This window comes from Myotis daubentonii, chromosome X, assembly GCF_963259705.1.
Source record: "Myotis daubentonii chromosome X, mMyoDau2.1, whole genome shotgun sequence".
Classification (NCBI taxonomy): Eukaryota; Metazoa; Chordata; class Mammalia; order Chiroptera; family Vespertilionidae; genus Myotis; species Myotis daubentonii.
The window spans coordinates 11,044,097-11,176,964 of record NC_081861.1 but is presented as its reverse complement, the minus strand read 5'-3'; the positions used below and the strand labels follow the sequence as shown (position 1 = coordinate 11,176,964).

The window sequence follows — 132,868 nt, the reverse complement described above, 5'->3', positions numbered from 1 at the left end:
GAGGAGACCCCTGTGGCTGGGCCCCAGGGAAGGGGCCTGTAGGCTTGGTGGGTCACCCCTCCCCATAGGGAACAGTGCCCTGCAGGCAGGACCCGCATTGTGCCTAGACCAGAGCCTGTGAGGCACCCAGGAGAATGCTTGGGCCCTGTGGCAGAGTCCCAGGGAGGTGGATAGGGCCCACCCCAGAGGGCTTGTAGGTCCTGGTTAGAAGGGAGAGCTCCCCACCCACAGCAATTGGTCAAAGAGGAATTACTTAGCCTCACTCTGATATCAAGTGTGTTGCAAACTATCAGATGATGAATAATAATAGGAAGAACAAGGGGAATATGAATGCAAACGTTGAAACTAATTGGACTTAAAAAAAACAAAACAACACCCATGGCAACATCGAGTTTACTACCCTGGCTGGCCAACAGCTGCCATGTAGGTTCATGTACACTTCATACATCCTCCTAGCGGAGCTCAGGGCCTAGCTCAGTTAGAAAGTGCAAGAAAGGTGGGGGAGGGCCCCGCTTCCAGCCAGATCTTGGGTTGAGCAGGAACCCCTAGATTTGGTGACTGATTGTTCATGGGGGGAGAGGAAGGGAGTGGGCAGGGTGAGAGTGTGGTGCTCCCATTGAGGCCCCAGAAGTGGTGGGTGTGCAGGTGCAGCTCAGAGGAGGGGTGTGAGCCCCAGGGCATGCTGGGGCTGGCGCGCGGGGGCATGCACATGCGCACACACACACGCTGGGCAATGAAAGTCATGGGAACAGCTTGGTTGGGGGTAGGGGGACAATCCCGTGAAAGGAGAGGCCGCCAAGGAGTGGACTCTGAATGACACAGGGCTGGGCTGGGGGACATTTCCGAGTACTTATAACTGGTCAGGTGCCTTCTGGAGGTGGCAGGGCCCAGCTGGAGACTAAGCCAAATCCACTGCTTAGGTTTAGACGAGTCAGGGCTTGTCTGAGGGGCAGTCGGCCAGGTGTCCGCAGGCTACGGCCAGGGATGGGGACAGGGCCCCTCAGAAGAACAACCCCTACTTGAAGAACCTGAAGGGTCAGTGAGGGGCTGCTCTGAGCACTTGGGGGGCAGTGTTCATCCACCACTAGTCCCTCTGTGGTCTCTTGGCCCCGCCCCGGTGGGTTCCAGGCTCCAGTCTCAAGCTCCACTCTGAACATGTGGGGCAGGGCACCATCTCCAGGGTGGCACAGAGCCACTGAAGGGCCCCAGTGCCCGCTGCACATGGGCTGCCAGGACAGGGCAGGAGCGCCTGGAGGCTGGAGCCGGTCTGGCAAGAGGGAGTTGTGCTCAGAGGACCACCTCCTTGTAGCCAGTCCCTAGCTGCTGGGAAACCAGAAGGGAGGTGTGCCTTGGGCTGAGCCAGGCCCAGGCTGGTGTGTTTCTTGAGGTGGCTGTAACAAAGGACCACTAGCTGGTGGCTTCGAACAGAGATGGACTCTCATGGTTCTGGAGGACACAAGTCCAAAGTCAAGGTGTTAGCAGGGCCATGCACCGGCTGAAGGCTCCAGCTTCCGGTGGTTGCGGGCATCCCTTGGCTTGTGGCTGCATCACTCCAGTCTTTGCCTCCATCTTCACACGACCTCTTGCTCTGTGTCTCTGTGTGTCAAATTTCCTCCTGCCCCGCCCCCTCCCCCTTTACGGACACCTGTCACTGCATTCAGGTCCTGCCGAGATAATTCAGGGTGATCTCTCCATCTCACCATCCTGAAGTTAATTGCATCTGCAAAGTCCTTATTTCCAAAGAAGGTCTCAGTCCCATTCCAGGGATGGGGACTTGCACATCTCACTGGGGGCATTTCTGCCTGCCATGGGGCTGCAGGTCAAGGTTGATGGTTCCCAAACTCTTGGGGGGCGAGTTGTCTGTGATCTCAGACAGAGAAAGAGTGGGCACACAGAGAAGAGAGGAGGCCCGGGCGGTGGGCTGAGGAATTGCTGTCCCCAGATAAGGCTGTGGCAGTCACACCAAAAATGGCAAGAGGGACACCAGGCAAGGGAGGAGGGGTGGCAGCTGCGGCCCACAGAGAGGAGAAGCCTGGTGCTAGGTGGTGGCCTGAGGACCTGGGAAAGACAGCATTCAGGAAGTGGGGGAGGAGAATGAGGGCTAGAGGCAGGAGTGAGGGAGGGGTGATGAGCGGGTAGGAGTGGGCTCCTTTGGCAGAGTGTGTGAGGGCACCAGCTGAGAGCCGGCTTCTTGTTGGCTTTACTTCCTCAGCGATAGAGTGCCAGAGGGGGGTCGGGGGGGGGGGGGAGCGGTGACGGTGGACAGGCTGTTGACAATGTAGGAGTGAGGGACAGGAGCGGGTAAGGACACACTGGGGACAGGGGATGGGACAGGAGGAAAGGGATGGGGGAGGGTGCAGGGAAGTAGGAAGGTCTTGACCACTAGGCCAAGCCCCTTCCCCTGCCACACCCCCAGCCCCAGCTATGAGCCTCCCTGGGACTTCCCCCTAAGCATTTGCAGGGCAGACCTAAGGCAGAAATTTCTAGAGAAGTTCTCCCCATCTATTCCAAGCCGCCTCCTTTCCTGGACCCAGAGGTCAGGCCCGCAGCAGTTCTCCCCATCTACCTCTGTAGAGAAGGAGAAGCCAAGCAGGGCTGGCCAATGAACAAGGGCCATCAGTGATACATCAGATGCTCCAGGCCTGGGAACTGACCGACTCTAGCCACAAAATGGAGACCATCCCCTCTCCAGGCCCGTTAGCTGGTTGCGGGTTGCTGTTTGCTAGGGACTGAGGACCGTGATGACATCCTGAAGGGCTGTGACTTTGTTTCTTCAGCCCTCCTGAAGGCCACATACCTTGTCACTCGGCCAGCTGACCTTGGCCTCAGTGGGCCTCATCACAGGGGCATGTGGCATGGCCAACTCTTGCCCAGGCTAGCCCTGGACAGTGCCCCCAGGCCGGGGGGAAGAGGCACAGGAGCACGGGTGGGTGATCCCTGCTTCAAACTCTCTCCCCTTCCCATCAAGAGGGGGCCTGTGCCAAGCACAGGAAGAGAGGGGCCGCATGGAACTCCCCACCCAAGGCTCCCAGCTCTGGGAACGGGGCGGACTTCACATGCTGGTGCTAATACTGCCATGTGGACAGCAGCCATCAGGAAAATAAACATGCCCCCAGGGGCGATCTGGGACGAGGCTATCACCTCTCCCAGCCCATTAGCTGCTTGGGTCTCAGAGGGAAGGCAGTGACGGAGTCCCAAGGGAGTCTTCTATCTTTTCTTCAGCCACTTCCAGGCCTGCTCATGTGGGCCTCCCCCTTCCCCTCTGCGCCCCCATTTCTTCCTCACTCCTGTCCTCCCACAGCTGCCCACACCTGTCTACTAGGAGGTGGGACTATGACTGAGGTGTTTGCTATCAGCCAGGGTGCACCCCCTGCCCAAGGAAGCAGCCTGCCTCTACCTCCCCTGGCTCTGGGGCCTCAGGTCCCCGCCGGAAGGACATGCCCAAGAAGCCTGTCCCACTGCTGGAGGCCAAGAAAGGGATCCAACCTGAATCTGGCGGCGGGGGGCGGGGGCGGGGGGGGGAGGGGGGAATCTGAGGCTCTCAGGAAGTGCTCCCATCATTCGGAGCTCCTCTTCCATCATGTGGGTGCCCAGGGCAGCTGGCACCCCATCTCCCAGCCAGGTGAAAGTCGAGCTTTGCAACTGGTGCTCAAGTGAGGTCTGGTGCCCCTCAAGCGTGGGACGGCAAGAAGAACAATTCCAAAGACACAGAAGCATGGAACAGACTGCAGAACCTCAGAGGGAAGGCAGGGGAGGGTGGGTGGGTGTGAAGAGATCAACCAAAGACCTTGTATGCATATATGCATGACCCATGGACACACACAATAGGGTGTTGAAGGCTTGGGGGGTGGCGATGGTGGAGGAAGCAGAATAGAATGGGTCCATGTGGGGGAGGAACCATACGTAATACTTTCAACAATAAAGATTTTTAAAAATTAATGAATTAATTTAATGGGGGGAAAAAAGAACAACTCCAAGGTGGCTGGCTCTCACACAAGGACACAAGACTCCACGGCCAGCACCGAGCGTGTGATAGGTGTTCAGGAAATCAGGCTGGCTTTGGCTTTTCGTTTTCCTCTGGGCACAGTGGGTCAGGCAGGCCAGGCCCTGGGGCTGCTGTTGAGCCCACAACAGCTGGACCCTGTGCTGGGGTACATTCTTCCCTGGCCCGAGGGACAGCCAGGTGGCTTTCAAAGAACAAACACCCAGGAGAGTGGCTGGGGTTGCAGTGGAAGGGCAGTGGGGAGGGGGGGTTCATAAGCAAGCGCTTGAGTGAGCATGTGTGAATCCATGCGTGAGTGCATGTGAAATAGTGAACAACTGTGTGCATTTGTGTGAGATTTCTGAGCGAGTGTGTGTGACAGCGTGTAACTGTGTAACTGAGTGGGTGTGACTCCGAATATATGTGAATAAATGTGAATTTGAGTGACTAGGCATGTGTGTGACTAACTCTGAATGTGCACAAGTGTGTGTGAGAGCAGTGACTATGTCTGAATAATTGGGTGTGAGTGTGTGGCATTGGGACTGTACATGTGTGAGCATGCAAGAGCATGTGTCAGCATGTGTGGGGTGTTTGAGCATGTGTGAGTATAAGCTATGCCCATGTGACTCCGTGTGAGTATGTATGAGTGTGATTAAGCATGTCTGTGTAAATGTGTGTAATCATGTGCGAGTGGGCATGAGTGCATGAGCATGCATGAGCATGTGTCAGCATGTGTGAGTAAGCGTGTGTAAGTGTGAGCGTGTGAGTGAGCCTGTGAGTGTGCATGTGACCTCTGCCTGCACTGAGATGTGTCAGGTCTCAAAGGCTGTCCATGAAAGCAGCTGCTTCCTGCAGGAGGGACACACTGTGGGGAGGTATGACAGTCCCTTGGCCCAGGAAAGCGCTCCCGCTGTGCCTTGTGCCCTGTAGGTCTGTCACAGTGGCACCTCCTCAAAGAATCCTTCCCTTAGCTCTCAGCACCATCTTTCTTCTCAAATCGGTGGTTTTCCTGGGCTCTTGCCCACACTGTGTGGCCATGCGTTTACTCTCTGCCTGCCAGCCCCATTTGTGGTCCCTGCTGCGTCCTTAGCGCCCAGTTGGGCTGGGCACACAGGATGCCCCAGGGCTCTGTTTGTCCAAGGCAAGAGATAATTTGTGGCTGTGCCCAGGCCTCTTCTACTTGCCACCTCGTTGGGCTCTCAGCCCTGTCTGCTCCAGGGTGGTGATGCGCGCACTAGGGGCCTGTCAGTTCTCTTGCCCACACACAGCCCCCTTCCTGCGCCACCCCACCCCCTTGCACTTCTGCTGTCTGCTCACAGATGGTGGCAAAGGCCTGATGTGGGTTTGGAGGCACCCACTGTCCCTGGAGCTGGGGATCTGGGGATCTGGGGGCTCTAAAGACGGGTGGCATAAGCCAGCCAGCTTCTGCCTGGGTGTCCATGGGCACACACTTGGGTCTCCGTCCACCCGACGTGCATCTGTGTGTTTGTGGGTATGGTCTTCTCTGCATTGGGGTTTGTCTGTGTGTCTGTCTCCACTGTGTCCACAGATGTCTGTGACCCTGTGTGTCTGTCTCTGGTGTCCACCTGTGTGCAATGCCTCTTGGTGTCCTGTATAAGGGGGTTCGTATGATAACCTTTTGGGGTCACTGACTTTGACAATCTGTCCGAAGCTCCAGCTTCTCTTCTGAAAATGCCTTTATATATCGCGTTCCCAACAGTTAGAAGGCAGTTTCAGGACAATGACCACCACCCCTCTCCCCGCAAGGTAGGGACCCATGGAACCCACACTACATATCGGCAAGCGGGCTCCACACCCCATTTAACTTCAGGGAGAAGGACCCAGAGGGCAGGGGTCTTGAGGGAGGGCAGCCTGGTGCCCCAGTGGCACTCTCATAGCTCTTTCTCTGCGCTCCCAGTTGCCAGGGCCCTCAATTTCCAGTCGCACCCACCCCACCTCAGCCAGCGCCCTCCGGGGGGCACTGCTAGACTGGGAAGGGCAAGCACCCCGCGCGTCCTGGGGGACAGAAGAGCGCGCACCGGACGCGTGGCTCCGGAGCCCCACAGCCCCCGCGCAGCGCGCCGCCCCCCGCGCCCGATCCCTCCCTCCTCCTCCTCCTCCTCCTCCTCCTCCTCCTCCTCCTCCTCCACCCCCCCCCTCTCGTTCGCTCCCTCCCTCCCTCCTTCCCTCCCTCCCTCCGCGCTCAGAGCTGCGGCTGGAGCCGAGCGCGCCGCGTCGCCCGCCGCCGCCGGTGCGGAGCGTGGGGAGCACTCGGCCGCAGCCCTCGCCCGCCGCGGAGGGTCGCGCCCGCGCCGCCGGCCAGGCTGCCCTGTGCCTGGGCCTTTCCGTCCTTGGAGCGGATCGTTGCCCGCCGGGCGCCCGCCCGCAGCGACAGCGCCCGCCGGAGCCGAGGCCGCGGCGGCGGCCGTGCCCATGACCGGGTAAGTGGTGCCCCGGGGCGCACGGGCGCCCTGGGGTGGGCGCGGGCGCGGGTGGGGCGGGGCAGGCGGCCCGGCAGGTGGCGAGGCTGGCAGGTGGGGGAACGCGGATCCCGGCTCGCGGCACCTGCACCCCGCGCGGGGCCTGCGTGTCCTTGCGGCGCCGCGTCCGCGCGTCACCCCGCAGCCCCGGGCCGGCGGGCAGCGCCCCGCAGCCAGCACCCTGCGCCCCGCATCCCGCGCGCACGCGCATCTGCATCTAGGGAAAAAGACCGCCGGGGGCTGCGGGCCGGGTCCCGGGAGGGCACAGCCGGGGCGTGGGGCCTGGGCCAAGCTGGCCTCGCGCACGCACCTCCGGAGCTTCGCGGCACCCCTCCCCCGCGCGCTCACACTGTTATTCTCCCCCGACACACGGTCTGAGAAACCCGCACACGTTCCCACACTGTCCCCACACGCCCGCCCACACAGACACCCGGCCGACCCTTCCGCTGGCATGGGCTGTGCGAATGGCAAGCCGCCGCGGCCACACTTGGGTAACTCGTTCTCCATCCCTCCGTGCACAGCTATCCTCCCCCTCCTCACCTGTGTGACCTTGGCCAGAAGGCTTCTCCCTCCTGGGCCTCAGTTTTCTCAAGGGTTTAGGATTCTGGAATTTGCAGCGCGGGGGGAGGGAGCATGTCCCAGGGGAGGACACCCGGGATCTCCCCCTTGTACGGGTCCTCTGATTTTCTCTCTGGGACCTGATTTCCTTCCTTCCGCTGGCTCTGCGGGGCTCAGTGGGCAGGCCCGCTGAGGGTGGGTGGCAGGCAAGATGAGGGCCTGCAGGGGGCCTGGGTGTAGGACTGGGAGATAGTGGGGGAAAGCTTCCTCAAGGGGCAGGGCAGGGCCAGCATCCCTGAACGTGGCAGTTGATACTCCCAGGCTGGGGTGGGGGAGTGGGGCCAGTATTTCAAAGATGAGGCCACTGGGCCTCCGACCTAAAGTGTGTCCCTGACAGCTGCAGGGTTGAGTCCAGCCTGCCCCTGGCCATCCCAATCTCCCTGGCTCCCTGCAGGGACGTGGGTGCCAGCCTCACTGGTCTGTGAACATCTTAAGGCAGGGACTGGTTCTTAATCTGTGCCAGTTCAGAATGGAGTGCCCAGCCCAGCCCAGGTGTAGCTCAGAGTGAGCACAGGTTTCTGTGTGGCACGTTCACGACCTTGACCTCCCTGAATCTGCAGAATCACCCGACGAGGGAGGCAAGGCCAGGGTTTTTGTCCCCATTTTTCAGATGAGACCATTGAGGCGCTGAGAGGGAAAGGGACTTGACGCTGCATTCACTGGATGGGTGGATAGATGGGGACACTCCAAGTCCAGAAATGGCTCTAAGCTGAGTCTCACCGTCAACGCCAAATGTGAGCTGCTGTTTTGATTGCCCCCTTTCACGGCCGAGGGAACCAAGGCCGTGGGGGCTCATGAGAGAGGAGTTGGGATGCAGACCTGGGCCGTGGGAACCTCAGCCCAAACCAGCCTTCAGAGGAGCCGGCTGGGGGCTGCCTAGGTCCCTGCCAGGCAGGCCTCGGCTGAGATCTGGCAGAGGGTCTGAGGGTGTTGGAAGAGGTTGGGCAGTTGTGGTCCCAGGGTATTGATTGTTCCTGCTGCTTAGCCACGAGGAGAAGGAGGACCAAGGACACAGACCAACCTGGTCCATGCCCAGTGCTGCCAGGTGGTTTGAGCAAAGGGGCAGGCGGCTCTGGCACAGACATGTGTGGGGGGGTGGTAACGCAGGCAGATGGCACTAGGGCGGTGTGGGAGGGGGCTTTGCACGGAGCCAGAAGGAGAGCCGGTCCTATGGGGAAGGAAGCCCTAGGCTAAGAACGCTGGGGCTGGGGAGAGAGCCACAGCCACAGGCGCAGAGGCGCTGCAGCAGGCCCCTGAGGGGTAAGGAAGGCCTGGGGGAGTTCCTGGGTTCGCTGCCAGCTCTCCGACTGATGGTTTTGTGACCTTGGCCAAGTCCCTTCCCTGGAGGCCTGGCAAGGGCGGGGGGGTCTCAGTGCACTCCCATGACATTTCAGGATTCCCAGCTGGAGCTTCGCAGGTTGAATCATTTGCGAGCAAGCAAGCGGGAGAGGCCCAGCAGTGAGTCAGGGAGCTCTCTCCACCCAGAATGTCTTCTCCCAGTCCAGGGAGGCAGCGGAGGGTGCTGGGGTCAGCCTCAGCCCCGCCTCCCCCCTGGCCTTCCATGTGGACAAGATGAGAGTGCCCCAGGCCCCTGGGGGCTTTGAGAGCTGACCTTCAGCGGGGACTCCCGAAGCCAGCAAAGCCGGGCCCAGCTTCCCTTCTCCCACCTTACAAAGTGAGTTGTCAGCACATATGTGGGTATGCCCATTGCACTCTCTTCTGTTTTAAACTGAGGGTGTGTGCATGTAACTGATGGCTGCTGTCTCTATCAGAGGTTAATTACCACATCCAATGTTGTAGGTAATACCCTAGCCCATTTGGCTCGGCGGTTAGAGCGTCGGCCCTCAGAATGAAGGGTCGCAGGTTCGATTCCGGTCAAGGGCATGTACTTTGATTGCAGGCTTGATCCCGGCCCTGGTCAGGATGCAATGTGGGAGGCAACCAATAAATGTGTCTCCCAATCGATGTCTCTCTCACATTGATGTTTCTCTCTCTGTCTCTCCCCCTTCCTTCCACTCTCTCTAAAAAATCAATGGAAAAAAATATCCTCGGGTGAGGATTAACAAAAATAAAATTAAAAAAAAATATATATATATAGTAGGCAATAACAGTGATAAAAATAGAGGCACTCATCTTGTGCCAGACATCATTCTCAACATCCCCTCACCTCATTAAAACAACAACCAAATGTAGCAAGGGCTTTTACTATCCCCACTTTGCAGACGAGGAGACTGAGGCCCAGAGAGGTTAGGCAACTTGCCCAAGGTCACACAGCCAGCGGAGAGTAAAACCAGGATGGGAAGGCAGGCCGTCAAGCTCCTGAATCTGGTCTGTTTATGTAGCCGCTCATTCCATAATCTCTAGAAGTCAGAGCTGAGCTCAGCAGAATGGAGCGTTGTGCATGTGAGCTGTTTGTCGAAGGCCCTTCCAGGCCTGGGAAGACCCTGCAGCTCAGAAGCTGAGCCTCCTGGGCCCCTCATCTACTCGCGGAGGAAAACGGACAAACCGCGGCTTTGTATCAATCTGAAGCAAGTTAGGGAATGATTTGCATTTCAGTAAGTTTTCTGCATGACCCTTCCAGTGCACACCTACGAAGGGGCAGTCTCAGTGGAAGCTGATAGATGGGGACCTGGGCTGTGGCATCAAAGGCAGATGCTGAAATCTAACTGAGGGCTTGCTGCCCCGGAACCTCACCAATGCTATCTCTGAGATGGGCCCAGGCGCCGAGCTCTGGCTGTGAGTTTGTTGGGCAGGGCAAGCAGAGACCTGGAATGTGCAGATGTCTTCTTCTCCCTGCCCCCCCCCCATCATTTCCCAGAAGGCCACTTCTTTATCTGGGGCCCCAGCTCCTCACTGTTTCTCTCTTCCCCGCCCTGACTGAGCTGGCAGAAGCCAGGCCAAGTGACGCCTGGCTGGAAAGCTCTCCCCTGCCTGTGCACCTTCTGTTGGGTGGGAGGTGCTGGAAGTGGGCCTGGGAGCGCCGCCTGGAGAGCAGGGTCTGAGCCCACACGTCACCAGGACGGAGGGAAAGAGGCCCTCAGATGTAGGATCAAAGGCCAGGCATCCTGGACTGGCCAAGGTTGGGAAGAGGACGAGACCAAGGTTACATGGCCAAGTAGATGGCAGAACCCGAACCAGAGCCACAGGGTGAGGTGGGAGGAAAGGGCTGGAGGTTTGTACCGGAGTCCCGCCTCAAGGACTGGGGGGACTTGGGCCACAAGAGGTTCCCAGAGACTTGAGTCCAAATCAGAGTTGTGCAAAGGGGATGCTAGCGGTCAGTGTCCTTGGGTGATGCCTTATTTAAAGGGGTTCTGAGCCTGATTTGGGGTTCTGTACATGGGTTCCCTCAGTAAAAGGGAACCCTCCTATTCAAATGAGAAATCTGAAGGAGACTGCAGCCACCATCCCAAGGCACTTTCTAGAGCTGCACAGTCCAATGCAGTAGCCAGTAGCCACAAGTGGTGATTGAAGCAGAATTAAATAAAATGTAAAATTCAGTTCCTCAGTCAAGCTGGCCACATTTCAAGTGCTCAGTAACCACATGTGGCTGGTGGCTACTGTGCTGGACAGTGCAGACAGAGAACACTGCCATCACTCCGCAAGGTTCTGTCACAGTTTCACTTTAGAGCCAATGCAGACCCAAGTCTTCCCACGGACCCTGAGGCCACGCCCATGCCAACCTCCCTCCCCCACCCCCACTCCCACCCTCACCCCCATGGATCCTTGAAAGGGAGTGGATGAAGCAGGTATAGATGTCTCCCAGCAGCCTGTCTGCCCCCTGGAGAGTCTGCGGGCTTTTGCCACCCTCACCAAGGCTGGCCCAGGCGCACCACGCACGTGGAGGAGGGAGGTGAGAGAAAACAGCCCACCATGCACTGAGGATGCCCAGCCAGGCCTGGCCCCATGCCAACCCCGGTGGCTCTGGCTCACCAACTTGAGGCAAAGCCCCTGCTGTTTTCTTTTTTTTAGTATGTTTTTTTAAATATACCTTTATTGATTTGAGAGAGGAAGGGAGAGGGATAGAGAGATAGAAACATCAATGATGAGGGAGAAATATTGATCAGCTGCCTCCTGCATGCCTCACACTGGGTTTCGAGCCCACAACCGGGGCATGTGTCCTGACCGGGAATCGAACCGTGGCCTCCTGGTTCATAGGCTGATGCTCAACCACTGAGCCACACTGGCCGGGCTTTATCATGTTTTTATTGATTTCAGAGAGAGGAAGGGAGAGGGAGCAAGAGGTAGAAACATCTTGGGTTTAAAAAATATACAACATACATTTTTTTTCCACTTAAAAATAATGCTGTTAACATGTGTGCCCTTTATAGAAAATTCATAAAACGCAGAGAAGTAGAAGATATAGGAAGCCCCTTCCATCCTCTTACCAAAATGCAAGCCAGTGCTTCCATTTTATCGAACTCGTTTCCGCTCCGCTTTCTTTGCATAGGCTATTTATTTTCACATTACTGTAATTATACCATGGGCATAATTGCGTAATCTATTTTTTACTTCACATGTGCATTTTCTTTATTAATATAATCCCTTCCTAAATGAATTTTTCAAAATGGATGCAGTTGGATTTTTTTAAGGTTCTGAAAGCAGTAAGTGCTTATTGCAAAAATAAAAAAAAAAAGAACTTGAATTATGCAAAGGAGGAACTACAAATGATCATTCACTCATTCGACAGCTATTTATCAAGCACCCAGGATGTATCAAGGCGGTCCTCAGGGCTGTAATTACAATTTTTAATGGATGAATAATATTCTCTCAGGAGAGTGTAATTCGCTTAATTATTTGCCTATTTGTGGAGATCCAGGCAGTCGGATTCGTTTCACTCTCATAGGTGGGGCCCTGTCGGGCACCTCAGTGGGTAACGTTTGTCCTGCCCCGAGGAGGGTGCCCAGGCCGGGGTTCATCCTGCCAAATTGTTTCCAGAAGGGCTTTCTAGCACATCCCAAGGGCTGGCTCACCGCGGCCTCGCCAGTCTATCATAATCAAACAACCTGACATAAATAAATATCATGGTCCAAAATGCCTGCTTTAGTTTCGAGGGTTTGTGTGTGTGTGTGTGTGTTTAAAATATATTTTTATTGATTTCAGAGAAGAAGGGAGAAGGAGAGAGAGATAGAAACATCAGTGATGGGAGAGAAACACTGATCAGCTGCCTCCTGCACGCCCCCCACTGGGGATGGAGCCCGCAACCCGGGCATGTGCCCTGACCTGGAATCAAACCATGACTCCTGGTTCATAGGTCAATGCTCAACCACTGAGCCACACCGGCCGGGCAGTTTTTGTTTTGTTTCTTTAATTGCTCATGAGAGTGAGCATTTTCCCACAAAGCTTATTAATGATATGTCTTTTTCTTTAGTGATTTGTCTGTTCCTCCACTTTATTGAGGTCTTAGTGTTTCTTTTATGGGTTTGAATACATTTATTCATGAAAGGTAGTGACAATTTTGCATGCTTGTTGCAAGTAATTTCAGAATTTTTTTGCCTGTTTATTTTTTCATGCAAAAGGTAAACACTTTCTGTCTCACATTTTTTTTTTTTTTTTGGTGTGATTTCTTCCACTGCTTCTAGACTTACAAAGTACCTTACAGAAATCTGCGAACTATTCTTGTGTGAGTGTGTCATTGCATTTTTAACATGTTTAACTCCTTAACCCGGGGGTGGGTAAGCTTTTTCTGCAAAGGGTCAGATAGTAAATATTTTCCACTCTACGGGGCCACACAGTCTCTGTCCTGACTGCTCAGCTCTTCGTAGAAGCACAAATACAGACACGACAGCAATGAATGGGCGTGGCTGTGTGCCAATAAAACTTTATTCACAAAAACACTTGGCTGCCAGATTTGGCCCTTGGGCCATGTTTGCCAAACCCTGTTTAATCCAAAGGAAATTTGTCTTGAAGAATAGTATGAGGTGAGGATCCAAGGTACATCGTTTTCCTGAGTGCTAACCCAACATCCCCGTTTCTTTTATCAACTCATTTGTCCTCTGGCTAGTGTGTGATGCCTCCGTCAGCACAGACTCCAATGTGGAGTAGGGAGGGCCTGTTTCTGGGCTGTCTGCCTCCCTTCCCCACGGCCTGTGGGTGGACTCCAATGCCAGTAATGTGCATTTATTTCTTTTTTTGTTGTTCTTTGTTTTTAATATATTTTTCTTGATTTCAGAGAGGAAGGGAGAGGGAGAGATAGAAACATCAATAATGAGAGAGAATCACTGATAGGCTGCCTCCTGCACACCCCACATTGGGGATCGAGCCCGCAACCCGGGCATGTGCCCTGACTGGGAATTGAACCATGACCTTCTGGTTCATAGGTCAATGCTCAACCACTTGAGCCACGGCAGCCGGGCACTTTTACTTCTTTTCTTTTAAAACTAGCTCTTGCTTTATTTTTCTGATTTCCTTTTTCTCCATATACAGATACTCAATGCCTATAGGTGTTTCCAAAAAGCTGGAAATGCAGAGGTTAATAAACCAGAGGCTCTTGTCTACACAGCTCACACTCCCATGCAGATAAAGGCATTTAAAATAATCACCCTGTTCTTACAGACATACGGAAAAAATGCTTTGGAATCTTGAACCTTGTATCTTTTGATACCTGACCTGCAGGTCCCAGCTCAGTAATCTTAAAGCAAAACTTGTCCGCTGAACCTTAGAACCATCTGGCGAGTCCCCTTCCTGCCTCCCTCAATCAAGCATTTGGCCGCGCATTCTCTGGACCACAGTTCAGAGCTGTGATGCTTCCCCACGGACATGACGGTGGCTGGCTCTCCGTGGGTTTTCCTCCCAGAGTTACACAGGGGATGCGGGTGTAGGCAGGAGACCATCATCAGAAGCAAAGGCCCACGGCTGAGGATGGCCAGACAGCCTTGATCACCAGGCCCTCCTGGTTAAGAAACAGGAAAATAAAGCTGGCAACCCAGGAAGGGACAGGGAGATGTAGAGTTGCTGTTGGCCGGCTCCGTTCCAGCTACTGGGGACTCAGAGGCTTTGGAGATATATAATATCTATATCTATAATTTTCTAATATTTTTATTAATTTTTTTAGAGAGGAAGGGAGAGGGAGAGAGAGAAACATCGATTGAGAGCAGAACATCGATCAGCTGCCTCCTGCACACACCCCTACCAGGCACGGAGCCTGCAATCCGGGCATGTGCCCTGAGCAGGAATCAAACCAGTGACGACAAGGCCTTTGGTCTTTTTGCTTCCCTTTGGGAGGCACATCTCTGGCTCGCTCCGAATGAAGGCACCTTCAAAAGAGCCATCGTGATCACACTTTTTGGACTGGCCTGGGAATATCGTCAGTCCCTGGAGGTCCTGACACTGGGCATCCTGCACACCGCGTTTTGATGCAAAATCTGAACCAGGGTGAAGGCTCGTGCAGCAGTGGCCTCTACTGAACCACTGTTCACGTGATCCCTGGCCCCAGCCAGGATGGTGGCATCGGGTGTGACCGCACAGGGGGCCCTTCTCCACAGTGGACCAGCCTGGCCGAAAGCGCTCAGTGCTCTGCATGCCCAGTGTGGGGCATGGCCCGGACACCTGCTTCCTGGGTGGAATTCGGGCCTCCACCTGCCACACTAGGTCCCGGACCTTCCCTGACCACCCCCATATGGGCCTCAGCTCTGTTCTTCCGGGAAGAACCGGGGGTGAACCGTCCAGTCTTGGTTTGGAGCCACGGGCCTGGAAAAGAAGCAGGTGGCCCAGGGCCAGGCGGCCTGGGCTCCTGTGGCTGCTGGGGTCCCTGAGCGCTGCCCTGTGAGGGTCGGCCCCGCAGTCAAAGGGAGGCTCCCACGTGCTGTGGCCCAGTGCCCACAGCAGCGCAGGAGGGAGGGACAGGGACGCAGGCCCATGCCGGGCACCCCCACCCCATCTTCTCTCTCTCCTGTGGCCCCTCACTTCTCTTCGGTGGATGGCCACGGTGTGGGGTGTGCTGAGGGGAGAGACTCAGACCCCGACGACGTGTGTCATCATAGAGGAGTCACACAAGAGGGGCCCTCGTGCCTCTGCAGGACCCCCACCCACTCCCTCCCAGCATCCCCTGGGCCTGCAGGAGCTTTGTGGTGGCCTCTCCAGGCTTTTTTGGAAATGCTTCCGGATTTGCATACCGGGTCCTCTGTCGGAACCAGCCTGTCAGGACCCTGACGGCTCGGTTTGTGTGATTCATACGGTAGCGGGCCCTGGTGACTTTCTGGTCCTGCTGCCACCGCCTGCCAGGGTTAGTGAGGGTGCTGGAGCGGACCCGGGAAGCCTTGCAGGTGCCCCTGCCCAGGATTCAGCTTCTGAGGTGCCTCTGATGTGGCACTGTTGGCCACTGTCTCCTCCTCCGCGGATGCATTTGGTAGCAGGCGTGCCTACCTGGTCAGCTGGGAAAGGTGGTGTGGACGCTTTGGGGTGCCAGTTCTTTTGTCTGCGTCACAGAAGGCCAACTAGACTGGACTCCCATCTTTACTCTGCACACATCTTCTCTGCTCCTGCTTGGCGACCATGCCCAAGACTCAGGTCTTTTCTAAGAGCTCAGAGTGGCCTGTGGCCAGGGTCCCTCGATGATGACAGTCCTTATCAGCTCTTTCTCCTCAATGGGTGCTGACCTCCAGCCAAACTCAGTCCTATAAGGTCCCAGGAGGCCTATTTTGCCAACAATCAGAGACCCCTGGGTAGAACCCAAGTCAGCTCACATATCTCTGGTCTCCCATTTGGGGCCTGGCCTTCTCAACTCTTATTGGCCATGGAGAAGTGGGTGTCTTTTCCTGACAGCTCTCCTGACCCCTGACCTTGACCCAAGGAGCTCCCAAGCCCGTCTTCCCCAGGGTTTCAACATATTTCCAAAAACAGACCCTCTCCCCACCAGGACCCACAATAGGGCTCCCCTGGATCCTGTCCCCAGGAGGACATGTGTGTCCCGGCAGACTCCTCTAGTCACCCCTGGGCTCACAGCTTCCCAAGGCCTCGGTTAGCTGTCATTTCCTTAATGATCTGTTTAGGCCTTGACTGCTCCCGGTGTCTCTGAGCTGGCTTTGGGAATTGGCAGGGTGGGCAGCCTGGTACCATGGACAGAGTTGGGGAGACATGGGGGGAGGATTGGGACTGGGCACCCTTATTCTGTCCATATATTCTCTCTGTGAAGGCCTGGAGGGCAGGGCCCCACGACCTCCTAGACCCCAGGTGTGTGTTTTCTGCCCTGTGCGTGCTGGAAGCATGTCCCAGAGGCCAGCCAAGGTGTCTCCGGGTCCCCCACACCCCATCCCTCCAGACACCACAGGCCAGGCCATGCTCTTCAGGGCAGGCTCAGGACCTCACTGGCCACCAACTGCTCACAGGCTGAAGCGGGAGGGGCGTGGGCCAGAGTGGGCCAGGCCACACGGGTGCGAGGAGGGGACGCTGGCTCCAGCTCCCTGCTGCAATGCAGCTCTCTCTGCCACAGCTGCTGTAATTGGATAATTAGTGTCATTATGCTTCCTGCCCATCGCTTCTCGCTCTCCTGCTCCCTCCAGCTCTCCTTTCCCAGCTCTCTCGCCTTCTCTGGCAGGAAACAAATGACTGTCCCCCCTGCTCGGGGCAGAGTCGTGACCCCCTTAATGACACACTTCAAGGCTCCAGCCAGAAAGGGGCTTCCAACTTCCTTCTGGGACCCAGGGGCACCCGGTGCGGTGGGAGCCACCATGTGGGGTGTGTACCTCCCTCCAGAAGCATCCTGGGGAGCCAGCTGCCCCCACAGCGCCTAGCGCTCTCCAGGAAGGATTGGGGGCCGGGCAGGCTCCAGGATGGCCCAGCAACAGGGAAGCATCTTACAAGCGTATGGGGTCAGCCTCTGGCCAAGCGGAATGTTCTGGCCTCACTGGTGGAGCCTGGACCTGACCTATGGAATTCTGGGGTCCAGATGGGCTCAGTCAGAGCTCAGGGCTTCAAGGCAGGCAGAGGGAGGGCGGGCGTGGCAGCCGGACTGACTCAACAAGAAACATTCCTGTCTCTCATCTTCCTGGAGAAGAAACCCTCTAGGGAAATGGGACCTTCCTAGATATGTGCACTTGGTAACCCCTATCCTGGGAGCTCACACCAACCCAGCCAGGAGGAGCAAGGACCCATTGACCTGACAAAAGGAGAGACCCAGAGAGGTTGAGTAACTTGTGCTGGCTCACACAGCCAACCTTGAATCCAGCGCCTATAGTCCCAAGCCCTGAGGTTTACGAGGACAGATGTCCTGTCTAGTCACTTTGTTGAACTCTTTTTTTTATATTGAACTTTTAAAAATATATATTTTTATTGATATCGAGAAGAAGGGAGGTGGGGGGAGAGATAGAAACATCAATGATGAGAGAGAATCATTGATCGGCTGCCCCCTGCTCGTCCCCAACTCGGGATCGAGCCCACAACCCGGGCATGTGCCCTTGACCGGGAATCGAACCCTGACCTCCTGGTTCATAGGTCAGTGCTCAACCACTGAGCAACACCGGCTGGGCTATGTTGAACTCTTAATTGGCTTTAATTATGTATTTGTTGCTTTTCTGGAGTTTTCTGGGCAGTCACTTGGCAGAGGAACAATGTAGGAATCTCTGGAGCTAGACCACCTGAGTCGACCTCTGTTCCTTGCTGGCTGTGTGACCTTGAATGAGCTCTTTAACCTCTCTGTGCCTCAGCAGCTTTAGTGCTAAAGTGGGGACAACCACTTTTCCTGCCTCAGAGGCTTATAGCTGAGAGGGAATGCGTCCTTCCCCCAAAGCATGGAGGAGAGTGCCCCACACAGCCCCGGTGCCAGGCAGTGCCTGTGACCAGATTGTCCTTCTGTCTCTCTCTTTGGTACTCTCGTGGTTCTGTCCCTTTGGCTAGAACTTCTAGGACAATGTCAATTGGCACAGGTGAGGGGGAGCCCAGCTCTGAATCATCACATGTTCCAGGGAGCCCATGGAAGTAACGGGGGTTGGGAGATCATGGAGACTCCGTGGAGGCCTCCTGGTTCTCCTAGAACCAGAGCTGGCTTTGGGCGTGGAGGGGGCAGCCGACTGAGTTCCTCCCTGTATGGCTGAATTACCCAGGTGATGAGCTTGACCTCTTTAATGGAGACCCAGCTTCATGGAGGTATAGACAGAGAGAAGTTGGTTTCTTTCACACACAAAAATCTAGGCAACCTAGGGCTGGAATGACAGCTACTTGGCCATCAGGGACCCAGGCTCCTTTGATGATGTTGCCATCCTCAGCGGGCAATGTGCCAGACAGAGTAAGATAACTGCTTCTGCTCCTATCTTCATATCATCATTCCAGCTGGCAGGAAGGAGGAGAGGGGCAGGGGAGTTCACATTCCTTCCCTTTAAGGACACAACCCTGGAGTTGGCCTTGTCCCCTTTCCCCCCATGTGCTTAGAATCCCTATTGCTGTCCATGAGTAAGGCCTGGCCCGGCCCGGCCCCTTTTGCTCAAATCCCATTGGCCAGCACATAGTCACATGGCCATACGTAGCTGCATCAGAGTTGGGGGAATATAATCAATAGCTGGATGACAAGACACCTGGCTAAAAATTAAAATATGACATGGGAAGAAAGGAATAGAAATCAGGGACTATCTAGCAACTCTCTGCCACACCCTCCTGGGGGGTTGTTAGTACCTCCTAAAGCCATATTGTATTAACAGCACCTGTGGGCTGGAGGCCAGGCCTTCCCCACGTGTTCTGGCCATCCCTTCTGGTCCCTTCTGAGGACAGGGTGGGGTTAGCACCTCTGAGGAAATGCAGAGCAACAGCAAGAGAGGAGGCAGGCAAAGAGGGACAGGGGGAGACACAGGGCCACACTTCTTCCATGTATAGGGGGAAGGGCCCTGCCAGTGGCCACCAGCAAGCTCAGCCTCTCAACTCCTCTGCTTTTCTGCCACCTAATAGGCAATCAGCCAGCTAAGGCAGGATGAGGGTGGTGTGAAAGGTCATCCAGGCTAAAGGGTGGGGGTAGGGAATGTATGGAAGGGTCTGACTAGGTTTTCATTCCAGGTATAGGATGCTCCTGAAAGTTGAAATCCATACGGGCATCCCTAGCCAGTTTGATTCAGTGGATAGAGCATCGGCCTGCGGACTGAAGCGTCACCGGTTTGATTCCTGGTCAAGGGCACGTATCTCAGTTGCAGGCTCGATCCCCAGCCCAGGTCGGGGTCGCATGCAGGAGGCAACCAATTGATGTGTCTCTCTCACATCGATGTTTCTCTCTGGGTGTCTCTCTCACATCGATGTTTCTCTCTGGGTGTCTCTCTCACATCGATGTTTCTCTCTGGGTGTCTCTCTCACATCGATGTTTCTCTCTGGGTGTCTCTCTTCCTCCCTTCCACTCGCTCTAAAAAGCAATGGAAAAATATCCTTGACTGAGGATTAACAACAACAAAAAATCCACCCTGGCAGAATCATCGGTTGATCGTCAGTCAAGGCAGTGGGACTGTTACTATCATTGTGCGGTCCAAGGCATCATGGTAGGCTACTCTGGACACAGTACAAAAGGGCTGGTGGGACCAGTTTGGTTTTTCAATTGCAGCAAAATACACATTGCATAGGATTTACCATCTTAACCTTTTTTAAGGGTACAGTGCAGCGGCATCAAGTGCATTCACATTGTTGTACACCCATCACCACCATCCATCTTCAGAGCTTTTCATCTTCCCAAACTGAAACTCTGTCCCCATTAAACACTAACTCTTCATCCCTCTTCCCCACCCCCTGGCAAACACCCTTCTATTTTCTGTCCCTATGAATTCACTTGCTCTAAGGACCTCATATAAGTGGTGTCATATACTATTTGTCCTTTTGTGTCTGGCTTATTTCACTTAGCGTAATGTCATCAAGGTTCGTCCATGTTGTAGCGTGTGCCAGAACTCCCTTCCTTTTTAAGGCTAAATAATAGCCCACTGTATGACTAGACCCATTTTGTTCACCATTTCTGTGTCAATGGTCACTTGGGTTGCTTCCACTTTGGGCTGCTGTGGATACTCCTGCTATGAACATGGGTGTGCAGGACTCTTATTATTTTTTTAAAATATATTTTATTGATTTTTTACAGAGAGGAAGGGAGAGGGATAGAGAGTTAGAAACATTGAAGAGAGAGAAACATCGACCAGCTGCCTCCTGCACACCCCCCACCGGGGATGTGCCCGCAACCAAGGTACATGCCCTTGACCAGAATCGAACCCAGGACCCTTCAGTCCACAGGCCGACGCTCTATCCACTGAGCCAAACCAGTTAGGGCTAGTGTGCAGGTCTCTTAAGAGACTCTGCTTCCACTTCTTTTGGGTAGATAACCCAATGTGGGATTGCTGGATCCTATGGTAATTGTATGCTTAATTTTTTGAGGAACCACCACATCATTTTCTGTAGTGGCTGCACCATACTTCACATTCCCTGTTGGAGCATGTCTTAGCTGGATAATTCTGGGCCTTTCCTGGAGACTCCCTGTGCCACCCCCTTCTGACCGTGAAGCTCCCCCTGGGATCAAGCTTTTTTTTTTTTAAGATGGTTTATTGATTTTTTAGAAAGAGAGGAAGGGAGAGGGAAAGAGAGAAACATCGGTGTGCAAATGGAACATCAATCGGCTGCTTCCTGCACAGCTCCTACAGGGGATCAAGCCTGCAACCCAGGCTAACCCAGAATCAAACCAGCAACCTTTTGGTGCACAGGGCAATGCCCAGCCGAGACACACCAGCCAGCACTGGGCCCAAGCATTTTTAAAAATCCCCTCCAGGTCCAGCATCTGCCGTTCTAGGTTAGACTGAAGCGCTGAGCTACCAATTCTCAAGGGGTTCACCAACCTGGGTCCCTGCCACCTCCAGGTATCTAGACTTGTTGGATTTTTCCGGATTCCAGAATCCTCCTTGGCTGGACTCTAATGAGCCTGTCCTCTGAGCATCTGTCTTTCTGCTGGCCTGAGATGGCCCTTTGAGTCTGGACCTGGTGCTGACTGGGAAGCATCCTTTGGCCTTGCTGGCAGCCCCAGTGGGTCCCTGCGGTGGCCCTGGTGCCCAGTGGCAGCACGACTGGCCCTTGCCTAGGGACAGCCCCACAGGGTTGGAGGTTCGAGTGGGAGGGTGTGTGCGTGAGCTTAAAGAGAGGGTGCCGTGGCAGTGGCTGACCCTTTTCTGCTGTTATTGTTTTTGCCCAAAGCTGTTCCCTGGGAAAGCCACTTGACGTGTGCACAGATTGTACCAGGAACTAGAGGGAGGAAGAACAGAGGGGGGGGCTGTCCCTTTAAATCTGTTTTCTCTGTTTTATTTCCTTTCCTTTTCCCATCCTCCTCCCTCCACTAGCACAAGTGGCGGGGCTGTGGAGGGCCCAGGAGCTGCAGTGACGGTGCCTCTGAAATATTAATGAGGCTGTTCTCTGCCTCGGCTCCTTCTCCTGCTCCCTCCTCCCTTCCTGGCTAAATGCAGGCCTCGTCCTTGGAGCCCTCTTTTCCCCTCCTGGGTGGTCGCCAAGGTGGTCAACCAGAGGAGGCGGGGGGGTGGGGAGGGGAGGGAGGCAGGGGGCCTGGCAGGAGAACTAGGTCCTGGCCCAGGAAGGGGTGTCCTGGGAAGTCAAGGGTTAAAGGGGCACCTTGAGCCACTGCTTTCACCTGCCTGGATCAAACCAGTCCCAGAAGAGGGCAGGGCAAGTGGGGTCCCCCGAGGGCCCCTGCACCTGCTCCCCCGCCTGCTCTCCACCTGCTGCTAGAGGGTTTGACCCAATCCGGGCCCCAGCTGTTGTGCAGGGGCCCCCCCCACTGACCTGTGGGGCCTCCTGCTCCTGCTTCCGTGGGGCTGGGCCTGGGTTGCAGGTGCCTGGAGGTGGAGAGAGGAGGGGACTGTTATTTCAAGGAATCCCCACCATGAGTCACGTAGCTGAGCCGTGGGTTCTTCTGGAAGGTGAGCCCCTGCTCCGTGGATCTGTGGGGAGATGTGGAGGGCAGCGCGCCTTAAGGAGGGTGGCACTGGAGGGCACATGCCCAGGGGGTCAGGAGTCAGGCCTGCATCTCTTGCCCTCTGACTCTGTCCCAGGCTGCCTGGGGTTTGGCCTGGCTGGGCTATGCTCCCTCCTTGCCTCAGGGCATGGGTTCCAGGGCCTGTGGAAGCCCCCCGAGTGGCAGGACCCAGCCCTTCCCCTCAGGCATCCAGCATCGGCCATTAGCCGCGCACAGTGCCTTGGAAAGGCCAGTGGGAACAGGGACTGCCTGGCTTCCGGACTGCCAGCCGGGCTCCGTGCACCCTGGAGAGGCAGCAAATGCCCCACCATCAACGTGGGGACAGGTACCCACTCAGACCCCAGCAACTGCAGGCCGGTGGCAGACAGGGGCTGCAATGGGACTATGTTTCCCCAATGGAGAACGGGGTGTGTTCTGATGCGTTGCAACTTCTGACTTGGGGGACAGCAGTAGGATTTCGTCCTCCATTCCTTGTTCCCTCCGTGAAGGCGACGCTGGGCAGCCCCACACAGAGCTGAGGAAGCAGAAAGGTCCTGTCTCCTGGCAGCCAAGCGGCTGGACTGCTCAGGGCATCGTGACTCTCCCCCGGAGCATGGCCAGGAGGTCTGATCAGGGTGTTTGTGAGGGTGCCATGAGGGAAGCATCTGGAGTGAGGGCCCCAAGAGAGGGCACCCTGGCGCAGAGGTGCCCCCATCTCTTTCAGGAAGCTCCAGAGCCTGGAGGAGAGGTTCAAGGAGGCAAAGTGGAGGATCCAGGCAGATGAAGTCAGAATGCTGGGAGAGCACCCAAAGCCAGGACAGGGTAGCCAGAAAGGGCCAGGTGTGGGGAGACCATTCCTGGGTTTCTAATCACGTGGGCATGAGCCACTGGGCCTGGGGGCAGGAGACCTCTGGATGGCCAAGCCCTGCTGGAGGGAAAGATCCAGAAGGCGGGGGGGTGGGGGGGGGGCGGCGCAGACCTAAACACAGGCTCCCTCTTGCAGAGCTCGGGCAAGCCCCTGAGGTAGCAGCCTGTTGAAAATGACAGAGCAAGGGTGAGGCGGGCAAGGGAACCACCACAAGTGTCTGCTCCCGCCACCCTGGTACGCTGGCCAATTTGTGCCAAAGTGGAGCAAATGCCAGAAGGTCCCAGTCCCCCTGTGTGGAAGTTTTCAATTCAATTAAGCCAATTAAAGTCCGAAAGATGAAAGAGTACAGAAATGGTACATCCCCTGCCCTTTCGGCGCTATAAACCGTTCTAGGCAGCCAGCCCAGGCCGGAACATCTGTCAGGTCTGCAGAAGTGATAGAGCCGGTCACTTCTGTTCTTGGCCGTTTCAGTGGTGGCTGCTGTCCTTCCTCAGACTGACAGAGGCCATTGCCTGGACTTACGGAGAACCCAGGAAAACAAGAGCATATGCCATTAAGTCTCTCAGCGGCCAGCAGTCAAAGGTTGACCTTGACTTAACGGATGGCTCCTCTCTGCTGCCCTCTGGCCTATGGCGTTAAGATGAGGGAAGTTAGCACGAATGAGCACAGGCTTCGACTTGAGAAGACCCCAGAGCTGAGTGGCCTGCTGGGGGTCGTGGGCATCCCCGCCCTTCATCCCTGCACCACACCCTCACGCTCTCCCGAAGAGTGGTTCCCCCATTCCCAAGGCTCCCAGCTCCTCCTTGGCCAGCCAGGCCCAGGGCTGACACGCAATGGGCTTCCCAGCAACTCAATAGCCACGTGTCTCAAAGAGCTGTGACCCTAAGGGCAGAAAAGACATGCTCACGGCTTGTTGCAATGTCAAGCAGAAGACAACAGGCACAGTCAGGAGATTCTAGACTCAGTGTGGGCAGATTCTGGGGAACGTTCTATTGGAGTTGCCACTCGAATTTGTTGCTGGTGGAGATGGAACAGAGGGTGTGCAGGGCAGGGCGTGTGCGGATCTCAGAGCTGGCAGGCTGCTCCTTGCAGCAGGGCGATCGGGGGCCGTGGGCAGGCCAGTGTAGGGCGCGGCTGAGCAGGCTGGAGCTGGAAGGGCCTTTGAGGGAATGAGGCCTTTTGCTTGATGGCGGGTGAGGGGATTAAAACGGGGGGTGTGGTTTTCTGGAGGCCAGGGCAGCTTGGAGGCAGAGAGACTAACCATGCCTGAACCGGGGAAGGTAGTGACCCACAGCTGGCTGGTGACAAACCACCCAACTGAAAGGAGACTCGTTAGATGGTAGATGGGACATGGGACCTGCTTGGTTGGGGATGAGGGAGAAGGAGCAGGCCACGGGTGCAGGCAGATGCCAGGGGACACTGAAACATGGAGGGACACAGGGCCAGCCGAGAGGGGCAAAAATGCTTTGAGCCAGGCCTCACCTCCTCACCCAGTCCCCTTATCATGAGTCACTGTGGGCCCAGTCAGCCCCAGCAAAGACAGCTCACGAGTTAGGAGCAGTTCAAGGACCCGGCGTGGCTCTGTCTGGGCTGCTATTGCTTAATCGAGGGCAGGGCCACCTTGGGGGGGGCAGGGGCAGGGATTTGGAGGGGGAGGATGGAGCTGGCCTTGGATGAACCCTGGAGGGGTGGGGGATAGGGACGCTATGCTGCGGGCTTGCAAGGTACCCTGCTCCGAGGAATAGGCATTTCCGTTGAGCTTCTGGGATGAGCCCACCTAATTCTGCATCATTCCCTCTGTCACCCCCAGAGCCCACCAGTGCCATGTGGCAGGAGTTGGTGCTCATCCAACTGGGTGTAGAGGCTGAAAAGATAAAAGGTTCCAAAGAAACAAGGTCCTTCATCTGCTTCCCTTCTAGAAAGAGCCCCTATGGAGTCCTGAGGCAGCTCCATGGGGGTCACTCAGGCACACAGCTGGCCCCTGCTGCCCTGGACACATGTGGCGGGTCTCCGAATGCAGGCCAGTAGCCTGCCTGCCAAGGGCATCAGGGCCCGGAGTGAATGCCCGCCACTCTCTTCAGCCAGTACGAGCAGGGCTGGCATGGCCCGGGGATGCTGCTCAGGGACAGCTGGCTTATGTTTATGCTGGATGCCCCTGCCACCCAGCCCCAGCCCTCACAGGACCAATTGTTTGGTCCTCTCCCAGTAGCCCTGCCTGCCTAGGACCTGGATGGCAGCTGAGCCCAGGAAGCCAGCTCACAGGGGGTCTGTGGGCCCAATGCTGGCTGGAGCCTGTGTCTGCGTAGGTGAACCAGACCCTGCCCCTCCCTCCAGCAACCAGCAGGCTAAGCAAGGGAGGGGGGGAGTCCGGGGGGGGCAGCTTGCAGGGACAAGGGCATGGGGCAGGACAGAGATGCCAGGTGATGCTGTCTGCAGAGGACCAAGGAGTGCAGGTGGCAGTTAAAAGCTTCCATCGCTGTCTCCAACGGTTCCTTGGCCCGCCGAGGCCCGTGGTTAGAGGCAAGAAACCTGGGTGGCCTCATGGCTCTGCCACCTCAACTCAAATGGCAGAGTAATTCCTGCCGTGCCCCACCCTGGGTAGGTGGGGTGCATTCCTACAGCACCCCCAAAAGAGCCCAGCCTGCCCCATACACCACAAAAGCTTTGCTTCCTTCAAACCCCAGCGCTCTGCTGCACCCAGGCATCCTGAGCCCCAGGCTCAGTCCCATGGCCTCCACCCTCACCCAGAATGATCCACCGAAGCTCCCGCCTTCCTCTCCAGTAGCCCTCTGATAGGTGGTGGCCCATGTCACTCATGGCCCCAAGTGATCTGCAGCCCCCCTTTCCCCACTGACCTGTCCCATTATCTGCCTTCTTCCTGCTGTCAGAACACTCTTCCCTCCAGAAGAATGGCTCATTCCACCAACTTGTTCCGGTCTTTTCTTTTTTATTTAAACACATTCCCATTGATGTCAGAGAGGAAGGGAGAGGGAGAGAGAGAAACATCAATGATGAGAGAGAATCATTGATCAGTTGCCTCCTACATGCCCCACACTGGGGATTGAGCCCCCAACCTGGGCATGTGCCCTGACTGGGAATCAAACCATGACCTCCAAGTTCATGGGTCGATGCTCAGCCACTGGGCCACGCCATTTTGGCTGATCTTTTCCTAAATGTGTCCCTTCCCTGACCCCTGCTCCCTGCTCCCAACTGAAACTGCGCCCCCAACACTCTGATGCCGGTTTCTCACCAGCGGGACCTGCCATGTACCCATCTCCCAGGCAGATGGAGAGCGTGGAAATGCATTCAGTCCTGTCCACCCCTCCTTTGTCCTGTCCACCCGTCTGTCCCCGGCACAGGCATGTAGTAGATGCTCAGTAAAGATTTGTCAGATGGTGAACTGAATGGATGGACAATGGGGAGATGCGTGGGTGTGGAAGAGGACGGCACATTTGTGGGTCTGCCACTTGGTTTCCGCATCTTCCGGCAATGAAGGCTTTTAGAACACGGGCAGCCTTTTCTGAGGCGCCTCTCTGCTTCCCAGACGCCTCGGGCAAGGACTGCCCTAGGTGCACGTGCTTTTTCTTGGCAGGTGGGGCCAGCATCCGGAGGAACTGAGGCCCCACCGTGTTATAAGCCCCTGAGAGCTGTGGAGCATTCACTAGGCTCTGAGTGAAGGTGGGGGCTCTCCTGAGCAGCAGGCCACAGGGCTCTGGGCTACTGTGTTTCCATGGGCGATTCTAGATCAGAAGTCTGGATTGGTGGCCAAGTTCTGCCTCCAGGAGGATACTTCTGAGCCAGGAGCCTCCTCAGAGGTGAGGTATGAGGCCCAGCTGAGCCACGTTGCCAGGAGGCCTCCGCTGGTGTGAAGGCCAAGGCCATGTGCATGGAGACTACTATAGCCCTAGGAGCTTAGTGCATGGCCTTGGCAGATGCTTCCACTCATGCGCAGGCAGGTTGCAGGCGGGGAAGGAGAGGTAGAGGAAGACCAGCTGGAGAAGCTAGCGGCTGGGGATAGGCAGGCCCAGCAGGCTCAGCAGGCCCCTGTGGTCCAAACCGCCAGACCCTGGACAGGTGTGGGCAGTGGCGGTGGGGTATGGGGACAGTGAGAGGGATGACAACTTCACGATGCTCTGCAGAGGAGTGAAGGTGGTGTGGCCAAGGGTCAGCTGGCTGCTCTCAGTGCGGAGGGTGGGGGTGGGGTGGCACTGTGCTGTGGGGCAGGGCAACAGACCTGTGGCTACTTTCTGATTTCTCCTGTGTGCCCTGCCCCCCCCCCTTCTGCTCCCTTTATCCCCTCCTTTCCGCCCTCCCTTCCTTCCTTCCCCCTCCCCTCTCTCCCTTCCTGCTTCCTCTGGGCCTCCTCTTTTCTTTGCCCCCACTTCCCAGGTACCCACAGGGCAGCAGAGACACCCTGACCTGGCACTCAGCTGGCCTTGTCCATGGCTTGGCCTGCTCCCGGGACCCCTGTACATCATCGAGCCTGAAACCGTGAGCTGTGAGCAGCAGAGGCTGAGCCGGGATTTATAGCATGCGGGCCCCACAGGGCGAGTCTTAATCAGGCAAGAGCTGCAGCGTGATGGATTGGTCGATTCGCTGGAGGAGGGGCACGGCCATGGGAGGACTGTGGCACAGCTAACCCATCCATGCCAGGGCAAGACCCTCACTAATCAGTCCCACCCTCCCGGCTTGGGTGCTCATGGTGGGCAGGAGTAGGGGGTGGCCCGGGCAGGTGAGCCTGGCAGAGTGTGGGGGTCACTGGCCCAGCCTGCGGGGGGAGGCGGGGAGAAATATTGTATTTAGCAAGTCATGGCTTGAACTGAGTGCAGATTTGTGGAGAATGTTCTAGAAGAGTGGACCTTGGTTTTGCCTCAACTGTGCCCCTGGCTTCTTCTCCCCTTCTTCTCCCCAGGTGTCTACACTTGGCCACTTCCCTGCCGCCACCACTTCCACTACACCCTCCCCCAGGCATTGGGACCTCAGGTGGCCACCTAGCCCGCACTGAGGCTGCACCTGTGAGAAGGCCCCGCACCCTCTCCTCCCAGTGCGACAGGCAGGATGGGCGACATGGCCAACAGTTCCATTGAGTTCCACCCCAAGCCCCAGCAGCAGCGGGAGGCCCCCCATGCCGGCGGCTTCGGGTGCACGCTGGCTGAACTGCGCTCCCTCATGGAGCTCCGAGGGGCTGAGGCGCTGCAGAAGGTCCAAGAAGCCTACGGGGATGTCAGCGGGCTGTGCAGGAGGCTGAAGACCTCGCCCACAGAGGGTAAGTCTGCCGGCAGAGACCCGACACAGCCACTTGATCACAGGGGACTTTGGGCCATGTGCCACTGGACACTCTAAGGGCCTCCTGAGGATGTCCCCTTCCTAGAGGCACTCTTTTTTTAAACTATGTTTTTATTCATTTCACAGAGAGAGGAAGGGAGAGGGAGAGGGAGAAACATCAATGATGAGAGAGAATCATTGAGCTGTTGCCTCCTGCACGCCCCCCATTAGGGATCGAGCCTGAAACCCAGGCATGTGCCCTGACCGGCAATCCAACCAATGACATCTTGGTTAATGGGTCAGCACTCAACCACTGAGCCATGCCAGCTGGGCCCTAGAGGCACTCTTGACCCTGACCATGCCTTCACCGGGTGGCCATTTCCCCCCCGAGCAGGAGCTGGTCTGTATGGGGTGAGGAGGTCACCCTCTGGGCAACCTGCAGTCTTCAAGGAGCTGTGGCTGGACCCCTGCACCCGCACCTTCATAATGAGTGGCTCCCCGCTCTGGTCTCTTCTTCAGAATAATAGAAACCAAGTGACAGAAAAGGGGAAGGGAGGAGAGAGCGCCGCGCCAATGCACGCAGGTGGGATGGCCCCTTTCTGTGTGCCGGTGCCCCACGTGCTCAGCACCTTGTCCAGTTAATCGGGGCTAGACAAGGAGCAAGAGGTGCAGAGTGGGGCTCTCTGAGGGCTTGGGTTGCAGGAGGCCTCTGCCTGGCAAGGGAGGGCATGGCTTGGGGACAGTGGGGCCTGAGGGAGTGGTGCCCAGAGTGCCAAGTAGAGGTAGCACTGGTGACACCAAAGAGGTGCCAGCCTGAGACAGCGTAGATCTGAGCAGATCTGCTGCAAGGAGCCTCTGGGAGTCTTGGGGGCATCCTCTAGACCAGCGGTTCTCAACCTGTGGGTCGCGACCCCTTTGGGGGTCGAATGACCCTTTCACAGGGGTCGCCTAAGACCATCGGAAAAAACATAATTTCATATTGTTTTTGTGCTTAATCACTATGCTTTAATTATGTTCAATGTGTAAAAATGAAAATACATCCTGCATATCAGATATTTACATGACAATTCATAACAGTAGCAAAATTACAGTTATGAAATAGCAACAAAAATAATTTTATGGTTGGGGGTCACCACAACATGAGGAACTGTATTAAAGGGTTGCGGTATTAGGAAGGTTGAGAACCACTGCTCTAGAAGGTTCTAAGAGTGAAGGCCTGACTGCCGTTTTGGGTCCCCACCTCTGCCCTGAGGTCCTCACCTCCTGATCCCAAGGTGATCCTCTGTCCTGCTCTGTGCCAGCCTCCCCCAGTCCTGCCTTCTGGGTCTGCCCGGAAGACAGGACCACCAGGAGCCAGGCTGGGTCCCAGGTTCCAAGAGTTGGAGTGTTTACCGGCCCAATGGGTACCTCCCTGGCAGGGATGCTGGGGCTGTCCCAGCCAGAGCCAGGCCTGTTCTGGGCCAGCGCTGATAGATCTCACAGCTCTCCTCTCAGCCATCACATCAGCCTCCCAGGGCCCTGGCCATCGTCTGCCTCCTGCTCCCTGGTCCCATGTGTCTGCGGGTGGCGCGTGGGCTGGGACTGGGAAGTAGAGATGGCCCACCGGGGAGGAATCAGGCCGAGGACCAGGCGGGAGGGCGCTCACCTGACTGGGTCAGGAACTCCGAGGTGGGTGGCCTTCCCTGACTTCCTGGGTCTCTCGTGGTTTGCACTGTAAAGAGGCCCAGCCTGACACGGCGTGTCACGGGGGCAGATGGTTTGATTCAGGGCCAGAGGATCTCTCTCCTTCCCTCCTCCTTGCCCTCCCCCATGATCTGGGGCCATTTAGCCACAAGAGCTCTGGCCTCCCCCAGATAAAAGGAAGCAGATGGGCTTCAGCTGGCAGCTCTTTCCTCTGCCTGTCAGGCTTTGTTAAATATTTAAAATGTCAAGGCCCCTGGGAACCTGCCTGATTCTGCCCCAGCAGCTCTGGAGCGCACCCGGTGCCTGTGGAGGGGCAGGAATGGAGAAGGGCAGGTGCCCAGGTGGGTGGCCCAGCCAGGCCTGGTCTGTGTCCCGAAGGATGAGTGGCACGAGGACCACCAACCCCTCTGCTGTTCGTTCCCCGGAGCCCTCAAGGTCTGGGCGCCAGGAATGGGTGACTGGCCCTCCAGCAAGTGTGGGATCCTGGAACACCTGCTGACTTAGTCCCCGAGTTCTCACCCAGACCCCCACTCACTCCTGCTCGGTCACAGTGGACTGAGCCGGTTGGAGGGGCCAGTTTAGCTGTGCCCCGGGCCCTCCACCAAACCCCCACCAAGGTGGGCAGACTGGGGATGCTGGCAGAGTGGTGCTTTGAGGAGGGTGGGGAGCTATAGGGTGTATTGCGGGAGGGCAATTTTAGCAAGCCAGGAGAATTCCAGAAGCCAAGGAACCTGGGTCTTAGGCCAAGCTCAGTGGTAGGCCTGCTTGGGAGACCTGGGTCCCAGCCCTTCCCCTGTCTGGCCTCCACCAGCAATCATGGGAAGGAGGGGGCGGATTAGCCTGGAGCCACACGATGTGGTCTTAATCCAATTCCAATGGCATCTGGCCTCTGCTCTGGGCAGGCCGCCCATCTGTGTCCATGCCAACCGGCGGCCCCTGTCCCCGAACCCTGGACCTGGGCCGCCCTCAGGGGCCTGCTAGGCCTGGGTGTGCTTGGAACCAGAGGGGCTGCAGCTGCCTCCCCACCCCGTGAGTGCTTCAGCTGTCGGGACCCCTGAGCCCACAGGAAGGTCAAGGCCTCCAGCTGGTCTAGGGCAAGGGCGAGAGAAGCGTTGCTGCAGCATCAAGGGCAAACCAAGGCCAAGGGACAGGCTGAGAGGGAAGGAGGGAGGAAGGGAGGGAGGAAGGGAAGGAGGGAGGGAGGGAGCTCCTGGGGATGAGGCCCCCTGAGGGCCCAGCTTCTCAGGGACAAGCTGGGTTTGTGGGGCGAGGCCGGCGGGATGTAGATCCATGTGGCGCCACAGGCGATAAGCTCTGGGTGGGGGGTTGTCCCTCTCACGGGCTCCAGATCCATGTTCTTTCCTCGAGCAGGGGGAGGGGAGACCCTGGGCGTGTGTCAGTTCAAATGCCTCCCTGGCCCTGACCACACCTTTTCTATCTCCTGTGGCTCAAGGACATAGGCCCTGGGCAGGAGTGGGGTACAGGCCCTCGGCTGGGTCCCTGGCCCTTAGGAACTGAGGTCCTGAGCCTCTCCCAGACACCCAACTGGGAAGCTGCAGACTCCAGAAACTTGAGCCACAGCTGGCCCGGCACGATGAGGCCAGGGGGAGAAGGGCAGGGACAGCTGCGGCTCTGCTGGGTGGGGAGGACAGCATGTGGTCATCGCCTCACTCAGGAGACATGCCAAGCCTGTGCCGGCTGTGGGCTTTCTCCTTATCAGTCCTTCCACCTCCAAGGGGCCCCACACTGCTCATCCCCAGAAGCCTTCTTTCCCTGCCCAGGGCACACCCACCCTCCTCCCCCCCAGTCTTTCGGCATCACACTTAGCACTTCCTTGTCCTTAAGTCCCGTGGGGCCTGGTCTTGTTTGCCTTCCCAAGCTGGCTGGGAGCACCCCATGGGCTGGGACCTGGCCCTTCTGGGCCGCCCTGTCCCTGACAGAGACGCTGGGAGTGGCAGCGACTCAGGGCTGAGAACTGCAAGTCACCAGCTGTCCACCAGGTGTCAGTGTGGGCCTGGCACTGGGGGAAGAAGCAGCGGTTCTCAACCTGTGGGTCGCGAACAATGAAAATGCATTCTGCATATCAGATATTTACATGACGATTCATAACAGTAGCAAAATTACAGTGATGAAGTAGCAACGAAAATAATTTTATGGTTGGGGGTCACCACAACATGAGGAACTGTATTAAAGGGTTGCGGCATTAGGAAGGTTGAGAACCACTGAGAGAGGCTGGGGGACAAGGGCAGGGCTGGGCACTGGAGCGCAGGGGACAGATGAGCCTGGGAGGAAGGAGAATCCTGAGGGCTGAGGGTGGGGCCAGGGGACTGTGTCATCACATCTGCCTGCCTCTGGGGACAATGGCCAAGTGGGTGTCCAGCCTTGGGAGGCAGTGGCCTGGATGCCAGTCCCACATGGAAACTTTGGGTACTTTCAGCCCTTCCACATGCTAGGGGCTCCGTGTTGTTTAGTGGCTACATGCCCACACTATCCAGGCAGCTGGGCACCCCCACATACATGCCCCCAGGGTTGGCCAGGCCAGTGCAGTTTCCGCTTTCTGGCGCCTTCAGTCTAGAAGGAGAGACAGGCTTACCCAGGAGCAGGGGAAGAAGGTGTGGGGCCACGTGGGGCAGGGCTGCCGGCCGCCTTCCCATCATGCTCTGCCCCGCTCTCTGGTGTAGGCCTGGCCGACAACGCCAATGACTTGGAGAAGCGCAGGCAGATCTATGGCCAGAACTTCATCCCTCCCAAGCAGCCCAAGACCTTCCTGCAGCTGGTGTGGGAGGCCCTACAGGATGTCACCCTCATCATCCTGGAGGTGGCTGCCATCGTGTCTCTGGGCCTCTCGTTCTACGCACCGCCAGGAGAGGAGAGCGAAGGTGAGGCAAAGGCCCAGAGGGGAGAGGAGGGGGGCCTGGCAGGAAGGGGCAGGACCAGGGCAGCAGCACAAGACAAGGGCTGGCAGGGAGGGGGGGAGGATGGAACCTGAAATGAGGGGGGAGGTCACAGGCTGTCTCTACTCCAGCGGCAGGAAGGAGCCGGCTGTGGTGACCCTCTGACATCTCTGTACTCCCCTCTGTTGCCCTACATAGCGTGCGGGAACGTGTCATCTGGGGCAGAAGACGAAGGGGAGGCCGAGGCTGGCTGGATTGAGGGGGCAGCTATCTTGCTGTCTGTCATCTGCGTGGTACTGGTCACGGCCTTCAACGACTGGAGCAAGGAGAAGCAGTTCCGAGGCCTGCAGAGCCGTATCGAGCAGGAACAGAAGTTCACGGTCATCCGGAACGGGCAGCTCCTCCAGGTCCCCGTGGCCGCGCTGGTGGTGGGGGACATCGCCCAGGTCAAGTATGGTGAGTGTGCCCGTCATGGCTCACTCTGCAAAAAGAAGATCAGCTCTCATTTTGGGGGTAGTGTGGGCCGAGGAGACCCCCACCCCCACCCCCACTGCAAGCCTTCTCCCCAGGAGCACATGGGCCTCAGCTGTGGGAGGCTGGAGGTGGGGATCATGGGCCCAAGGCCTCAGGAAACAGGCTGTCTCCACAGCCTGTCAAAGGCTATCCCAGCACCACAGGACACTTCTGTGGTCCCCACTCTCCGGGACCCAGACCACAGGGCTAAATGTGGGTGGGTCCCCCAGAAAGGAGGAGGCTGGAGGAAGAGGACCCTGCATCCGAGGGGTTCCTCCCCTGGGCGAGGCAGGAGGCAGCAGGGAGAAAGGCTGCCTGGACCCACAGCCTGTGGTTCTGGCTGCCTGGCCGGCCCTAGGAGACCTGCTGCCTGCCGACGGCGTGCTCATCCAAGGCAATGACCTCAAAATCGACGAGAGCTCCCTGACCGGAGAGTCCGACCACGTGCGCAAGTCAGCCGACAAAGACCCCATGCTGCTCTCAGGTGAGGCCTCAGGGCACCGGCCCAGCCTGGCCACCACCCCTTGGACCAGCCCAGCACCCAGGAGCCTTGGAAGCCATTTGGCCCATCAACCCCCACAACCAGCCCCCCCGAGTAGCCCTTCTGGTTAGGGAGGCTGAAGACTTCACCCCCCTCGAGGCCAGAGCAGCTTGTGAGGGGGCGTGGTGGTGGCGCTCCGGCCCCAGGGAAGGGCATGGGCCTTTCTAACCCCGGAGGGACCGGATGTCCTGAAGGAAGCCCCTAGAGGTGGGGGCTGACTCTGGGGCAGCACAGTGCCGTGCTCCAAGCCAGACCCCAAGAAGAGCCAGTGAGGACAGGGTTCCCTTTCTAGAAGGTTCTGTCTTAGCCCAGTATTTATCCCAGTGGCAAATGCAGTCCACAGCAGAATGGAGAGGCTGGAGGTGGGTCTTGCAAATGGCTCATCCCGTGCCTCTGGGACAGGAGCTGCTCCAAGCCAGGGAGGAGGTTTTGGTCTAGACTTAGGGCCAACACAGCCTCCAGGGGCCTCCAGACTCTGAGTCCTGATTCTGGGATTCCCGGGACAGAACCTGTAGGTGCTGAGCATGCCTCCCACCCGGCGGTGCGAATCTCTGTCTCGGTCTCTCTGTGTTGGCTGTGCCAGGCACTCATGTCATGGAAGGTTCTGGAAGAATGGTGGTGACAGCTGTGGGTGTGAACTCCCAGACAGGCATCATCTTTACCTTGCTTGGAGCTGGCGGAGAGGAGGAGGAGAAGAAGGACAAGAAAGGTAAGGTCATGCAGGCCTCCAGTTCCCAGCGCCCATGAGGGGCTGGCCCCCCTTCTATGCAGCTCGCTCGCTCTTCTTTGCCTGCTGCTGGCGGTCCCCCGCTAGCCCATCCCTGGCTCCAGCTCTGGCTCTGGCTCTGGCTCTGGCTCTGGCTCTGGGAGAGACAGCCTTACCCTCTCTTCTGATTTCTTTTGGGGTCCTGTCTTCTGGGGTCTTTGCCCCAGAGCCAGCAGGTCAGGGGCCCCCCAGTTCTGTGTAAGGGCAGCTTCCTTCAGATGGCTGTTCCCCAAAGGCATGGGGCCATGTGTGCCAGGGTGGGGGAGTGCCCTGCTTGGTAGGAATGGGGTCAGAGTGACAGGGTCTTAAGAGAATGCTGCCCACCTTCAGGGGTGCCCAACCACCACAGTAAAGTGCTGAGGGTCCCAGGCCAACATGGAAGCCAGGAAATGCAGGCCATGCAGGCCCAGGGAGAGGGCTCCCAAGCAGAAAGCAAGCCCCGCAAAGGATGCCCAGGGCCAGAGGAAGCTAGAATAGGCAGGGGTCCTCCCTGCAAGGGAAAGCAGTGTCAAGGGACAAATGTCTTCTGAGAAGCCAGCTCTGTAGCCACCGCGGCCTCCCCGCTGCCTCCTCTTGCCTCTGCTCTGAGCCCCAGGCACAGCCAGTGTCCCCTCCAGTCCTCAAACAGGGCTCACAGCTGCCGTCAGCATCCACCCCCCTGTCTTGGTCCCGCGGGTCAGGATCCTATTCTCTTCCATGACACAGGTCTCCACCTGCTCATGACTCTCCGTGCTGACCTGGGTTTCCCGGTCCTGGGGTCAGAGCACGTGGGGCACGGAGTTTTCTAGATGTGCCTCACCCCTGAGGGATCTATCAGGGCCTCTACCAGAAGGAAGCCCCTCCCCATACATGTGGGGAGAACTCTCACTGCAAGCCTGCAGCCAGGGCCCCAGTCAGCGAGATGCTGGGGCTGGTGAGCTGGGCAGGGATGCAGGGGCACCAGTCACTGGCCTTACTTCAGTCAGTCAAGGCCACTGGGCCTGAAGAGCAGGTGGGATCAGTCTGCCCAACCCCAGCAACATGGGGACAGGTCAGCACAAGGAAGGACGTGCTAGTATCCCCAGCCCTTGGCCACCCTGCTCCTGGAGGTGGTGAGGGAGGAGATGGATGAACTGCCATTATCTAGAAGCTTCCGTGGGCTCCGCCTCCTGGCATTTTCCAGCTCCTGGCTGGCCAGGCCCTCCCCTCACAGCCAACTGGCACCCGTGGACCCTCTTCCATCTTGGCCACACCCAGCCCCCTCTCCCTGCAGAGCTCGGCCCCGTGTCTCTCCATAGTGAGCTTCTCTCCAGGGAAGCCCAGCTGGCTTTGCCTGCTGGTCCTTCATCAACACCCTGGTAGCCAGTTAGTAGGGCACCCTTCCCACACTCCTTCCTAGGCCCCCTCCCGTTTGACCTTGACAAAACCCCTCCAGCAACCCCCTTGCCCTTCTCCAGCACCCCAGGCTGGGCTACTTAGGAATAAGAGGGGCCACCTCCACCAGCCAGCTTCCTGAAGGAGGGGGACTCTGAGGGGGGCCTGGCGGGGGAGCAGAGCTGGCCATGCTCAGGAGAGGGGGCAGCAGCACCCAAGAGCCCTCACTGATGTCTCAGCCCAAGGACCACTGTGGAGACAGGGAGGTGGCCACGCCCAGCGCCTCCCCCTGGCCCTTGCTGCATCCTGACCAGCCTATCTGCCCACTGCTCCCTGTCCACCTGCTGCCTCCCCACCTGTTTCTTACCTGTTGGCTTTCATTCCTAGCCACCCTTCTCCTCGGGTGCCCTCCTTCCCCTCATCCTCCCCTCCTTCGGCTCCTTTCCCTCTTAAGCTGAGCACAGTCTTCCTCTTCCTGTAGCCCTCACCCCAAACCTCCTTCCCTCCTCCATGGGCCTCCCCGGGCCCTGCCTGCAGCCTTGGACCTCTGGGGTCCTTCGCCCCACGGCTTCCAGCAACACCCCCTCATTGTGCTGCATTGTCACCGCGTGTCTACAGGAGTCTCCCCTCCACCCAGAAGTCTCCTTCACCTATGAACCCCCTGCACCCCCTCAGGGGTCCCAGGCAGAGAGGATCCAACCCACACTCCATCCTGCCCCACAAGGGGTCTCTCCCTCCTCCCTGGGGCCCCCAGACCAGACCCTACTGACTGGGAGTCACCTGGCACCCTGTGTCCATGGATCCCCAGCCCATGAACAAGTCAGCCCATAAGTCCCTCCCACCCCAGGTTGGTCATCTCTGGATCCTGCCAGCTCACGTGTGGCCTCCAGGGGGCGCTGTGGTACAGAGCCAGGCCCCAAGCACAGGGCCAGGCTCCCTCGCCTGTCAGATCTCCTGTGCCCCCGTCCAGAGTCGTAGCCCTTGGAAACCAGAGGAGCAACCAGTGCTGGTTACCTTGACCTTGGGAATCTGTCACTACACAGGCTCTGGCACCCAGGCTCAGGCTTTGTGGTCACAGAGCACCTTCAGGGAGCTCCTGCATTTGTGTCACAGTAGATGGCTGCAGGGGCTACGGAGGAGGCAGGCTGGGTCCTTGCCCTCAGGTGCACCCACCACCTGAGCCCCTCACCTGGGGTCCAGCCCATTCCATGCCCCAGCTGCTCCCTCCAGCAATATGTAAGTGCCCAGCGTCCAGACTGGCACCCCGACCCCAGAAAATTCCTAGGGTTTCCTTTGTCCCTCAAAAGTACACATAGCCCGGCCAGTGTGGCTCAGTGGTTGAGCATCGACCTATGAACCAGGAGGTCACGAATTGATTCCCAGTCAGGGCACATGCCCAGTTTCGGCCTCGATCCCCAGTGGGGGGCGTGCAGGAGGCAGCCAATCAATGATTCTCTCTCATCATTGATGTTTCTATCTCTCTGTCCCTCTCTGAAATCAACAAATATATATATGTATAAAGTACACATAGAGCTGACTGTTAGCTAAGGTGCAGAGAAAGTGGATCTGCAGGCCGCCAGGGGTTAGCAGCCGTCTAGCTAAACTCCTCGTGCTGGTTCTGGGGGCTGCATATCCCGACTGGGGGGCCCTGCTCAAGGTGGCAGAGCTTGGACCAGACACCTGACAGCTCTCACGCCCCATGGTGACAGCCCTTCCAGAAACCTCCTACTGCCAGCCACTGAGAGCTGGCGTAGGGCTCCCTGGAGGGCTGGGGTCAAGGCCAGTGAGGAGCCTTGGCTAGGGGTCTCGCTCATGAAGCCCAAATGCTTGCAGCGCCCATGTGCCAGGTGCTGAGAGGTGGCAAGAGGGCACCACGTGAGCCTGGAGAGGACAGGGCCCTCCTCCCTCTCCTGCCTTCTTCCCCTGTGCTCGCCGCTGGACTGTGCACCCCGCTGTCCCGTGTGCATGTGCGTGTGCCAGGGCCATGTGGATGTTCTCAAGTCTCCGTGTCTGTCGTTCCTTTTCCATTGTAGGCAAGCAGCAGGATGGGGCGATGGAGAGTAGCCAGACCAAAGGTAACGCACGCCCTGCGCTCAGGATGGGGTGGCGGACTGAGGGCACGACTCGGGGTGGGGGGCTGCCTGCCTCAGTTGCAGGAGCAGCACCTGGACACCAGGTGAGTGGGGCAGGGCGGCCCCCTGCAGACCCCGCCAGGAGTGTGCAAGGATCACCTTTGAGCTGGCATTCTGGTGAGGAAACTGAGGCTCAGACAGGGTGATTTGCCCAACGCCTAATCAGGCCCGTGGGTTTCCCAGTTCAGCTGCCTTTCTTTTGGGCAGGCATCCAAGGGGCCGAGGCCCACTCTCCTCTCAGCCCACATGCCGGTTGGGAGCCAGGCCTCCATGGCCGGGATGAAGGCTTATCAGCGGTCATTCATAGGCGCTGGGGACCCAAAGGTGGATAAAGCACCATCCCAGTCCTCAGGAAGGTCACCGTCCAGATAGAGGGACCAGGGGCTGTATAAAGTGCCGCATGGGCCTGGCCAGTGTGGCTCAGTGGTTGAGCATTGACCTTTGAACCAGGAGATCAAGGGTTTGATTCCTGGTCAGGGCACATGCCTGGGTTTCAGGCTCAATTCCCAGTGTGGGGCGTGCAGGAGACAGCCGATCAATGATTCTCTCTCATCACTGATGTTTCTATCTCTGTCTCCCTCTCCCTTCCTCTCTGAAATCAATAAAAAAATATATTTAAAGTGCAGCGTCGGACCCAGGGACCAAGACAGGATCAGACAAGCAAACAAGAATTCAGAGCATAGCTGGGGTTGGGAGGGCATTTGGGACAGGGTGACAGCCCAGTGGCTAGGGTCCAGGACTGGGGCAAGGAGTGACAGTCAGTGGGGCATGAGGCTATAGTGGCCCAGCTGGGTGGGGCCTTGAGTGTTGCTGAGGCCATGGGCTCTGGCCTGAGGCTCAGGAAAGAAGAAGCCATCGCTGAGTGGTCTCAGGCAGCCAAGGAAGAAGGGATGGGTGGGAAGACCGGAAGCAACAGGGAGCATCTGACACAGCGAAGTGGCAGGAAGTGTTCAGAGGCAGTGTTAGGAGCACCCAGAGCCCCATTGGGTGGGGACAAGAGCAGTGAGGTGGGAAGATGAGTGGCAGGGTTGGGTGCCCCCTCTGGGTCACTTGAGGCAGTGCAGTTGGAGACCTTCAGGGCACAGAATGTGTGAGGCAATAGAGGTGATGGAGGCAGGGTAGGGGACATAGCACCACCATCACTACATCAGGGGCAGCAGGGCCACTGGGGGAGTGTTCCAGAGAGAAGGCAAGGAGGTGGCTGGAGGAGAGGAACAAAAGAGTAGTTCCATGGAGAGGGGTAGAAGGCCCAAGGCCCAGGGCAGCCCATACAAGCAGCAGCCTCCAGCAGCCAGGGAACAGGCTGAGAGCATGTGTGGTGGTCTGGGTCCTTGTTGGAAGGTGGGGCGGGGAAGGGGCTGGCAAGAAAAGAAACAGCCTGAGCAGGGAGCAGGAGAGGAGCATGCAGGGGCTCCTGGGCCCCCCTGAGCAGAGTGGGGAGGGAGCTTGGACACCGGTGGGCCAATGAGTCAGTCAGCTCAGGGTTCTGGAATGTTCCTTGGGCCCCAGGCCTCTGCTCTCGGGCATTGAGATTTGGGGTGTTACTTGCCGCCCTGTCTGTGTGCCCAAGTTACTTGTGCTTATGTCTGTCCTCCCTCCCCTGTGAGGTCTCAAGAGAACCATCTCCATCCCAGCCAGGAGGGCCTGGGCTGCCCAGGACCGAGGAGGGAGAGGAGCAAGGCCCGTGCCAAGTCACACTCAGAAATCGGAGAACTCCCCACCCCCTGCCCAATCCTGTGTTCTCTGGTCTGATGTGGCATGTCTTTCCCTGTGAAAGCCCCCTGTAGCTGTCACCCCAGCAGCCAGGCCCTAACCTTGGCTGTGGGGTTCTTCTGTGTGCAGCCAAGAAGCAGGATGGGGCAGTTGCCATGGAAATGCAGCCGCTGAAGAGCGCGGAGGGCGGGGAGATGGAGGAGCGGGAGAAGAAGAAGGCCAGCGTGCCCAAGAAGGAGAAGTCAGTCCTGCAGGGCAAGCTCACCAAACTGGCCGTGCAGATCGGGAAAGCAGGTGGGGGCTGCAGAGCGGGGACCGGGGCCCCGTCGGGGAGGGGGACTCCAGGGCCATGGACAGCAAGTGGGAAATGGATGTGGCAGGTGGGGTGAGCCAGACAGCAAGGGGACAGGCCAGGGGGGCGATGGCCATCAGGGCCTGGTCCAGCCCCGTTCTGGCGAGCACAGATTCTAAATGCGCCATAAGGCCTGGGGCAGGGAGCACCTCCCCAACTCAGCTCAGCTCAGGTTGGCATCAGCTGCAGTGTCCCTTACTCCTTCCCTTTTGCTCTCTCCCTTCCTTGCCCCTCCCTGCCAATCCCCAATCTCGCCCCCACCCTCTGTGGCCTCTTGTGGCCGGGCAGGGCTGGTGATGTCCGCCATTACCGTCATCATCCTGGTCCTCTACTTCGTGATTGAGAACTTCGTGTTGGAAGGCCGGGTGTGGATGGCAGAGTGCACGCCGGTCTACGTGCAGTACTTCGTCAAGTTCTTCATCATCGGCGTCACTGTGCTGGTTGTGGCTGTCCCGGAGGGCCTGCCTCTTGCTGTCACCATCTCCTTAGCTTACTCTGTCAAGGTAATAATACGAAACACAGTCGTTGAACTAAGAACCCCGTGAGACCAGGATACAACCCCAAAACTGGGCTGTGAAGCTGGTAAGCATGCTGGACGCCGGGAGGACTGGAGAGAGTTTGGGATCCATCCCTCGGGGGCAGAGCAGGGAGGCTAAGCTAGGACCCGGAGCCGAACTCGGCCATCCTTCCCCACCTGGCTTCCTGGGCGCAGTGACACGAGCCAGAAAGCAGGTGAGCAGTGGGATAGATCTGGCATCTACAGGGTGAGAGCAGGGGGCACAGAGGGACCAGGGTGTTGAGGGAATTGGCGCCACTTGCAGAAGTGAGAGGTGGGGGATGATCAGGAGAGATCCCACTGGGAGACAGTGGGTGGCGCAGGGCAGACATTGGGGGAAAGCTGCAGGGCCAGCACATGACTTGAGAGGGCATGTGGGCAGGGGTGTGGTCCTGGGCAGCAGGGAGGCCCCGAGTGAGCTCTGGGGAGAGCAGCTACCAGAGCCGGCCTCTCAGCCCGCCCAACAGGGTCCTTAGGCCGCACCGTAGGTCTGACTGCCACCCTGCAGCTACTGCAAGCTGTGCCTTGGGCGCTGCTATCAGCCTCCAGTGTGTTAGTGCCACGTGGAGAGCTGGTGGGGCAGACCAGGGTGTCTGTGCCCTTTCCAGAAAATGATGAAGGACAACAACCTGGTCCGACACCTGGACGCCTGTGAGACGATGGGCAACGCCACAGCCATCTGCTCGGACAAGACGGGCACACTCACCACCAACCGGATGACCGTGGTCCAGTCCTACCTCGGGGACACCCACTACAAAGAGATTCCGGCCCCTAGCGCCCTGACCCCCAAGATCCTCGACCTCCTGGTCCACGCCATCTCCATCAACAGTGCCTACACCACCAAAATACTAGTGAGCCAAGAGCAGGGCTGGGACAAGACAAGGGGTCCGGGGCTCGCTGTGCTCTCTGGAGAACTTCTTTTTTTAAATTGATTTCAGAGAGGAAGGGAGGGAGAGAGAGAGAAACATCCATGATGAGAGAGAATCATTGATCGGCTGCCTCCTGTACACCCCCTACTAGGAATCGAGCCTGCAACCCAGGCATGTGCCCTGATCAGGAATTGAACTGTGACCTCCTGGTTCATGGGTCAGTACTCAACCACTGACTCATACCGGCCGGGTTCTTGAGAACTTTGGACCAGAGCTACAATAGTGTCTGGGGTGGTGGTCACCTTTCCCTCGTCCCTGGCCCCAGTACTCCTGCCCTCGCTGCTTGCTCTGGAAACCCCTTCCAAGCCCAGCGAGTGGTGCGAAACCTGCCCATCTAGTCCACCCCGGAGGCACTCTTCGGCTCACTGCCACCACACCCTAAAGACGCGGTGACTATGGCCGCACTGGGGCCCCAGGGGGAGCCAGGAGGGTGGATGTGGGCCCCCAGTGCCATGCTGCTTTGCCTCACCTCACAGCCTCCAGAGAAGGAAGGTGCCCTCCCGCGCCAAGTGGGCAACAAGACGGAATGCGCTCTGCTGGGCTTCGTCCTGGACCTGAAGCGGGACGTCCAGCCTGTGCGGGAACAGATTCCAGAAGACAAGCTTTACAAAGTGTACACCTTCAACTCGGTCCGCAAGTCCATGAGCACGGTCATCCGCATGCCAGAAGGTGGCTTCCGCCTCTTCAGCAAGGGCGCCTCCGAGATCCTGCTGAAAAAGTGAGGGGTGTGCGGGGGCGAGCCCTGGGCTGGGGGTGCCAGGGGCTGGGGGCCAGTGGAAACATACTATTGTGCTGAAGTAGACGTACCATCCAGTTGGCCATTTTCATCACTTTAGCAGGGGTGGGGAACGTTTTTTCTGCCAAGGGCCATTTGGATATTTATAGCATCATTCGAGGACTATACAGAAATATCAACTTAAAAATTAGCCTGCATTGCCCGGCTGGCGTGGCTCGGTGGTTGAGCGTCAACCCATGAACCAGGAGGTCACGGTTCGATTCCTGGTCAGGGCACATGCCCGGGTTGTGGGCTCCATCCCCAGTGTGGGGCATGTAGGAGGCAGCCGATCCATGATTCTCTCTCATCATTGATGTTTCTGTCTCTCTCTCCCTCTCTCTTCCTCTCTGAAATTAATAAAAAATATGTATTTTTTAAAAGAAAAAAATTAGCCTGCTATATTTGGTCAAACATTTAACTAACTCACCCCTAATGCCTTGGCAGGGCCAAACCAAATGATTTCATGAGCCTTTACGGCCCGTGGGCCAGACGTTCCCCACCCCTGCTTTAAAGTGTACAGTTTGGTGGCATTAAATGCATCCACAATGGTGTGCACATTACCACTATCCAGTTGCAGACTATTGTCATCACCCCCAAAGGAAACCCTGTGCTGTCACTCCCATCCCCCAACCCCCTTCCAGCCCCTGGCAACCACTAATCTCTCTGTCTCTATGGATTTGCCTATTCTGGGCATTTCATATGAATGGAATCCTAGGACCTTTTCTGTTTGGCTTCTTTCACTCAAGTATCATGTTTTCAAGGTTCATCCACGTCATAGCATGGATCACTGCTCCGTTCCTTTTTAGGGCTGAATAATATTCCATTGCACGGATAGACTACATTTGGTTTGTCACTCATCCACCGACAGACACTTGTGCTGTGTCCACCTTTTGGCTACTGTGAATCATGCTGCTCTGAAATTGCTGTACAGTTTGGATTGAACACGTGTTTTCACCTCTCTTGGGCATATCCCTAGGAGTGGAATTACTGGCTCACATGGTAATTCTGTGATTAGCTTCATGAAAAACCACCATAGTATTTTCCACAGCAGCTGCACCATTTTACATCCCACCAGCAATGCAGGAGGGTTCCGTCTTCTCATGCTCACCAACTTGTGCTACTTTCTTCTTTTTCTTATTATTATTGTCAACCTAGGGATGTAAAGGGGGATCTCCTGGTGGTTTTGATTAGTATTTCCCTAATGACTGGTGATGTTGGTGCCTTTTTTAAAAAAAATACTTTTTTTTATTGACTTCAGAGAGGAAGGAAGAGGGAGAGAAAGAAAAACATCAAGATGGCCCTGACCAGTTTGGCTCAGTGGCTAGAGCGTCGGCCTGTGGACTGAAGAGTCCCAGGTTCGATTCTGGTCAAGGGCATGTACCTTGGTAGCGGGCACATCCCCAGTAGGGGGTGTGCAGGAGGCAACTGATGGATGTTTCTCTCTCATGGATGTTTCTAACTCTCTATCCCTCTCCCTTCCTCTCTGTAAAAAATCAATAAAACATATTTTTTTAAAAATCAAGATGAGAGAGAATCATTGATCAGCTGCCTCCTGCACGCCCCCCACAGGGATTGAGCCCACAACCCGGGCATGTGCCCTGACTGGAATCGAACCGTGACCTCCTGGTTCATAGGTCGATGTTCAACCACTGAGCCACGCCAGCAGGGCAACTATAAAGCCATCTTCTAAGGCGAGACCTTATTGTGCCTCTGTGCGCATAGCCAGCCTTCCAGGGCCTTCAGGATGTAGTCCTCAGCAGGACATCCGGGGCTCCCAGCTCCCATAGGACGACCAAGAGCACCCCCACCGGCTGTGTCCTGACCTCTGCTGACCACTGCCCCATCCAAGATGCTCTCCCCAAAACTTTGCCCATGCACAGCCTCCCCAGTGTAGTTCAAAGGCCACCTCCTCCCTGAATTCATCCCGTCTGGGTCCTATTGAGTGTTGCAGCTGGATTTGGAGAAGTACGGAAGAGGGCTGTAGTTGGGCCTGGGCTGTGTGAACGTGAACTAGTTACTCCCCGACCTGGGGCCTCGGTTTCCCCTGTAGCATGGAGATAACAGGAATATTTACCTCCTGGGAGTGCTGTGAGAATTACATGAGTGAATCTGTGCCAGCTTTTGCTGTGATCATGGCTCCCCCGGGCCTCCTCAACCAGCTCTTCTCCTTCACCCCTCCTCCAGCACGCCTGCCTCTGGGCCCTTGGCTCCTTTGCTCCTTCCTCTTCTACACCCGAATTCTGCCAGCTCTCCCCATCCTGGCTCTCTGAGAAGCTTCCAGGGTCACCGGAGCTCGTACCGAGGTTGCTGCCTTGTCATGGCCCACTACCTGGCATTCAGTGTTGGCCAATGTGCCACACTCCTGTCCTAAAGCCATGGTGTCTGTGAGGGGCTGTGATGAGCCCTGCGCTCTGGCCTCCCACAGGTCTCCTAGCTTACATTCAGCCCCTGGGGCTGCCAGAACAACGGACCATAAACCTGATGGCTTAACACAACAGAAATCTATTCTCTCCCAGTTCTAGAAGCCTGAAGTCTGAAACCAAGATGTGGCCAGGGCCAGCTCCCTTTCAAAGCCTCTAGGGAAGGGTCCTTTCGTGTGTCTCCCAGCTTCTGTTGTCACTGACAGTCCTTGTCATTCCTTGGCTTGTAGACGCATCACTCCAGTCTCTGCCTCTGTCATCACGTGGCCTTGTCCCCGTGTGCATCTCTATCTCTGTGTCTTCTGGTGTGTGTGTGTGTGTGTGTGTGTGTGTGTGTGTGTGTGTGTGTTTTAATCCTCACCCAAGGTGTGAGGGGTTTTTTCCCCCCAATGATTTTTAGCGAGAGTGAAAGGAGAAAGAGAGAAAGAAAGGAGAGAGAAACATCGATGTGAGAGAGACACATCAATCGGTTGCCTCCCACATGTGCCACAACCGGCCCAGGGGCTGGGATTGAACTTGCAAACTGGAAATCGAACCCACAATCCTCCAGTGCACAGGCCAACACTCTAACAGTTGAGCCACGCCGGCCAGGGTTTTTATTAGGACATCAGTCATTGCACTGAGGGCCTACCCTAATCCAGTGTCACCTCAACTTTGCAACCAACCTATTTCCGAATCGGGTCCCATTCCAAGGTTCTGGGAAGAACATGAATTTGGGGGGACACACTATTCGGCCCCACACAAGCAGAGGGCCTCCCTCCTTGGAGAGGCCTCCGCTGAGTCAGATGGAGGCTCAGACTGACGCCCACCCAGACTCTCATCTCCTCTTGCTCGGTCCCTGCCGCAGGTGCACCAACATCTTAAACAGCAATGGGGAGCTGCGCGCCTTCCGCCCCAGGGACCGGGACGACATGGTGAAGAAGATCATCGAGCCGATGGCTTGTGATGGCCTCCGCACCATCTGCATCGCCTACCGAGACTTCTCTGCCTCCCAGGAGCCGGACTGGGAAAACGAGAACGAAGTTGTGGGCGACCTCACCTGCATAGCCATTGTGGGCATCGAGGACCCTGTGCGGCCCGAGGTAGCCACGCTCTCCTCTGGGATAGGCCCAGGGTGTCGGGATCGGGGGAGGGGCAGCCCTTCTTCCTGTCTGGCCCCCAGGGTGTGGCCTTTGGACCTAAATGCAAGGAGAGAACCGCCTCTTTCTCCTGCCTTCCTGGCTGTCACACCCCTTCCTGCCAGAGTTGGAGGTAGAGCAAACTGGTCACCCCCAGGAATCTAGAAAGGTGGGTGATGACAGAGCCTCAGGTCCTCCAGGGCCACAGCCACCACACCCTAGATCAGAGCCTCTACGGTGCACTTGACCTCTCACCCTGCTCCCAAAGGGGGCTCTGTTCTGCCCGCTGGAAGGCCTCTCCTGCTTGGCCTCCATGCTTTGCTCAGGTTCTGCCTCCACCAGGTGAGAGAGGGTGGCAGCCAGAACTTTGACAGCCATGACACCCATAGGACTGATGGAGAGGGAAGAGACAGCACGACTCTGGGCTCTGATTTGGTGATGTAGGTAGATGGCACTGCCATCATGGGACTGGGAAGTCCGAGAGGACACAGGTGTGGGGGGCAAAGCGGGACAGTTCTAGGTTGAGGGCTTGGTTGGGGACATGCCATGGAGATGTCAAGGGGGTAGGTGGCTGTAGGAGTACAGAGCTCAGAGCAATGGTCCTAGCAGGAGACCATTACTGCTTATATGAGTGATGTCTCAGGGAGGGTGTGCGGCTGGAGCAGAGGCCTTCAAAGGAGACTCAAAGGGAGGGGCCAGGCAGGAAGGGGAAACCGCGAAGGCCATGTTGCCAAAGCAAGAGGACGGCTTAGCCTGGTCACCACAGAGGCAGGTTCTTTTTTTAAGCCACCAATACTTTTTAAAATATATTTTTATTGATTTCAGAGAGGAAGGGAGAGGGAGAGAGAGATAAAAATATCAGTGATGAGAAAGAACCATCCATCAGCTGCCTCCTGCAAGCCCCACACTGAGGATCGAGCCCATAACCTGGGCATGTGCCCTGACCAGGAATCAAACAGTGACCTCTTGGTTCATAGATCAATGCTCACCCACTGAGCCACGCTGGCCGGGCCAAAGGCAGGTTCTTGACATTAGGAATTCACTGGAGACCTTGACCTGAGCGGGTTCTGTGGGCTGGCGAGGCAGGGAGCCAGGACATGTAGACAACTTACCTGAGAGCTTCCCTGAAGAGAAACAGGGCAGGAACTGGCCATGGTGGAGAGTGAGGGACCAATGGAGAGGTTAGCTGGTCCTTAAAGATGGGGGGATCTTCCAGGGAGGGGGAGCCTGCCTGGGCTGGCCTGGAGTGAGGTGCCCGTGGCAGCTGCAGCACACCAGGCCCCGGAGGGTGAGAGGCAGGGGGTGCAGGAAGGGACCCTCTCCCTCCTGCCAGGGCCTCTTCACCTCATGTCAGAAGCAGAGCCACCTGGATCTGCTGATTAGCCTGAACACATACAGTGGGGCCTTGACTTACGAGTTTAATTCGTTCAGTTCCAAGACCGAGCTCGTTAAGGAGCTTGTTAACTCAAATTACTCTGTCAACTCAATGCAAAAAATCGGCCGAGAGATAGCTGGTATCTCAAAAAACTCATTAGTCGGGACACTCTTAAGTCAAGGCCTCACTGTACATGTGTACCAGCCGCCCTGGGGGCTGCCGAGATGAAGGAGGAGAAGTTTCAGGCTCTCCTTCAGGAGACAGGCCACACCTAAACGCTGGCCACACATCATCAGCGACCAGGTGTCCCTGAATTCCGAGGAGGAAATGGACAGTGGCGGTGGGAAGGGGAGAGACTTCCAGTCAGAGGAACAGGCCTGGAGAAGGGAGCAGTGGGAGGAGTAGCCTGGGTGCTGCTGAGGGAAGCAAGACCACCCCCAGGGACACAGGGGCCAGGCCTTTCCCTTCATTGGACCAGGGAGCAGCTGAGGCCCAGCGTGGAGAAGGGCTGTGCCCACACAGCAAAGCTGAGTCATAAAGCCGTGTTGTCCTCACCTGGACCTAATGGCTTTCCCCTTCTTTTTTTAATTAATTCATTTATTTTTTGTTAATCATTAGCTGAGGATATTTTTCCATTGATTTTTAGCTGGAGTGGAAGGGAGGGAGAGAGACACAGAGAGAGAAATATCGATGTGAGAGACATCGATTGGTTGCCTCCCTGGATGAGGGTTTTGCTTTGTTTTGTTTTGTTTTTAGAGAGAGAGTGGCAGAGAAAGGAAAAGACAGAGAGAAACATCGATGTGAGAGTTACACATCGATTGGTTGCCTCTTACACGAGCCCCGACCAGGACCCAGGCCGGGGAGGAGCCTGCAACCGAAGTATGTGCCCTTGACGGGAATCCAACCAGGACCCTTCAGTCCTCAGGCCAACGCTCTATCCACTGAGCCAAACCAGCTAGAGCGGCCTTCCCCTTCTGAATGGGGCCATTTACACACACACCTCTACCCCCAGCATGGCTGCAGCGCCCCAGCTGGGGTCCAGTGCTGCTCCCACAGCGGTGGGTGTCCCCCCTGACTTCCTGGCAGGTGCCTACAGTACAGTGGCAGCTCTAGACTTTTCCACCCAACTCTCTGGGGCTGTGTGACGCTGCCAGAGGCTGGAGCGCCTTTGAATGCATCACAGACCCAGGAAGATGACATCCCCTGGCTCCCAGGGCCCTGGCCAAGGCCATTTCCACGCCATCATAACCAGCCCACCCTCCCCTTCCTCCTCAGCCACTTGCCCAGATGAAGGGGTATGAGCATGAAACAGCTCTTGGCCACACAGCACTAGGAGCTCTTCTGGCCTGGTTCCCTAGCCCCAGGAGCCCTAAGTTCTGGTAGAAATATTTGTTGATCAAACTGAAGCTGAGTCATAGATGTAAGGCTGGAGACCTTAGGTGTATTTGCAGATATTATGGTCTGAGTTGGCTTGTTGACAGAAGTGCCAATGAGTCCACCTTAGTGGGGGATGGGGGCAGATGGAGCTGCCCTGGGCGGCTGCACATGGGTGGGGTGAGGCCCAGCCCTGCCCCTGCTCAGTATCCTTCTCAGAGTGGGATGTTATTATTGTGGTAAATTTTCATCTTAGAAAATCCAGAACCCAGGCACAAGTCCCTTGAAGGGTGCAATGAAGGCCCAGCTGCAGCGGCTGCCAGCGATGGCTGCTTGTTTAAAATCCAGAAGCGGCCCTAGCCAGTTTTGCTCAGTGGATAGAGCGTTGGCCTGAGGACTGAAGGGTCCCAGGTTCAATTCCAGTCAAGGGCACGTACCTCGGTTACAGGCTCCATCCCTAGCCCTGGTCAGGCGCATGCGGGAGGCAACCAATCTATGTGCCTCTCTCACATAGATGTTCCTTTCTCTGTCTCTCCATGTCCCTTCCACTCTCCAAAAATCAATGGAAAAATATCTTTGGGTGAGGAATAACAACAACAACAACAAATCTAGAAGGAACCTGGGTGACAGGGTCCGGGGAAAGGGACAGGCTTGAGAGAGGCTGAGTGAGAGTCTGCACAGCAGATGGCACTGCCAAGGTCAGGCTTGGGAGGCCAGGCGATGGCCTGCAGAAACCAGCCAGCGGGGTAGGGGCCAAGGAGTGAGGCCAGGGCCCAGCGGAGTCCTGGTGCTGGTGCAGGCAGGAGGGTGGATGGGTCTCCGCTAAACCTTTTGGACCCAGATGACTGCAGCCAGAGGAGGACTGAGGTCTCAGCCCTTGGGAGGAGGTCACAGGGGGTCTGGAGGCAGGCTGTATTCATGGTGAGCGGGCTGGACCACAAGGAGGCAAGTGAGGAAGGACAGTGCCCGATGAAGGAGAGGGTGCCCTGGGAGGGAGGGGTCTACCTCTGTGAGGATCAGGGGAGCAAGGCTCATCATGGCCACTTGGTGGCAGCAGAGGGGGCTTCCAGATGCTTCAGGGACTGGAGGGAACTCCCTAGAAGGGGAATATCTCCCTGTAGCTCATCTTCCAGCACCCCAACAGCTGCAGAGAGCGGACGGTGTCCCTGAGACACATGACTAGGGGGGCAGAAGGCAAGCCCCCTTCCTGGCCACTGTCACAGCCCTAAAATGGGGCCCCTCTGACTGGGCTCCGGTCCCCCCCTCTTTCTCATACCCCCTCTCCCTGGCTGAGATCATAGCCACTCCCCATGACCTCAGGGGCCACCAGCATATGGGGCCTCTCAAGGCCGTGTCCACCTGCCCCCCACGTGGCCCCACCTGCTGACCACCGCCCCTGGGGTCTCCCAGTTGTGCTGTCGCATCCTCACCACCTGGTGGCCCAGCTCACCCCCCTGTCCCTGGGCTCCCAGGCCTGGCTGCTCTCTCTCCTCCAGCCCAGGCTGTTCTCATAGCCTCTGTCTCGGCTGGGAGCACTGAGCACCCATCAGGTGGGTGTGTTGGGTCCATTGAACAGAGCAGGGGGCCAGGTCCCCAGGCTGCACCCTTGCCCGCCTGCATCCGGGCATCTCACAGGCCGACTAGGCCTAACCTCCTTATCCAATTTCCTGAGCCCTGAGCCCAGAGCTTCCTGTAGCCTCTGGGCTCGGGAGCCCCCTCCGCATTGGGTTTGGGAGCAGAAGCACCTCCACTCTCTGGGAGGACCTCCTGGCTGGTCTCGACTCCCTTCAGCCCTTTGTGCATTTAGCACTGAAGCGATCTCTTTCTTCCCTCTTTTCCAGAATCTAGTTTTATATATATTTAAATATATTTGTATTGATTTCAGAGAGGGATGAAGAGGGAGAGAGAGATAGAAACATCAATGATGACAGAAAATCATTGATTGGCTGCCTTTTGCATGCCCCACCCTGAGGATCGAGCCCCCAGCCCAGGCATGTGCCCTGACTGGGAGTTGAACCATGACCTCCTGGTTCATAGGTCCACGCTCAACCACTGAGCCATGCCAGCCAGGCTAGTATTATATTTTGAAAATGGAAATGTATGCTTCGTAACCAAGCAATGTTTCATTTCTTCTAATGAGTAGTAAAACCTGCAACTCTAAATGTTTTAGGTTTCCTTTGTTTAAAGAAAAAAAAAGGTGGAGGGAGACGAGTGAGAGAGTTGCCCAGAGTGTGGCCACCAGTCAGCTGACAGCCTGGAGCCTGCCCTAAGTCAGGCCCAAAGAGTCAGGCCCACAGTGGGCCCTACTGTCTGGCAGGGTGGCTGGGGGACAGAGGTTCCTTTCTCACTCTTCCCGAGCTGACAGCCACCATGCCAGCTGGCCTGGTCACCAGGGCTGATCCCAGCTCAGCAGCTCTGGGTCCCTATATGTCGCAATGGAAAATGGGGCTGACAGAGCTGGCATGCTTCTATAGTCGCCTTTCCATCCACAGCTCAGGCAGTGACCCAGGACAGAGCTTCCAGTAGCTTCTCCCAGCCTTGCTTGTGGTGTCAGGGCCTAGGTTGGAGGTGTGGCCAGTCCCAGAAGCCCAGCACAGTGAAGGAGGCACGTAGAGGGTGATGCGGGCTGAAGGACGGAGGGAGGCGCCCTGCCCACTACGGGCTCGGCTGATGGCGGTGGTAGAATATACAAGCCATTCTCCTTGATTTCTCTAGGCCTCCCCCTCTGCAGAAGTCCTTGCTCAGGACCACAGGGGTGGGGGCAGGGGGTGCTGCAGATCTGGGTGCAGGAAAGCCTGGACACAGCAGTGTCTTGCCTTGATGGCCCCGCCCACGTCAATCGTCATTTCCAGGTCCCTGAAGCTATCCGCAAATGCCAGCGTGCTGGCATCACAGTCCGCATGGTGACTGGGGACAACATCAACACAGCCCGGGCCATTGCAGCCAAGTGCGGCATCATCCAGCCCGGGGAGGACTTCCTGTGCCTGGAGGGGAAGGAGTTCAACCGGAGGATCCGCAATGAGAAAGGCGAGGTAGTTCCCAGCCCATTTGCCCTTCCACGGGGGGCTGCATGGTTGGCTCAGCTCGGCTCCATCCAGGGTTCTGGCCACTTCTCCACTCTCCTCCACCGCCTCTGCTCAGCCCTGCCTGCCCCCAGGCTCTGCAGTGGCTGTGTGCTTCCCCCTCCCAGATTGAACAAGAGCGTCTGGACAAGGTGTGGCCCAAGCTGAGGGTCCTCGCCCGATCGTCTCCCACAGACAAGCACACTCTGGTCAAAGGTAATGGAGCGAGCAAGCTCTCACTCACCCCTGCCCCTCCCCCTGCCCCTGCCCCTGCCATGCCCCTGCCCGGAGTGGCATGATGCTGGCTGGGTGTGGCTGTCACCCCTGCATGCTTTCTGCTCCCAGACATCCAAAGCCAAGCTCCCAAACGGGTCTCCAGGGCCTGCCTAAGACGTGGGGTCTTTGGCTCTGGACCCGTTGCAGTTGGAGAGTTGGCTTGTGTCTCTGAGCAAGTCACTGGTCCTCCCTGAACCTCAGCTTACTCGTTGGGAAAACAATAGAGGCCCCTCAGAGGGCTGACATAACAGAGCTCTGGGCTAACATCGTGAATGGAAGATGCCAGTTGAGCCTAGCCTCTGGTAACAGATGGGGAAACTGAGGCCCTGGAGAGGGAGACATTTATCCAAGTCACACGGTGCTGGGCTCCTTCCTTCTTTAAAAAAAAAAATATTTTTTTTATTGACTTCAGAGGAGGGGAGAGGGAGAGAGAGAAACATCAATGATGAGAGAGAACCATTGATCGGCTGCCTCTTGCACGCCCCACACTGGGGATCAAGCTCACAACCCCAGGCATTTGCCCTGACTGGGAATCAAACCATGACCTCCTGGTTCACAAGTCAATGCTCAACCACTGAGCCATGCCAGCTGGGTTGGGCTCCTGCCTTCTACCAAATCACAACACCCTGCATCATCTCACTGGGTGATGGACCTGGGGGGGGGGGGGCGGGGCTTCTAGTCAAGGCACAGAGACTTGAGCACAGAGGCTTGGGGGTGGGAGGCACAGTCAAAATCCCAGAGGGTTTCCAGAATCAACTGTCCCTCCCCCGCCCCCCCCCCGCCCCCCGCTGCCCCGGGATGGTCACACAGCCGGGCTGTGTTTCAGGGATCATTGACAGCACCACCGGTGAGCAGCGGCAGGTGGTGGCCGTGACCGGGGATGGCACCAACGATGGGCCAGCACTCAAGAAGGCAGATGTGGGCTTCGCCATGGTAAGCCACCCGATGCCCGCCCAGCTCACCATGCCTGGCAGGGCTTGTGTCTCTAGGACATCAGCTCTATGCAGGAACCTGGGACTTAGTGGTAAGGCAAGTTGGGGAATGCCTGGATTTCCTTCTCACTCATCATGGCCACTTGGTTTTGTTTTTAATCCTCACCTGAGGATATTTTTCCATTGATTTTTAGAGAAAGTGGAAGAGAGGGAGAGACAGAGAGAAACATCTATGTGAGAGAAACACATCGATTGGTTGCCTCTTGCACAAGCCCCGACCAGGGCCCGGGCTGGGGAGGAGCCTGCAACTGAGGTACGTGCCCTTGACTGGAATCAAACCCGGGACCCCTCAGTCCGCAGGCCAACACTCTATCCACTGAGCCACACCAGCTAGGGACACCCTCTTTGTTTATGAGCAAAGCTGCGAGACAAGCTGTGGTACATGTCCTTGTGGTACAAGGACATGTTGGATGAAATGAGAGCTGTCCCCAGTTGGGAACTCTGTGAGGGAACGGCAGGGAGTCACCAGGTGGGCCGGGTGATCGAAGGGCAGTGGGGAATGGGCTAATGGACACTGTGTGCGTGTGTGCGCTCCCCAGGGCATCGCAGGGACTGACGTGGCCAAGGAGGCCTCAGACATCATCCTGACTGATGACAACTTCACCAGCATCGTCAAGGCGGTCATGTGGGGCCGCAATGTCTATGACAGCATCTCCAAGTTCCTGCAATTCCAGCTGACGGTCAACGTGGTGGCTGTGATCGTGGCCTTCACGGGCGCCTGCATTACTCAGGTGGGCACTGCGGACCGCCTTACCCAAGGAGGACCCTGGGATCTCCCTCCCACAGCCCCTGGGGCCTGTAGGAGGAAGCCGGTTTCCGAGACCCCGCCTGCCCTGTACATCTGGACCCCAGTGCAGAGAGCAAGCCCAGGGACCCTGCTGGCAGGCATGTGCAGGCGAAGAGCTCCCACCTGAGGCCCCCAGGTTGGGAGAGCCAGGTGTTTCCTTTGCTGATTTTTTTTTTTACTGAGATAAAATTCACATACCAAAAAAGTTCCCCATTTGAGAGCGTACAATGCAGTGGCACTTAGTATATTTACAGTGCTGTACAATTATCATCTCTATCTCATTCCAGAATCTTTCCATCATCCCAAAAGGAAACCCTGTACCCCTTAGCAAGCACTCCCCATCCCCCCTCCCCCAGCCTCTGGTACCCACCAATCTACTTCCTATCTCTACAGACTTCTCTATTTATTCTGGACATTTCGTATAAATGCAATCAAACAATGCGGTTGTTTGTGTCTGGCTTCTTTCGCTTAACGCAATGTTTTCAAGGTCCAACTGTGTTATATGGATCCAGACTTCATGCCTTTTGGTGGCGGAATAATGTTCCATTGTATGGCTGCAGCAAGTCGTGCGCCCATCCCTCCGTCCATGGGCACTTGGGTTGTTTGCACCTCTGTGAATAACGCCGCTGTGCACATGCATGAATGCAGCTTTATGTGGACTGGGGACTGGCGTTTTCAGTTCTGCTGGGTCTAGTCTAGACCTACAAGTGGAAGTGCAGGGGCCCTGGGAACTTGTATTTAACCTTTGAAGGAGCCTCTTCACCTTTATCAATAGTCCACTTCTTTCCATTAGTGAGTCTCCAGAACTTGTCGCACTTTCAGAGGTTTTGTATTTGTTTTTAATATATACGTTTATTGATTTCAGAGAGGAAGGGAGGAGAGAGAGAGAGAGAGAGAGACATCAATGATGAGAGAGCATCACTGATCAGCTACCTTCTGCATGCCCCACACTGGGGATCAAGCTCACAACCCGGGCATGTGCTCTGACCTCCTGGTTCATAGGTCAATGTTCAACCACTGAGCCATGCTGGCCGGGTGGTTTTGTGTGTTTTTTTAATCTTCACCCGAGGATTTTCCCCCCATTGATTTCTGAAGAGAAAGGAAGAGAGGAAGGAGGGAGAGGAAGGGAGGGAGGGAGGGAGGGAGAGAGAGTAAGAGAGAGAGAAACATCAAAAATGACAGAGACACATCAATTAGCTGCCTCCTACATGCACCCTGACTGGGGCTGGGGAACCTGCAACCAAGGTACATGCCCTTGACCAGGAATCAAACCTGCAACCCTTCAGTCTGCAGTCTAACCCTCTAACCACTGAGCCAAACCAGCCAGGACCAGAGGTTTTTTTACTGAGATAAAATTCACATAACAAACTGCACTGTAATCGCCATTTTAACCATTTAAAAGTGTACAATTCCGTGGTTGTTAGTGCATTCACAGTGTCGTGCAATCATTACCACTGTCTCATTCCAGAGCGTTTTCATCACCCCCGTGCCTGCTAAGCAACCACTCCCTCATTCCCCTTCATCTGCTTTTCATCTGCTTTCTGTCTCCTCGGATCTGTCAGTTTTGGAAGTTTCATGAGAACATAATCATACAGTATGTGGTTCCTGGTGTCTAGCTTCTGTGGGTCTTATTTTTAACCAACAACTCAGAGACGAGGAGGAGAAGGAAGGCCCTCGGGTGTGGGGGACCGGGAGACCACCATTAGTCAGGCTCTTTCACAGGCTGGGCAACTGCCAGCCTCCTGCTAATAATTTGGGCCACGCCTTCTAGATCACTGCCACCAGGTAAGAAGAGGAGACTGGCAACATTTTAAGAGCAGGAATCAGCCCAGTGAAAACTCTCAACTAATCTTAGAAAACATAGGGATGGAGCTCAGCCAACATGACTCAGTGTTCGAGCGTTGACCTACGAACCAGGAGGTTACGGTTCGATTCCCCATCAGGGCACATGCCCAGATTGTGGGCTCGGTCCCCGGTGTGCGGCGTGCAGGAGGCAGACGATCAATGATGCTCTCTCATCATTTATGTTTCTATCTCTCTCTCTCCCTCTCCCTTCCTCTCTGAAGTCAATAAAAAATATGTTTTTTTAAAAGGGAAACAGGGATGGAGATGTCACGTTTTATAGCAGGGGTCCTCAAACTACAACCCGTGGGCCACATGCAAATACAAATATTGTATTTGTTCCCATTTTGTTTTTTTACTTCAAAATAAGATATGTGCAGTGTGCATAGGAATTTGTTCATAGTTTTTTTTTTTAAACTATAGTCCAGCCCTCCAACGGTCTGAGGGACAGTGAACTGGCCCCCTGTTTAAAAAGTTTGAGGACCCCAGTTTTATAGGAAGGTCGAATTTGTTGCACTTTTGCTTGAATGAAATTCCAGTGATATTGCCCCTGAACTCAGTTTATTCCCAGGAGATGTGGGCCTGTAGGGTTTCCAGCACCACATTGGGGCGACTGCCTCTTCTCCACAGGACTCTCCCCTCAAAGCCGTGCAGATGTTGTGGGTGAACTTGATTATGGACACATTTGCCTCTCTGGCCCTGGCGACAGAGCCGCCCACTGAGTCGCTGTTGCTGCGGAAGCCATATGGCCGGGACAAGCCCCTGATCTCCCGAACCATGATGAAGAACATTCTGGGCCATGCAGTCTACCAGCTCACCATCATCTTCACGCTGCTGTTCGTGGGTAGGTTGGCCCTGGGCACACTGTGCTGCTACTGGATCTTTGGGCTCCTGCCCTGTCTGGGGGTGGAAGGCACAGATGAGCACCTGGGGACCCGATTTCTGGTGAGGACCCACCCCTTGGCCCTCACCTCCCTGCTGCCCCTCTCTGCATATGCCCCACCCAGGTGTCACAGGCCCCTGAGGTTCTGAGAAACTGTCCAATGCTCCATAGAGCGGGTAGCATGTCTCAGCGTACACCCAGACCAGGTCACTCACCCATCTGTCCACTCACCCCATGACTGTTTACTTCTCCAGGAGACAATGACCAGAGTGCTCTCCCGGAAGTTGTGAGAGGAGGAGGACCAGGAGAGAAAGGGGAGAGGAAGAGGGAGAGGGGAAGGGAGGAAGGGGGTAGGAAAAGGAAAGGGGGATAGAGGAGGGGACGAAAAGAAGGGAGGCTGGAGGGGAGAGAAGGGGGTGGAGAAGAGGAAGGGAGAAGAGGGGAAGAAGGAGGAAGGAGAAAAAGGGTAGGGAGGAGGAGGGAGAGCAGAAGGGGGAGTGAAGGGGGAAGGAGAGGAGGGAGAGGGGTAAAAGAGAAGGAGGAGAGGAGGGGGGAGGAGGGAGTCAGAAAGCAAGAAGCGGGCAAGGGCAGGGGAGGGGAGAGAAGCAGAGACAGGAGTGTGGACAGTAGAGGGAAGAACTGATGGGGAGAGGCTGGGCAGAGGGTGCTCAGGGAGACAATCACAGGGCCCCCAGCCATTGGCTCTGCCTGCAGCCCAGACATGGAGGGCATGGAGCCCTCCAGCACACTGGCTGCTCCTGGGAAGCCTGGTGCCAGTGCCTGCTGTCCAGTCCACCTCTGAGTTTCTTCTGTGTCAGGTAGGCTCTGTGGAGCAGACTCATTATTATTTTTTTAATCCTCACCCGAGGATATTTTCCCATTGATTTTTAGAGAGAGTGGAAGGGAAGGGGGAGAGACAGAGAGAGAAACTTCCATGTGAGAGACACCCATTGATTGGTTGCCTCACGCATGCGCCCTGACCAGGACCTGGGATTGAGCCAGCAACAGAGGTACGTGACCTTGACCAGAATTGAATCCATGACCCTTCAGTCCGCAGGCCATCGCTCTAATCACTGAGCCAAACCGGCTAGGGCAGATTCCTTTCATTATATCGGGAGTGGGTTGCTGGTTTTTGTGTGTGTGTGGCCTCTCTCCCTTATGTCGGGGTGCTCCCCATGTATCTGCAACCCTGGACTGTGGGTGGCCTGGGTCCCCATCACAGCACTCCAGCACCTGGTGAAGTGAGGTTTTTAGCGCATATTCCTCGGAGCAGAATCAAAGCTCAGTGTGCAGGAGTCACAGTGGGGGCCCCCAAATGTCAGTATCTGGGGACCCTCTGTGGAGCTTTTCTATGATTTCTTGAGAACAGAAGCCCCGTGGCCTGCCCTAGGGCCTAGCCCGGCTGCCTTGTCCTAGGGCAGGGCAGGGTGGAGGAGGGCTGGGCTGCCCTCCACCCCGCAGCCCCCCCGAGTCCTTCCCAGCCCACCCCCAACTCAACCCAGCAGGCAAATGAGAAAAGATGTGCCAGAGCTCTGTCTTAGCTTCTTTGTTTTCCTTTTTAAAAATATATTTTTATTGATTTCAAAGAGGGAGGGAGAGAGAGAGATAGAGTCATCAACGATGAGAGAGAATCATTGATCTGCTGCCTCCTGAACTCCCTCTACCGGGGATCGAGCCTGCAACAAGGCAATGTGCCCTTGACCGGAATCGAACCTGGGACTTTTCAGTCCACAGGCCTACGCTTTATCCACTGAGCCAAACCAGCTAGGGCTTAACTTCTTTTTAAAAAAATATATTTTTTTATTGATCCCAGAGAAAGGAAGGGAGAAAGAGAGATAGAAACATCAATGATGAGAGAGTCAGTGATTTGCTGCCTCCTGCATGCCCACACTGGGCATCGAGCCCACAATCCAGGCATGTGCCCTGACCCAGAACTGAACCGTGACCTCCTGGTTCATAGGTCCATGCTCAACCACTGAGCCATGCCAGCCTGGCCTGTCTTAATTTCTTCATTTCTGCCCTCGGGTTTCAGGTTTTGGTGCCAGTCCCTCACCCCCGCCCAGGTCCTGCCGCTGATCTTGGCTGTCTCGCCAAGGGGTTAGGGCTGTGCCTGGCTCAGGGCCCTGCTCCCCTCACGTGGCCCTTGGCTTACAGGGGAGCTTTTCTTCGACATCGACAGCGGGAGGAACGCGCCCCTGCACTCGCCGCCCTCGGAGCACTACACCATCATCTTTAACACCTTCGTCATGATGCAGCTCTTCAATGAGATCAATGCCCGCAAGATCCATGGCGAGCGCAACGTCTTCCATGGTATCTTTGGCAACCCCATCTTCTGCACCATCGTCCTGGGCACCTTTGCCATTCAGGTAGGGGGAAGGGCCCACTCTTGGGAGAGGCGGGGAGCATGTCCCCTTGCTACTGGCCTCTTTACTATTTTTTAATATTTTTATTAATATCAGAGAGGAAAGGAGAGGGAGAGATAGAAACATCAATGATGAGAGAGAATCATTGATTGGCTGCCTCCTGCATGCTCCACACTGGGATCAAGCCCACAACCCGGGCATGTGCCCTGACTGGGAATCAAACCGTGACCTCCTGGTTCATAGGTCGATGCTCAACCACTGAACCACATCGGCCAGCCTGGCCTCTTTTTTCTTTTTTTTTTTAATTCCCACCTGATGATATTTTTCCATTGATTTTTAGAGAGAGTGGATGAGAGAGGGAAAGACAGAGAGAGAAACATCGATGTGAGAGAAACACATTGATTGGTTGTCTCCTGTATGCGCCCTGACCAGTGTCCGGGCCAGGGAGGAGCCTGCAACCATGATACATGCCCTTAACTGGAAGGTGCCCTTGACCAGAATTGAACCCAGGACCCTTTGGTCCACAGGCAGACACTCTATCCACTGAGCCAAACCGGCCAGGGTTGGCCTGGCTTCTTTAGAATAAAAACAGGCCTCACCCTGTGTCCACCTGCTGGATCCAGAGGGGCTCAGGGGCCTCCTCAGACCTGACCTTCTCACAGGTCCCACTGGGTCAGCCATGGCCATTTCTAACAGCCGTTTCCCTTGTGCTGACACACAGGCCTCTGCCTGCCACAGGCTGCCCAGTCTGCTTCCCAGGAGGGCTGAGCATTTGAACAGAGGGTACATTCATAAAACATGTGACATAGTGAGGCCCACAGGCCAGAATACTTGTTCCTCACAGTTCTCGGAGGAGGGGTCTGCCCCACTATGGGGGGCTACCAGGGCCAGTCAGGAGGCTGAGGGAGAGGGTAGCGACAGAGGAAAGGGAGGGGGGCAGGAAGAGATTAACCAAAGAACTTATATGCGTATATGCATTGTCTATGGACAACAGGGTGGTGAAGGCCTGGGGCTGGACAAAAACCGGGTTGGGGGGGGTGGGGGGGCAATAGGGAGGAAGAGGAGACATCCGTAATACTCGCAACAATAAAGGTTAAAAAAAAAATTTTAAGAAAGAAGAGCTGTGAGGTGGGGTGAGTAGGCTGAGGACGCGCTAGTGCGAGTGATTTCAGGGTTGCGGGGGGAGGGCTGGGCTGTCCCTGGTTGTCCGGAACCTGGCTCTGGGTGAATGGGGCGGAGGACAGTGGCCTGAAGTGTGAGAGCCCGTTGGTCTGTATTTTAAAAGCTCGCCACTAGGTGGAGACTTTCTCTCAAGGAGAAGGCAATGAGGGAGCAGGAGGCCTGGCGAGGTGACGCTGGTGTGCCCAGGGCTGTCCAGAACAAAGCGTGTCCAGTGTATGCACGCAGCGTAAATGTTAACCCCTAGAGTGCCAGGGAGTGCGATCCCGCTCCTCCTGTCTTTCGCCAAAAGTGCCGAGAGCGCTATCGCGCTCCTCCTGCAGTGTCACATTAGATGCTGGTAGTCCACTCTTTAATGGCAGATAGCACCTAAGTGCAGATTACTTATGATGCCGAATGTTTGTAGTTCTGAAATTGACCACTGGCATTTATCTGCCTAATTTTTTACAGGTACTACAATTTTATGAAGTTTTTTTTTCCTAAACTGCTGTAAAGTCAGCAAAAATGCCTTGGCAATTTTAGCATAGTTCCTAGGATGTTGGTCGGCACGCAAAGGGTTAAAGAATCAAATTTACAGAAGCTGGAAATGCGGTTCATCCGCTGAGCCCACCTGCCTGGGAAAAGCAGCAGCCTTTCTGAGCCTCTGAGCAGGGCGGGCCCGCCCGCAGGGCAGGATGGGATGGACCTCGAGTACTAGAGGAAGAGGGTGGTATGAATAGGTGTGCCGGCTGGACCCGCCTCCCTCCCACCCTCTCCTGCAGATTGTCATCGTCCAGTTTGGTGGAAAGCCCTTCAGCTGCTCCCCGCTGTCCACGGAGCAGTGGCTCTGGTGCCTGTTTGTTGGTATTGGGGAGCTGGTCTGGGGCCAGGTGAGTCTGTTTTATCAGCTTCACTAGTCCCACCTCCTTCCCCCTGTCTCATCAGCTTCCCTAGTCCCGCCCCCCTCCCCCATCTCATTGGCTTTCCTGGTCCTGCCCTCTTCCCCCGTCTCATCAGCTTCCCTAATCCCGCCCCCTCCCCCCATCTCATTGGCTTTCCTAGTCCCGCCCCCTTCCCCCTGTCTTATCAGCTTTCCCAGTCCCGCCCCCATCGCTTCTGCTCTGCAACAGTCCAGGTCAGGGAATGGTGGGCAGCTCAGGGACCCCTGCCCCTGCTCCTTGCTCCAGAGCCTCGGAGCCCAAGCCTGGGAAAGCATGTGGCATATTCAGGTTGGCGGCACTACACAGCGGGGCTCAGACGTGGGACATGCCACGACTCAGGTGGCAAGGCCACAAGCGACAGTGTCAGCAGAAAGAAGGTAAAGGGCCATGGCGGGAATGTCACAGGGCCTTGGCAAAACCACCCATCACTCCCCTTTTCATGCTAGGACCTGGGAATCATCCCTTAACACTGGGTGCCTTGGGAAATCCCCACCTATCTGAAAACAACATCCTGCTGTGAGGGAAATGAGGAAATACTTTGAGCTGAAGGAAAGTGAAACCCGGACACCTCAAGCTCTGTGGTTGCAGTCAAAGCCGTGTGTGTGTGTGTGTGTGTGTGTGTGTGTGTGTGTGTGTGTGTGTGTGTGTTTGGGGTGGAGGTGTCACAGTACCTGAGGATTAAGTCAGGAAGAAAGGGAGGGGCCGCCCAGGCCTCTGAAAGCGTTTCTCCGGAATCTAGAACACTGCGTAGGATGCTGAGCCCTGGATCCACTCTGTCCTGTGTGTTACTCACCTCAGGCCACCACAGACTGGGTGGCTTAGACAGCGTAGGTTATTCTCCAACAGCAATAGGGCCTGGAAGTCCAAGATCAAGTCTACATAGAGCGGGTGCAGGAGAGACCGGCGCAGCTTCCAGGCCCCGACACTGATGTGCCAACACGCACGGGCGCTGCCACCAGGAAAGCATCCCTGGCCACGGTGTGCAGGGACTTTCCTGGGAGTGGGTCCTGCAGGCCTGGGACGCCCACGTGGCTGACCTCGGTCTCAGGCTCCAGCCCCTGGAGGCCAAGGTCGTATGTTGGGCCCAACCCCCCCTCAGACAGCACTGTCAGTATAGACTACCTGCAGAGCGCGCGCCCAGGCAAACCAAGGCCTCCTCCTCAGGCAGCGCTGCCAGGTACCTAGAGGTCAGGTACCTAGAGGTCAGGTACCTAGAGGTCCCTCCCAGGAGCTGAGGGCTAAGGACAGAGTTCCATCTGGTAAAACAAATCCCTTAATTCACACATTACTTGCGAAGGTTGCACCAGCTGCTCCTGTGGCCCTCTGCTTGGCTGGGGGACGACAAGGAGGAGCCATAGGCATGCACACCAGCTCCCCCAGGGCCAGCTCTGGGTCTGCTCTCTCTTTTTTAAAAAATATATTTGTATTGATTTTAGAGAGGAAGGGAGAGGGAGAGAGAGATAAAAACATCAGTGATGAGAGAGAATCACTCATTAGCTGCCTCCCGCACGCCCCACACTGGGGATCGAGCCGGCAATCTGGACATGTGCCCTGACTGGGAATCGAACTGTGACCTCCTGGTTCAAAGGTCAATGCTCAACCACTGAGCCACACCGGTCGGGCTGGATCTGTTTTCTTTGATGAACACGGGAAACCAAGCCCCTCAGAGGGAAGAGGCTGGCTCTCCCTCTGGAGTATGGAGTTGGCACCAGGCACAAGTGGCCCAGGCATGAAGCCTCAGGGACAAGGAAGGGATGTCCAGTCCTGGGTGTGGGGATACACGGACACCTGCCTCAGCCATTGTCAGAGGGAGCTGGGCAGCCTGGGTCCCTTCTGGGCCCCGCAGAGCTCTCGCCCTGAAAAGCCCGGCCCTGCTCTGATGGCCACTCCCGCCTGCTGTCCCTCGCCTCTGGCCCCCAGGTCATCGCCACGATTCCCACCAGCCAGCTCAAGTGCCTGAAGGAGGCGGGGCACGGGCCTGGGAAGGACGAGATGACTGATGAGGAGCTGGCCGAGGGGGAGGAAGAAATTGACCACGCCGAGCGGGAGCTCCGCAGAGGCCAGATCCTCTGGTTCCGGGGCCTCAACCGGATCCAGACGCAGGTAAGCTGCCACGCGCTAGGCCACTCGGCTTTTCTGCTTCCGGAGGGTGGCAAGCAAGCAACAGGCAGCGAATGGGCGTGTTGAGCAGGGGACTGACAGGCAAAGTCTTGGGTCTCGCGGCCACGATCAATGCGGGCAGTGGCTAGTGTCCCTATGCCATCCACACACATACCCTCTGGCAGCTGTGGCACTGAGGTGGCCCGCCACCTCCCTCAGAGCCCAGCTGGCCTTCCCGTAGTGGGGACAGGTGTCAGCTGCAGGTGTGTGCTGTGACCAGTCGCTGTGTCTCTGGGGGCTCTGAGGAGCTGCTGGGCCTCGCTGTATGTGGCGGGAACTGCCCCCAGGTCACAGGGAAGGGACATTCCGGGGATGACCCAGATGCCATTTCAAGTAGCCCTTGGCGAGCTCACTGTTCACTGGGTTCTGTTGGGGATTCCGTGGAACGATGTCGTTTGGGTCATGGACTCCGGCCACCAAGTTGGTCCTTTCTGGTCACCCCACTCTACAAATATCAGGGCTGCTGTCCTCTATCAAGTCCCACAGCCACGACTGCCCAGCCGTGAGCCCTGGCCAAGATTTCACAAGAGCCCACCCGCCAGAGCCCGCCCCGCTCTCTGCCCCCAGCTCTTCTCAGCCAGCCTTCTTGCCAGAATGTTCCATACTCGCTGTCTCTCCATGGTTTTCCCATGCGCTCACTTGTGATCCCATCGCAGCCTAGCCTCTGCCCTCAGCGTCCCAGAGGCTCGCGTCAAGGTCTACAAGGCATCCTCCCGGCTCTCGGGGTCAGGCTGTCCCTCCTTCCTTCCTGCTTCGAAGCTTCTTCCCAGCGCCCTTCCGGAAGTGCCGTCATCCCTGCTGTCCCTGGCGGCTTGCTGTCCCCTCTCCACCTCGCTCTCTGCTCCCGCCTGCCACCCCCGCCTCCCGCTGAGACATCGGTCCACCCTGCTGTGGCCCTCGTGTGTTGAAAATCCCCCGGACCCGGGGGCGTCGGACACGATAGGGAAGGAAGGAGGAGCGGGTGAGAGCTGCCCCATGTGCGGATCAGGGATCCTGCCTGACCCTCCGCCCTCCGCCCCCTCCAGTCACCTGCAGCCCCGTTCATTCATTCAGCTCCATCCAGCCCCCGCCGACCTGCCCCACAGACAGATGCTGGTCTCCGCCAGTGCCCGGTGCCCCTCACTCACCACCGCCTCCTCCGTCCAGCCTAGAACCGCAGAGCGCCGCGCCCTCATCAAGATGCCTCCCAGCACCCACCCTGGGTTCGGCCACCAGCTCACCTCCCAGCCCCAGCTCACCTCCTCCCAGCCCCCCAGCTCCTGACCTGTGACTCCAGAGCCCCAGGGACATCTCAGAGCCTCTTCTTGTCTCCCCGCACACCCCGGGGCCTCGGCATGGTTCATCGGCTCAGCGCGGCCTCCTCGAATGCAAGTTCCCAGTTCTGCTGCCACCCCGGCCCCTCGCATCACAGCATCGGCTCAGCATAGCCATTTCCCGCCCCTCCTGGGCTTCCTGCTCCCCCCACTCCCCGCTCCCCCCACCTCCAGCCCAGGACCCCCAGCCCCACTGCCCCTGACCTGGCTCCGATTGCTTCTCCTCCTGGGGTCCCACCAGAAGGAAGGATCCCGGACTGCTCGGCCCTTCTCCAGAGTCTGCTTAGGCAACTTGGACCCCTCGGCCTGGGGCAGGACCTGAGACACATCTCTCTCCATGTCTGCCCGCCAGCCCGGCACACATCGCCACAGACTCGTCCCAAAGACTCTTCCACGCAGTGTGCCCAAAGCCCCAGGCCCAGTGCTACCTCCTGGTGCACACAGCTCTGCAGCTACTCCGCACAGCGCCTGGGGGGTCATGGGGCTCCGCCTCAGACACCCCTCCTCTCTTCCCCAGGCTCCAGCCTCAACTGTGGCCATGAGCTCCCAGCCTTCTGCCAGCTCCACCAGCCCTTGCTCAGCCTGGCCCCTCCAGCGCCACTCTCCACTCCTTCACCCCTGTAGCCTCTTCCCCTTGTCCTAAGGGTGAAGTCCAGGGTCCAGACAGTGGCCTTCGAGCCCCTGCCTCTTGGTGTCACCCCACACCCCCTGCGCCCCTGTGACCCCCTGCTGCCTTTCCAGATGTGCGCTCCGCTCCCCCCCGCCTCCCGCTTTGCTGTGCCTCCGTGCTGGCCACCTGTCCGGGCTCCAGGCCTCCCCAGCTCCCGCTGTGTCCCCTCGGGGGATCCCCCCTCATCCTGCAGCTGCCCACTCAAAGGCCACCGCCTTGTGAAGCCTTCTCAGAGTCCACTCCCTCCCGCCACCGTGGACCCTCGCGGATGCTCGGCACATATACTCATGGCTCTTCTTTCTCCCGTGGCCAGCCATCTGTGCACCCTGCCCAGGGCGCTGGAGTCAGTGAGGAGCACGTTCCCCCAGGGGGCGTCCCAAAGCTGCAGCGTGCAGGACTGCCCCCAGAGCTCAGGGTGCTTTAGGGCTGGGTGAGGTGGCACCAAGGAACTCCATGTTTAAGGGGCTCCCCAGGGGTCCGAGGGGCTTCTGCAGTGGAGCAGCAGGAAGCCAGGTCTCTGTGCCGAGTACCTAAGCTGTGTGGCCTTTGTAGCCAGGTGTCTAGGTCTCCCCATTGCCTTCTGGCCACTGGGCTGTAAGCCCCACCCACCCTGGCCTGGCCCTGATGGGCTCTTGTCCATCATGCAGAGCATTGGCAGGGGTGAGGGTGGGAGGGAGTGCAGCAGCACCTTGCCTGCCCTGGTCAGCCCATCAGTGAACCTAAGGTTGAGCCTAGCTTTTCTAGCAGCTGAGACAACAACCCTGCCCGGATGTGAGGCATCTCAAGGAAGGTCAGCCCCGGCCACCTGCGCGTCTGCGTCCTGTGTACCTGTGGGCTCTGGGCAGGCGCTGCTGCCTGGCTTATGGAGTGGTCCCCGCAGTCGCAGTCTTGGACTTCCAGGCTGTTGGGACTAGCAGTGTCCATGTAGACACTGGCCGGTCAGGTCCCTGCTCTACACAAGAGGAAACAGGGCCCAGAGAGAAAGGACTCAACCGAGGTCACCCAGTGGGAGCATGGGCCTGCTGGGGCCCAAGTCTCCGTGCCCTGATCCACTCATTCCTCCGTGAGATCTTGACCTTGTCACGTCAGATTTCCCACCCTTCTCAACAATGCCGAAACCGATTGGTTACTTTAGCTCACTTTTTAACAGTGTATGTTCTTTTTGATGCAAAATACCTGCTTGAAAAAAAACAAACAAAAACAGAAATAAAGCTCCCCCGGGTTGTATGTACATCCCAAGCTAAGAGAAACGTTGTCTGGGTACTTGGCCCTAGATTTCTGGATTTTGTGAACCGCAAAATCTCTGCCCAGGCTTCGGAGGCCAGCACAGCTCTTCATGTTGCTAAGAGGGGGCATTTCTAACCTGCTACTTGCGCTCACCATCATTTCATACTAACATATGAATGCACCACAATAAAAAGAGAGTCCTTGAAACCCAGAGCACGGAGCTTCTTGGAGCGCTCATGACGCGGTGTATTGCACATTCTCTATGAACCAGCGAGAAGTTTCAGCAGCAATTGGGCTTCCGGGGGTGGAGGATGGGTGACAGTTTTGCAGTATTTTGACTGATACCATCATCCCATCTGGACACCACACGGAGAGGCCAAATCAGAGGCAAGAAAGGCATCTTTCCCTTCCCTCGTCACCTTTGCCACAGCAAGAGTCCCCTCTTGAAACAGACCTACGTCCATAGCCTTAGAAGCATCTGCTCAATGTAAGGAGGAGACACACCCTCCCCCCAAGGGACGGCGACATCACGGCATGGGTCACGGGTCATCATCCTTCAGTGTGTGGAGGCACGTCCAGCAGTGTGCCAGCCCTCCACGGGGCTCAGCATGCCTTACTCACGGGTCTCAGTCTTGGTCCTGAGGGTCCCCTATTCAAGAGTGGGATGTGCTGGGCAGAAGGGGGGCTCGGCGGCCAGATCCATGACAATAAGTCTTTTCTGTGGCGTCCTCATTTGGGTTGGGGTAGGGGGAGTCTCATCACTCAAGCTGCCTTCTTCTGAGAAGCCTACCTGTCAGATACCCCGCTGAACCTGGTGGCCACCTCGTAGCTACGGCAGGGGCTTGAGGGTGGGGCAGGTCGTTGGGCCCACATCAGGTCAACAGTGCATTCCAGGCTCCAGAAATGCATACTTGCTTCGCTGTTCACATCATCCAATGAGCTACAGAACACTTTCCACAAATCAAACCCACCTTCTAAGACCGAAGATTCCCCCAGTCACCCCCACACTGAGGGCATTCCCAAAGAGGTGGCCAAAAGTGTGCCACACTGGCTGGCCTCCCAGAATCTAGGCACATGGTCGCACAACACTGGGCGTTCACTGTGGCCGCTCAGTTGCAGTTCCTGGGAGCCCCACACCCAGGTCTGTCCACCCCTGGGCCCCCATGCCAGTCCAAGGTCGGGTCAGGAAGTCCAAAGACGCTTGACTCCCAGCGAGTTCACCCATATGGTTCTCATTTTCTGAAGACCCACTTCCCTTTTGACTTTTAGGAAGCTTAAAAGGTGGGGGACAAAGCAAAAACCTGCCTGCTCCCCAGAATCAGGGCTCTCTGCTCTCCCTCCTGCCTTTCCTGTGGCCCCTCCCCTCTTTTATTTTTCATTTTTTAATATATTTTTATTTCAGAGAGGAAGGGAGAGGGAGGGAGAGAGAGAGAGAGAGACATCAATGATGAGAGAGAATCATTGATTGCCTGCCTCCTGCACGTCCCACACTGGGGATAGAGCCCACAACCCAGGCATGTGCCCTGACCAGGAATTGAACCTCCTGGTTCATAGGTTGATGCTCAACCACTGAGCGACACCAGCCTCTTTTTAAATCCATTCTTCCACCAAGGCTTCCCCTGGGTGCCCCTCAATCACTTGGATGATCATAGAAGAAGTATGATGGCCACACCTCCCGGCAGGGCAGGGCAGGCTGGCAGGGTGAGGTGCAGGATAAACAAAGGACAGGCCCAGGGAAGGGCTCCTGTCCCCCTGTGGTGCCACAGGGAGCCTTGTTTCTAATAGGAGTGTGTCATATCCCTCAGGTGTGTTGGGGCGGAAAAAAAGGTTGAGACCCACTGACCTAGGATAACAAAGTATTGCAGACACAGGTATTTGATGAGTGGCTTGCCATGAGCTTAATGTGAATGCAAATGACTAAACGTTTGCAGTGTGCCTGGTTGTTAACCACCCGCCCTCCCAGTCTTCTGAGCGCTAATCAATTTGCTCAGCAAAACCCTCTCTTGGTGGATGACACAGAGGCCGGCCTGGGCCATGGCCACAGCCATGGCCATGGCCCCGCCAGGGAGCTGGGCGACCTAGATGAGGCTTTGCTGTCACGATATATGCCCAGTGTGGTCCCTGTCCTCGCCCAGCCCCACCCCTGTGCGCTAGCCCGGACAACAGTGCAAGCCAAACTTTATCTCATTTTCTCTCCCACAGATGGAGGTAGTGAGTACCTTCAAGAGAAGCGGTTCATTTCAGGGTGCCGTGCGCCGGCGGTCTTCGGTCCTCAGCCAGCTCCATGACGTAACCAATCTTTCTACCCCTACTCACGTAATTCTCTCTGCTGCCAATCCCACCAGTGCCGCTGGGAGTGAGTCTTGAGTCCCCTTTTCTCTCATAAATGGCATCTCTGGGGGAGAAAAAGCCTCTCCAACTCTTCCTTCTCTTTTTTCCAGTCTTGCATCCTCCGCTCACCGTGGCTTTTCCGTTCTTTCTTTACTGCCCTGTCCAGTCCTTCCCGCCCAGATGGTGTGTCTCGCCAAAGCCATATTCTCTTATGAAATGTACTGAATCCATGGCACTGCTGGACCTTCTGTCCTTTTGTTTGGTTTTTTGGTTTGCATTTAGTGCTCCTTCTGTCACTGGTTTTCTTTTCTTGAACTCGTCTGCATTTGCCGACGGTTCTTCATGAACTTGGGCTGGTGGTGTCTGGTGTCAGGGGTGGAGGGGGCACCTCGGTCGGTGTTCGGTGGGGCAGCGAAAGGGAGGCAAGCAGGCTCAGGGTCACCTTCCAGGGCTGGAGGGGAAGGCAGGTGCCTTTGGGGCATCACTGGCAGCGGAAGAATCCAGCCCTCCTATTGGGGACTAAAGTGTCAGCTTCCAGAACTTTCCTTGAGGTGGTTTCCAAAGGCACCAGGCCTGATGTGAGCTTCAGGGGGCCTCTGCCACGTGTTCCTAGATGGGCTTGGTGGTGGCCAGCTGCTCCTGCTCGGGTGCTACCTGCCCCGTAGGCCCTGCCCTGAGCCCTCCCCACCCGGGGGTTAGAGGTGCCTGAGGCCTACCATGAGCTGGAGCCTTCCTCACACCCCCAGCCTGCACTTTACATTCCCGTCGGTTCCCAATGTACCATCACTCTTTCCAAACAGGCCTGGGCATGGGCAGGTCTTAACCCAATCTGGTCCACCCTTTCTCCTCCTCCCTTTGAGAAACTGGGAGAAATCAACTCCCTTCTATATGGTCCATGTTTCTGCCATGTCCGTCACATTTCCAGAGAACCCAGGGGCTGGCCTGGAGAGGTAGAAACTCCCCTAACTACTCACATCTTTTCACAAAGACAAAGGGTGAGCCACTAGGCCATGGAACCCGCCAGCCCAGGGAACGGTGTGGGCCCCCTGCTCCCACCCAGAGCCTCCTGCTTCTTGTAACAAACTGGAGATTTTCCAAAACCGAACAGTAAACCTTCGAGTATGAGCCCAGAGTCCCTGCCGGGATGGTTCGATGCTTCCTCTTTCCTTTCCTTCCAGTGAGACCAGCAGCTCTCCCCCGGTGAACACACCACTTGCCCGCAGACGGGACCATTAACCACGCCGTTTTCCCCACCGGACCCTGGGATTTCCTTTTGCTTGATTTCATCTCTTTCCCTTGTTTCCTTTGTCGTGTCTTGTCCTTTTTCCTTTTCTTTTCTTCTTCTTTTATTTTTATTTTTTTTTAGGAACTGGTGAGAGGTCCCAGTGGGGGGGGGGGCATCCCTCCTCTTGCTAAAGCTGTCATTTCAGGCCACGCTGCCCTTTAAGGAAGGGATGTGAGCCGTACCGGTCCCCGCCGGGCCACCTTGTCCCCTCTGGAAACACACACATCCCTTCTCCAAACCGCAGGCACACGCTCGTCCATCTCCCCTCTCACACTCGCTGGGCCACCCACCTGGGCCCCAGCTAGTGGCCAACAGATGTCACAGGTGAACTGAAAAGCTGTGGCCTCATCCCAGAGGGGCCCAGCCACCACTCGACCCAGACAGTTAAGGACAGGAGTGGTCACGGCCTCCTGAGACTCAGCCAAGCCCCGGCTGGGCAGCACCTTCCTTCCTGGGAACAAGGGGACCCGAGGGGACGCGGGTCTGCCTGAGGGACACACGCTGATGTACACCTGTCCGTCCCCACCCCCGCCCTTGACTTCCTCCACATGCCCCTTTGCCATCTCTCTCTGCCCTTTCTGTCTATCCATCTGCCTGTCTGTTGCCTTGTGAGGAAAGCAGCCAACACGGACCCCACTGCGCATGCCCCTGAGGCTCTCTCCATAGCGCTGGCCTTTTCCCACTAGTGCTCCAGCCCAGGCCTCCCCTCTGTGCTCCTGGCCAGGCCTGCTGGCTTTGGCTCCCTCTGAGTTCCTCCGGCTCACTCCCTGGGGGCACGGGGGGGGCAGCTTCTCTCCTCTTCCTCAGCTCCTAGTACCTTCTTTCCTTCTGCAGCCACCTATCCCCCACCCCCACCCCCATCTTCCCACTTCCAGGAGCCCAGCAGTGCCACCTCTCCCCCTGGTCATGTGGCCAGACGAAGGGCCGCTGTCCCTTCCACACCACGTGCCTCTGGGCAAGGAGCAGGTGGCAGGCCCCGCTGAGAGCTGAGCACCTCCTGTGACAGCAAGGGGGTCCCGATGTCCTGACTCACAAGGGTCGGCCTAAAAGGCTCACCCCAGTTAAGTGGCAGCACCTCAGAAAGAAAGGACCCCACTGTGGAGAGAGATGCTGGTTGGAAGACCAGGCAACACCGGGGGACGCACCTGTTTGTGGAAGCCACCGACCCAAACTGCTCCGTGCCATCGCCAGGTGGCAGATCGGTTTGGAACTCTGAACCGGCCCCCAGTCCGAGCTGCGAGGACCCCAGGAAATCACCAAAGCCAGCACCCTCCTCGGGGAAGGCCTAGCAGAGTTGGGGTTAGCCCAAGGCCATCGCCCTCTCTTGGAACTTGCCAGAAGGAAGGCAGGGTGCCGGCCACCACAGAGCTCCCAGCCTAGGCAAGAGGCAGCATTGTAGGAGGAGCGGTGGTCGCAGGTCAAAAGGTTTCCCCGAGGAAAACTCCCATTCTTGTGCAAAGGTTCCTGTCTTCCTTTCCCACCCCCCAGCCAGTCCATACTTGTCCCACATGCTGGGGCAAGTGTCTCCACACATCCGGGCCCCTGGGCCGACACCACTTCCGGTGGGAGCCTCAGGCTCTCCAAGAGCGAGAGCGGAAGGCCCAGTGCAGGGTGTGGACAAGGAGCCTGAGGGCCAGAGCAATCTGTTGCCTCAGGCCCCAGCACATAGCGCCAATGCAGGGAGTATCTGGAGCTTGACCTTGGAACTAGAGGGAGAGGGGCACTTCCTGGAGGGGTGACCAGGGGAGGCCAGAGAGGCTGTGAATCTTGGGACTCAGTGTATCCACATCCACACCTGCCCACCCTTCATATCCCCTGGGCACCCCACGCCTGCGTGCACACTCGAAATCTTGCCCACCCGGGAGTCCCAACACCCTCCCTGCTCCCTCAGTGGCACACAATGACCTCTCAGTGGGGGGTGGGGGGGGAGCCTTGGCTGCCTCCCCCCCTACTCAGCCATTTCTCCACCCTCCCTGGCCTGGGGGCCACTTCCCATCATGGCTGCTTTATTCTCAGCCCAGCGTGTAGCACCTTCCCCTACATGGCCACCGCCTCATCTCACGGGACCTCAGCTGTGGCCTTGAGGCTGGCCCACACCAGTAGGTCACGAGAGCATTCTTTAATAATAACCATTTTCAGTCTTTTTTTAAACCAAAGGAGTACGAAATCCTATCCCCTCTTGGAACATCAGTCACCCCTTTCCTGCCCCAATCACATTCCCCTAAAGTGTGGCCAGCGATGAGCGGCAAGTCCAGGCGCCAGATGGCTGCCTCCAGGTGTGAGTTGGCGCACGCAGACACACCCCGGCAGGCCCTCCCAGGCCACACATTCAAAGCCCCACCAACTTGCCCCATGGCCCTCCCATGCCAACAGGGAGCTGAGCCTGGCCCAGCCCTTCCTGAAGCCATGCCTGGGCCTCTATACTCGAACGTTTACTGTGACAGTGGTTCATGACAGGGCTCCTGACCCGGCCTTGCCAAAGGGACAGGCGCCAGCAGTGAGTTTGCTAAGATGTGGCCAGAAGGGCTCCCTCAGGGCTCTTCAGTTCTGATTAACCGTGCCCCAAACAGATCACAGCAGTTGCTTAATTTTTTAAAATATATTTTTATTGATTTCAGAGAGGAAGGGAGAGGAGAGAGAGAAACATCAATGATGAGAGTGAATCATTGATTGGCTGCCTCCTGCACGCCTCCCACTGGGAATCAAGCCCACAGCCCGAGCATGCACCCTGACCTGGAATCGAACTGTGACCTCCAGGTTCATAGGCCGATGCTCAACCACTGAGCCACGCCAGCCAGGCAGCAGTTGCTTTATTTTCATTGGCTTTTGCAACCTTCTGTCCAACTTGGCAAAGCCAGGCCAGGTGAGCCCCCGAGATTGCCTTGGACACACCCTCCTGGAGCCCCGAGGGAACACGCTCATCACACACACTCAAGGGCGGCAGCCTGTCACTGAGGCAGTCCCGTGGACGAAGAAGCCTTGCAAAGGAAAAAGCAGCCTTGTTTGCTCCTTTCTCAGGAAGTTCATTGACATACAGCCAGGTCTCCCCATCGGGTTTCTGGGAATAGTGTATTGGCATTTTGTCTTGGCTATGGCACACTGGGCATGGTCTCCACGCTAGAAACAGTACCAGCCCTGCCAGTCCCGAGCTTTCCTGCAACCACAGGCAAGGGCCTTCCAGGCAATTCCTAAAGCACGCGGCAGCTCACAGCCTAGGCCAGACCCCGGAAGCCCTGCTCTGAGCCCTCCCCAGTAGGCACTTCTAGGCTGATTCCCAGGGCTGGGAGCCAGGGCCCAGGGAGCTCAGGAAGCTGATGCGAGGCCTTGCAGCTGGACATGGCCCGGATGAGAGGCGAGGCTGATCCCCTGAAAAGCCCCGGACTCGCCATGCACGGGTCAGCTCAATGCAACATCCTGCTTCCATTGGCACACACGCCTGCACACAGGCTAGGGGACAATCTCCACACAACTTTGGCTTGCCAACATCCACAAAGCTGTGTCTGTGATTGGTTTGGGTTCAATCCCTCAGGAAAGGGCCAGCTGTTTGAAGTTTGGATTTTCACGTTTCCTAATCCCATGGCGAGGATAGGGAACCCTCCCCCTGCTGCCCCTTCCATCGTGGCCACGTCGCCCCACACCTCTTTGTGTTGCGTTCAAGTCGTGGTTCATGCTCACACCTGCAGGGAGGGTCTGGACCTGGGAAACAGTTCCCACAGCGCCCCCTGGCTGCTGCGTCCAGAATTTGCTCTAAATCCAAAGCTCAGATGCCAAGGGAGGCCACAGGTACCTTCTCCCTGCAGAAGGTTCTGGATTGGTTGGTACAGAGACAGGCGTGTTGGTCAAGTGTGGGGGGCTTTGAGAGAGCAGCGGAAGGGTGTGGCAGGAGTCAGAAGAATTCAGTGAGGAGAGGACAGAGAGCGTGGGGACCCCCAGAGCCTGCCGCTCCCACAGCACAGCAGGGCAAGGCCAGAAGGCATAGTTTTTGTTGTGACTGTTGTCATCGTTGTTCAGGAGCCTTTGCTATTATTTTTCTCTTCTTTCTTTTCGGTTCCCTTTTTGCATTTCTTTAATGGGGTGGGTGTTCCCTCAGCCCTCGGCTTGCCTCCCTGCTTTCCCAGCCCTTCTCCACCCCCTCCCCCCCACACCTCATCGCCAACTCAGGGGATTGAAGGTCCAACCAAAAGCAGGCATCTCCACTTTCAGCCGTGACCTTTGCCCCCCTCCGCAGGAGTAGGGTCCCCTTTGCAGAGTCTGACACAATCAGCCGCGGCCTTCAGCTCGGTGTGCCTGAGGTGGCCCTGTGAGTCTGGAGCATCCCCCACCATCCCCACCAATGGAGCTCCCGGTTCGGGTGGAGGCAGGCCAGGGCTGACATGTGGGGCAGGGGGTGGGCAGCAAACACAAGCAGAGAAGCCAGCTTACATGGAGTCAGATGCTCACAGCCTCCGAAGAGAAGAAAGCAGAGCAGGAGGAGTGTCAGGAGCGCTGTTTTACACAGAGGCTGTGTCCGGGACAGAGGCTGGACCTGGGAACCAAGTGCCAAATCAGGAGAACAGGCCAGCTGGGGAGGGTCTGGCAGAAGAATGCCCTGGGCAGGGGACTGGGCAGGTGCAATGGCTTGGAGGAGGGGGGACTCCAGCCAGCTAGTGAGCTAGTGACATGGGTACAGAGCCCCTGGGCTGGCAAAGCCATTGTGGAAGACACTGCCAGGCCCGGTGGGCCCCCTGCTTTCAGCGCTTGCCCCTGAACCCCTGCTGGTTGCAGGTGCCATGTTAGGTGCTGGGGACATCAGTGAGCCAGACAGACAGACCCCTGCCCTCGGGGGCCTTGTGTTCCCAAGAGAGAAGACAGAGGAGAGGATAATGGGATGTGTGGGCTGTTTAAGGGTGAGCCCTGTTGGGAAGAAAATGGAGTAGAAGAGGTGCAGGGGTGCTGAGGGAGGCAGGCGGGTTGCGACTCTAAAGACGGACAGTGGTGAAGAGGGGGAGGGGGGGCTCACTGGGGAAGAGCCTTCCCGGCAGAGGGCGTGCGAAGGCCCTGGGGCAGGAGTGTGACTGGCGCGCTTGGGGAACAGCCAGGAGGCCTGGGCTGGAGATAGCAAAGGAGGAAGAGGAGGAGAAGGGCTGAGACAGGCCCTGTCAGGACTTCAGGTTTTCCTTCTCAGAAGGCACAGCTACTGAAGGGCTTGGACCAGTGGTGGGTGTAGCAGGCTCTGGCTTCTGTTTGAAAAGATTGCTCAGGTTGCCGTGCTGAGACTAGACTGTGGAGGTCACGGGCGGGGGCCTGGTGGGGAGCTGGTCCTGAGTAGGGCAGAACCGAGCAGCAGGAAACGCATGGGGGTAGACCAAGCATGTCAAACTCAAGGCCGGCGGGCTGCTTGCTAAACGAGGCATGAGGCCCACCGGAAGTTTGACATGCTTGGTGTAGACAAAAGGCCCAAAGATGAGCACTGCGCCCTTGGACGTGAGAGGATGAGAAGAGGAAGGAGGAGGACCTGGAAACCCAAGGCAGGCTGGGAAGCAGGGGTGTGATAAGGGGCACCCTGGGTGCTCAGCGGGGGGCAGGGGGTCCCCAGGGAGTGGAGGCAGGAGAAAACAGGGTGAAATGAAATGGAGGCTGTGAGTTCCAACAACTGTCTCCAAGCCGTCGCCAGCAGCCAGAGGCGACTTTGGCACCAAGAGAGAGTCTCTTTCAAGATGGGACAGATGAGTAACCTAGACAAGGGACAGGGTGGTGGCTGGGCAACATCCTGGGGTGGGTGCGGGCCCAGGCAGTAAAGGAGGAAGTAGGGCCATGGGGGGACATTGTGTTTCAGTCAGGGTGACACAGGGAGCCCCCCAACCCCAGCCCGGCCGGATCCTCCCCGGCCTTCCCAGAGGCCTCAGCCATACCCTCGGAGTCACTCATCCTTAATGGAGAGTGTTTCCACGAATCCTCTTAGTTTATTTTTTTAAATATATTTTTATTGGTTTCAGAGAGCAAGGGAGAGGGAGAGAGAGAGAGAGCGAGAGAGAGAGAGAGAGAAACATCCATGATGAGAGAGAATCATCAATCAGCTGCCTCTTGCATGCCCCCGACTGGGGATCAAGCCCACAACCCAGGCATGTGCCCTGACCGGGAATCGAACCGTGACCTCCTGGTTCATAGGTCGATGCTCAACCACTGAGCCACACCATCCGGGCTCCTTTTTCTTTAAAATTCTCCTATTGGAGTGCTTGAAGTCCCCACGGGCCAGGTGGGGGAGGGCAGGGCCTGACTCAGTAGTCAGAGAGGAGGGCCCCCAGGGATGCCTGCTACCCAGAGGGTCCAGGCAAGTGGAATCTCTGCCCTCAGGGCTGGTGGAGCCCAAGGGGCCTCCAGGGCCTGGCAGGCCTGGCAGCAGCAGCAGCAGTGGGAGGTTCTACCACAAAGAGGTTGGGACCCAAGGCCTATGGGACACACTGATGGGGCGCTGGGCTCAGGTATCCAGCTGAGGCCCGGCTGGAGCCCTGCACTGGGACGGGAAGGCTAGGTGAGGGCCAGGGTGGGCAGGGCCAGGCTGAGGGCACTCCGCAGCCTTCTTCAAAGGCCATTGGCCATCCAAGGAGAGGTGAGGGGCAGCAGGCACATACATCTAGCGCACTGGGGAGGGGCGGACCCCGGCTGCAGACACAGGTGGTGGCAGTACAGGGTGTGCTTGGCATCAAGGCGGCCTGTGGGTTGTAGGCGGCATTGACAGACAGCCTTGAGGGTGTGAGGTCCCTGTAAGAGTGGTAGAGATGGAGGACCCCACCCTGGGACCATCCCAGGCCAGGAGAGGAGCCTGAGGAGGCAGTGAGGGCCCTGTGCTGTGGAAGGGTACTGGTCCCACTCGCTGTGAGGACATCCCTGGCACCCGTGTGCAAGCTCGGGCCTCCAGGGCAAGCATCTCTTAGAAATGTTTGCCACTTCTCACTGAGCCAGTGACTCAGGAATTGACTATGCCCTTCAGCACTGAGTGGCCTGAACCCCCCACCCCTTCCCCATCATAAGACAAATGCCAACCCCTTTGTTAATAGCCCGAGATTTGCATGCAGGGGAGTGGAGCCTGCAGATCAGCTGAAAGCCCCCAGCAGCGGAATGTTTGAGCAGAGGGCCCTGGAGCCCCCTGTTGGTGACTGAGCGACTGCTGGGTGCCAGGTTTTGGCAACAGGCAGGCCCAATCCCTCCTCCAAAGCCAGGGACAAGACAGGCATCAAAGTGAGTCTTCAGTTCCACCTTGGAGGAAACTTCCGGTTTAGAGCAGCAGAAGCTGGGAGGGGAGGGTTGACTACCCTTCTTGGGCAAAGACTTGGGAGTTCAACCAGGCACATGGAGACCAGAGGAGGGTCTGAGCAGGGCCCTGGCCTGATCACGTGACCCAGCTCTTAGTGAAGGGATGGGCTCAGCAAGAGGAAAGGGTGTAGCCAGAGTCACGGGATCCTGGCTGGCAAAACCACCTCAAAAGGGCCCTTCAGGGTCAAGGGCAACATTGACAGACAGCAACTTGTTCTCATTTCTGTGACTTCGGGGGTGTGGCCCACCGCTGAAATGGGTATCCCACACCAGCACGTAGCCACGGCAGATGTCGTGGTGGCTCCCCCTGAATTCTGCAGCAGAAAAGGCCCAAATAGTGAAGTCTATCTACAATGGCTACAAAAAAGGACATTCGGTTTCTTTTTATTAAACCTGGCAAGCGATTCTCGATTTCTGTGTGACCCGGATCTCGAAGCCAATCTGGGGGGAAGTAAGGAACGAGGTGCAAATAGTCGGCCGTCTGCAATCCGGAAGATGTGGCTTCACCAAATTCAGAGAAAATCCTAACCTGATTTTGTATATGGAGGTAGAAAATGCCCATTTTATGCATCTCTTTGGCTCAGTGTTTTTCACTTGAAAGGCTGTGAGTTTTGCCTGGTTTAAAGTGATCTAGGAGCACCGGGGCAGATGCTGAGGATTGAAAGGGACTCATTGTCAACATTGTGATTCATGGTCTAAATGAGGGGGCAGCAAACTTCTCCTTAAAAAGGGCTTGGCAGGCCAAGTCTCTGTCCCACCTACACAATGCCCTTGGATCTTGAAGGCAACCATAGACAATGTATACATGAAGAGCGCGGCTGTGTACCAATAAAACTTTATTTACAAAACCAGGCGGAGGGCCAGAGTTAGCCCTTGGGCCACAGTTCGCCAACACCTTATCTAAACCAACAAAACCAAATCCTAAAACCTTGGGGCTGGAATGACTTTGGGACTCACATGGTGCTCACCCTCTCACATAGGGAGGGGCTGGCTTCCCCATCCCAGCACAAGGCCAGCCAGCTTGGGCCCAGGCTGGGGGCCAGGAAGTGAGCAAAGAAAGGCAGCAACTCTGTGGCTTGGAAGCCCGATGAGACTTGCGCCCTCGTGTAAGCGAAGGTGGAGCACCAGTGAAGGGAGGTGTCAGAGAGACCCAGTGGCTAATTTTGGGAGCAGGATCTCTCACGGGGAGGTGCAGGGTCAGAGTGCTGCCTGGGCGGGGGAGCAGGGCATTGTGGGAAGCTCTTCCCTTTGGGGAGTTTTGTTGACCTGAGGTCTGCAGATGCTAGCGGGGTGGCCAGGGAAGGAGGCATAGAAAAGTCGGAGTGGATGGAAGGGTCTGCTAAGGAAAAGATGAGCCAGTCAGATGCACCGAACTGCAGGCCAGACGCTGTAAAGAGACACAGGAACTGCCAGCGTGGATCAGAGCATCTGGACGGGACAGGCTTAGTGGGTGCCACTCAAAAGTGGAGCCATGTTCAGTCTTGGATGATTCCAGATGGGGGGTTGGAAAGCTCTGGGAGCAGGGCATTGTGGAGCTCTGAGGAAGGGCCTGGGCCATAGGCCCTGACTATAGTCAGATGAGTCCCAGAGCCATGTCCAGAGCTAGGAGGTGGACCTGGGGGTGTGGACAGAGAGGAGGGCCAGGGCCAGGCCAGAAGAAGGAGCAGTGGAGGAGATGGGGCCAGAGTAGCCAGCGAGGTAGGAGGGGTCCAAACATGGGCAATGCCTGGGAAGCCAGAAGTTTCCAGAAAGAGGAGCAGTTGGCTGTGTCGAGCATCCCTGAGGACTCAAAAAAGATGGAGACACAAATGCTGCTGAGCTTAGCAGGGACGCTGATGGCTGAATGGTGTGGGCATGGCGGGCGCCTGCTATGGCGAGGAGAGCTGGGAGGGAAGCGAAGAGATCCCTAGAGAAGCCAGGCAGGGAGACCCACTCAAGAAAGGTTGGCAATGCACCCATAGACTTTCTGGTAAGAGAAGGCGTGGCGCCCTCTCCAGCATTCTCCCTTTTTCGCATCATCTTCCTGGTCCACCAAATTGGAATTCTGATCTGGCTGAGACCCCAGGGGCCACCTAAGCCAGTCGAGCCCCAGCACAGGGCAAGGGGAGGTAGCAGCTGAGAACCCGGTGCTTCTGTCACTCAGGGATTCCAGAATATCTGCCTGGGTCCACCTAGGGCAAGCCACCGCCACTGGCCCTGCATGTGAGTCAGTTGACAAGACCGAGACCCAAACTGAAACCCTCACCACAGCCAGGCAAGAGCCACCCCAACCGGTCCATTCCAGTGGATGAGCATTTGTCACACGATGACCCCCTGCCATGGATGTGGGTGGAACTTGCCAGCACCTGGTTTGCCGTTGATTGTCTCCTCTCTTTCTCTTCTCTCCTTCCCTCCCTCCTGCTCCCTCCCTCCCTCCACTATCCCCTCCCCCCACCCCTCGGGCCCCTGTCCCTCCACCTCCGCTCCAGATCCGAGTGGTGAAAGCATTCCGTAGCTCGCTCTACGAAGGCCTGGAGAAACCGGAATCCAAGACTTCCATCCATAACTTCATGGCAACGCCCGAATTCCTGATCAATGACTACACCCACAACATCCCGCTCATAGATGACACGGACGTGGATGAGAACGAGGAGCGCCTGCGGGCCCCCCCACCCCCCTCCCCCAACCAGAACAACAACGCCATAGACAGCGGCATCTACCTGACCACGCATGGCACCAAGTCAGCTACCTCGTCAGTGTTTTCTTCCAGACCCGGGAGCCCGCTCCACAGCGTGGAGACGTCCCTCTAAGCATAACTGCTGTCCGCACGCGCACCCCCCGCACACACGGGCACCCAGGCGGGACACACAGGCCTGCAGGAGGGCACAGCCATGGCGGCTGGACACGTTGCTCGCTCGCACAGCACTTGCAAGAAGCCAAACCATTCAAGGCTTCTTACCTGGGACCAAGGAGATGCAGGAGGAAGAGGAGGAGGAGGAGGAGGAGGAGGGGGAGGAAGGAAGGAAGGAAGGAAGGAAGGAAGGAAGGAAGGAAGGAAGGAAGGAAGGAAGGAAGGAAGGAAGGAAGGAAAAACTAGAGAGCAAGAAGAGCCGTGTCCCCCACTTTTTTCTATCGAAGCTTTTTTTTAATGAACACTACAGTGCCACCAGATTTCTGTCATTGGGCTGTGCGGTGGGGGCACGGGGTTGGTTTTGGTTTCTCGGCAACTTTGTTGCACCCACTGGAGAGCCATTGGAGCAACAGATTCAATGCAAAAGGAAAGCAGGCGAGCACTGCTTTGCAAGGTTGGGAAGGATGCCCATCACCAGACAGCCCGCCCGCCCGAGAGAGCCGCCTGCAAACGTATGCGAACCGCCAAGCACCCCATCCCCGGGACACATGCAGTCTGTGTGTGTGCGTGTGCGTATAGGCCTATACGTGCATATTTAAAGAATAAGGAACTATTTATCGGCATGATCTTTCCATTGCTCTTATCAGATGTTCTTCTTTTGAAATTTCATTATTTATTGTGGCAGGTTGATTTGTTCAGGGAACTAGACTGCAAGAATCGCTTTTTGGTCGCTTGCCCTGCCCCGGGCTCCCAGCCTCCTCCCCTGTCTCCCCCCTCCTCCTGGCGCCATCCCAGGCAGTATCACCATCGCGATTCCCAGCAGAAGGTCAGGGGAAGGGTGAGGTTAAGACGGAAGCGGTTACCGTTGGAACATTTGCACTTTGAGACCCCTGCCTATAGAGGAAAAAATAGACCCTTTTGATGGAATTTTTATTTAAAAGGAAAATACCAAAGTATTGATGAGGATGATCCCTCCCAGGAGGTAGAAGGGGGCATTTTGCTTTCACTTTCCTTTGGTTTCAATTCCAATTCCAAGTGCTGAATTCTGGCTGCTGGGCTTTCTCTGTCTACAATCCAAGTTCAAGAGCTCTGCCCCCTGCTGCCTCTAACCCCATGTGGGGACCCGGAATAGGGGGAGGAGTGACAAGAATCAGACAGAAACCAGTGGAGGAAGAGGTACCACCAAAACCCAAGAGGAGCTGACGTGGCTGCGATACGGACCCAGCCCTCTCGCACCTCCCACCGGACTCCCATTCTTTTTTGGCAAATGCCAAGTAGTTGTTGCCGAGGCGCCCATAACACTGCTCGGAAAGTTCTCAGTCACAACCCACCTAGCGCTCTTCCGACCCCAGTCTTCTCATTCAACAACTCTGACCCGTGACAGCATGGATTTGTGTCTGCAGCCACTGACAGCGACATCAGGGAACCAGATGCCGAGGCAAAGTCCCCAGGAGCCATGGCCCCTCGTGGCAGTTGCTCTAATCCCACCTGTGGCACTTTCTCGTGAGTCTGGAAGGCTGAGGAGGTCAGCTTCACCACGTGGGCCGAACACCTATCTGCAGGTGCGGAGAGCTGGGCCTGGGCTCCCCAGATGGTTCCCTCGGGAGCCTCTCCTTGCAGTGTGGGCACCCAGTGTGCCAAGCCTCAGTTTCCCCGAATGCACCCTAGCCAGGGAGGGAAATACAGAGAAAGCAGAGATCCTTTTAACATCGGAATTCATCTGTCTCACGTTTCCCAGGGAGATAGGGTCCAACCATGGCTCCTCCATGTGCCTGTCACTGGGGCCTGGGGTTGAGCCACTGGGGGGCAGCTGGGGACTGAGGGACAGAGGGTCAGAATGGAAACTGCAGGTGCAGTTGAGCAGTAGCTGGACTGGTGGCAAGGCTGGTCCGCCCATCACGCCCCCCCGCCCATGCGCTCCCCATCAGCTAGGTCTCGTCTTACCTCCACCTGCGTCGTGAGCATCCGCACTGGCGGCCAAAACATGCTTGGGCTGCACTGTTAGCATGGATGCCACGTCACCCCTGAGCAGGAGTAGTCAAACCTCGGGCAAAGGAATTTCGGTTAAAAAAGAAAATCCCACTTCAAATGCCAGCTCCAGATAACTTAAAGCCATCCCTTTCTTCCAAAGGGCACATCGAGAATGTCACCCATGTGTACATTGTCCCCTATGTCCTTGTTTCGACCACCACAAAAAGGGCAACTCAATTCGGTGAGGGTCTGTGTTCTTAAAAGAAGTCAAGTTGGAAACGTTTCAATGGAAGAAGATGAGCTCCATCACGCTCCACCCATGGGCTTCTTTTCATTCTGTTGTAGACGCACTGGTAGAACTGACGGTCCATATATATTTAAAGCACCCTCGCTGCTGCTGTACAAAGTTGCCTACTGTACATGTCGACTGTTTAGTCCTAGGTTGCCTTTCCGTGGGGTGTGTGGTTCAGAAACGGGGGGGCTGTGACCTCGGCTCATTGCTCTGGCTTCTGTCGTCTTCAGACCGAGGGACCTGTGTCACCAGGGAGCCCCTCTCTATAAAACATTATATTATATGGAATGGCTTGGTCAACCGTGTTCAGTTATTAACTATGTTTTACATTTTTATCTGCCTGTTATAAAGATGAACAAAAAAAATATCTTAACGAGGAAGACCACAGATGCATACTAATTTAAAGTCTGTAGTTGAATTTCCTAATTAAAGAATAGACCAAAATTTCTGTGTATAAAAAAAAAAATGAAAGGCTTCTACAATCCTGGTCTGGGTAACTCGTGTGATTTATTTGGTGAATTCTCATCTGGAACGAAAGAAAGGTGTGTTCGTCTGCTTTGCCCACTGGGCCAAGCCCCGGGAGTGGCGGGGTTCCCCTGAGTGTATGGCCACCAGTCTGATCAGATGGAAGGGGTTCACCCGCCCTGGGGGGCCAGATGCGCTCCTGGCAGAGGTTTGCATCGCAGTCCTCTCACTGCCTTGACCTGGAAAGGCCTGGCCTGAAAGTCCTCCCTGGTGTGTCCTCAGAGGAAGGTGGGGGACCAGAGATGATCACAACAATTCAACGCCAGCAAATCAAGCCCAATGCCAGGACCTTGACACACAGGTAGACTCCCTCTTCTTCTTTTTCTTCTTCTTCTTCTTTTTTTGGTTAATCCTCACTCGAGGATATTTTTTCCATTGATATTTATTTATTTATTTATTTATTTATTTATTTATTTATTTAATCTATTTTTTATTGATTTTTTACAGAGAGGAAGAGAGAGGGATAGAGAGCTAGAAACATCAATGAGAGAGAAACATCGATCAGCTGCCTCCTGCACATCCCCTGCTGGGGATGTGCCCGCAACCCAGGTACATGCCCTTGACTGGAATCGAACCTGGGACCCCTCAGTCCGCAGGCCGACGCTCTATCCACTGAGCCAAACCCGGCAGGGCTCCATTGATTTTTAGAGCAGAAGGGAGGGGGGGGAAATGGAAACATCAATGTGAGAGAGACACATTGATTGGTTGCCTCCCGAATGAGCCCCTACCAGGACTCAGGCTTCGGAGAAGCCTGCAACCGAGGTACATGCCCTTGACTGGAACCAACTCAGGACCCTTCAGTCCATGGGCCAATGCTCTATCCACAGAGGCAAACCGGCTAGGGCAGAATTTCCTTCTGAATGACATTCCATGGCATGGATAGCCCCTGTTTTGTCCATCCATGTTCCATCAATGGCTACTTGGGTTGCTCCCACCTTTTGGCTACTGTGAGTGATGCTGCTGTGAACACTGGTGCACAAATACAGTGGGGCCTTGACTTACGAGTTTAATTCGTTCCGTGATGGAGCTCGTAACTCAAATTACTCGTATGTCAAATCAATTTTCACCATTACAATGAATTGAAATGCTGGGCTGATGTTGTGGCGTTCACTGTGACGTTCGCTGTGCCAACTAGCGGTGGGGTATCTGAAGCTGGCTCGTAACCCGATTTCAGCTCGCAATTCAAAGCAGAAAATCTGCCGAGAGACGGCTCGTATCTCGAAAAACTCGTTAGTTGGGACACTCGTAAGTCAAGGCCCCACTGTATATGTTTGAGTTCCTGCCTTCAAACCGTTTGGGCAGATACTCAGAGTTGGAATTTCTGGATTATACAATAACGCTATGTTTAATTTTTTGATGAACTGCCAAACTGTTTACCACAGCACCTGCACTATTTTATACCCCCCTCCCCCAAGTAGTACCCGAGGCTTCCAATCAGACTTCCTCTTTAACCAAAGACATGGCAAGAAAAACCATTATTTCACTCATTCACCTCTCCATGGTCATTCCCCCATTCATTCCTGCACTCAACCAGGTGTCTTTGGACACCTGTGCGATGGAACATCTGTGGTCTGTGGCCTGCCCCCAGCTGAGTCACAGAGTCAGCTCTGATCTGGGACTTGCAAATGACCACTGCGGTGACAGCATCAAGACTCCCGCATTTCATTTCCTCATATCCCTATGTCTCCACTCCGCACGTCACCCTTTTAGACTTAGCAGTGCCAGAGGATGCATTTTCCAGGGAAGGTGCCAGGAAAGGAGAAAAAATGGCTTCTCCGTTCCCTCTCAACCACCAGAATCTATATTTCTCAAAAAGATGAAGAGCTAAGAACAGCAAACAAATAACAAAGAGCCCTTGCTTCTTCATTCATGTGTGAGTCCACCTTGAACCATGAAGCTAAGTAAGTCTCAATTGGGCCAAATGCCATAGCAAGATAGCATCTGATGGAGAGATATTTTGCTTCCCCCTAAAAGAATCATCCATTTGTGTCTGTGGATTCTTTTCCATGGATTCACACTATCAAATATGACATTGGGGGGAAATGGTACTTAACCAAATCGCTTGGGGCAAGGAAACACTACAACACCCATCCCTCCACAAAGCTGACACCGTCTTCAACACCCAATGATGCCCTGGGAGCAAGGGTGTGTCCTGGTAGCCTGGGGGAGGCCCGTGTCCTGGGGCCTGTACCAAAGTTCCACAAACTGGGGGGCTTCAAACAAACATTTATCCTGTCATAATTCTGGAGGCCAGAAGTCTGAAATCAAGGAGTGGGCAGGACCGTGCTTACTCCAAGGCTAGAGGGGTGAGACCTGCCTTGTCTCTCCCAGCTTCTGCTGGTGGCCGGCAGTCCTTGGCTCATGGCCACATCACTTGTCTCTGACTCCATTGTCACATGACCTTCTCCCTGTGCATTTGTGCCTTTCCATGGCCTTCTCCCTCTCTATGTGTCTCCTCTCTTCTTCTAAGGACACCAATCATGTTGCACTAGTCCCCTACCCCCACTCCTGTAGGATCTCATATCACCTTGGCAACACCTGCAAAGACGTGATTTCCAAATAAGGTCCCATCCCTAGGGGTAGGATGTGGGCACCTCTTCTGGGGGACACCATTCACTCCATCACAGTTGGAAAGGAAGAGATGGGCCAAGTCCCTCCTAGGACCTGGCTGCCCTCTTCCTTCTACCAGGTTGACATGCCGAGTAAGGCTCAGCCATTTATCACTTTACAGTCATGAAGATGTGCTCTGAACTGAAAAGCTCCTGGGAGCTTCCGGTCCTAGACAATCTTCTCAATCTCTCACTGCTGACCTTATTTAAATTATTTTCATTGATTTCAGACAGGAAGGGAGAGAGAGAGAAACATCAATGATGAGAGAGAATCATTGATCAGCTGCCCCCTGCACACCCCCTACTGGGGATGAAGTCCGAAACCCCGAGCATGTACCCTGAATGGGAATTGAACCGTGACTTCCTGGTTCATAGGTCAACGCTCAACCACTGAGCAACACTGGCTGGGCTCATTGCTGATCTTTTTGACACTAAAATAAAGGAGAGGGGACATTTTATATCTTTAATCCCCATTATTTTTTACGGTAATAGGAAGCCCAAATGAACAACAACAACAACAAAAACCACATTTATATCCTGTGTCCGAGTGTCCTTATAAAACAGGGCTGGCATGTCACATATTCCCAGGCAGTATCACCTATGAATCAGGAGGTCTCAGTTCAATTCCCAGTCAGGTCACATGCCCAGATTGTGGGCTCGATCTCCAAGAGGGGGCATGCAGGAGGCAGCCAATCAATGATTCTCTTTCATCACTAATGTTTCTCTCTCTCTCTCTTCCTCTCCCTTCTTCTCTGAAATCAATAAAACACTTTTTTTAAAAAAACGTGGGAAACTGAGTCCCATAGAGAAAAAGCCACTCACCTGGTATTCCATCATATGAAAAGGAAACCTAGCCTTGTCTGGTTTGACTCAGTGAATAGAGCATCGGCCTGTGGACTGAAGGGTCCCAGGTTTGATTCCGGTCAAGGGCATACGGCCAGGTTGCAGGTTCGACCCCCAATAGGGGGCGTGCCGGAAGCAGTCAATCAGTGATTCTCTCTCATCATTGGTGTTTCTATCTCTCTCGCCCTCTCGCTTCCTCTCTGAAATCAAAAATATATTTTAAATATATATTTTTTTAAAGTTACCAGAAACAATTGTGCCATCAAGAACAAAAACCTGGCCTGGCTGTGGTGGCTCAGTGGATTGAGCATTGTCCCATGGACCAAGAGGTCCTGGGTTCGATTCCCAGTCAGAGCACATGCCTGGGTTGCAGGCTCTATTCCCAGTAGGGGTGTGCAGGAGGCAGCCAATCAATGAGTCTCTCTCATCATTGATGATTCTATCTCTCTTGCCTTCTTGCTTCCTCTCTGAAATCAATAAAAACATATTTTAAAAAAAGAAAGAAAAGGAAACCTAGACCCACAAAATCCCCCATAGAGACTGTGTTAGCCCCCGCCACCCAGAGCTTTCTGGGCCATGCTCTCCTGGGTCAGCATGGTAGCTATCATCAGCATCGGGGGATGCTCATTGATTCCTTAGGGAGCTTTACCCAACCATCCCCTTGGCTCTGACCTGCCCTGGGCCAGGTGTGGGAAGGGGACACATTGGAACAGGCGTAGTTGGAGAGCCCTCCTGTTCAGAGCAGGGGTTCTGCCTTCTGAGAGCTGAGAGCTGAGAGCAGGCCTCCAGTCAAGTAAGTGCATGGGGCAGCTGCCTCCCTGGAGCTGACCCTGAGGAGATGCAAAGAAATGGAAGCTTCTGTCAGGGAATCCCAAAGTGAAACATCCGTCTCTTCCATTCAAATCAAGTCAGTGTTGGCCAAGGGCAGGGCCCTGTCAACACAGCACAGGCAAGGCCTGGGGCACGGAGGGTCGGAGGTGCCTGTGCCCGGTTTCAGGGAAGAAGGGCATGACAGAGGCAAGGTGATTTTTTAAAAAATATTTATTGATTTCAGAGAGGAAGGGAGAGGGAGAGAGAAAAACATCAATGATGAGAGAGAATCATTGATTGGCTGCCTCCTGTACACCCCACACTGGGGATTGAGCCTGCTACCCAGGCATGTGCCCTGACTGGAAATTGAACCGTGACCACCTGGTTCCTAAGTCAGTGCTCAACCACTGAGCCACACCAGCCGGACTCGAGTGCTTTTTGAACAGCAGAAGCAGAATGGACTGGCAAGAGCCCTGAAGCTGTCCTCAGAGGCCTGCCGGGATGGGCCCCTCACCTGCTACCTTCCAAGCCCAGAGTCCCAGCCCTGGGTCCTGAGCCTGGGCACCGGCCCTGCGCTCCAAGGGCTCCCAATGAAGCTGGGTGTATACATGTGGGAAGGACACAGAAGAAAGGGGACACGTACTTGGATCCTTGACCCTGAAGATAAATAGCATAGTCACTTCATAAACTCCAGCAAGCCCCAGTGCCTGACTGGTCACAAGTGTGTGAGCCCTCCTTGTGCCCCCAACCAGGGAGGAGAGCGCCAAAGCTACCTTGGTGGGCTCCAGGCGCTCCAGCCATCCCCACGCCAGTGGCGCCATAGGGCATGGCAGCCACTGTCCACAGCCCACACTCCCCTGGTAACAACCTCCCAAAGGAAGGGAAGTGCCTAGGACAGTCCCCCAGACCCTACGCCATCATGTGTTGATAGGATGGTCCCACCAGTGTGCATGGAGCCCAGTGGGGGTTCCCAGGGAGAACAACCCAGGTTGGTCTGCTTCTCTAATGCACCCAAGAGCTGTCCTTCGTGGAGAGATGCCTTTTGAGCCCAGCTGGTGTGGCTCAGTGGTGGAGCACCAATCCCTGTCAGGCCACAGGCCCGGGTTGCAGGCTCGATCCCCAGTGTGGTACATGCAGGAGGCAGCTGATCAATGATTCTCTCTCATCATTGATTTTTCTCTCTCTCTCCCTCTCCCTTCCTCGCTGAAATCAATAAAAACGTATTTATTTTTAAAAAGAGGTGCCACCCTGGCCCATCCTGCCTAATGGTTAGAGAATCCACTCATAGACCAAAGGGTCACTTGTTCAATTCCCAGTCAAGGGCATGTACCTCAGTTACAGGTTCGATTCCCAGCCCTGGTGAGTATAGGAGGCAACCAATCGATCTCTCTCTCTCTCTCCCTCCCTCCCTCCCACTCTCTAAAAATCAATGGAAAAATTATCCTCAGATGAGGGTTTAAAAAAAAGAAGTGCCTTTTGAGTGGGAGTCAGGATGGGGATGGGGTGCCATGGTTCTGCGATTCTCTAGACTCCCCATCTAGACTCGGTATCTTGGCATAAAACATTTATTACTTCCTGCTTGGTGAAAAAAGCCAATCTGAAAAGGTTACATATTCTATGATTTCAACTATATGGACTTCTGAAAGACAAAGCGTAAGAGCCTTGGAAGATCACTGGTTGTAGTGACTTGGAGGGAGGTAGCAATGAATGGAACACAGGTGATTCTTAAGGCAGTGAAACTGTTCTGTATGATATAGTCATGATGGATACATGTCAGTATACATTTGTCAGAATCCATAGAATTTACAACCCAAAGAATGAACCCTAATGTAAACCATGGGCTTTAATAATAATGTATCAAGGTTGGCTCATCAATTGTAACAAATGTACCACACCAGTGCAAGATGTAAATTACATAAGAGGGGAAATAGTGTGTGTGTGTTTGGGAGGGCGGGTAAACAAAGGTATGTGGGAAATCTCTGTAATTCCTGATCATTTTTTCTAAAAACCTAAATCTGCTCTAAAAAATAATAAAGTTTGCCTGGCCGGCATGGCCCAGTGATTGAACATCGACCTATGAACCAGGAGGTCACAGTTCGATTTCCAGTCAGGACACATGCCCGGGTTGCAGATTCCATCCCCAGTAGGGGGCATGCAGGAGGCAGGCAATGACTCTCACTCATCATTGATGTTTCTATCTCTCTCTCCCTCTCCCTTCCTCTCTGAAATCAATAAAAATATATTTTAAAAAATCATATCCTCAGGTGATTAAAAAGTTTATTAATGCTTAGAAAAAAGTGTATCACTTCCTACTTATAGTTTAGTCAGATCTGGCGTGTTTTGTTTTGTTTTTTAACCCAAATGATAATCCCTAAGCCCCCTTTCCAAAATGTATGCTCACTGCAGCAAGCAGGACGATTGCCAAGCCCAAGCCCTGTGAATGTCCCAGTGGAGGAGGAGTGATGACACGTAGGCTCCTTTAAGACATCGCCATGACATGGGCATGCGCTGTGCCATCATGCCCTCAGGAGGCGATGCAGAGCCTGCCCCAGAACCATCTCAGAAGCACCAGGGACAATCCCACGTGGACAGCAGAGCACTTGAGGGGAAACCAAGCCAGGACAGCACCCCTAAATGCCCTCGGCAGCACTGGCTCCAAAGCAAAGAAACTGTGGCTTTGTAATATCTTTTATTAAACAAAATAAAATTTCCTCTATGTTAATTCATTCATACTTTCTATAAATCTGGCCTTTAAAAAAATCCCCTGCGGCACAGTCCCATCCATTCTTTGCTTTTCCTTCCACTGATCCCAAACCTCGGATGTAGTCTGCGTCCTTTCAAAGGACAAAAGCAGACCCGGAGGCCTCAGAGCCGCCCGCAGCACACTCCTGCCCGCGGGAGGTGCAGCTCCCGTCACCATCTGGACCATGGCTGCCGGGGACACTCAAAGCCTGAGAATCAAAGTGGCAGCATGTCAGCGCCTTCACCGGCCCTTCTCCAGCAGCACAAAACCAGTCCTCCCAGCCAGTCCTCTGGGGACCGGCGGTCACGGCGATGTGGTGGTTCTGTCCCCTGGCAGCCGAGCGTCTCAGGCTTCTCTTTGGACAGGCCTGGACCAGGGCCTTAGGGGATCTCTGTGTCCATGGTATAAATCTGAATGAGATCAGACACAATGTTATCAATGATTGGCTTGGTAAGGTCGCCACTAAACACCTAGAAAGGAGAAGGAAAACAGGTTCCGATTAGACTCCCTCTGTGTTAACCGAGGCTCCCGCTGCTAAGTGTCGACTCGCATTGCATGGGGGGACGGCACGAGGACTTGCTATTGGAGGTGACAGAGGCTCTCTGCAAAGCCAGTTCAGTCCCCACCTACCCAGGTTGATCACAAAGCAAAGAACATTCCAGATGGAAAAGGCCTGGGTGATCACCTGGCTCAGACAGGAGAGGGGGCTTGTCCCAGGTTACATAGGCAGTTGGTCATAGAGCTGGGCCCAGAGCACGGGCTTCTGCCTCCCCACCATCCCTGCCTGGGCCCTCTTAGGTCGGTCTCTGGGGATCTTAAGAGAGAAAGGGGTGGGAGTCCATTTCCAGAAATAAGCAGGCAGGGTCACCTGGACCCCACTCCAACCTAGGCTGGCCCCTTCATAGGGTGGACCAGGCATCCATCCCCTTGACTGTGCCGGAGAGGTGACAAAATTGTAAGACAAGCCCCCAGGGGGCCAAATCAAGGGTGGGGTGCAGCTCAGGGCTGACCCTGCATGTTTCCAGGGAAGTTCTGGACCTCAGCTCCTGGGAGGGACCTCTAGGTACCTGACCTCTAGGTACCTGACCTCTAGGTACCTGGCAGCGCTGCCTGAGAAGGAGGCCTTGGTTTGCCTGGGCGCGCGCTCTGCAGGTAGTCTATACTGACAGTGCTGTCTGAGGGGGGGTTGGGCCCAACATACGACCTTGGCCTCCAGGGGCTGGAGCCTGAGACCGAGGCCAGCCACGTGGGCGCCCCAGGCCTGCAGGACCCACTCCCAGGAAAGTCCCTGCACACCGCGGCCAGGGATGCTTTCCTGGTGGCAGTGCCTGTGCATGTTGGCACATCAGTGCCGGGGCCTGGAAGCTGCGCCGGTCTCTCCTGCACCCGCCCTGTGTAGACTCGTTTTAGTTTTGCTTGGCAGGGTCCACTACCTGTGTGCTCCCAGAGACCTCAAGCCAAGAAGTGGCCTTTAAAAAGTAGTCCATGCCCGGCTGGTGTGGCTCAGTGGATGAGCATCGACCTATGAACCAGGAGGTCACAGCTGATTCCCCGTCAGGGCACATGCTCGGGTTTCAAGCTCTATTCCCAGTGTGGGGCGTGCAGGAGGCAGCCCATCAATGATTCTTTTTTATCATTGATGTTTCTATCTCTATCTCTCTCTCCCCCTCTCCCTTCCTCTTTGAAATCAATAAAAATATATTTTTTAAAGTAGTCCAGGGCCAAAGACAAGAGGACTCTTTGAGACATTGAGACTTTCTACAACAAGCATGTCAAACTCACGGCTCCCAGGCCTCACACGGCCCACAATGAATATTTGTGCGGCCCAGCCAATGTAAAGGTATGTAAGAAACGTTTTAATAAAAATTTCATAGCTTAATTTTTACAATATCCTTTATACATAATTATTAATAACAAACTACAACATTCGCTAATGACTGAGTACTATAATCCTGTTGCATTCATTTCCCTTACGTGCCTTACGCACAGGCGCACCATTTCTCTCCACTAATGCCAGCAGCGAATATTTTAGCAGCTGATGGCCACGTCATTAGTCTTGTACTGACTTGTTTGGTGTGCGCAACAGGAAATATTTCGCTTTTGGGGAACAAGCAAAATAGGTTTATTTGCATTACACTTATTAATTTGTGCAGTTATTCAGTGTCTGGTAAGGTAATGTTCAAGAAAAAATATTACTTTTTATTAAAATGTTCTATTATTTTACATTAACGATGACTTATTGATTTCAGCCCTTTGTGTTCAGCCTGTCTCTATCGACATAACCCTACGTTTCTATGAAAATTGAAGCTTTTGCTGTTTTGCAGTCCACATAAGCTTAAACCTTGTTTATTTGGCCCGTGTTAGGCTTTGAGTTTCACTTGCTCGTTCTACACCTCCATCGAGGAGATGCCCCCCAATGTTGCTGACCTCACTGGAGAGGGGCTGGCCTGCTACCTCATCCCAGCCAGGGTTCTCAGTCCTTGGCAGGCTGAGGAGGAGCAGGAGGGGGAGGGAAGGGAGCCCAGGGATGGACATCTTGTCATTTTTTTTTCTTTTTCTTTTCTTTTCCCTTTGAATAAATAACACTTTTTGCGGCAAAAAATAAAATAAAATAAAAAAACTAAAGTAGTCCACGGCCAAAAGCTGGAAGCCACCCAAGTGCCCCTCCACGGAGGGCTAGACAAACACAATGTGGTCCACCCAGACCATGGCTGACACGCACTCCAACACACTACTGATTTGGAGGCGGTGCCTCACGGACCCAGAGGCTGGGCCCGGCCTAGCGCAGAGGCCAGCAGCCGCAGGCACAGTCGAGCACAGGCTTCTGGTGGGCAAGTGCATCAAGCTTGGCTAAATCTCCTGACTGCACGGCGGAGCCCCCGCCCCCAGCAGACAAGTGACAACAGAGAGGCGGTTGCTGCAAACAGTGGCGGCGGAGAGCATGCGAGCAGAGAAAGTGTTTACAGACCAGACATGGGTGTCAGGATGGGGCAGGCAGGCGCCATGGGGAGCTGGCGCTCACAGCTCGCCGAGTCCACAGGGTGCCCAGGACGTACACAGTGCACCGGGCCCAGAATCATCCAGAAAAGGTGAGGAGTTGGGTGAACCTGAGCGCCCCACCTCGAAGAAGCTGCTTCTTCCCAGGGTCCTAGTGGAGCTGCTTCCAGGCGCCTTTCTCTCACAAGAGCCTAGAGCGTGAAGCGAGTCTGAAGCAGAGGCGGTAGGTATAGTGGCGTCCAGGGACAGCCAGGAGCAAGTGAAGAGGAAGGAGCGCAGGAAGGCAGACACAGAGGAGAGACGCAGGGACAGTAGAAACCAGTGACGACATTGCAGATCCAAGCAGCTGAGGGACTGGGGCCTCTGTGCCCACCAGGTGCCCCGAGAAAACAGGACCAGGGACTGACAGGTCCTCTGCCACCACCTGATTGCAACAGAGCAGGGACACTGAAGGCACGGGATCTGGGAGCCCCGCAAAGCCAATGCGTGGAGCAATACTTTCTGTGCATACAGATGCCCTTCCATCGCCATGCTATGCGGGGGCATCTGGCCTAAGATGGGGTTATGGATGCATTTGTTTAGCCATGTGATCACCTACTATGTGCCAGGTCCAGGCACTGGACGCAAGGCAGTTGATAAAGCAGACAAGAACCCTGACCTCCAGGCACTTATAGCCTGGCAAGGGGTGGTGGGAGGAATTCCACAGACAATAAAGGCCAGCAGAGCAGAGAAGGAAAAACTGTGGACTCCCATGGAGGGCAAGCAGACCGTGGGGAGGGAGTGTCAGGAAGGGGGAGGCCCCATGTAAGCCAAGAGCTACAAGAGGGGAGCGGTGGGGGGAGGGGGGAGAGGTAGTGAGGAGCTGGCCCAGGACGGCACCCATGGGGCACACTCCCTTATGGGAAATTGTGGATTTGTGCAGGAGTGGGGTATGCCAAAAGGGGACACTTCAAGTTACGTCAAATTCTGCTTACATAGAACCTCATTCTAAACCAGCCGTGGGCAAACTACGGCCCGCGGGCCGGATCCGGCCCGTTTGAAATGAATAAAACTAAAATAAAAAAAAGACCGTACCCTTTTATGTAATGATGTTTACTTTGAATTTATATGAGTTCACACAAACACTCCATCCATGCTTTTGTTCCGGCCCTCCGGTCCAGTTTAAGAGCCCATTGTGGCCCTCGAGTCAAAAAGTTTGCCCACCCCTGTGCTAGACCAAGCATGTCAAACTCGCAGCTGCCACATGCAGCCCACAATGAATATTTTTGCAGCCCAGCCAATATAATGGTATGTAAGAAACGTTTTAATAAAAATTTCATAACTTCATTTTTACAATATCCTGTTATACAGAACTAGAGGCCCGATGCACGAAATTCGTGCAAGGGGCTCAGCCCTCGAAGCCCCAGCTTTGTCTGGAAGGATGTCAGTCTAATTAGTATATTATGCTTTTATTATGATAGATTATTAATAATGAACTATAACTCTCGCTAATGACTGATTACTATCATCATGTTGCATTCATTTCCCTTATGCATATTACACACAGGCGCACCATTTCTCTCCGCTAATACTAGCCCTGAATATTTTAGTAGTCGATTATGACGTCATTAGTCTTGGACTGACTTGTTTGGTGTGCACAACAGGAAATATTTCGCTTTCAGAGAACAAGAAAAATAGATTTAGTTGTGTGATGCTTATTAATTTGTGCAGTTATTCAGTGTCTGGTAAGTTAATGTTCAAGAAAAAATATTAATTTGTATTAAAATGTTCTATTACTTTATGTGAACGATGACTCATTTATTTCAGCCCTTTGTATTCAGCGTGTCTCTACCGAAATAAACCTACGTTTCTATGAAAATTGAAGCTTTTGTGTTTTTGTGGCCATGTAAACTTAAACCTTGTTTATTTGGCCCGTGTTAGCCTTTGAGTTTGACATGCTTGTTTTAGACGAAGGCTAGACAATGAGGTGTTATGAAGAGAGGAGCATCAGACTTCAAGTATGGAAAAGAAAAAAAAAAAACACAGAAAATGGTCTGAAAATCCCATTCTAAAATAAGGGGACCACCCGGGGGAAATTTGACAGAGGGCGGAAGTCCTTGAGTACAGCCTTTCTGACGGACAGATGTCACCTTGCTCTCTACAAATGTCACTTTGAATTCTGCAGGTCTAGGGGAGGCAGGGGAACCTACCCACCATCCTCTCCTCTCTCTCTACCTGTCTATCATCTAGCCAATCTATTCACCCATCCATCCATCTAGCTAGCTCCCTACCTATCTACCACTAAAGCTATCACCTATCTATCTACCTATCATTCATCCATCTAATCTATCCATCTATCCATCTTCTAGCTAGCTATCTTTCTCCAGCACCTATCTACCTACCCATCATCCATCCATCTTTTTAGAGCAGCGGTCGCCAGCCTTTCAGACCTCATGGACCACCAGTTGGCGACCGCTATTTTAGAGCACCCCCCATACTTCTGATGCGAAGCCAAGTTTATTAACCTCTGACCTATGACACAAGCTTCCACTCCATTCACTAAAAGTGCTTGACTGAGCTCAGTAATTCTCAACTGGGGGGACCCCTAGCCCGGGACACTTAGCAATATCTAGAGACATCTTTGGTTGCTATGACTAGTGGGGAGATGCCCCTGGCTCTGAGTGGGCAGAGGCCAGCAATGCTGCTCAATATCCTAGTGCCCAGGATGCCTCAGCACAGAGAATGGTCTAGCCCCAGACGCCCACAGTGCCAAGGGGAGCGTCCCTGCCTTTGACTTAGAAATGACAGGGCATTTGCAAGCTTCAATGTTCCCAAGTGGCCCACATCTCTCTGCTGGATCATCGCTACAAAGACACAGGGACTTCTAAAGGAAAGGGGGACACATGCCCGTGCACTGAGCAGTCACCTCACCTGCCACCATGGCTTCTCGGCCTCGGCCTCGGCGGGCACCTGGACCCCATAGACCTGCAGGGCCAGGTGGAGCACCGCCACCGCTATGTGCTGAGCCTGGAACCGGATGCACAGCCCCCCGTGGTAGCTGTCCCGCAGCAGGGCCCAGGCAGTGACGGAGATGGGGGTCCGTTGCCAGCTGTAACGATTCAGCCAGTTCTTGAGAGAAATCAGGTAGTGGAGCAGGTACTGCAAAGACACGCCAGTCAGCCTCTTGGCTCGCAGGGCTCTGGCCCCCAGTCACCCACCTCCTCACTGTGGGGCATTGCGCTTCCTCTGCCCGCCAGCCACTCTCCCGGAAGCTGTCTCGATGCATATAAAATACAGATGGGCCCGAGTCACCTCCTGATCAAACCTTCCAGTGGTGCTCTGTCACTTAGAATAAAGCCCCAGTGCCTTCCGCTGGCATCCGAGCCCGGCCTCCCTCTCGGCCTCATCGCCCGCACCCCGCCTTCCTGCTGTGTTTGACCGCCAGGGGCCTCCACCTCAGGGCCCTGACACCCGCTGCTCCCTCGGCCTGAAATCATCTCCACTCCTGTCCCAGTCCCCACGTGCCCACCCACCATTGTCCCCCAGGCCCCGCTCCCAAAACCTGCCTGGACCACTCTTAATGGCCACCCCCGCGAAATCCCTCTCCATCGCATGGCCCTGCTCTGGCCACCGTCAGCATCACTGCCCCCCCATACCCCCCTCAAACATAAGCCCCGGAGACAGCACCCTCATCTACAGAACAGAGCATGGCGCCCGTGTGCCCAGACAAGACAGGACCCTGCTTTCGGGGGAACTAGAGACAGGTGACTGCATTTTGCAACAGCGCCCATGGCTATGAGCTCTTCGTCAATGAACTTCCAGCTCAGTTATGTCAGCTCCCGCCCTGGGGCTCCAGCACACCTGGAAGAGGGGCCTCACCCACCGCTTCCCTGACCCCTATGGAAGGGAAAGGCACAGCTCGCTCGCAGGTCACACTGGGCCCCCTCCCAGCGGGTGCCATTCTTCCCGGGACTCTGCCCTCTGACTGCCTGGCAGAGCCAGGGGCCCTCCTGCCTTGCCCCTGCATCGAGCCAGTGCCAGGAAAACGCAACTTTCAAAATTGCCGCCAGGGGTTTCCAGGAGTAGGTTGGTGGTGTGGAAGGGCGGGGTGAGATTATAAAAAAGGGCAACACGGGGGATCCTTGAGGTGATAAGAGTTATTTTGAATCTAACTGGGGTGGTGGATACATGACACAGGAGCATAAATTATATTGTATGGCACCAGCGCAGTACAAGTAACCAGGTAACACCAGGAACCAGGGCACTGTAGCAATGCCCACACTCCGGCTGCTACATTGTATTCATTTTACAAAATGTTTCCATTCAGCGAGACTGGGCTAAGTGTCTATCTTAAATGGGGTGTCTCTGCGTTATTTCCAACTGCTTATATATCTACACTTACCTCAATAAAAATTCAATTGCAAAGAAACAAAATCCTGGCACAGAGCCCCACAATCCGCCCCCCCGCCCCCCTCCGCGCCCAATGTCCAAGTGCTTTAAGGGTTTAATGTGATCCTTTTGCTGCTGTTTGAAACCGTTCTTCTGTTGGGATTTATTTGTTCTAGTAGTCAAAAGTGTGCCGATATGCACAGTGGTTAGAGCGTTGGCCCTCACACTGAAGGATCCTGGGTTTCATTCCCAGTCAAGGGCACGTACCTCGGTTACAGGTTCGATCCCTGGCAGTTGAGGCGCATGTGGGAGGCAACCAATCGATGTGACACTCTTACATCAATCTTTCTCTCCCTCTCTCTGTCTCTCTCTTCCTTCTTCTCTCTAAAAATCAATTTTTTAAAAATTGAACTGGATGCAAACTCCGAGGCAGAGCAGCAGCTCTTGGGGACAGGAACTCTAGCAGATCACAAACCAGCCCTGTTTCACGTGGCTCGCTGAGCGCACAGTATATGTGGGTCACGGGATCGTCAAGGGCTTCAGAGGACAGCCCGGATCCCGGCTCGTGGCCACAGCTGAGCAGGCAGAAAGGCAGAACCTCAGAAAACTCCACAAGTGGGACAGGAGAGGCTGCCTGAGCCAGTCACTGCATGCCACTGGGAGCTCCGGTGCCCAGCTGTGACCCTGCCCTTCTAACGTCCCCCATGTGCTCTCAAGGATTCGATGGGTGCACTTCCGGTATGAAGAACGAAGAGGTCCGTACCTTGTGTGGGTGCTGAAAGGAGACTTGGAAGCGCAGTACCCGCAGCACAAGGAGCTCGCACTGCACAATGCTGTCCCGGATCACCCAGAAGCGGGAGTCCAGCTCCAAGGGCTCGCTGCCCGGGTGGAAGTACCTGTGGAGAAACGGCGATGCTTATAGCAGCCAGGGACGTGGCCCTGAGCAGCCCCTGAAGTCACGTGATGTCCAGATCTAAACTCCAATATCCTTCTGCAGTATGATTAACATAGTGTCATTCACCCTAGCAGGTTTGACTTGGTGGACAGAGCGTCGGCCTGCGGACTGAAGGGTCTCAGGTTCAATTCTGGTCAAGGGCACATGCCCGGATTGCAGGCTCGATCCCCGTGGTGGGCATGCAGGAGGCAGCCAATCAATGATTCTCTCTCATCATTGATGTTTCTATCTCTCTCTCCTTCTTCCTTCCACTCTAAAATCAATTAAAATATATTTAAAAAATAAATAAAATTTATTAAAAAAACAAACATAGTGTCATTCTACTTCTGTTTTGTTTTTTGTTGTTGTTTGTTGTTGTTTTAATCTTCACCCGAGAATAGTTTTCCATTGATATTTGGTGAGAATGGAAGAGAGAGGGAAAGACAGAGAGAAACATTGATGTGAGAGTTGCACATCGATTTGTTGCCTCCTGCATGTGCCCCAACCAGGGCCCAGGACGGAGAGGAGCCTGCAACTGAGGTATGTGCCCTTGACCGGAATCAAACCCAGGACCGTTGGGTCTGCTTTATCCATTGAGCCAAACTAGCTAGGACTACTTCTGTTTTTATAAATTGTTTTTCATATACATGTCTAGTGTACAGGATAAAAACAATAACCAATGGAAGAGAGAAGCCAACTTCTACTTTTAGTCCTGATGGGCTGTCCCATATCGCCCAGCAAGATGTCAAGTATAAAGGTGAGCCCTAGCTGGTTTGGCTCAGTGGATAGAGTGTTGGCCTGTGGACTGAAGGGTCCTGGGTTCGATTCCAGTCAAGGGCACATGCCTGGGATTCAGGCTCAATCCCCAGTTGGGAGCGTGCAGGAGGCAGCTGATCAATGATTCTCTCTCATCATTGATGTTTCTCTCTCCCTCTCCCTTTTTCTCTGAAATCAATAAAAAAATATTTTTTAAAAAAGTATAAAGGCAGGCTCTCTGGCCCTAGCCGGTTTGGCTCAGTGGATAGGGCATTGGCCTGCGGACTGCAGGGTCCCAGGTTCAATTCTAGTCACGGGCACATACCTCAGCTGCAGGCTTGATCCCCGGCCCTGGTTGGGGCACCTGTGGGAGGCAACCAATCAATGTGTCTCTGTCATATCGGTGTTTCTCTCTCTCTCTCTCTCTCTCTCTCTCTCTCTCTCTCTCCCTCCCCCCCCCTTCCACTCTCTAAAAAAAAACTAAAAACCTCTCTGCCGATGACTCATCCTTCCTAGCTCCTCACTCATTTTCCAGCTCCCACAGAACCCCACCTGGGCCCCATGTCCAATTAGCGATCAATACAATTTCCCCTCTTGCCAGTGCTCCCTGCTGGCGGCCCGGCAATTATGGGTGGACTCCTGCTGCCCTCCCTCACTGCCCTCTCCTGTTTTCCTCTTAGTCTTTTGAGGTACACTGTGAACCTGCCGTGCTTTTAGTAGGTGGGGAGTGCTTTTTTCTCTAACCTGTTTATTAAAAGAGAAACAGCACAGAACAGTTTTCTTCCCTAATGATTAGAGTTCCTGGACCTGCGATGAGGCCCTGCTAGTCAGTAACTTTCCATAAATCACTTTCTCCTGGGCCCGGAGGGCCTCGAGGCAGCCCACCCGCTGGCTGGACCCCACATCCTTCCCCTACAGCAGGGGGTGAGGAACCTTTTTTTGGCCAAGGGCCATGTGGATATTTATAACATTATTCACAGGCCATACAAAATGATCCACTTAAAAATTAGCCTGCTTTAGCCCTAGCCAGTTTGGTTCAGTGGATAGAGCACTGGCCTGCAGACTGAAGGGTCCTGGGTGCAATTCCGGTCAAGGGCACATGTCCGGGTTGTCGGCTTGATCCCCAGTACAGGGCATGCAGGAGGCAGCCAATCAATGATTCTCTCTCATCACTGATGTTTCTATCTGTCTCTCCCTCTCCCTTCCTCTGAAATCAATAAAAATATATATTTTAAAAAAAAATGAGCCTGCTTTATTTGGTCAATCATTTAATTAACTCACCCCTAATGCCTTGGAAGGGCCAGACCAAATGATTTTGCAGGCCTTTCATGGCCCGTGGGCTGGATGCTCCCCACCCCTGCCCTACAGGAACACAGTTGCTTGGACCCATAGGTGATGCCCACACCAGGGCCAGAGCCGCTCCTTAGCAGCTCTGACTGGTTTCTCTCACCTCCTACACCAGCGGTTCTCAACCTTGGCTGCACATTAGAATCACCTGGGAATCTTTTTAAAATCCTGATTTCTGGGCCCCACCCCATAACAAAGAAACAGCATTTCCGGAGGATGAGGGAGCTTAGAGAGATGTGTTGGACAGGAAAGACTGAACTAGTTGGGTTCTGTGGGCCCCACAGGTCAGCCCATCATACAGGGGAGTATATGGACCATGCCTCCCTGCTCCCTCCATGCTATGCCTTCCTCACCTCCCTCACCCTGACACCCGGACTTCTTCATAACAACCCTCCCCGACTCCATCTGGCCTTTGAGGCTTCCCATTATCTAGTCCAACTTCTTCCCCACAGACCCTCTCCAGGCTTCTGACACCAGCTCATTCCCACTTTTTTTTTTTAATATATTGACTTCAGAGAGCAAGAGAGAGCTAGAAACATCAATCATGAGAGAGAATCATTGATCGGCTGCCTCCTGCATGCCCCCCCACCCCCCGCAGGGATAGGGCCCACAATATCTGGGCATGTGCCCCAACAGGGAATCGAACTGTGACCTCCTGGTTCATAAGTCAACGCTCAACCACGGAGCCACGCCGGCCGGGCTCATTGCCACCTTTGCTGCTGGTACTTCCAGCCCTGGTTCAAGGCCACCCAGGTGCTTCCTTCAAAGCTTGACTGCTAGTGCCTGGGAGGCACGGCACAGTGGGACCCTCCTCTGTCCTCCCCATTGGGTGGACACCAGGAAGTGTCCCCCAAGGCCTGGGCCCGGAAGCTGTCACCTGTTGGACACGTTGATGATGTCACGAGTTCGCAGGGGCTGTTCTTCCACTTTGCCAGCTAAGTAAAGGGCAGACATGGCGACCAAGTAGGGGTCATAGGCGTCCACGTTGATCTCGCAGAAGAACTTATGGTAAATGGCACAGGCAGTGGCGACGGGAATGGACTGCATCCCTAGCTTGACACCTACCGAGAGAAAATAGGCAGGAGATACCTCAACCCAGCGCCCTCCCCCTCCTCCAGGGTGAGGGGCGCTGCTGGGTTGTGCCCTAAGGCACAGACCTGCTGGGACAAGACCAAGATCTTGGAGCCCAGCCATCAGTGACTGGGTCTTTCACGGAGTCCTCAGCCTGAGGGGCTTAGAGAGAGCCTTCCCAGACTCTAATGGCCTAATGGGCCCCTAGGGCTTGTGCTCAAAGCTCCAGTAACTCAGCAGATCCTGTTCTTCTCCCATGCCCCCAGGACACCCCCAGCTTCCGCTCTGCAGACCACACCGGTGAAGCAATGAGACTGCAGCTCAGTCAGCTCCTGGCATCGCAGCTTCTGCACATCCTGAAAGGACCACTCCACTGTTGTATGTGTGTTGCCAGCAAGTACTTAACTAGAGATCAGCACCGCTCCCTCAGCTCCGCTAACCAAACTCCTGCCAAGATGGCAGGAGCGAAAAACGGCCTCTGAGCATCAGACAGATATCACAGTCCTGAGGTGACCAGTCCTGGGGTTTGTTAACCAACGTCACCCCAATAAATGCACTCAATCATTCAGTGTAAACATTAGACTCAGGCCCTGGCCGGTGTGGATCGGTTGGTGGGAGCATCATCCACACACCAGAAGGTGGGGAGTTCAATTCCCAGTCAGAGCACATCCCCAGGGAGCAGGTTCCATCATTCCCCAGTAGGGATGTGTGCAGAAGGCAACCAATTGCTGTTTCTCACATTGATGTTTCTTTCTCTCTCTCTCTCTATACCTCTATCACTATCTCTTTCTGTCTCTCCCTTCCTTTCTCTCTAAAAAATCAATTTAAACCCCTCCCCCCCCGCAAAAGATTATACTTGTCCAGCCAGTGTGGCTCAGGGGTTGAGCTTTGACCTATGAACCAGGAAGTCACAGTTCAATTCCCAGTCAGGGCACATGCCCAGGTTGAGAGCTCAATCCCCCGTGTGGTGCGTGCAGAAGGCAGTTGATCAATGGTTCACTCTCATCATTGATGTTTCTCTCTCTCCCTCTCTCCCTTTCCCTTCCTCTCTTAAGTCAATAAAATATGTTTGTTTTTTTAAAAACAGGTCTTATTCAGCACTGGTTTCCTAGTCTGCAGGTTAGAAAAGGCAAGCAGAGTGCCCGCCAAAGGCAACTGCAGGCAGAGCAGGAAAAAAGCCACAGCCAGGCCCAGGCAGGAAAACTGACAAGGGAACAGAACTCAAAAAAAAAGAGCACAGCTGCCCGGGCCGGTGTGGCTCAGTTGGTTGAGCGTCGTCCCATGCACCAAAAGGCTGCTGGTTCGATTCCCGTCAGGGCACATGCCTGGTTTCGGGCTTGATCCCAGGAAGGAGATGGGCAGCAGGCAGCTGATGGATGCTCGGCTCTCACATCGATGTTTCTCCTTCTCTCTCCCTCTCCCTTCCTCTCTCTCTCTAAAACAAACAGACAAACAAAAACATAACAAGGTGGTTTGCTTTACGGGTTAAAGCTCTCCCTCTACTCCACCCCTAGAACTTCTAAGCCAGTGATGGCGAACCTATGACACGCGTGTCAGAGGTGACACGCGAACTCATTTTTTTGGTTGATTTTTCTTTGTTAAATGGCATTTAAATATAGAAAATAAATATCAAAAATGTAAGTCTTTGTTTTACTATGGTTGCAAATATCAAAAAATTTCTATATGTGACACGGCACCAGAGTTAAGTTAGGGTTTTTCAAAATGCTGGCACGCCGAGCTCAAAAGGTTCGCCATCACTGTTCTAAGGAAATCATTGTGATGGGTCAGAGAACCAAAACAAATGACCAGGATCAACAAGAGAAGGTTAAATGGCATCCAATAAATTGAAAGAAGGTGGAGAACCACCAACAATCATTGCGATCACCTTCAACATCCTCTGCCTGAGAAACTGTATCAGTTCCCTAGGGCTACTTTTAACAAATTACCACAAACTCAGTGGCTTAAAACAACACACTTTTTTTTTCCTCTCACAATCCCGGTGGTCAGAAGTCCAAAATGAGTCTTGGGGTGTGGGCAGAGCTCAGGAGATCTATCTCAGTGCTGCGGCCGAAGCAACGCTGTGAGCACACTCGAGCGAACAGGTTTCCTTGGCACACCAGGAAGTGGCAACGCCTGCCTGACAAATCTCCAAGACCCACCTACTCTTAGCCCCAACCCTCACGCCCATTGGATAACATAGCAAGCGTGTCCCTGTTGCATTGGCTGCTTACCCCTTTATATAGGGCTGTACTTCCTCAATAAACTTACATCTGTCTCTGAACCTGGTCTCTGGAGTCATGCATGCAAGCGCCCTAGCGCGTTGGAGCTCTATCGTCCTCACCCCCGAGGGACCCCCTGTTCCATTGGGGGGCTAAGCTCAAGGTGCTTGGCAGGACTGGTTCGTCCTGGAGGCTACAGGGGAGTATGTTTCCTTGCCCTTTCCAGCTTCTGGTCACACTTGCAGTCTTTGGCTCGTGGCCCCGTCCACTATCTTCAAAACAGGCAGTGTAGCATCTTCTAACTCTGCTTCCATCATCACATGGCCTTCTCTTCTGCCCGTCCCTCCCCTGCCTCTCTCTTTGAGGGTGGGTGTGATTCTATCTGGCCCATCAGGTACTCTAGAGCAGTGGTTCTCAACCTTGGCTGCACATTAGAATCACCTGGGAATCTTTTTAAAATCCTGATTTCTGGGCCCCACCCCATAACAAAGAAACAGAATTTCCGGAGGATGAGGCCCAGAAATCAGGATTTTAAAAAGATTCCCAGGTGATTCTAATGTGCAGCCAAGGTTGAGAACCACTGCTCTAGGTCAGAGTCTAGGACAGAGGTGGGCAAACTTTTTGACTCGAGGGCCACAATGGGTTCTTAAACTGGACCGGAGGGCCGGAACAAAAGCATGGATGGAGTGTTTGTGTGAACTAATATAAATTCAAAGTAAACATCATTACATAAAAGGGTACGGTCTCTTTTTTAGTTTTATTCATTTCAAACGGCCCGCGGGCCATAGTTTGCCCACGGCTGGTCTAGGATAATTCCCCCAGCGCAGCGGTTCTCAACCTGTGGGTCGCGACCCCTTTGGGGGTCAAATGACCCTTTCACAGAGGTCACCTAAGACCATCAGAAAACACATATATAATTACATATTGTTTTGTGATTAATCGCTACGCTTTAATTATGTTCAATTTGTAACAATGAAATTGGGAGTCACCACAACATGAGGAACTGTATTAAAGGGTCGCAGCATTAGGAAGGTTGAGAACCACTGCCCCAGCGCAAGATGCTTAAGTCCACCTGTCAAGTCTCTTTTGCTACATAAGGTAACAATCGCAGGTTCCGGGGCTGAGAATGGGAACATCTCCGCAGGACCAGTATTCAGCTTCGCACAGAAGGCAAAGGCATAGGCAATACATTTTAATAGAGAAGTCCTTCTAAAGTGATACCTAAAGAGCTTTAAGTATTTCAAGATTTAAACTTGAGCCTGGCCAGCATGTGGCTTAGTGGTTGAGTGTTGACCAGGAGGTCACGGTTCGATTCCCAGTCAGGACACATGCCCGGGTTGCGAGGTCCATCCCCAGTGTGGGGCGTACAGGAGGCAGCTGATCGATGATTCTCTCTCATCACTGATGTTTCTGTTTCTCTCTCTGTTTTCTCTCTTTCTCTCTCTCCCTTCCTCTCTCAATTCAATATATATATATATATATATATATATATATATATATATATATATATATCAACACTAATAAAAGAGAAAAATGGTAATTGGCGTACGAGCTACCCTTTTCATTGGCTAATCAGGGCTATATGCAAATTAACTGCCAACTAAGATTGGCAGTTAACTGCCAACTAAGATTGGCAGTTAACTGACAACTATGATTGGCAGTTAACTGACAACTAAGATTGGCAGTTAACTGACAACTATGATTGGCAGTTAACTGACAACTAAGATTGGCAGTTAACTGACAACTATGATTGGCAGTTAACTGACAACTAAGATTGGCAGTTAACTGACAACTATGATTGGCAGTTAACTGACAACTATGATTGGCAGTTAACTGACAACAAGATGGCGGCTAATTTGCATATGTAGGCACAATGCAGGGAGGCCAAAGGGAAAGCAGGAAGAAGCCCCCTGCCACTGACAGTGATCGGAAACCCAGGGGGCTTTATGTGGGTTCTGCCTGATTTAAACTTCAGTTGCTACATGGGACCCCTTATTCCCAGAGATGTCAATACGGTGGTATTGCTGCATCTGACCTTCCACCAAGTCTTGTTTTATGCAGTCAACTCTCAAAGGGCAGCTTGCTCTCCTGGTTTACATGGACCCTCCGAGTAGACGAATAGAGCATTTGAGGGGACACTGCCACCCTTCCTGCTACACTTTGCAACTCTTCTTAGAAATATTATGGTTCTGCATCATTGCCACACACTGCCCGCCTTGACTTGAGACTCATCCAACGCCCCTCCCTCAAAGTGCATACAAAGTAACAAACGTAGAAAGCAACCGTCTGCCAGCTGATTAAGATACTTTTGACAGCTGAACAACGTCTCTCCAGGAATCCCATTGTTTCCTTGCCTAACTTGGGCTCAGGGGCGCCCAAAACCACGATGGGCGCCCTGGGTCCCCGGTGTGACAGGACCTCTCTAACAAGGCTTGTCAGGAGCCTCTGCAAGCACGTGCTCAAAAGGCTCGGTGCAACCAAGTGCCATGCAGTGTCCCTGTGCTGCGGGACAGGAGTGGCAAAAGGCACAATGCACTCAACTAGCTGCAGGCACCCCGACTCGGCCACCTTCTAGCTGGGGCCAGTTCCTCTCTTTTGGGCCTGAGCGCAGGGTGGTGAAATGACAATGCCCGCGTCTGCCCTGTAACTCAAAGCCTAGTACCCAGGGCGTGGCGGAAGGCAGAGGCCCGGTTCAGGCCCGATCTCTTCCCTCTGCCCAGCCACGCGGGCTCCGCGTGGTGAGGGTCCCCTCCTCCGGGAACCGGGGCCCCGCAACGCTGGCCTCGACCCGCAGACCCTGGCCTCCACGTCCCGCCCGCGCGGGACTGACTCTCTTCCCGGCCACGGTTACCTGCCTCCATGATGAACCTTGTCACACGGAAGTGCACCCTCGCCTGGGGTGCGGGCCACCCCTTGGTGCCCGGCGCCGCGTCCTCCTCTCCGCAGCTGTCTAGGCTAAGGTCCTCCATGGGGCCCCGCCCGGAGGCCCCAGACCCCCGGCGGGAAGGGCTACAGTCCCCAGCGCGTGGCCGCCGCCGGCGGGGGTCCTAGCGCCGGGCGCGGCCGCCCTGCCCCGCCCGGCGGCCCCACCTGCCCCGCCCCGCCCGGGCCGGCCCGCCACCCGGGTCCCCCTCCGGGGGCGAGCGCGCGGAGGCGCGCAGAAGGCGGGAGGAGAAGCGGGCGCAGGCTCTGGCCCCGGCAGGCGCAGGCGTAGAGGCCGCTGCAGCCTGACCGCTCGTACCCGTGCCTGCCCACCGCGCCCCGGAGCCCCGCCCCCGAGAGCCTTAGGTCCGCCCCCCGGAATACGCAGGTCCCGCCTCCCGGAGGACGTCACGCCCTGGGACCGCGCACGCTCCGCCCTCATTCACCTCTAAGCCCTGCCCTTGGGAACGTCGGGCCCCGCAGCCCAGTCCCCAAAGGCCACATGCCCGACCGAAGGGAGCTGCACGCCCGAACCTCCGGGGCGCAACGAGGTCACCCCCAGGCACCTGAGCTGGGATCCGACTAAGGTGTCGCTCCCGGCTGGTGGCCCAGCGCGGTGTAGGACGGGGAGCGTCTGTCAAGCCCAGCCTAGGCGCAGGGCGCTTACGGGAGTTCACGCTGAGACTTGGGCGGCTCCCAACAGGAAATGGCGTGTGATTCAGTGTCAGTTTCGTAAAAGCCAAATCCAGGTTTGCCTTAGTGCCCTGGCGTGCAGATGAGCCCCGGAGGGGATGCTGCGCGCAGAATGAGGGCGTTGGGGGTGTTTGTCTCTGTTTTACAGCAGCCCTGCAGCCCTTGGGGGTCTGGTTGCTGCTCGCCTTTCCAGCCCGGCCGGCCCTCAGTAGAAAGTTTTCCATGTTTGCTGGATGCATGTTAAGTATTCAACTCACAGAACCATGCCACCTTTCGTTTGTGTCTGGCACTAACAGGAAATGGTGCATCAGGCGTTATAGGTGTGTGTGGCGCACCAAAGGAACTCGCAGCCTCACCCGGGTCATTCTGATGGAGTGAAATAATTGCTGATTTGAGAGAGCTGAGAAGTTGAGAGGAAACGTCACTGTTCCCAAGCCCTTGTGCCTGGGTGACAAGGCTCCACCTCCTGATGGCTCCACCTCCCGCCCACCCCCACCCACCCAGCCTTCATCCCCCTCCTCAGACCCCCACCCCACCAGCTCCCCCAGTCTTCTCTCCACATCAGCCAGCTAAGTTTCCCGTGGCTGCTGAAACAAACGACCATAAGCTGCGGGCTTAAAACAACAGGAATTTACTAGACAGTAAATTCCCAATTATGGAGGCCAGAAGTCAGAAACTGGGGCCTGATGAGCCGTGCGCCCTCCAGAAGCTCTGGGGGGAGGACCTTTCTCGCCTCTTCCAGCTTTTGGTGGTCTCAGGCATCCCTTGGCTTGTGGCCACATCACTCCCATCTCTGCCTCCACCTTCACATAAGGACACATTGTATTTGGGGCCACCAGGGTAATCCACGATGGTCTCATCTGAAGATCCTTAACTTCATTACTTCCGCAAAGACCCCCTTTGCCAATAAGGTCACGTTCACAGATTCCAGGGATGAGAACGTGGGCACATCTTTGGGGGGGGCGCTACTCCTTGGCCCACAATGTCAGCCACCAGAGCGAGCTCCCTAAAATGTGAGGCTGAATGGGCGGCCTAGGCCTGACATGCCCGTCCTTGTGGGGTCGCCAGCCTCAGGTGCCACCACTTTGCCACTCATGGCAAGGACCTAGGGCAGCTCCCTGAACATGATGGAGTCCCAGCTGAGGGTCTTTGCGCATGCTCAGCCCAGTGAAGGAAGTCCCACCCCACATCCTTCTCCCCAGCTCCCTCTGGCCCAGGCAAGGCTCAGGCCCTCTGGGCTGAGTACCTGTGTGCACGCATCAAATGCATGTATGCGTGCATGGAAAGGCTCAGGCTCCCAGCCCCGGTGCTGTTGGTCCCTGTCATGCCTTGAGCACTCTGTCGCTGGTGTGTGTCCCTGGGCCAGGAGCAGTGCCACCTTCTCCCCAGCCTGGAGCACCCACCTAAAGGAGCTGTGGGTCTTCAGGGATCCCAGCTTCCCACATCCATGCGCTTTACACATGCTCTCCATGCGCTCACACATAAACACACACATGCCCCTCAGGCACTCCCACCACTGACAGAGAGGTGCACACGTGTACACACGTGCCCGCCCCCAAACCGTAGCCCTCTTTCCTCTGGCCCCTGCCTGTCACCTCCTCACCCACTGTGTTCGCCAGTTAAGCAGTGCAGCTGGGACTCTCGCTGCTCCCCTGGGCCTTTCGTGATGTGAAGAGGCTGAGCTCAGCAAGCAGTAGGTGCCCGTGAATGTGAGTCGAGGGAATGACTCAATGAACACATTAATTTTTCAAGCCCTGGGTCACGGGGCATCCTCCTGGCAGGCAGTCTGGGTGCAGTGGTTGATAAATGAATAATTCACCAGCCACCCATTGGAACTGGCAAACCCCTAGGCAGCACCTTGTCTCCTACCAGCAGGGCACACCCACTGAGGGGGCCCTCCCTTCCTGTCACCTGTCACCACTCCCCTCTCTGGCATTCCCCTCTCTCCCCAACTCCTGGACCCTTGACCTCTCCCAGGGATCATCCCTAGGGCCCGCACAGAGAAGGCAATCAATAAAGGTGGGGCAGACAATCGTAGCAGAAGAGGATTCTATGGTATTTGCCACACTGCTTTATCTAACCCTTATCGGTGCCTCTACACCGAGTAAGCCACAGTCCCCTCCTCCCGGGACCCACCCTGCTATTTCGGATCACATGAAGGAGGGAGGGAGGGAGGGAGGGAGAAAGGAGGGGCGAAGGCTGAAGCTCACAGGAGGCAGAGAAGAGGGAGGGGTATTCAGGGTGCAGAGGAAGGCTGTGCCCAGCAGGGTCCCAGGAAAGACTGGGAATCATTTTTCTTTTCTTTTTAAAATATATCTTTATTGATTTCAGAGAGGAAGGGAGAGGGAGAGAGAGAAACATCAATGATGAGAAAGAATCATTGATCAGCTGCCTCCTGCACACGCCCCACACTGGGGATCGAGCCCACAACCCGAACATGTGCCCAGACCCGGAATTGAACCGTGACCTTCTGGTTCATAGGTTGAAGCTCAACCACTGAGCCACACCAGCCGGGCTAGGCCTGGGAGATCTTCAAAGATGGGACCATATCCAAAGTGCTCGAGCCACTCCCATCTTCCCCAGGGGCCTTCACATGAGGAGCACTCGGTTGAAGGGCAGACTCGTTCAAGTCCAGATACCACTTGTCCTTGGTACTTGAGGACCAAGTTCCACTGTCACCCCTTCTTCCCACTCTGCCCCTTTCCTTTCTTCTTCTTTTTTATCCTCACCCGAGGATATTTTCCCATTGATTTTTAGAGAGAGTGGAAGGGAGAGGGAGAGACAGAGAGAAACATGGATGGGAGACAAACACATGGATTGGTTGCCTCCTGCACACGCCTCCTCCCCCCCTGAGCCCGGGCTGGGGAGAAGCCGGCAACCCAGGCACGTGCCCTTGATGGGATTCGAACCTGGGACCCTTCAGTCCAAAGGCCAACACCCTATCCACTGAGCCAAACCAGCTAGGGCTGCTCCTTTGCTTTCCACCAACATTTTCTGTGCAAGCCTCTCCCCTCCCGTCCTCAGCAAACCCAGCAGCCTCACTCAGGGTCCCTCTCCCCTCCCCTGCCACCCTTCTCAGTGCCATGTCTCTGGAACCACTTGTGCCCCTGGATTCCATGCCCTCCCTCATGCTCTGCCCTTGGTCCCTCAAATCTGGCCCCTGATGCATGAGACTGTCTCCCACCCCACCCCCATCCTTATCTTAGACTGTTCAGGCAATATAACAACATACCACACACTGGGTGGCTAATAACAGAAATTTCGTTCTCACCGTTCTGGGGAATGGAAGTCCAAGATGAGGGTGCCAGCATGGTGGGGTCCTGGTGAGAACCTCTTCCGGGTTGCAGATAGCCCTCTTCGCACCGTGCCCTCACGTGGTGGGAGGAACAAGATGTCCCTCTGGAATCTCATCATTCCATTTCTGAGGGTTCTGCCCTCCTAACCTAATCAGCCCCCAAAGCGCCCCCCTCCCAACACCATCACCTTGGGGTTAGGGTTTCGCCATATGATCTGGCAGTTGAGACGCACGCATTCAGGCCATAGAGTGCCTGCTAAGGTCATGGGCCACCTCCCAACTGCCTCCTCCCGGCAGCCCTCGCAGTGGGCCGCTCTGTAATCAAGAACCTGGCTCGCAACTCTGCTGTCTTGCTGTCTGGCTGCCCGCAGCTGTGATGCCTCATCCCTCTGCCCCCACCCCCACCCCCACCCCTTGAGCCCACATCTGGGCAAGCTGACCAGAAAGCCTGGGCACTCCCTCCTTTGGGAGTTCAAACCACATACAGGAACCCTCACCCTGCCCCCCCACCCCCAATCCCAACCTTGACAAAGAGTCCTGCCCGTCTCCTTTCCCCTCCTTTCTGTGACCTCTCAAGCCATGTTCTGACCAGCGTAGGGACCTGCCAGAAAGCTCAGGATGTGAGGAGGGAACCTTTTCATAACCTCTTGGTGGGTGTGGCATCACCAGTCTCCACATTCAAACCAAATCTGGGGTGTGCGTCCCTCCTGTTCCCACAGAGTGGCCACGACACACTCCCTCCCGCCCTACACACTTGCCCCTTGTGGGCGTGGGCAGGCTCTCCTGCCCCCCCCCCCCTCTCTGTTGACTGAGTGCCCACGTGGGCCGTGATCAGGCCTGGCGCTGGGACAAAGCAGACAGGGTCTCCCTTCAGTAGCCTGCCCTCACCCCCTCGCCCCCCACACTCCAGACAGAGCAACCTTTGTGAGAGTGAAGTCTGATCGGGCCCTTCCCTCCCTGAGCCCCACCGGAGCCGGACCAGCTGCCAGAATGCAGCTCCCTTTACCTGGCAGGTCAGGGTTCGCTTTTATTAAAGACGCTGGGAGTTTCCTTACAAGTGAGGACACTGGGGGGATTATGCTTCTTTGTTAATTTTTTGCCGGGGATTATTTCCTTTTTCAGAGTTTTGAGTAAAAACAGGCTCAAGACAGAGAAAAATGTGGGGTGGGGTGGCCTAGGAGGGGTCAATGCGGGGGGAGGGGACATAGGTAATACTTTCAACAATAAACAGTTAATTGGGGGGGGGGATTTAAATATGTTTTTATTGATTTCAGAGAGGAAGGGAGAGGGAGAGAGAAACAAAAACATCAATGATGAGAGAGAATCATGGATCAGCTGCCTCCTGCACGCCCCACACTGGGGACTGAGCCCACCACCCAGGCATGTGCCCTGACTATGAATCGAACTGTGACCTCCTGATTCATAGGTCAACACTCAACTGCTGAGGCACGCTGGCCTGGCTAAAGATTTAAGAGAGAGAGAGAGAGAGAGAGAGAGAGAGAGAGAGAGAGAGAGAGAGAGAGATGGAGCCAGCTCTGAGCACCCACAGGATCTTGTGCGGGACCAAGTTGAACATCAGGAGAGGTGCCAAGAGTCGCAGGAGGGCAGGGAGCCTACCCAGCAATAGCTATGCCGAGCAGCTGCTATGAATTCAGAGACAGAAAGTAGATGAGTGCTTGCCTGGGGCTGGGGGCTGGAGGAGCAATGGGGTGACTGTAATGGACACAGAGTTTCTTGTTGTGGGGGGCAGTGATGAAAATGCCCTAGAATCTACACTAATAAAAGAGAAAAATGGTAATTGGCGTACGACTCTACCCTTTTCATTGGCTAATCAGGGCTATATGCAAATTAACTGCCAACTAAGATTGGCAGTTAACTGCCAACCAAGATTGGCAGTTAACTGCCAACAAGATGGCGGTTAATTTGCATATGTAGGCACAATGCAGGGAGGTGAAAGGGAAAGCAGGAAGAAGCCCCCTGCCACTGACAGTGATCGGAAACCCAGGGGGGAGCTAAGAGCTGGGGGGCAGGGCAAAGGCGGCCCTGGGGCCGCCTTTGCCCTGCCCCCCAGCCATGATCGGAGAATCAGGCGCCTTTGCCGCCCTGGCCAGTGATAGCAGGAAGTAGGGGTGGAGCCAGCGATGGGAGCTGGGCACGGTCGAAGCTGGCAGTCCCAGGAGCTAGGGGTCCCTTGCCTGGGCCTAAAGCGGAGCCCACGATCGCGGGGCCGCTGCAGCTGCGGGTCCCCGCTGCCCGGGCCGGACGCCTAGGCCAGAGGCGTTAGGCCTGGGCAGGGGCAGAGCCTGCAACCGCGGGGAGCTGGGGGTCCCCTTCTCAGGCCTGACACCTCTGCCGGAGGCCTCAGGCCTGGTCAAGGAGCCGATCCGGTGATTGGTGATCAGAGGGTGATGAGGGTCAACTCCTCTGGCTGAGGCGTCAGGCTTGGGCGGGGGGTGGAGCAAGCTATCAGAGGGAGATGGGGGTCCCCTGCCCAGGCATGATTCCTGGGCCAGAGGCCTCAGGCCTGGGCGGGGGCCAGAGCCAGTGATCGGGGGGAGATGGGGGTCCCCTGTCCAAGCCTGACACCTCTGGCGGAGGCGTCAGGCCTGGGCAAGGGGCCGATCAGGCGATCGGAGGGTGATGGGGGTCTACGCCTCTGGCCGAGGCATCAGGCCTGGGCAAGGGGCAGAGCCAGCAATCGGAGGGGTCTGGGGGTCCCCTGCCCAGGCCTGATGCCTGGGCCAGAGGCATCAGGCCTGGGCTGGGGGCAGAACCAGTGATGGGGGAAAATGAGGGTACCCTGCCCAGGCCTATCCTGCGATTGGAGGGTGATGGGGGTCAACGCCTGAGGGCTCCCAGTATGTGAGAGGGGGCAGGCTGGGCTGAGGGACACTCCCCCCCCCCCCCACACACACACACAGTGCACGAATTTCGTGCACCGGGCCCCTAGTTAGATTATAATGATCGGTGCGCAACTCTGAATACACTCAAAAACCATTGCATTGTACAGTTTAAATGGATGAATTATATCTCAAAAAAGCCGTTATTTTTATTGTTAATCCTCACCTGAGGATCTATTTTTCTTTTTTTTTTCTTTTTCTTTATTTATTTTTTTATTTTTTTATTTTTTTATTGCTTAAAGTAATACAAAGGGTATTACATATGTGTCCATTTTTCCCCCCTGCCCTAGACAGTCCCCTAGCCTCCCCTATCCCCCAGTGTCTTTTTTTTTAATTGCTTAAAGTATTACAAAGGGTATTACATATGTATCCATTTTATCCCCCCGCCCTAGACAGTCCCCTAGCCTCCCCTATCCCCCAGTGTCTTATGTCCATTGGTTATAATTATATGCTTGCATACAAGTCCTTTGGTTGATCTCTTACCACCCCTACCTCCTGTCCCCCAACCCTCCCCGGCCTTCCCGCTGCAGTTTGACAATCTGTTTGAGGCAGCTCTGCCTCTGTATCTATTATTGTTCAAAAGTTTATAATGGTCTCTATTATCCATGAATGAGTGAGATCATGTGGTATTTTTCCTTCATTGACTGGCTTATTTCACTTAGCATAATGCTCTCCAGTTCCATCCATGCCGTTGCAAATGGTAAGAGTTCCTTCTTTTTTACAGCAGCATAGTATTCCATCGTGTAGATGTACCACAGTTTTCTAATCCATTCATCTACTGATGGGCACTTAGGCTGTTTCCAGATCTTAGCTATGGTGAATTGTGCTGCTATGAACATAGGGGTGCATATATCCTTTCTGACTGGTGTTTCTGGTTTCTTGGGATATATTCCTAGAAGTGGGATCACAGGGTCAAATGGGAGTTCCATTTTCAGTTTTTTGAGGGAACTCCATACTGTCTTCCATAGTGGCTGCACCAGTCTGCATTCCCACCAGCAGTGCACAAGTGTTCCTTTTTTTCCACATCCTCTCCAGCACTTGTCGTTTGTTGATTTGTTGATGATAGCCATTCTGACTGGTGTGAGATGGTACCTCATTGCTGTTTTGATTTGCATCTCTCGGATGATTAGTGACTTTGAGCATGTTTTCATATGTCTCTTGGCTTTCTGAATGTCCTCTTTTGAAAGGTGTCTATTTAGGTCCTTTGCCCATTTTTTGATTGGATTGTTTATCTTCCTTTTGTTAAGTTGTATGAGTTCCTTGTAAATTTTGGAGATTAGGTCCTTATCAGATATGACATTGGCAAATATGTTTTCCCACACAGTGGGTTTTCTTGTTGTTTTGTTGATGGTTTCTTTTGCTGTGCAGAAGCTTTTTATTTGGATGTAGTCCCATTTGTTCATTTTCTCTTTAGTTTCAAGTGCCCTAGGAGCTGTATCAGTGAAGAAATTGCTTTGGCATATGTCTGAGATTTTGTTGCCTTTGGATTCTTCTAGAATTTTTATGGTTTCCTGTCGTACATTTAAGTCCTTTATCCATTTTGAGTTTATTTTTGTGTATGGTGTAAGTTGGTGGTCTAGTTTCATTTTCTTGCATATATCTGTCCAATTTTCCCAACACCATTTATTGAAGAGACTATCTTGGCTCCATTGTATGTTCTTGCCTCCTTTGTCAAATATTAATTGAGCATATTGGTTCGGGCCGATTTCTGGGCTCTCTATTCTATTCCATTGATCTATATGCCTATTCTTGTGCCAGTACCAGGCAGTTTTGAGAACAGTGGCTTTGTAATACAACTTGATATCTGGTATTGAGATCCCACCTACTTAGTTCTTTTTCAGGATTGCTGCAGCTATTCGGGGTCTTTTTTTATTCCAGATGAATTTTTGGAGAGTTCGTTCTAGATCTCTGAAGTATGCCGTTGGTATTTTAATGGGAAGTGCGTTGAATTTATAGATTGCTTTGGGTAGTATGGACATTTTAATGATGTTGATTCTACCAATCCATGAACACAGTATGTTCTTCCATCTGTTTATGTCTTCCTCTATATCTTTTTTCAACGTCCTGTAGTTTTCTGAGTACAGGTCTTTTACCTCTTTAGTTAAGTTTATTCCTAGGTAGCTTAATTTTTTTGGTGCGATGGTAAACGGGATTGTTTTTATAATCTCTCTTTCTGAAAGTTCACTATTGGTGTATAGAAATGCCTCAGATTTCTTGGGGTTAATTTTGTATCCTGCTACATTGCCAAATTCATGTATTAAGTCTAGTAGCTTTTTGATGGAGTCTCTAGGGTTTTGTATGTATAATATCATGTCGTCTGCAAATAAGGACAGTTTTACTTCCTCTTTTCCAATTTGGATGCCTTTTATTTCTTCTTCTTGCCGAATTGCAATGGCTAACACTTCCAGTACTATGTTGAACAGGAGGGGTGAGAGGGGGCATCCCTGTCTTGTTCCTGTTCTTAGGGGAAATGGTGTTAGTTTTTGTCCATTGAGTATGATGCTGGCTGTGGGCCTGTCATATATGGCTTTTATTATGTTGAGGTATGATCCTTCTACTCCCGCCTTACTGAGAGTTTTTATTAAAAATGGGTGTTGAATTTTGTCAAATGCTTTTTCTGCATCAATTGATATGACCATGTGGTTTTTTTCTTTCAATTTGTTTATGTGATGTATCACGTTTATTGATTTGCGGATATTGTACCATCCTTGCATCCCTGGGATAAATCCTACTTGGTCATGGTGTATGATCTTTCTGATGTACTGCTGGATCCGATTTGCTAAGATTTTGTTGAGCATTTTGGCATCTATGTTCATGAGGGATATTGGCCTGTAATTCTCTTTCATTGTGTTGTCTTTACCTGGTTTTGGTATGAGGGTGATGCTGGCTTCATAGAATGAGCTTGGAAGTGTTCCATCCTCTTGGATTTTTTTGTAGTAGTCTGAGGAGGATAGGTTTTAGTTCTTCCTTGAATGTTTGGTAAAACTCCCCTGTGAAGCCGTCTGGTCCTGGGCTTTTGTTTGCTGGAAGCTTTTTGATGACTGCTTCTATTTCTTCCATAGTTATTGGCCTGTTGAGATTTTTAGATTCTTCCTGATTGAGTTTTGGAATGTTGTATTTTTCTAGGAATTTGTCCATTTCCTCCATGTTGTCTAGTTTGTTGGAGTAGAGCTGTCCATAGTATTTTTTAACAATCGTTTGTATTTCTGTGGGGTCTGTTGTTATTTCGCCTCTATCGTTTCTGATTTTGTTTATTTGGGTCCTCTCTCTTTGTTTCTTGGTGAGACTGGCTAGAGGTTTGTCAATCTTGTTTATCCTTTCAAAGAACCAGCTCTTGGTTTCATTGATTTTCTGTATTGTTTTTTTTTGGTCTCTATGTCATTTATTTCTGCTCTAATCTTTATTATTTCCTTCCTTCTGCTCACTCTGGGGTTTTCTTGTTGCTCTCTTTCTAATTCTTTGAGTTGTAGAGTTACAACCATTTTTTCTTCTTTTTTGAGATAGGCCTGTAGAGCTATAAACTTCCCTCTCAGGACTGCTTTCATTGTGTCCCATAGGTTTTGGATTGTTGTGTTTTCATTGTCATTAGTTTCCAGGATGTTTTTAATTTCTTCTTTGATCTCATTGGTAACCCAAACAATATTTAATAGCATGCTATTCAGCTTCCAGGTGTTTGAGTATTTTGGGTTGTTTTTATTGTAGTTTATTTCTAATATTATGCCATCGTGGTCTGCGAAGATGCTTTTGATGATTTCAATCTTCTTGAATTTGGGGATACTTTGCTTGTGACCCAATATATGGTCTATTTTTGAATATGTCTTATGAGCACATGAGTAGAATGTATATTCCCTGGCTTTGGGGTGAAGTGTTCTGAAGATGTCTATTAAGTCCATCTGATCTAGTGAGTCATTTAGGATTGCTGTATCTTTGCTGATTGTTTGTCTAGAGGACTTATGCAGTGCTGTCAGTGGTGTATTAAAGTCCCCTACTATGATTGTATTGTTGTCGATCTCTCCTTTGATATCTTCCAGGAGTTTTTTTATGAATTTGGGTGCTGCTGCATTGGGTGCATATATGTTTACCAGGGTTATATCTTCTTGTTGTATTGATCTGAGGATCTATTTTTCCATTGATTTTTAGAGAGAGTGGAAGGGAGGGAGGGAGAGAGAGAGAGAGAGAAACATCTCTCACATCGATCGGTTGCCTCCCTGCACATGCTCTGACCAGGGCCAAGAATTGAGCCTGCAACGTAAGTAGGTGCTCTTGACCGGAATCGAACCTTGGACCTTTGGGTCCACAGGCTGACGTTCTATCCACTGAGCCAAACCAGCTAGGGCAATAAAGCTGTTAATTTAAAAGCTTCCAGAGACAGCCTAGCCAGAGTGGCACAGTGGTTGAGCGTCGATCTATGAACCAGAAGGTCACAGTTTGATTCCCAGTCAGGGCACATGCCTGGGTTGAGGGCTCAATCCCCAGAGGGGGCCTGCAGGAGGCAGCCAATCCATGATCCTCTCTCATCAGTGATGTTTCTCTCTCTCTCCCTCTCCCTTCCTCTCTGAAATCAATTAAAAATATATTTTTTAAAAAGTTACCAGAAACAGTTGTGCCATCAAGAACAAAAACCTCCTGTGGGGAGAGAGGGTCTCAAATACAAGAGCCAGCAGGCTGGCCAGCAAAGCGGGTCTGAGGGCTGAGCAGTGCAGGCAGAGAGATGGCAACATGGTGAAGTCCCAGACCCATGGAGCAGAAGCCGAGAAGCCACAGGCCATCAGCAGTGGTGCCACTGCAGTGAGGGTGGCCCAGGGACTCTGGGTACCAAGAAGACACAGAGTGCAGGGAAGTGTAGCAAGGACCAGAGGAGTTTGGATACATCCTCAAAGTGGGGTGAACAGTGTCAGTTCTGAAATAGAAGGTTCCTTGAGGGGTGGAGCTTAAGTAGGTTGTCAGAGATGGGGATCACCCAGGCCTAAGGTGTTCCTTCACTCTGTAGTGAGGGTCGATGGAGATCTCTTGACCAGAGTCCATCTTACAGGTGACCTTAACCTATAGGCCACATGGAGACAGAGTCAGGGATTAGAGTGATGTGGCCACTAGCCAAGGGATGCCTGCAACCACCAGAAGCTGGAAGAGGCAAGGAAAAACCCTCCTCTGGAGCGTCTGGAGGGAGCTCGGCCCTGCAGGCACCTTGATTTCAGACGTCTGGCCTCCAGGACTGGGGGAGAAGAAATGCCTGTTGTTTGCACCCCAAGTTTGTGGTCACTTGTTGAAGCAGCCCCAGGACACTCATACAAGGCGGGCAGGGGAGTGGATAGTTAAGCCTTTCCCTTGACTTCTGCTGATGAACTTGACACTATAAAGATGTTGCTTCTAATGCAGTGGTCGGCAAACTGCGGCTCGGCAAACTGCGGCTCGCAAGCCACATGCGGCTCTTTGGCCCCTTGAGTGTGGCTCTTCCACAAAATACCGGCTCTTCCACAAAATACCGACTTCTGCGCATGGGCCACGAAGTTTCAATCGCACTGTACGTGCGCACCCGCACGTGGTATTTTGTGGAAGAACCACACTCAAGGGGCCAAAGAGCCGCATGTGGCTCGCGAGCCGCGGTTTGCCGACCACGGTTCTAATGGATGCCTCCCCCCCAGAAGCCCTGTTGGTGGAGAGAAGAGGTCCAAGGAGGCATGACCTTCATCCCAGGGCAGTGGGAGTCAAACAGATGGAAAGAATGGAGATGAAGAAATCAGATCCGAGAAGACCAAGTGGCTTCTCAAGGTCGCCCAGCATGTGGATGTCATTACCTGTTACCCCAGGCAGCCCCCACTGAGGTTGGAAAGTGACATCATCCTCACCAGGCCCCTCTCTCCTGTGTACTGGGTCATTGTCCCTCTGGAACTGCAGCCCTCTGGGTGTGTCCACCTGACCCTCTTGGGGTTACTGCCAGCAAAGCCCTGGTTCATAGGTAGATGCTCAACCGCTGGTTGGGATGGCTGAGGCTCAGGGCCAGAGCTACTGCCTTTCTCCTCCTTCTCCTCCTCCTCCTCCTCCTCCTCCTCCTCCTCCTTCTGGATTCTCTACTCCTGTTCCTTTGGCCATGGAGCTAGCACAGCCCAGACTCTCCTGTGTGCCCACCATCATCTGACCAACTCCACCTCCAAGGTACAAAGTCCATAGGGAGACTCTGACTGGATGAGCCAAGTTTATGAACACATTCCTCTGAAACAGGAAGACATTTAAAAAAAATTTTTTTTATTTATTTCAGAGAGGAAGGGAGAGGGAGAGAGAGATAGAAACATCAATGATGAGCATCATTGATCAGCTGCCTCCTGCACGGCCCACACTGGGGATCAAGCCTGCAACCCAGGCATGAGCCCTGATGGGGAATCGAACCATGACCTCCTGGTGCAGAGGTCGACACTCAACCCCTGAGCCATGCCAACAAAACCAGCTGGTGGGGTGGTCCATTGTATGTACAAGTTCCTGTAGAAAGGAGTGTAGGGAAGGAGGCAGAGACCCAGGGACACTCGTTTGGCAGGGCTACTCTAAGGGCACCTGAGCCCATTGCCTCAGGTGTCATTCTTTGCGCACCACCGCCACACACCTCGAAAGGGACTCAGGGAAAAGGATGGGTAAGGTCATAGAGCTTGTCTTTGCTATTTGCTATTTGTTCACTGGGCAAGGAAGTCAAATCCTCAACTGGCTTGTCAGGCTGGCAGTAGAGAATGTCTAAATTGCTACATGAAGAAATAGATGTGGAAGCCAGTCCTCTAGTGATAAGAAGGCAACTTTCAAAAGAGTTACAATGTTAGGGCGAAGATAAGCAAACAAAATAGCTAAGTGCATTCAGACTGGCAAGGGAGAAATAACACTCTGTTTGCAGGTGACACAATCTTGTATAGATAGAAATACATATCAATGGAATAGAACTGAGAGCCCAGAAATAAGCCCATACTGGTCAATTGATTTCTGACAGGGTGACAAGAAAGGCATTCAATGGAAAAAATCTCTTCAACAAATGGTGCTGGGACAACTGGATAGACACAAACAAAAGAATGAAGTTGGACCCCCTAACTCACATCATATAGAAAAATTAACTCAAAATGGATCATAAGCCTAAATGTACGAGCAAAAACTATAAAACTCTTTTAAAAACAGAGGCACGAACCCAGCCGGCGTGGCTCAGTGGTTGAGCATCAACCTATGAACCAGGAGGTCACGGGTTCGATCCTGGTCAGGGCACATGCCCAGGTTGTGGACTTGATCCCCAGTGGGGGGCGTGCAGGAGGAGCCCAATCAATGATTCTATCACATCATTGATGTTTCTATCGCTCTCCTTCTCCCTGCCTCTCTGAAACCAATAAAAATATATTTTAAAGACAGAAGCACGAATCTTTGCGCCCTTAGATGAGGCAATGGCTTCTTATATGTGATACCAGTAGCATAAGCAACAAAAGAAAAAATAGATAAACTGGACTTCATCAAAATTAAACAGTTCTGTGCTTCAAAAGACACACCAAGAAAGTAAATAGACAATGCACAGAATGGGAGAATCTATCTGCAAATCATATAGCTGATAAGTGACTTGTATCTAGAATACATAAAGAACCATTACTACTCACTAACAAGACAACCCAAATAATAAGAGGCAAAAGATCTGAGTAGACATTTCTCTGAAGACTATATACAATGTGCCCACATCACTAGACATTAGGGAAATGCAAATCAAAACCATGAGATAACACGTCACACCCACTAGAGTAGCTATAATTAAAAAGAGGTATTAACAAGTGTTGGCAAGCATGTGGAGAAATTGGAACCCTCCTATATTGCTGGCGGGAATTTAAAATGGTGCAGCCACTGTGGAAAAGTCTGGCAGTTCCTCAAAAAGTTAAACATAGAGTTACCATATGACACAGCAGATCCACCCCTGGGTATAGACCCAAGAGAAATGGAAGCATATGGCCACACAAAATCTTGTAAATGAATGCTCATGGCAGATTTATTCGTGAGAGCCAAAAAGTGAAATCAACGCAAGTGTTCATCAATAGGTGAATGGATAAACAAAATATTATTCGGCTATAAAAAGGAATGAAATACTGATACATGCTACAACATGGATGAACTTTGAAAACGTTATACTACTTCAAAGAAGCCAAACACAGAAGGTTATATATTGTATGATTCCATTTATATGAAAGGTCAGAATAGGCAAATCCAGAGACAGAAAGATTCATATTTGCCAAAGGCTGGGGAGGAGGGAATAGGGAGTGACTACTTAGTCGGTATGGGCTTTGGCAGGGGGCTGATTAAAATATTCTGGAAAAAGATAGAGGCGATGCTTGCACAATATGGTGGTAGTGGTGAATATTCTAAAAATTATCGAATTTTGTACTTTGGATGAATTGGTATGCAAATTTTATCTCAATAAAGATGTGTTTTTTAAAGCCAAGGCCAGAGCCTGGCCAGTGTGCCTCAGTTGTTTGGATCTATGTCCCATATATGGAAAGGTCATGGGTTTGATTACCAGTGAGGGTAGATACCTAAGTTGCAGATTTGGTACCCAATGGGGCATGTACAGGAAGTAACTGATTGATGATTCTCTCTCTTTCTCTCTCTCTCTCTCTCTCTCTCTCTCTCTCTCTCTCTCTCTCTCTCATCAATAAATATATCCTCAGGTAAGGATTTAAAAAATAAAATAAAAGCCAGAAAGGAACCCTTAAATTGTTACTGCCCTGGAGCAACTCTAGCAAGAAGGTAAAGGAGGTTGTCCTGAGTGAAGGTTATAGCCTGGGTCTCAGGTTTGATAGTGCACTATCCTATATAATAAAAGGCTAATATGCAAATTGAGCAAACAGCAGAATGATGGGTTGCTATGACGTGCACTGACCACCAGGGGGCAGACGCTCAATGCAGGAGTTGCTCCCTGATGGTCAGTGCACTCCCACAGGGGGAAGCACTGCTCAGCCAGAAGCTGGGCTCATGGCTAGTGAGCGCAGTGGCAGTGGTGGGAGCCTCTCCCACCTCTACAACAGTGCTAAGGACCCTCAGGGGATGGGAGCGGGCCTAAGCTGGCAGGCGGACATCCCCTGAGGGATCCCAGAATGCAAAAGGGCACAGGCCAGGCTGAGGGACCCCCCCACCAAGTGCGCGAATGATGTGCACTGGGCCTCTAGTAGTTATATAAGATATCACCATTGTGGGAAGCTGGGGGAAGGGTACACAGGACCTCACTATACTGAACTTCGTGTGAATCTATAATAATTTCAAAATAAAAACAAAACAAACAAAAAGTGTCAGATGGGTTGTAGTCTTATCTGGAGGCTCTAGAAGATTCTGCTTCCAAGTTCATTCAAGTTGGCAGAACCCAGTTCCTTGAGGCTGTAGGACTGAGGTTACAGTTTCCTTGACACGAGGCCACTTCATCTTCAAGTTGGCAATGGAAGATGGAATCCTTCTCATTGTCTTGAATATTCCTCACTCCCCTCTGCCTCAGTCAGTGAAGCTCTGCTTGTAAGCACTCCTGTGCCAACATCGAGCCCAGTTGATAATCCAAGCTAATCTTCCTGTTTTCAGGTCAATCGGTTAGTAGCCTTAATTACATCTGCAAAGGCCATGTAATGTAGCATATTCATGAGTGTGACATAAGAGGGCAAAGTTCACAGAGGCCAAAATTCTGCCTACCACAGGTGAATTATTTAAAAAACTATTTGGGCCAAAACCGGTTTGGCTCAGTGGATAGAGCGTCGGCTTGCGGACTGAAAGGTCCCAGGTTCGATTCCGGTCAAGGGCATGTACCTGGGTTGCGGGCACATCCCCAGTGGGGGATGTGCAGGAGGCAGCTGATCGATGTTTCTCTCTCATCGATGTTTCTGACTCTCTATCTCTCTCCCTTCCTTTCTGTAAAAAATCAATAAAAATATATAGGCCGGGGAGGGTTGGGGGGCAGGAGGTAGGGGGGTAAGAGATCAACTAAAGGACTTGTATGCATGCATATAAGCATAACCAATGGACATAAGACACTGGGTGATAGGGGAGGCTAGGGGACTGTCTAGGGCGGGGGGATAAAATGGATACATATGTAATACCCTTTGTAATACTTTAAGCAATAAAAAAAATATATTTTTTTTAAAAAAAAAATAATAAAAAATAAAAATAAAAAACTATTTGGGCCTAACTGGCGTCGCTCAGTGGTTGAGTGTTGACTTATGAACCAGGATGTCACGGTTTGATTCCCGGTCAGTGCACATGCCCAGGCTGTGGGCTCGATCCCCAGTGTGGGGCATGCAGGAGGTGGCCAGTCAATGATTCTCTTTCATCATTGATGTTTCTTTCTCTCTCTCCCTCTTCCTTCCTCTCTGAAATCAATAAAAATATATTTTAAAAACTAGTTGGGATCTAAACACCCCAGGATGGGTGAAGAGTTGGGTGTTGGGGAAGCAGAGAACATTAAAGAGTTGCTCCCAGTTTGGAGCAGCCTGAAGGGATAGGCTTGAGCTGCCATCACCCAAGGAGAGGGTAGCAGGTGGAAAGAACAGCCAGGCAAGAGCCAGCTGCTCTCCCCTTCTCAGACGTTCTCCCATGCTGTCCTGCCCCAAGCTTAGCCTGCGGTTTTCTCTTTGGACCCAGCGTTGGAAGACCAGGTTCCTTGTATCTCCTTTCATCTCCAAAGACCCTTTACCTAAGTCAAGGCTGGAAGGAATCCCAGTGAGTCAAGGCAGCAGCCAGCCCTTGAGTCCTGCGTTCTGGCCGCAGTCTGCCGCTAGGGGGCAGAGTCGTCTGCACCAAAAGCCACACAACTGGAGTGCGTGACGTGCGTGTGCTCCTGCACGCACTCACGTGAGCGTGTGTGTGTGTGTGTGTGTGTGTGTGTGTGTGTGTGTGTGTGTGTGTGTACACGTGTGCTGAGAGGCGCTTGTCGCTAGATTGAAGGAACGTGACTGTCTCCCCACGTCAGAGCCTCCTCACCCTGCCTTGTGGGCGGAAACAGCAAAGCAGGCTCTTAGAATAGAGGGGGAGTCCCCAATGGGCCCTGGTCTCACCTCAGTCACCCCCAAGCACCCATCTTCTCCTGTTCTGGCTGAAGAAGGGAATCAATCGGGAGCTAGAGACCCAGTGTTGTGACTACAAACGGCCTCGAAGGGGCCACAAGTTGTCTCTTTTGGAGGCAGAAGGGGCGCAGATCACTTATCAGCCCTCCCAAACTCGGGCCCAGCGCCCTCAAACACCAGCTCACCGGCATTGAAATTCACAGCAAAATGCAAAACTAGTGAATAACTGGGCTCAGGTCCCAGAAATAGGCTGCCCTTTCTACGGGGTGACGGGAAGATCCTCCCCGCTTCCTGTTGCCATGGTTTCCACTCAGCTACCAGGCAGCCGGTGCCGGGGAAGCCATTTCCCGCAATGGGATGCTGGAGCCGCCTGGATGTGCAGCTGGTGCAGCCAAAAGAGAGGCGGGCGAGAAAACAAACAAACAAAAAACCCTGGTTCCAGAGATCCCACTGGCCAGAGAGTAAATATCAAGGCAGTGCATACTCCTTGAGCACACAGATCAAGAGGCCTGGATGAGAGGCTACGCAGAAAATATCAAAAAAATGTTAAAGCCAACACACGTTCGGGCAGAATGAACTGGGCACTGGATATGGGCTCCCAGGAAGGGGTGGCCAGAGAAACACATCGAGGGGAGAGCCCTTGGCCAGGCTCCCCATGGAGGGGTGTCTTGGGGGTCCCCAGCCTGCACAGCACAACAAACTCTGAAGTCCGGCTCTTTTGTGCCCTGACATTTGAAACCTAGGAAATTGCTAGGGCACCTGAGCTGGGAGCCCTGAGGGCCCAGGAATTCCCCGTAGGCCTGCCCACCCCCGACAGCCCACCACCCATTCAGGAGGGCGGGCGAGGAAGAGGCCTCTGGTCTCCCAACCTGCAGGCTGCCCCAGCACAGACTCAGGGACCCTCTCACCTCTGCCCTGCTGTTTGTCCCCAAACCCCAGCCTGGTGATTTTCTGGCCACACAGTCTCTCCCCACCCTGCCCCCGTAGCCTAAATGATGGGGTAGGGAGGGGCCGAAAGCCAACCTGGCTCCACTTTAAGAAAATAGAGGGCCCATTGCAGTGCTGCCCTCCTGCCCCCAGATCCCTGTCTGGACTGCCTTCAGGAGGCCCCTTGCCCCCACGCTCAGCTGCTGCTCCCTGCTCTGCCCACGTGACAGCCCCAGGTGAGGCCCACCTGCTGGCCCCATCCGGAGGGGAGGGGCGAGGAGGCCACCCCAAGGTCTCCTGAGGGGCACTCAGAGACCCTGAACAAGGGATCAGACCTGGGCCTGCAGCCCCTCTGGCACTTCCTGGGGCTCCACCAGCCTTCCCACTGGTGGAACTCACAATAGGGTTTGTTTATGCCAGTCACGGTGTGTGCTGGCACCTCCCCCCGCCCCCACCCCCTCACCCCCAACCATTAACTTTTCTGGTCCTTTGGGTGATTAAAATTCAGCCCAGACTCACATCCCACTCAAAGCTCCCCCTCCCCATCCCCAGGACTAGAATGGACTGGAATGGAGACGGGGTGCTCTGACCTCCCCTCCCCTCCCAGCCCAGCCCCCCTCCTCGGGCACCAGCCCAAGGTCGAGGGGAGGAGGGTGCTCCATCTTTGCCTGTGGCTTCTGCCAAGGAGGGGGGGTCACCCCTTTCTCAGGGTGGGCTCAGCCCCCTCCTTGCTAAGGACTCTTTGAGGCTGGCCAGCCTTGTCCGCTTGGCGCCCCACTTGTATCCACAGCGCAGCCCTCTCTCTAGGTGGGCATCCCCTGCCAGGCCAGCTGCCTGGGCAGCCTCCCCAACCTGTGGCAGAGGGGAGCTGGGTATGGGCGCCTTGACTTTTCCTTCCCAGCACACACGCTCAGTTTCTCCTGGGTCATCTGGGCAGCCCCTCCAGCTAGCCCGTTGCCTCCAGGAACCCCAACAGGCTGACAGGCGCCCACCCATCAGTCCTCCCGGGGCCGCATATTGCCTCTCCCCAGACCTTGATCCCCACACCTCTCCCTGCTTGGGAGGCAGCCTGGAACTGGGCTTCCCAGGAGAAAACAAGGAATCCTTCTCCCCAAGGGACACTCTTTGAGTCACCCCTTCATTGGGCTGGGGGTTACTCCTCCTCCCCCATTAAACCATTCACAGCTTCGCCCAGCCGCCAGCGTGGCTAAGCGGTTGAGCATCGACCTATGAACCAGAAGGTCACAGTTTGAGTCCCAGTCAGGGCACATGCCAGGGTTGCGGGCTTGACCAATGATGCAGCCGATCAATGATTCTCTCTCATCATTGATGTTTCTATCTCTCTTCTCCTCTCCCTTCCTCTCTGAAATCCATAAACATATATTTTTAAAGCAAACACTCACAGCTTCCGCGTGAGGGACAGCAGGGAAGGCGGAATGAGGGACACAAGCCTGGCCCTGCAAAGGTGGCACAGGCTCACAGAGGTGGGGCTGCTCAAGGAAGGCCTCCAGGGGAGGGCGCTGGAGGGAGAGAAGGATCTAGAGATCTAGACAGAGCCCTCCAGGCCGAGGACAAGGCATGGACACGTCACAGGGAGGCGCTGGGGCCACGTCTAAGTTGGGGCCTTATTTTCTCCCAGCTGTTTGGCATTGTAAGGATTTTTCAAAAACAAACAAAAGATAACAAAGCATTCCTGGGCAGCTTGTTTTAATCCGTGTTTCTAAGGCAGTTAACGTGGATCTCCGGGCCAGCTCCATAGTAAACAGCGCATGGATTAACGGGCCTCCGACTATCTGAAGGACACGGCAGCCTTGCCCCATTTTACGTAAGAGGAGGATGGCGTGAGCTGCCCAGGATCAAGAAGGGCTTTTGACAGCAAAGCCGTTGGGTCCAGAGGCCAAGAGAAGACAGGAAGGTGCTTAGCACATTTGCAACATCTTCTCCTTATCTTTTTCTTTAAAAAATGTTTTTTCTTTTATTTCAGAGAGGAAGGAAGAGGAAGGGAGAGATAGAAACTTCAATGATGAGAATCACTGATCAGCTGCCTCCTGCACGTCCCACACTGAGGATCAAGCCCACATGTGCCCTGACTGGGAATCAGACCACTACCTCCTGGTTCATAGGTCGATGCGCAAACCACTGAGCAACGCTGGCCGGGCCTGCTTATCTTTTTCTTATTTCCTCTTCTCTGAAACACTTGGAGGACTTTTTTGCCTTTTAGCTTAAAGATCTTTTCCTAGAGTTGTTTTGTTGTCTGCACAGTGTATTTTATTAAGATATGTTGCACATCGTTCTGTGTCTCCCAAGCGCATTTTACTTTGTGAACCTCAATATTGTGAGACACAGCATGTACCTCGCTCCCACCGGCTCCTTCACGAGACAGGACCAGAGGCAGGCAACTCCAAGGCCAAGGGTGAATGGGCAGCTCTAGGAAACGCTGCAACATGGAGGCCTGTTTACAGCTAAATGCAGTCTGGTTTTGAAGGAAGCAGAAAAACAGCCTGCGGGCGAGCAAGTCACCGGTAACCCAGCGGCGAAGCAGTCCCTGCAAACACGCCGTAGAGACAGAGCCTTCGGTGAACTGGTTCCAAAATGCTTAATTTTTTTTTAATTAGGCAAATTGATCATTAGAGAACTGATTAAGCTGGAGTCACTGTTAGAATAAACGGTGGAAATAAGTTTCTTCATTTGAATTCCAAATTGGGGCCTGGAGGTGACCTGGTAATTAGGTGAGCTGGTCGTTAGGCAAACTGGCTGCAGGTGGATGGGGTGGCAAATGGATCCGGTGGCTGGATGTAACCTTGAGTCTTCTCTCCTCCAGGAGCGGGGGTGCTGGGCCTCGCTGCAGAGCAGGGGCCTCAGGAGGAAATACAAACGTTCCTCACGCTTGACCCCGTGGCCCAGCACGGAGGCCACTCAGGGGCCCCCAGCAGGGTCGAAGGGCCTCTGCTGGGTCCCATGTGAGCGCTAGTTAAGGATCAGGGTGGGGGAGGGGGCCAGGAAGGGGAGGCGGGGGCGATCAGCAGGTGGGAAGCACTTGAGCTACATACAATCTAGCAAACAGGTGCAGAAGCACTTTAGTACAATACCCACTGTGCCAGCCTAGCCGGGGTACCAGCTGCGGTGACCAAGACTACAGGGTCAGAGCACAGGGCCAAGCTCCTTGGGGAGGCACAAGGACCCAAAGGTAACTTCCGAGGTTCCCAGCCACTGCCTGCTCACACTGCCTCTCCATGGGGAATTCAGCAGAACTCTCAGGGTTTAAAATGGCTTCTGTTAGAACTGAGAAGATGCAAAATAGGTGTGAGTAACCTTCGCCGGTGTGGCTCAGTGGTTGAGTGTGTCAACCTATGAACCGGGAGATCACGGTTCGATTCCTGGTCAGGGCACGTGCCCAGGTGGCAGGCTCCATCCCCAGTGTGGGCCAGTCAATGATTCTCATCATGGCTGTTTCTATTTCTCTCTCCCTTCATCTCTGAAATCAATAAAAATATATTTTTTAAAATATGCATGGCCCAGCTGGTGTGGCTCAGTGGTTGAGCGTCGACCTATGAACCAGGAGGTCATGGTTCCATCCCCGGTCAGGGCACATGCCTGGGTTGTAGGCTCGATCCCCACTGTGGGGCGTGCAGGAAGTAGCCAATCAATGATTCTTTCTCATCATTGATAGTTCTCTCTCTCTCTCTCTCTCTCTCTCTCTCTCTCTCTCTCTCTCTCTCTCTCTCTCTGTGTGTGTGTGTATGTGTGTGTGTGTGTGTGTGTTCCTCTCTGAAATCAATAAAAATATATTTAAAAAAATAAGGTTGAGTAGAAAGAGCAATACCATGAGCCCTTGCATACCCACCACCCAGCTTGGAAAAAAGCAAGGTGACATGGCCTGTGAAGGACCCTGGGTGTCCCTTCTCGTTCCTCCCCCCACACACACTCTCCCCTCTCCACTTCAGTGCTCTTCCTTAGAGCGTCCCTGCTTTTGTATGCATCCCCAAACAATACATGGTTTCATTTCACCTGATTTGAACTTTACCTAAATGGAATCATGCTGTTTGCATTCTTCTGCAAAGCGCTTTCACGTAGAACACGAAAATTCCCAAGACGTGTCCCTGCTGCTCCATAAGAGCTGGAATCCATGTGTCCTCTGCACCTCTGCTCTGTTTCAGAGCTAATCTCCATCGGTCCGCCCCCCTGGTCGGCCTGATGGGCGGTTGTTTGTACTCCCCATGCTGTTGCAACTCTGCCCGTTCGCGGACAGGCGCCCTGACGGCCAGCACAAGTTTCTCTAGTGAGCACATCCAGGGAGAACGCCCTGGGCCCCAGGAGGCCTGGATCTTCCACTTGGCAAAGGAACATACAAATCACCTCCCAAGTGGTTTTATCAGTTCCCAGGCCACCTTAGTATCTGAGTTTTTTGTGCTTCCCAGCCTTGCCAGAAGCTGATGTTGTCAGATTTTATTTTCCATATGGACAACTACTTGTCCAAGCATTTTTTTTTTTATGGAAAAACATCTCCTTCCCACACTGGCCTGTAATACCAGCTTGTCATAAACTGAGTTTCTACATGTGGCTTGTCTGTTTTCGAATTCTCTATTCTATCTTGTTGGTCTATTAGCCCGTCCTTTTGCCAATGCTGTGCTGCCTTAATTCAGTACCTTTATTTTTTTAAATATATTTTATTGATTTTTTACAGAGAGGAAGGGAAAGGGATAGAGAATTAGAAACATCGATGAGAGAGAGAGACATCGATCAGCTGCCTCCTGCACACCCCCCACTGGGGATGTGACCGCAACCAAGGTACATGCCCTTGACCGAAATCGAACCTGGGACCTTTCAGTCTGCAGGCCGACGCTCTATCCACTGAGCCAAACTGGTCGGGGCTAATTCAGTATCTTTAGAATAATTCTTCGAATTTGCTACAGCAACTCCCCCCACCTCCTTCCTCACAATGGAAAGCCAAATAATAAACATAGAAGGAGTGATGATAAACGCAGATGTGTGCAAGTGTCTAAACTCTTCTTGGCCGTTTGCTCTTCCATATAATTTAGCAACCAACTTCTCCAGCCCCATTTAAACGTGGCCTTTCGATGACAATTGCATTCGATTTCTAAATCAAATTGGAAAGAATTGTTATGTTCAAAGCATTGATTTTAGGGGGGAGAATTCTGGGTAGGCAAGGTAATGGCAGCCAAGTAAATCGAGAGCTCTCCACCGAGCTTCTAAATAAAAATTAATTTTTTTTAAAAAAAGACTAGAACAAATAAAACCACATAAAACCCATGCCCTTGGCATAACTGGAAGGCAGAGAGCATCTGAACTTCAAATTATCGAAAATAAATAAAATCACAAGGAGAGTGGAAATGTCCTAAATGAAATACAAATGGAAACAAATGGACCAAGCCATGCACCACACAATACAGCACCCACCCTGAAGGGGGAGAGAGGAACCAACCCAGGGACCTTTCCAATGCAGTCCTTGGACCATGTGCCCTCGGGCTAAGGACAAAAGAACTAGAAAACCAATATTGGATTCTAAAGAGTAGTTTTCTGTTTTGCAAAGCCGTGAGCGGACAATTCTGAAACTACTTTCTGAGTGTTCTCGGGTACTTTCTGAGTGTTCTCGGGTTGAACGAGCCCATAAATACATTGTAGATGATGGGAGCCAGTTTTCTCAGCAACAAAGATGTTACAAATAAGCAAGTGGGGCCGCGGCGTGGCTCAGTGGTTGAGCGGCGACCTATGAACCAGGAGGTCACGGTTTGATTCCCGGTCAGGGCACATGCCAAAGGCAGCCGATCCATGATTCTCTCTCATCATTGATGTTTCTATCTCTCTTCCCCTCTCCCTTCCTCTCTGAAATCAATAAAAATATATTTTTTAAAAAACAAATAAGCAAGTGGAAAGAAGGGTAAAATGTACCTGAAATTAGAGGTGTCAGTATGAACTCATGGAACTCATGGTAATAGATGAATGATGGATAGATAATTGATAGATGATAGACAGACAGATGGATGATATATAATAGATGATAGATAGATGATAGATAGATAGATAGATAGATAGATAGATAGATAGATAGATAGATAGACAGATAGGTGATAGATAGATGATAAATACAGAAGTGTGGAAGTATACAGCAACTTGACAGTGGTTAAGGTCATGTCTTCTAGTTTTCTCCACTGTCAAGTTGTTGTTATTTTTCATCTACGGGGAGACATTTTGAGACCATTCCTTATTAAACCTTCACCCACTAGTTTTCTCACCCATTAATCATTTTTGCTTGAATCAAGCATTACTACGATGGTTGCCAAATGGTGAGGAGGCATCAGACAAACCCAAACAGGGGACATTCTACAAAAACAACTGGCCAGTGCCCTTGAAAAATGTCAATGTCATAAAACACAACTGAGGCAGATGGAGACTAAGATATAATAGCTGAAGGCAATGCATGATCAGAGACACTGCTTTTCTAGAAAGGACATTGGCAAACTCTGGCAAGATCTGTAGGTTATAGTGTTTTATTGATGTTTGTTTCATGGTTTTGATAACTGTAGTGTGGTTAGATAAGAGAATGTTCCTTGTTATTAGGAAATACACACTGAAGTATTTAAAAAATATATATATATTATTGATTTTTTACAGAGAAGAAGGGAGAGGGATAGAGAGTTAGAAACATTGATGAGAGAGAAACATCGATCAGCTGCCTCCTCACACCCCCTACTGGGGATGTGCCTGCAACCAAGGTACATGCCCTTGACCGTAATCGAACCTGGGACCCTTCAGGTCGCAGGCCGACGCTCCATCCACTGAGCCAAACTGGTTAGGGCCACACTGAAGTATTTAGATAGAAATGAGAATAGTGTCTCAATTGATTTGAAATATTCAGAAAATAATTGTGTGTATCTGTATGCATGTGTATGTGTGTGTGTGTGTGTGTGTGTGTGTGTGTGTGTGTAGACAAGAATAAAACAAACAGTAAAATGTCAACATTTGACAGAGCTATATGAAGGGTGTAGAAGAAATCTATCTACTATTCTTTTTCTAGCAGCTATATTGAGATATAATTCACAGGTCATACAATTTACCTATTGGGACCACACCTAGGAGTGGGGTTGCTGGGTCACGTGGTAACTCTATGTTTAACAGTTTGAGACACTGCCAAACTGTAGAACAGCTGCACCACTGTACATTTATTTCCACCAGCAACGAATGAGGGTTTCAGTTTCTCTGTATTCTCACCAACATGTTTTGTCCAGCCATTTTTTATTCCAGCCATTTCAGTGGGCGTAGAGTAGTATCTCCTGATGATTCTGATTTGCATTTTCCTAATGACTAATGCCGTGGAGCATCTTTTCATGTGCTCGTTGGCTTCTGGCACATTTTCTTTAGAGAAATATCTATTTGAATTCTTTGCCATTTTTTGAATTGAGTCATTTGTCTTTTTATCGTGGAGTTATGTCTTCTCTATTTATTCCAGACACACGTCCCTTATCTGATACATTGCAAATATTTTCCCTTGATCTGTGGCTTGTCCTTTCACTTTCTTAATGGTACCATTTGCAGCACAGAAATCTTTTAATGAAGTCTACTTTAT

General features: G+C 54.1%; 2 protein-coding genes across 17 annotated transcripts; one reads left to right on the top strand and one right to left on the bottom strand.

Moving 5' to 3' along the window:
• The first annotated feature begins 27,762 nt into the window (after window positions 1-27,762).
• ATP2B3 (ATPase plasma membrane Ca2+ transporting 3) lies at window positions 27,763-80,179 on the top strand. Of its 9 annotated transcripts, none has more exons than XM_059680511.1 (21): window positions 27,763-28,113; window positions 32,477-32,674; window positions 32,888-33,145; window positions 33,561-33,686; window positions 34,327-34,452; window positions 37,896-37,937; window positions 39,837-40,001; window positions 40,348-40,562; window positions 41,224-41,466; window positions 42,021-42,262; window positions 45,587-45,821; window positions 51,459-51,638; window positions 51,797-51,884; window positions 52,771-52,877; window positions 53,476-53,667; window positions 56,196-56,409; window positions 58,603-58,814; window positions 60,752-60,859; window positions 62,831-63,013; window positions 68,483-68,569; window positions 79,658-80,179. In XM_059680511.1, exons 1-21 carry the CDS (start codon window positions 27,906-27,908, stop codon window positions 79,976-79,978), a joined length of 3,750 nt encoding a protein of 1,249 aa, XP_059536494.1. In that variant the 5' UTR covers window positions 27,763-27,905; the 3' UTR covers window positions 79,979-80,179. The 9 variants fall into 9 exon arrangements, with proteins under 9 accessions (XP_059536494.1, XP_059536502.1, XP_059536498.1 ...); XM_059680519.1 differs by having other exon boundaries at window positions 68,483-68,596; XM_059680515.1 differs by having other exon boundaries at window positions 68,483-68,636; window positions 79,658-79,796.
• A 77-nt stretch (window positions 80,180-80,256) lies between these two features.
• CCNQ (cyclin Q) lies at window positions 80,257-108,823 on the bottom strand. Of its 8 annotated transcripts, XR_009450779.1 has the most exons (7): window positions 106,356-106,742; window positions 101,092-101,275; window positions 97,941-98,073; window positions 86,932-87,089; window positions 86,239-86,459; window positions 81,964-82,063; window positions 80,257-81,683 (listed from the first exon to the last, which is right to left on the bottom strand). XR_009450779.1 is itself a non-coding variant. In XM_059680182.1 (5 exons), the coding sequence occupies exons 2-5, from the start codon at window positions 101,259-101,261 to the stop codon at window positions 90,193-90,195; spliced, it is 621 nt and encodes a 206-aa protein (XP_059536165.1). In that variant the 5' UTR covers window positions 101,262-101,275; window positions 108,715-108,823; the 3' UTR covers window positions 89,740-90,192. The 8 variants fall into 8 exon arrangements, 6 of the variants coding, with proteins under 6 accessions (XP_059536163.1, XP_059536165.1, XP_059536166.1 ...); XR_009450778.1 differs by having other exon boundaries at window positions 80,257-82,063; XM_059680182.1 differs by lacking the exons at window positions 80,257-81,683; window positions 81,964-82,063; window positions 86,239-86,459; window positions 86,932-87,089; window positions 106,356-106,742 and adding exons at window positions 89,740-90,282; window positions 95,720-95,947; window positions 108,715-108,823.
• Window positions 108,824-132,868: the final 24,045 nt, after the last annotated feature.

Bases quoted from the DNA above. Each gene is read 5' to 3' on its own strand.
- ATP2B3 (XM_059680519.1), top strand. From the start codon at position 27,906: ATGGGCGACATGGCCAACAGTTCCATTGAGTTCCACCCCAAGCCCCAG. The intron at 33,687-34,326 runs GTGAGGCCTCAG...TGGCTGTGCCAG, and splicing joins AGACCCCATGCTGCTCTCAG to GCACTCATGTCATGGAAGGT. The intron at 58,815-60,751 runs GTAGGGGGAAGG...CCTCTCCTGCAG, and splicing joins TGGGCACCTTTGCCATTCAG to ATTGTCATCGTCCAGTTTGG.
- CCNQ (XM_059680178.1), bottom strand. From the start codon at position 106,473: ATGGAGGACCTTAGCCTAGACAGCTGCGGAGAGGAGGACGCGGCGCCG. The intron at 101,276-106,355 runs GTAACCGTGGCC...TTCTCTCGGTAG, and splicing joins AAGGTTCATCATGGAGGCAG to GTGTCAAGCTAGGGATGCAG. The intron at 90,283-95,719 runs GTGAGGTGACTG...TCTCCTTTCTAG, and splicing joins CCGAGAAGCCATGGTGGCAG to GTGTTTAGTGGCGACCTTAC.